Source organism: Balaenoptera acutorostrata, chromosome 20, assembly GCF_949987535.1.
Source record: "Balaenoptera acutorostrata chromosome 20, mBalAcu1.1, whole genome shotgun sequence".
Lineage (NCBI taxonomy): Eukaryota > Metazoa > Chordata > Mammalia > Artiodactyla > Balaenopteridae > Balaenoptera > Balaenoptera acutorostrata.
In genome coordinates this window covers 343106-459442 of record NC_080083.1, presented here as the reverse complement: position 1 = coordinate 459442, position 116337 = coordinate 343106, and the positions used below count along the sequence as shown (strand labels likewise).

The following is a 116337-nucleotide window of genomic DNA, read 5'->3' as shown; positions in this document are numbered from 1 at the left end:
CCACCTGTATGCCGCAACCAAGAGTTCACATGCGCAGCTAGGGAACCCGCCTGCTGCAACTAAGACCCGGCGCAACCAAATAAATAAATAAATATTAAAAAAAAAAAAAAAGAATGTGCCCTTAGAATTCAGGCCACTAATATCTATTGATCACATTTTTTATCAGTATGGTCATCCAACCTTGGGAGAATTTCTATGCTCTCTACTTGGATTATAAATAATGATTTGAAATGCCCTGTAATCAGCCTTATACATAAATAACATTAAAACACGATATATCCTTGAGAAGCAGTTCCGAGAAGAGCCATGGATGAAACTGTTTACCACTCCATTTTGTTTCTAATGGGAAAAAAGCTGAAAACACCCTAAATGACCATTAATAGGCAAATGATTGAGTAAACTATTAACTAGGCATTCTAGGGAATGCTATGCTGCTGTAAAAAGAATGACCTAGGTTTCTAAGTACTAATATGGAAAGTCTATAAGACATACATGAATAAAACAAGTTGCAGAAAAATACAGATAGTATGGTGACATTTACCGAAAAATAATACTGTATGTGAGTATCTCATTAAAGGGCTGGGAGAAACAAACAAACCCATCAAACATAGTTAATGTCTGGTGAGGGAGAACTTCATCTATGGCATTTGAATTATTTTATAATAAGAATTAATCATAGTATTTCATACTTAAAAAATCACTAAACCTTGAAATGACAAAATGTTCTAAGGCGGAGAATGGGGACTTGCTCAAGTTCCACAGCATCTAGAAAACAGTCAGGTCCAGAAGTTCCATTCATCCATCCACCCAGAAAACAAGTCAGACTCTTAACCTTGAGTTCTGGCTCCACCACTTTCTGCCCGTGTAACATGAGGCAGATTGCTTATCTGTTAAAATTGGGGTGACACCAACTCAGTGCTTACATTAAAGGGTTACAGCACAGAATAAATGGTAATCCATGCCAAGCTCTTAGTACGTGCCTGTTGTTTATTAAGGGCTCGAGAAACAGGGACTTCCCTGACAGTCCAGTGGTTAAGACTCCACACTTCCACTGCAGGGGACTTGGGTTTAATCCCTGGTTGGGGAACTAAGATCCCACATGCCGCAGAGCAGCGCAGCAAAAGAAAAAAAAAGAAACATTAGTAATTGATCTGGAGGTTGCTGGGCATTGAAATGATTGACAATATCCTACTTTAAGAATCCCACAGTATAGTGGGATAAATAGGAACACTAGCAGGCAATTGCAGTACAACCATTGCTCTGTATCCATAGGTACGACATCCAAGGATTCAAGCAACCTCGGATGGAAAATATTTGGTAAAAAATGCCAGAAATTTCCAAAAAGCAAACCGTGTGCTGGCCACAACTTACATAGCTTTTACATTGTACTTACAACTATTTACACAGCATTTACATTGTATCAGGTATTATAAGTAATCTAGAGATGATTTAAGGTATACAGGAGGATGTGGGTAGGTTATATATACCACTTTATATAAGGGACTTGAGTATCTGCACATTTGGGTATCTACAGAGTGTCCTGGAACCAGTCCCTTGAGGATACTGAGGGATGACTGAAGTATGAAATTGCAGAGATAGAGGAAAGTCCAGGTAACCTGAAAACACTCCATGACACCTCTCACCCTAACCCTGCCCAGGCGGTTGCAGTGGAGGGGATCCGGAAATGTTTCCTGTGCCTGACCTAAGAGTAGAAGGATGGGCAGAAGCTGGCCAGTTTAAAAATAAGTGATATGGTCAGGTATTTGCCTCAAAAGGCATTTCCCACTATGCATGGGACTAACATGGCCTAAAATGTTATTCTCTATTTCTGTTTTTTGTTTGTTCTGTTTAGTTTTCAATTTTTTTTAATGTAAACATCCATGGAATTATGCTTTCAACATGGTCAAGTATATCCTATAATCCTCTCTCAGATAACAACTATGAACTCTTTTTAAAATTTTTAATTATTTATTTATGGCTGTGTTGGGTCTTCGTTTCTGTGCGAGGGCTGTCTCTAGTTGTGGCAAGTGGGGGCCACTCTTCCTCGTGGTGCGTGGGCCTCTCACTATCGCGGCCTCTCTTGTTGTGGAGCACAGGCTCCAGACGCGCAGGTTCAGTAATTGTGGCTCACGGGTCCAGTTGCTCCACGGCATGTGGGATCTTCCCAGACCAGGGCTCGAACCCGTGTCCCCTGCATTGGCAGGCAGATTCTCAACCACTGCGCCACCTGGGAAGCCCACTATGAACTCTTGACAGAATGCAAATACAAATACCTGAAGGCATTGGAGAATGAGCCAAATTGTGAGGAAGCAGACACATGGAAGAAGGGACCTGCCCAGAGGAAGAGACCTGTTTTTGATGGCTTATAGACTGCGGACAGGCCACGCTAGCAGGAGCCCAGACAGGATGCTGAAGCTGTCTTTCTGGACTGAAGAATTCGAGAACAGAGCACAGAACAACTAAAGCCACTGAAAAGCGAGGACAGAGTCAGGGAAGGGGAGCCCCAGAGTCTGTGGATAAGCCACGTCCAAGCTGACCACCGAATCACTCGTGTGGGGGGCAAATTCCAGCAGCCCAACTGGAACGAAAAGAAATGAGTGGAGATTTAAGCTGCTGCCCAAGAAATGGTTAAATTGAAAAAAAAAAAGTTTCTGTTTTTTTAAATATAAGATTCAATAGTTTACCCACATTGCTTGACGTGGAAATGGTGCGGTTTAGCTGAAACATGATTTCAGCTCTTAAGTTCAAGTCTTTTTGTGTGTGACGTAAGAAAGTAGTCCAGCTTCATTCTTTTGCATGTAGCTGTCCAGTTTTCCCCACCCTGTTTGTTTTTTCTTTTTTTTTGGCCACACCATGTGGTATGTGAGATCTTAGTTCCCCGACCAGGGATTGAACCCACGCTTCTTGCAGTGGAAGCTCGGAGCCCTAACCACTGGACCGTCAGGGATTGCCCCCAACACCATTTTTGGAAGAGACCGTCGTTTCCCCATCGTATATTCTTGGCTCCTCTGTCGTAGGTTAATTGACCATGTCTGAGAGTGTTTACTTCTGGGCTCTTAATTCTGTCCCACTGATCTAGGTGTCTGTTTATATACCAGTACCACACTGTTAATCACCCCAGCTCTGGGTTACAGTTTGGAGTCAGGGTGTGCTGCCTCCAGTTTCCAGCTTTGTTCTTCTTTCTCAAGGTTTTTTTTTTTTGGCTATTCAGGATCTTTTGTAGTTCCATACAAATTTTAGAATTATTTGTTCTAGCCTATACATTTTTGTGAGGCTGTTTTCAGTTCTCTTGGGAATATACCTAGGGATGGAATTTTTGGGTCCATGGTAACTTTATGTTTAACCTTTTGAGGAACCTCCAGACTGTTTTCCACAGCAGCTGTACCATCTTACTTTCCCACCAGCAGTGTATGAGTGTTCCAATTTCTCCACATCCTCACCAGCATGTTATTTTCCTTATTATATTTTTTTAATATTTATTTATTTATTTGGCCATGCTGGGTCTTAGTTGTGGCACAGGGGATCTTTGTTGCAGCACGCGGCCTCTTAGCGGCGGCATGTGGGATCTAGTTCCCTGACCAGAGATCGAACCCAGGCCCCCTGCACTGGGAGCGCAGAGTCTTAACCGCTGGACCACCAGGGAAGTCCCTCCTTATTATTTTATTTTATTTTATTTATTTGTTTATTTGTTTATTTATTTATTTTGGCTGCGTTGGGTCTTTGTTGCTGCGCGCGGGCTTTCTCTAGTTGCGGCAAGCAGGGGCTGCTCTGCGTTGCGGTGCGCGGGCTTCTCACTGCGGTGGCTTCTCTTGTTGCGGAGCACGGGCTCTAGGCGCACGGGCTCAGTAATTGTGGCGCATTGGCTTAGTTGCTCCGTGGCATGTGGGATATTCCCGGACCAGGGATCAAACCCGTGTCCCCTGCAAGGGCAGGCGGCTTCGTAACTGCTGTGCCACCAGGGAGGTCCCTCCCCGGCTATTTTAGATAAGAAAAGTGTGGTGATTAATATCCTGAAATGTTAAAATGTCACCAAATCATGTTACAACTTTCCAACCAGAATTGTGTTAATAAAGTAATTCCAACAGTATTATTTGGTTTCAGTTTGAAATTAGTAATGCCCACTACATAAAACACTAAAACTGTTATGTCTTAGGGGAAAAGTTTTTCTAGATGCAACAAGTGTCAACTTCTGTCCTGAGAAGGTTGAATGATCACAATTTCTTAATCAGCAGAGTTCACACTCTTCATTTAAACAATCAAACTCATTGTTAAATAATGAACCCAGGAGAGTTGGACATTTTCCATCATGCCTTTGGAAAAAGAGAAAGAGGCCAGTGATCCTTGTGGCCAGATGTAACAGATATATCTTGGAAGTATCTATTAAGAATACAGAGACTCAGTTACAAGACTCCCTCCAGAGCAACAAACTATCAACTAAGATAACACTGTAGAAATAATGTCCTTCCTGTAGGTTGTTTTGTTTGTTTTTGCAGACTGTGGAAACAATTTCTAAAGCTTCTGTGTTTGAATAACACTTGCAAGAAATAATTTTAATCACAGACAGAAGTTGGAAACTGTTATATTCACACCAGTCCCAATTTTGCATCAGAAGATAGGATCTTGTGACCACTCTCAACTTACCATCCTATCAAATTGGATTGTTTTAAATTGTTTGTGATTATAACAGATTGTTTAAATAGTTTAGATTATTTAAGATAGGTTATTTTAAATATTTTATGATGCAGAACATTCTCTCTAACCCTTACATCTTCAATTCTTTCTGAAACTCCCTTTGTTAATTCTTTTTTTTAAAAATTTATTTATTTTTGTCTGTGTCGGGTCTTAGTTGGCGGTATGTGGGATCTTCGTTGAGGCATGCTGGGTCTTTCATTGCTGCGCGGGCTCTTCATTGCGGCACGTGGGCTTCTCTCTAGTTGTGGCGTGCAGGTTTTCTCTCTCTAGTTGTGGCATGCAGTCTCCAGGGCGCCCGAGCTCAGTAGTTGTGGCATGTGGGATCTTAGTTCCCTGACCAGGAATGGAACCCGCGTCCCCTGCATTGTAAGGTGGATTCTTTACCACTGGACCACCACGGAAGTCCCTGTTAGTTCTTAAGACTTGTAGTTTTTTTGGGCTTCCCTGGTGGCGCAGTGGTTGAGAGTCTGCCTGCTAATGCAGGGGACACGGGTTCGAGCCCTGGTCTGGGAGGATCCCACATGCCGCGGAGCAGCTGGGCCCGTGAGCCACAATTGCTGAGCCTGCGCGTCTGGAGCCTGTGCCCCGCGACGGGAGGGGCCGCGATAGAGAAAGGCCCGCGCACCGCGATGAAGAGCGGTCCCCGCACCGCGATGAAGAGTGGCCCCCGCTTGCCGCAACTGGAGAAAGCCCTCGCACGAACCGAAGACCCAACACAGCCAAAAATAAATAAATAAATAAAAAAAATCAAGTAAAAAAAAAAAAAAAAAAAAGACTTGTAGTTTTTAAGGCCTGGCTCTGAAATGGCCTCCCGTTCAGCATCTCGCGCAAAGAACATACCTGCAAAGTGCCTTTTTGCTGGCAGAAATGGAGCAAAGACTGAATATGGATCTCACTTAATAGTGAAAAGAACCTGCTATATATATAAAAAAAAATTAAATTAAAAAAAAGTATTACAGACGTGTGTCAGGCAGTTACAGATTTTGTGATGTTAGTCAGCTTTTAAAATTCGTAACTTGTGATTTCTTTCCTTGGTTGAAATAAATATAATTTTATACCTAAGAAAAAAATAGTGAAATGAAAGTGAAGAGTGTATAGAATTTTTCTTCTTTGAAACTAATTGGGCTTTCCTGTATTTAACTTTCTTTTGGAAAACACTCAAGATAGTAATAACCCCTCATGCTTCTTGACAACCACTTTCCCATCCACACCTTTGTGTAATTGTCACAGCAGCCCTGGGAAGCAGGCACTAACTTCCACATTGCCCGTGAGGGGCCTCAGTGACACTCAGGGCTTTCATGGCAGAACGAAGACTGGAAGCCTGGTTTTGTCAGGCTTTGAGGAGGGCAGTGATATGAATAGTAATGGCAACAACTAATATTTATTTAATACTTACTAAGTACCAAGCACTGTTCCGTGATATAAATGCCCTCCTAACAGTCCAGTGAAGTGGTTACCAAGACTAACTCTATCTCACACTGATGCACCAGCCTTTTTTTTTTTTTAAGTTTTTCCTCCCTGACATCTCCTTACTCTTGCTATTCTTTTTTTTAAACTTTAATTTTTAAATTAAATTTAATTTATTTTCATTTTTGGCTGCATTGGGTCTTCCTTGCTGCACGTGGGCTTTCTCTAGTTGCGGCGAGCAGGGGCTACTCTTCCTTGCGGTGCGCGGGCTTCTCATTGCGGTGGCTTCTCTTATTGCGGAGCACGGGTTTCAGTAGTTGTGGCACGCAGGCTCAGTAGTTGTGGCTCACGGGCTCTAGAGTGCAGGCTCAGTAGTTGTGGTGCGTGGGCTTAGTTGCTCTGCGGCATGTGGGATGTTCCCGGACCAGGGCTCAAACCCGTGTCCCCTGCATTGGCAAGCGGATTCTTAACCACTGTGCCACCAGGGAAGTCCCTCACTCTGGTTTGTTAACTTTATATGTAAGTCAGTAAGATATATTGTGACTTACCATTTTGTCCCTCTAAAGGACAGTGTTGGGGTGAGGGTTGCAGGGTATGTGATCAGCTTGTGGACATTTTTCTGTTTGGTTGGTGGTGAGGTGACAGGGTGATGTTTTGGAAATTAACATTATCAACCTTCTGGTTCCAACTATGCTGGGGTCTACATGCTGGTGGTCAGTATGCAATTAACTTCTTCCACCTGGTGGCGGTTTTAGTGCCTGCAAAACAGTTCAAGGTTATGGCTCAGGATCTTGTCTACAGCCCTTGAGGAGGAAGTAAATGTCCTTGACTTTGTTTTATGGCTAAACTATTATTATTTTGTCTTGCTTGATTGTTTTGTTTCTGTGTGTATATATATATATATGTATATGTGTATATATACATTTTTTCCCCCCTTTGGCCACACTGCGCAGCATACAGGTTCTTAGTTCCCCAACCAGGGATCGAACCCACGCCCCGTGCAGTGAAAGCACAGAGTCTTAACCGCTGGACCTCCAAGGAAGTCCCATTTTTTTTTTTTTAACTTCTCTGATTAAAATTTTCTTTTTGGGACTTGGGGAAGGCCTAGGAGGCTAAAGCTTTTCTACAAACAAGAAGCAGATGACATGGGGGACATGTCCCAAGGAAGTCCCCACAGGTCCTGCTCGGTTTCAGTGCTATAAACCCACTTGTGGCTTCCACTGCCAACTGAAAAGAGTCCAGTCCGACCCGATCTACTTCCCCACATCTCATGTCTCATCTTCACAGTAGCCCAATTAAAGAACTGACCATTCTGTCTGTTCCTCTGTGCCCTTGCTAATGTCCCAAGGGTGAAATGGACGTGTCCGAATTCTCCCATCCTTCCAAGTCCCACACGGATGTCTCCTCTTCCATGCAGCCTTCTTGGATGCGCTTCCTAGCTCCATCTCCTGGATTCCCACAGCAGTGTGACTGAAACTCCCCTACACTGCATACCATTTCCTCCTGCCCCAGCTACATGTGGACTGTATATTCTTCTCTCTCCCCAGGTCATGCGTGTCTTGTGGGCCAGAGCTGTGCCCGTATTTTCCTTGTGCTCCCACGGTACCCTGCACACAGTAAGTGCTGCATAAGCGTTGGTTGAATGAATACAAAGGAAATGGGAAGTGAGGAAATGCGGTGCGTTTCTCCACAGACAACGCCATCAGTACTCCTCTGAGCGCTCACGATGTCCTAAGGCCAGGCCTGGACTCCTGGGTTCCACAGAGCTGAGCCCCAGGCTCCTGGGCTCACACTGTGTGCTTTTCCAGCCCGCCCTCACCTCCCATTTTATCTCATGGATCAGATGGTTTAACTGACACAGGAATGTCATGGACCCTGCTGTGTCATGGCTGATGGGGCGTCTGTGGGCAGCAAGGGTACAAAATAGGTTTTTATAGATACTTAAACAATGTGTGAGAGTCATAAGTGTTTTCAAAAACCCAAAATACCTTCTCAGTGGCTGAAAGTCTCTAAGTTGCTAAATGGCAGAGGCTGCAGCTTTTTGAGCCCTGACAACTTACTGCCTTCCTGGGGGAAACCTTGAGATCAAAGCTTTTTTCATCTCAGAGACAGAATTTCCCTGCCTCACAGAGGGATGTGACCATCTCAGGAATATAGACATGCTTAGACGTATACAGTCTCTTTTTTGGATAAGTCTGTGCTAAAACAATAGAGAAATATTGAAGTGAGCAACTCTCTTTTTCTTTAGCCTCCTTAAATGTCCTCTATAAACAGCGAAGGGGAAATGGAGTTGCTTTAGGAAGGGGTTTCTTTAGAAGAATATAAAGAATGGAAAGAGTCTACTCTGCGTAGCCAGAATTACTTATGCACAACTCTAGTGAGAGGCACTTGGCAAGGGTAGCTGGTGAGACTGGAAGAAAGGGACAGACGGGCAACGTCCCCCGGGAGTGCCAGTACAGACGCCCCCTAGTGCCCGGTGGAAGAAGAATGGGCCCGCTCTGAGTGGCACCGACCGAAGGCACCATGCCCCACTTGACGCTGGAGCCCCAGGCAACTGGGCCAGGCCTTTGTCCTGGCTTCATAGTCAAAAGGTCCTCACGTTTTTTTGTTTGTTTTTTTCAAACTTTTTTTTTTTTTTAAACTTCGGCTTTTTTAATTAATTAATTAATTTATTTATGGCTGCATTGGGTCTTCGTTTCTGTGCGAGGGCTTTCTCCAGTTGCGGCAAGCAGGGGCCACTCTTCATCGCGGTGCGCGGGCCTCTCACTATCGCGGCCTCTCTTGTTGCGGAGCACAGGCTCCAGACGCGCAGGCTCAGTAGCTGTGGCTCACGGGTCTAGTTGCTCCGCAGCATGTGGGATCCTCCCGGACCAGGGCGCGAACCCGTGTCCGCTGCATTGGCAGGCAGACTCCCAACCACTGCGCCACCAGGGAAGCCCTGGCCCTCACGTTTTGACTGCAGAGTCACGGAGACACTGACGGGAGAGGGACAGGTGTGTCTCCGCATGGTACCTACACTCCTGTCCCAGCACAGCCTCTGGGGCAGCTGTCTGTGAGTAGATTTCCCGTGAATTCTGTAATTCTCCTGTAAACAACACAAGTACATCACACTGTATTTGCGTGTTAAATTGCGTGATTTCTTAAATGGAAGACTTACAAATGTTCCATAGGTACTGTAATCCCATTTGGGGATTTTTTTTCCATGTATTAAATACACCCAGAGGCTCAGAAAGTGGAAGTCCTGGGACTGAATATAGGAGAGAGGAGCAAGTCGGACCATGTCTCATGAAGCCAAGATTCAGATGCAGCAACCGTCAAATGGATTTATTCTGATGCAAACGAAACCCAAATTGTTCCTGGTGAACGTAAAATTGGATTGGCTTCTTAGGAGGCCTCCCCCACTTTTTGCACACACCTGAGGCGTGTGTGTGTGCGTGTCTGTGCGTGCGCGCGTGTGTTGGGGGGATGCTTCTGCGTCCACAGGACCGAGTCAGAGGGCTGACTCCCTGGGCTCGAAGTGGGGACAGCCCCGTCCTGGCGCCGCGGTCTCTTTCCGGAAGGGCCGGGTGGCATGGCTGTCTCCAGGGATGTGCTCTCGGCCAGACTCCCGGGTTCGATTCCCGGTGACCAATGTTTCGTTTTTTCCATTTGACAACAGCTCACTGTCTGCCACGCAGATGTCTTCTACAGGACTAGAGATACTTGGTGGAAATGCCAGAGGGCAGAAGGGCTGTTTGTCAAGGGTAACGTGCCCTCGCTGTGACTCATCTAGCACATTCTTCCAGAACCTTATGGGGTGGTAGAAATGTTCTGCATCTGGTGGGACTGAGGAACTGAATTTTTAAATTTTTTTGAATTAATTTACATTTAAAGAGTCATGGGTAGCTAGTGGCTACTGTCTTGGACAGCACCGTTCTAGCCCTAGATGCCATGAGCTTCCTGTGGAAAAGTTAGTCTTATTAAAATGTTCATCGCATCTGACACAGCCTTTATGGATATTCCTCTTGAATATTACATCTGATTGAGGATTTGAAGAAATACAGTGTAGGTATTATTTGTTAGAATAGGCAACAGGACACTACAGGACACTTTAAAAAGTCTTAAACCCTTCCTTCCAGGGAAGGAATATCACCTTTCTTATTTCTGGGAGTCACAGCACTTGCTTTTCTCTTAAGTTCAGTGAGGAGCAGTAAAACTCCCCTTCCTACCAAGAGGCTGAACATGTCCTAGGAGCCACAAGTAACAGAACGTGTGTCTCTGTCTCTGGCTGACGCAGCAACAGCTTTCTTCTGTTATCAGATCCCTGTTCTTCTGGCCATTTAGTAACCTCGGCAAAACATGGAGCTGGGCAGGAGGTTTCTGGGAGGAAGGGGTGGTCTGACATGTGCACACCACTGGGGAGGGGCTCAAGTCATCATCCCCCAGTTCCAAGCAGCAGCATACAAAGCACATCACTAAAGAGAAGTTCTTATAACTACAGGAAACCTCTGTAGTTATCGGGAAAACATGTTTTCTTTTCTGCCCTCATCAGAGGAAAGCACGCTTATGCAACTTCGTATTCTTGCAACAATCACCCCACCAACAGCAATCAAAGCAACAGCTACAGTTTACTGATCACAGCTTACGTGGTTCTTCACAACTGCCTTTGAGACAGGCAGGGACCTGGGACCCTTTGCTGCAGTGCTTGCACCTGGACACACCTGTCCTCCGGCAGCAAAATACAAGGAAACTATGTGGGACTAAACATAACTGAGTGCATGCACAGTTGGGGTAAATTCTGGACAAAAGATACAAAGAGACCAAAAAACCCAACCGCCACTTTTGAAGAGCCGGGAGCAAAAGCAGGGTACTGCACATGCCCCCTGCACTCAACACCACCTAAGGGGTGGGCAGACCACCTAAGCCAGCCCTCTGACCCGACCCCTGGACACACCCCTACCTTCACCCCATGTAAGGAACAAGCCCGCCCCCTCTCAGGGAGCTGGCAAACAAGGGAACCTGTTGTTTGTTCTCCCTCCCCCCTGCTGCATCAGCGGCCCCAATAAAGCCTTGCCTGAATTTCTAGTCTCCCCTCTGGTCAATTTCTACTGGTTAAGGAGGCCAAGAACTCTGGTGGGTAACACCTTTGGTCTCACACTTTATTATCTTCATTTTAGGTTGAGAAGCCTGAGGTTGGAAGTGGTAAGAAACTCAACATCTGTCATGTGGGGTTTTTTATTTTTAAATTTTAAACCTTATTTGGGATGAATAATTTTAATTTTAATTTTAAACCTTATTTGGACCACCAGGGAAGTCCCTCTTTGTCCGTGTTTAAATTGAATTGTCCATTTGTTTACTGTTGAGTTTTGAGAGTTCTTTGTGTAATCTAGATATGAATCCTTTTTCAGATATATGATTTTCAAATATTTTCTCCTAGTCCGTAATTAGTTTTTGCAGCCCATTAACAGGGTTTTTTGCAAAGCAAAAGATTTTAACATTAAGTCCACATTATCAATTTTTTCTTTTATGGAACATACTTTTAGTGTCATGTCTAAGAACTCGTCAACTCCTAGTTCGCCGAATTTTCTCCTATCTTCTAAAAGTCTTATAAATTTATATTTTAGGGACTTCCTGGCGGTCCAGTGGTTAAGACTCCGGGCTTCCACAGCAGGGCACACAGGTTCCATCCCTGTTTGGGGAACTAATATCCCACATGCTGCGCACTGTGGCCAAAAAGACCCCCAAACCCTATAATTTTATGTTTTACATTTAAATTTGGTTCATTTTGAATTAATTTTTACAGAAGATGTGAGGTTTCAATTGATGTTCTTGATTTTTTATTTATTATATGTTTTGCCTATAGATATCCAATTGCTCCAGCACCATTTGTTGAAAAAAACTATCCTTTCTGCACTGAATTGCTTTTTCAACTTTTTCAAAAATCAGACGGACATAATTGTGTGGAGCTACTTCTGGGTCCTCAATTCTGTCCCATTGATACATGTGTCCATCCCTCGACATCACAAAGTTTGAGCGATATAATAAGGTTTGTAATCAGGTAGAGTGATTCCTCCCACTTTATTATTCTTTTTCAAAATTGTTTTAGCTATTGTAGTTCCTTTGCCTTTCCACATACATTTTATTTATTATTATTTTTTAATTAATTTATTTAGTTTTGGCTGCATTGGGTCTTCGTTGCTGTGTGTGGGCTTCTCATAGTGGTGGCTTGTCTTGTTGCAGAGTGCGGGCTCTAGGCGCGCGGGCTTCAGTAGTTGTGGCTCATGGGCTCAGTAGTTGTGGCTCGTGGGCTCTGAGCACAGGCTCAGTAGTTGTGGTGCACAGGCTTAGTTGCTCTGCGGCATGTGGGATCTTCCCGGACCAGGGATCGAACCCATGTCCCCTGCATTGGCAGACGGATTCTTAACCACTGCACCACCAGGGAAGCCCCTATACATCTTTTATTTATACCTAAGTATTTCCATTTTTAAAAAATTAAAGTATAGTTGATTTACAATATTGTGTTAGTTTCAGGTGTATGGCAGAGTGATTCAGTTATATATTTTTTCAGATTATATTCCATTATAGGTTATTACAAGATATTGAATATAATTCCATTATACAGTATATCCTTGTTGCTTATCTATTTTATGTGTAGTAGTTTGTATTCTATTTTCATTTTCATTCAGTTCAATGTATTTTTATTTATTTTATTTAATTAATTTATTTTTTAAAGTTTTTTTTTTTGATGTGGACAATTTTTTTTTAAGTCTTTATTGAATTTGTTACAATATTGCTTCTGTTTTATGTCTTGGCCCTTTGGCTGCAAGACATGTGGGACCCTAGTTCCCCAACCAGGGGTCGAACCCTCACCCCCTGCATTGGAAGGCGAAGTCTCAACCACTGGACCACCAGGGAAGTCCCTCATTCAGTTCAATGTATTTTTAACCTGAGACTACCTTTTTGATCCATAGATTATTTAAAAGTGTGTTGTTCAGCTTCCAAGTTTTTGGATTTTCTTGTTATCATCCTCTTATTGATACCCAATTTTTTTTAAAGTTTTTTTTTTTTTTTGATGTGGACCATTTTTAAAGTCCTTATTGAACTTGTTACAATATTGCTTCTGTTTTATGTTTTGGTTTTTTGGCCACAGGGCATGTGGGATTTTAGCTTCCTGACCAGGGATTGAACCAGCACTCCCTGCAATGGAAGGCAAAGTCTTAACCACTGGACCGCCAGGGAAGTCCTGATACCCAGTTTGATGCCATTGTAGTTGGTACACACTCTATAAAATTTCAATTATTTTAAATATGTTGAGGTTAGTTTTTATGGCCAGGATATGGTCTATCTTGATTTATGTTCTGTGAGTGCTTAAAAAGAATGTGTTGTCTCTGGTGTTAGAGGGTGTTCTACAAATCTTGATTAGATCCTGTTGGTTAATGTTATCATTAAGCCTTTCCAAATCTTTGCTGACTTTTTATTTGTTGTATCAAGTACTGAGAGAGGTGTGTTGAAGTCTTCAACTGTAATTGTGGATTTGTCTATTTCTCCTTTTAGTTCTATCAGATTTTTCTTTGCATATTTTGCACCTCTGCTGTTTGGTGCATAAAGATTTAGGGTTGCTGTGTCTTCTTAGGGATTGACTCTTCTATATGTAAGGTACCTTTCCGTCCCGGGTAATTTTCTCTGCTCTTTTTTTTTTTAACATCTTTATTGGAGTGTAATTGCTCTACAATGGTGTGTTAGTTTCTGCTTTATAACAAAGTGAATCAGCTATACATGTACATATTTCTCTGCTCTTGTCAATTTTATCTGGTATTAATATAGCCACTCCTGCTTTCTTTTAATTAACTTTTGCACAGTTTATCTTTTTTCATCCCTGTACTTTCAACCTACCTATACAATTGAGTTTCTTGTAGCTAGCAGAGTTTGGTTATATTATTTTTATCCACTCTGCCAATCTCTTTTTTTGTATTTAGACCTCTTTCTTTTAATGCTGTAATTATTAATATGTTAAGGTTTAAGTGTATCATTTTATTCTTTGCTTTCCATTTTTGTTTGTTTGTTTGTTTTGTTTTGTTGGCTTTTTTTCTTCCTGTGGGTTAGTTGAACATTTTTGGATTCCATTTTGATTCATCTGTATTATTTTTTAGTATATCTCTTTGTATAACTTTTTAAGTGGTTGCCCTAGGGATTTCATTATATATACATAACTTATCACAGTCTACTGTTGTCTACATTTTATCAGTTCAAGTGAAGTGTAGAAAGCTCACCTCCTTTTATGTCTGTTTATCCCTTCGCATTTGTAATTGTTTTAAATATTTCCTTTGCATACATTGAGAACCATATTGGAAAGTGTTATAATTTTTCCTTCAACAATTCAACATAATTTAGAAAATTTAAGAGAAGTCTATTTTGTCTACCCATATTTTTACTCTTACAGTGTTCTTTCTTTCTATATCTTAGAACCTAACGTTCCAAGATTCCTTCTTTATCATTGCCTTTCTGTTTAGAGCACTTCCTTTAGTCATTTTTGTAGGGTAGGCCTGTTGGCGACAGATTCTCTTAGTTTTCCTTCATGTGATAATGTCTGTTTCCCTATCATTCCTGAAGGATATTTTTGCTGGATGTAGAGTTTTGAGTTGCACTTGAAAAATGTTGCGTCACTTTCTTCTGGCTTCTGGGTTTCTAATGCAAAATCTGCTGTCATTAAAATTTCGCTCTTGTTTTCAGATTTTGTGGATACTTGTGAGGACTTCCATGGTATGTTAATTGACTAAAGTGAATAAAAGCAGTGTGTAGAGTATTATGTTGTTTGTATAACAAGGGACGGTGGGGAGAATGCTGAATATATACATAATTGTTTGACCACACATAAGATGCCTCTGGAAAGGCAAGCACAGCTGGCACTGTCACCAAGGTGAAGGAGAAAGGGGTGCCTGAACAAAAGCAAGGGAGGTTTTTCAATTTATACACTTTTGCCATCTCTTGAATTTTGAACCATGAGAATTCCCCTCAGTTTCTCTCTCCACATCCTCTTTCCATGCTTCCTCTTTTACCACTTGACGTCTTTACAAAATTTATTTTCAAGAATTACTTATATATTCTAAATAAAAGTCATCTTCAGATATACGTATTGCAAATATCTTCTCCACTCTATTGCTTGTCTTTTGCTCTCTTGATGGTGTCTTTCCACGTCTTAAAGTTAACGATGACCAATTTATCAGCATTTCCCTTTAGGGTCGGTACTTTTTAATGTCCTGCTGAAAAGTATTTTCCTCTCCCACGGTCACGATATTCTGCTGTTTGGGACTTCCCTGGGGGTCCAGTGGTTAGGACTCCGCGCTTTCACTCCTCTGGCAGGGCTGGATCCCTGGTCCCGGAACTAAGATCCCAAAAACCGCGCGACGCAGCCAAGCAAAACAAAACTAAAAAACCCCGATATTCTGCCGTTGGCTGTTATTTTCCAGAGTCGTGTCTTTCACATTTAGGTCTACAACCTATCTTGGATTGATTTTTTTGCGTGAGGTAGGGGTTACGGTTCGTCCCCCAACCCCGCCAACGACATTCAATTGATCGAGCACTTTTCCTTCAAAATAACTCTTCTCTTTCATTACAGTGGCTCTTTTGTGGGGAGAAGACGTGTGACTACATACCCGTGGGTCTGTTTCTGGCTTCTCACTTCTTTTGCATTGATCTTTTTATTTATCCTTGGGCCAGTATCACACCGCTTTAATTACTAAGGCTTTATACTCCGTAGCACACGTTCTTCAACTTTGTGTCCCCTGCCCTCTTCCCCAAGAGAGCAGGCAACTCAAACCGTGACCTTCCGAATTTCCCTCTGGAAGATGGAGGGAGGGCACTTAGGCCCAAGGACGCAATTCAGACCTCCGCATCCAGCCCCTCCTACCTGCGCCTTGAGGCGCGCCCGCCCAGCGCGCATGCGCAGCCTCACGGCTGGGCGAGGGAAAAATACGTTACCGGAGAGGCGGGAGGATGGGGTTGATTCGCCATGGCCTCCGCAGCGAGCAGGTAGAGCTGTGGGCGGGGGAGCCTCGGTGGCGGGGGGCGCGAGGCCCCGCCCCGAGCTGAGGCGCGCGGCAGGTCCCGGCTCGAGCTCGTCTCGCCCGCTGAGGGGAGAGAAGTGGTGTGGAGGCCGAGCGGAGGCCGCAGACCCGGAGGGGCGCCCGCGCCGGAGCCCGGGCTCAGCGTTTTCTGGATGGGGAGCCGCGCCTTCGCTGAGCTTTGAGCCTCGGTTTGCGCGGCTGCAAGTGGGTGTAGGCAGGCGGCGGACCCGATTTCCCGATTCCGCGCCGTGCGCGGGCGAGACTGGCGGCACCTGGCCGGTGCAGAGTTAGCGCAGCAGGTACCTTTGTTCGGAGGCAGGGCGGGGTGCTGCCTGCTGCGTACCCGCGGGGTGGCCAGGGCATCTCTTGCTCCTCCTGCCCTTGCGCTGCCGTTCCCAAGCTGTGCGGCTTGGACCAGTGTCCTCAGCTGTAACTTTGGGAATAAAACGCCCCCACCCCCCCCGCCCAATGAGGTTGTCGAGAAGCGTGGTGAGATTGCGCATGGGTGGTACTGAGCTAGCGTTTGGCACAGAATAGGTTTTCAACAAATGGTACCCGTAGAACCCTCTTTTTAGTTTCCATTGCTATGGTGATTTGAGAATTGACGAGTTACTTTTGTTACGAAAGTTAACAAAATAATTTTTGATCTTCATATACATGTGTTTAGTGAACATAATACTTGCTTCTCTTAATGGAATTACCAGGAAGTGCTTTTCACGTCTTCCAACCTGTGTGTGGGGAAAACAGAGGAAGTCAGTTTCTAGAAAAGTGGCAGATAGAAAAAGGGATCCTCAACTTGGTGATACAGGGATAGAATTAGCAAAAGTGATCTAATTCTTAAGGATAGGCAGGGAACTAACTTTTTTGAGCACCCACCAAAATGACTGTTGTAGACATCTCTTATTCCTCAGCACGAGAGAGTATAGTGAGTGGTATCACCATATTCTCCAGCCCAGTTTTGGGTGGTGAGAGCACCCACAGCAAATAAGTGAGGGAAGCAGGCTTTTAAAACTAGGCTTCTGTATAAAACAAACTCATTCTAGTACAGGGGTTGCTTCTGAAGAGGTCCTTGCTCAAGAATTTATTTTTTTAAAATATTTTTAAAAAGTTTATTTATTTATTTTTGGCTGCGTTGGGTCTTCGTTGCTGTGCGTGGGCTTTCTCTAGTTGTGTCCAGAGGGGACTACTCTTCATTGTGCGCGGGCTTCTCATGGCGGTGGCTTCTCTTGTTGCGGAGCACGGACTGTAGGTGCGCGGGCTTCAGTAGTTGCAGTACGCAGGCTCAGTAGTTGTGGCTCACGGGCTCTAGAGCGCAGGCTCAGTAGTTGTGGCGCATGGGCTTAGTTGCTCCGCGGCATGTGGGATCTTCCCGGACCAGGGCTCGAACCCGTGTCCCCTGCGTTGGCAGGTGGATTCTCAACCACTGCGCCACCAGGGAAGTCCTGTCTTCATTTATAGTGGAAGAAATGGACTCAGAGATGGGAAGAAATTTAGCACTGAACTAGTAAGGGCAGAGCCAATTCCATGTCACTCCAAAAGCTAGTGCTTGTCTATGTATTTCATTCATTCCTTCACTTCAGAGATATTTATTGAACAGCTGGTCTGTACCAGCAGGTGCTAGGTGTTGGGGATACACTGATGGCCAAAGCAGACACAGCCCCTGTCTTCAGGTAGCAACTTGAGTTGAAGTAGCAACTCATAAGCAATGAGTCTAGCAAGGGAGACACACAGAAAATAGAAAATGACCAAGTAAATATTGGCTGTGGTCGTGGTACCCGCCATAGGAGACAATAGAGGGCGCTGTAAGAATATATAATGGGGTCAGTGGCAGCAGGCGGGGTGAGGAGGGACAGGTTCGCCTTTCCTGAGGCGATAGTATTGAGCTGAGACCTTAAGGACTGAGTTGGAGTTAAATTGGGCAAAGAGAAGAGTGAAGAGAAGGAGGGACGCACATGAGGCCTCGAGGGTCGGAGGGGCTGTGTCTGGTAGTTTCGGAGCGACCCACGTGGCCGGCAGTGGAGAGTGCTTCCAAGGCAGAAGCGGACACAGGTTGGATCCCATCCGAGCAGTGCTGCGCCCCAGGGTTTATTTGCTTCCCAGGACATATAATCAACTCCACAAACCGTGTCTGTGTTCCAACTCCTGGCCTCCTTCTTCAGACATGGTTAGGTCTCTGGTTGCCCTGGGTGGGGACGGATGTGCAAAGGGGCATAGACCTCAGTGTGACACTTGCTCAGTGTTGGTTACTTGCGTGGCAAAGCTGAATAGACAGGAGTGCCAGTATTGTATTTCACCCTATTTGTCTCTGCTTTGCAAAATTATTTAACAGTTTTTGCAATGGTCCAAGTCCTGTGTTAGCTACCTAGAATACAAACGTGTAAGGATAGTTATTAATTTAATTCATGTTTTATTTGCTTTCCATTTAAGATGCTACAGTTGTTTTACCAATATTATTCTTCAGGTGTGTTTGTTTACCATCTACTATGTGCTAGGCACTGTGCTAGGGACATAGCGTGAGCAAATAGACATGGTCTGTGTCCTCCTGGAGCTTAAGCTCCCAGTTGGGGCTGGAGGACGGAGAGCAAGGGGGAGCAAGTCAGGGAGATGGGGTTGGAGAGGTAGGCAGGGATCAGACTATGCAGACCTCACAGGTCATGCCAAGTATCTGGAGCTTCTCCTAAGGATGGTGGGAGGCCACTGAAGAGTCTCAGTCAGGGAGTAGAGCCAGCAGTGTGTGTTTATGAAAGATCACTCTGGCTTCTCCCTCGGCGGAGGCGGAAGTCGATGGGTGTGAGGGCTGTTTAAAAGGTAGGATCAGTGGGACTTGGTAATAGGTTCACTTTGGGGTAAGATGGAAGAGGGAGGTTCAGGGCTGATTCATTTTCTGGCCTGTGTATCTGAGATCGGAACTCAGAGGAAGGACATGAGTTCAGTTTTGAGTAAGACGTCTTTGAAATGATCCAGGTGGGGTGTCACAAGGGCAGGGATGTAGGAGGGTCTGGCACTCACGTGACCGGAATGGCTGAGTCTCTAAAGCTCTTGTCAGAGAAGAACACCTTTCCCATTTTTTTGGGGGGTGGGGGCTGTGCTGTGGGGCATGTAGGATTTTAGTTCCCTGACCAGGGATCGAACCCGTGAAGCGTGGAGTCTTAACCACTGGACCGCCAGGCAAGTCCCCACCTTTCCTTATTGAGGGAGCTGTCAAGGTGGGACCTGTGAGGTGGTCCAATGAGAGTAGAATTTCTCCACATTTATGTTGGGGAAAGGTAAAAATAAAATCTTCTGCCAACCTAGGAAATGCTCTCCACAAATGCGGAAAGAAAAGAATTCTGTTATTCAAGCATTAACCGAAAGTGGGATACAACACAGGTAATCTGCAAATGAGACTACAAAAACAGAAAAAAAAAAACCCCACCATTTACAGCCCATTACATACGTAATCTCAAGATTAACGGTAATTTGTCCTCTTGTAAAAAGACTAGACAACACCATTTGCTGTATGTGTTTTCATCCTAAATTTACCTGGTGATTGGGGTGGCCGTCTGTGCTAGTCAGTTGCCTTTCTCTGAAAGAAAAATAAAACATCCTTAATTTCTGTGAGCAGGTAGTCGAGGTGCCTAGGCTAAACTCCCATGATGTTACCTTAAGAGACATGGCTCCCAGGCCCTTCAGAAAAAAACTCTTGGGTTTTACTTGTGGCTGGAGCTAGCTTATTTAGCCTTTAAAAAGGTTTGCTTACATACCAAAGGGGCAGAGGAAGGATTTACAAACTCTAGGTTTTTCAAAGAAATGCTCTAAGAAAAAGGAGAGGAAAATCTCTTTCCCTTTTTGCAACAGGGAAAAGTCAGTTTAAAAAATTTACTTAAACAGTGCAGTAAAATGTTGGACTGGAGCTCTCTCAGTATGGGAATTGTTCTGGAGATGATCTTTAAGTGAGTTCCATGTAGTTGTGCATAGCTAGGATGCCTGCAGGTGGTCAAATCTAGCCCATCATTTCTTGTACATTGATTTAAAGAAAAATATAGATCCAGATCCTGCTGGTTTCCAGCCAGAACTCTTGTCTATGGTAGTTAACCCTTCCAGGACTTGTCCTCTTTAATGTCAGTAGTGTCATTTCTCACTCCTACCCATTGTTAAAAACATAAAATTCAACTGAGTAAATTTTTTTAAAATTAATTAATTAATATATATATATTTTTGGCTGTGTTGGGTCTTTGTTGCTGCGCGTGGGCTTTCTCTGGTTGCGACGAGCGGGGGCTACTCTTCGTTGTGGTGCACGGGCTTCTCATTGCGGTGGCTTCTCTTGTTGCAGAGCATGGGCTCTAGGGCATGCGGGCTTCAGTAGTTGTGGCACGCAGGCTCAGTAGTTGTGGCACACGGGCTTAGTTGCTCCGCAGCATGTGGGATTTTCCCGGACCAGAGCTTGAACCCGTGTCCCCTGCACTGGCAGGCAGAGTCTTAACCACTGCGCCACCAGGGAAGTCCCTAACTGAGTACGTTTTAAAGATCTTACTGGCTTTCTTTGAGTCATGAATCGGGCAGCCTCCCATCTAGCAGATAGAGAGGAGCTCCGAGGAGCTGTACAAAGTGAAAGACTTTTACAGGCAGACGGAGCGGGAACAGGAAGCTCTACCTGGGAAAAAGCGGGTTGGTTGTGGCGAGGTCACCCCCCTTTAAGGGATGCAGGGGTCCGCCAGGCATATGACCTCACTGTGCTGACCAGGCGATTCCTGATTCCCTGGTTTAAGATTCCATTTCTGGGAGAGGCTGAAACTAAATAAGTGAAGTTTGGTGATGTGGGGCTCAGCATCGGTGACTCCACTTTGAGCATATTTTCTTGTTTTTAACACCAGTTCTTCATATATGAGATATTTGGTAGATAAAGTTAGGATTTTAATGCAGAAATGAACTCTCCACTAATCTATTCTGGAAGGTCATAAATGTGGGGATGGAAATTGAGATTGAATGGCATGTAAATTTAGCTTGGAAGCTGCTTTCCACTCACCGAGGTAGGAAATTCAACAAACTCTCTTTTAGATTCTACCTGAGCTATCCCTTCCATCTTCTTAAGTTCACAGTAACCTGAGACTTGGCCACTAAACTGCTTACTGGAGGGAGAGACCGCTGATGGCAGCTGAAGTGATTGAACATTGCTTACCAGTAGTTTGAACTTGTTTGCTGTAATCAGCCTTTTTTCATCATTAGTGTACAGGAATGCAAGAGATTTCTGTGCATTAATTTTGTATCCTGCAACTTTACCAAATTCATTGATTAGCTCTAGTAGTTTTCTGGTGGCATCTTTAGGATTCTCTATGTATAGTATCATGTCATCTGCAAACAGTGACAGTTTTACTTCTTCTTTTCCAATTTGTATTCCTTTTATTTCTTTTTCTTCTCTGATTGCCGTGGCTAGGACTTCCAAAACTATGTTGAATAGTAGTGGTGAGAGTGGACATCCTTGTCTTGTTCCTGATCTTAGAGGAAATGCTTTCAGTTTTTCACCTAGTATATCTTCTTTGGAAAAGAAAGTTTAGAGAAGAAACAGCTCATTTTTTATCTGGGTTATCTTTTATTTTTGTGTTGCAAGAGTTCTTTTTATATTCTGGACACTTGACCCTTGTGAGATACATGATGTGCAAATATTTTCTCCCATTCTGTTGGTTGTCTTCACTTTTTTGATAGTTTTCTTTGAAGCACAGAAGTTTTAAATTTTGATGTTCAATTTATTTTTTTCTTTTGTTGCTTTTGCTGTAGTGTCATAGCTAAGAAATCATTGCTTAATTCAAGATCATGAAGATTTACACTTAAATATTCTTTAAAGTATTTTATAATTTTAGCTCTTACATTTAGGTCTTTGATCATTTTGAGTTAATTTTTATATATTGTGTTCTGTAAGGTTCCAACTTTATTCTTTAGTTTGTGGATATCCAGTTGTTTCAGCATCATTTATTGAAAAGACTGTTCTTTGCCCATTAATTTACCATAATGTAAAAATCAAAGCCATTCTTTAAAAACTCACTTGTTTGCTAAAAGATTTCTATTTCATTTATGGGAAATGGCTTATGAGCAGTCCTTTTTTAGGTAACTGCCTAATTCTCCTTGAGTGTTTTTTTTCCTTTTGTTTCAAAGAAAATAAAGTGAGCAAGTGGGATGTATTCCATGAATGCAAGGTTGGTTCAATATTGGGAAATTGATTAGTATCTTATACAGCATTATTAAGTATTAGGAACAATGATATGATTATTTCTCTAGATGCCGAAAAGCCTGTCAAAAAATTCAATACCCATTATAATAAAAGCACTTAGAAAATAGGAAAAAAAAAAGCCTTTATGCTGTTACATACCCTAGCAATAAACATGGTGAATGTACAAAATATGTTTTCGATTTAAGGTATTTTTCTTCTTTTAATATGGGCTCTGGAATTTGCCAAGTAATTTTTTTTCAATTCTGAAAAGGCTCTGAGAGAGAAGTAAGGAGGGGAATATGTATGGGGAAAAGTAAATCTGCCAACAGTGTTTGGTGAAATAAACAAATTGTTTGATGGCTTACTGTGGACATGTCCTGAGGCCCCGTGGCCGTGTCCTTAGGGAGCTATTTGGTGGGGTGCTGGGAAAAAGTGATAGGTCACCGGCTAGGCTATTTTTAAATGAAAGCTTAGAAGTTGGCTCTGGAAAACCCTCTCAGGTTATTATGCTTCCCTCCTCCTTTAGTCCTCCAGAATGTAAGATTCCTTTCCATGTGTTTTCTGGCATTAAAGTCAGGACACTCTCAGTTTTAAGTGGAAGCATTATTAAAAACTGCTTCAGAGTAAAGGGCATTTCCTAGTTAAATTTCACAATTATGTTTTCCAGTTCCAAAAATAACTTGGGGGACTTCCCTGGTGGTCCAGTGGCTAGGACTCCGCACTCCCAATGCAGGAGGCCTGGGTTCGATCCCTGGTCAGGAACTAGATCCCACATGCCACAACTAAGAGTTTGCATGTCGCCACTGAAGATCCCGAATGCTGTAACGAAGATCCCGAATGCTGAAACTAAGACCCGGCACAGCCAAATAAGTTAATAAGTAAATTAATAATAAAAAAAAAAGCCTTGGAACTCAGAGTGAACCATCATCCTAAATAAACTGTCTAAGAGAGAGAACAGTGGGCAGAGGCAAATAATTTATCCAAATTCATGAGGAAACTAATTTGTTAGAATTTTAAAATAATCTGATTTCAACCATGAGCCTACTTGAAGTTAGACAGCATTTAATGTTTAATGCTTTATGAATGACACACTTAAAAATTTTTTTATGGTAATAAAATATACATAATTTGAATTTACCATCTTAACCATTTTTAAGTGTATAGTTCAGAAGTGTTAAATACATTTATAATGTTATGCCACAATCACCACCATCTGTCTCCAGAATTCTTTTCATCTTGCAAAACTGAAATTCTGTACCCATTAAAAAATAACTCCCCATTTCCCTCCCTGCTCCCAGCCCCTGGCAACTCCCATTCTGCTTTCTGTCTCTAAGAATTTGACTACTCCAAGTATCTCATGTAAGTGGACTCATACAGTATTTGCTTTTGTGTCTGGCTTATTTCACTGAGCATAGTGTCCTCAAGGTTCATCCATATTGTAGCACGTGTCAGAGTTCCCTTCCTTTTTAAAGCTGAGTGATATCCCATTGTATGTACATATCACATTTTGCTTATCCATGCATTGGTTGGTGGACGCTTGGGTTGTTTCTGTGTTTTATCTATTGTGAATAGTGCTGCTCTGAACATGGTTGTACAGATATCTCTTCGAGACCCTGCATTCAATTCTTTTGAGTATATACCCAGCAGCGGGATTGCTGGATCATATGATAATTCTATTTTTAATTTTATTGAGGAACCTCCATACTTTTTTTTCAGTGGCCATACTGTTTTACATTCTCACCCGCAGTGCATAGGGTTCTAATTTCTCCATATCCTCCCACTTATCATTTTCTGGTTTTTGGATAGTAGTCATTCTAATGCGTGTGAGGTGGTATCTCATTATAGTTTTTATTTGCATTTCACTAATGACTAGTGATATTGAGCATCTTTTCATATACTTATTGGCTGTTTTTATGTCTTCTTTTGAGAAATGTCTGTTCAAGTCTGTTGCCTATTTTTTTTTTTTTAATTTATTGGGTCTTCGTTGCTGCATGCGGGCTTTCTCTAGTTGCGGCGAGTGGGGGCTACTCTTCGTTGTGGTGCGCGGGCTTCTCATTGTGGTGGCTTCTCTTGTTGTGGAGCACGGGCTCTAGGCGCGTGGGCTTCAGTAGTTGTAGCACATGGGCTCAGTAGTTGTGGCTCGCAGGCTCTAGAGTGCAGGCTCAGTAGTTGTGGCGCACGGGCTTAGCTGCTCCGTGGCATGTGGGATCTTCCTGGACCAGGGTTCGAACCCGTGTCCCCTGCATTGGCAGGCAGATTCTTTTTTTTTTTTTAATTAATTAATTAATTTATTTATTTATTTTATTTTTGGCTGTGTTGGGTCTTCGTTTCTGTGCGAGGGCTTTCTCCAGTTGCGGCAAGCGGGGGCCACTCTTCATCGTGGTGTGCGGGCCTCTCACTATCGCGGCCTCTCTTGTTGCGGAGCACAGGCTCCAGACACGCAGGCTCAGTAGTTGTGGCACACGGGCCTAGTTGCTCCGCGGCATGTGGGATCTTCCCAGACCAGGGATTGAACCTGTGTCCCCTGCATTAGCAGGCAGATTCTCAACCACTGTGCCACAAGGGAAGCCCCCAGCAGGCAGATTCTTAACCAATGTGCCAGCAGGGAAGCCCCATTTGCCCATTTTTGAATCAGGTTGTTTTTGTTTTGTTTTAAATTTTAGGAGTTCTCTGTTTTAGATATTGCTCCCTTATCAGGTATATGATTTGAAAATATTTTCTGCTACCCTGTGGGTTATCTTTTTACTCTGTGAATAGTGTCTTTTACTGCACAACATTTAAAATTTTTCATGAACCAATTTATCTAGTTTTTCTTTTGCTACCTGTGTGTTTATAGAGTCTTATCCAAGAAATCATCACCAAATCCAATGTCATGAAGCTTTTGCCTATGTTTTCTTGTAAGAAATATGTTTTAGGTCTTACATTTACATCCTTGATCCATTTTGAGTTAATTTTTGTATAAGGGTCCAATTTTGTTCTTTTGCAAGTGGATATCCAGGTTTTTTTTTTTTAATTTATTTATTTATTTTTGGCTGTGTTGGGTCTTCGTTTCTGTGTGAGGGCTTTCTCTAGTTGCGGCGAGCGGAGGCCATTCTTCATCGTGGTGCGCGGGCCTCTCACTATCGCTGCCTCTCTTGTTGCGGGGCACAGGCTCCAGACGCGCAGGCTCAGTAATTGTGGCTCACGGGCCCAGTTGCTCCGCGGCATGTGGGATCTTCCCAGACCAGGGCTCGAACCCGTGTCCCCTGCATTGGCAGGCAGATTCTCAACCACTGTGCCACCAGGGAAGCCCCTCCAGTTTTTTTTAAATTAAATTAAATTAAATTAAATTATTTATTTTTTGGCTGTGCCATGTGGAATATGGGATATTATTTCCCCAACCAGTGATCAAACCCATGCCTCATGCAGTGAAAGCACAGTCTTAACCACTGGACCTCCAGGTAAGTCACTGGATATCCAGTTTTCTTAGCATCATTTGTTTGAAAGACTCTCTTTTCCCCATTGAATGATTTTGACATTCCTGTCAAAAATTATTTGACCATATATGCAAAGATTTATTTCTGGGCTCTCTATTCCATTGGTCTATGTCTGTCTTTGTGCCAGCACCACACTGTTTTGATTACTCTAGCTTTATAGTAAGTTTTGGTATCAGGAAGTGGTTCTTCCAGCTTCTTTGTTCTTTTCCAAGATTCTTTTGACTATTCAGGGACCTTTGAGAGTCCATGTGAATTTTAGGATGAGTTTTTCTCTTTCTGCAAAAGGCATTGTTGGGATTTTGATAGGGATTGAATTGAATCTGCAGGTTGCTTTGATTGGTATTGACATTTTAATAGTAATAAGTGTTCCACTCCATGAACATGGGATGTATTTCCATTCATTTATGTCTTGTTTAATTTCTTTCAGCAGTATTTTGCAGTTTTCATTGTACAAGTCTTCACCTCCTTGGTTAAGTTAGTTCTTAAGTATTTAATTCTTTTAGTTGTTATTGTAAATGGAATTGCTTTTGCATGTATAGAGATACAACTGATTTTTTTGTGTTGACTTTGTGTCCTGTTACTTTGCTGAATAAATTTATTCTAACACATTTTAAACACATTTTTTGGAGTCCTTAGGGTTTCCTACATACAAGATCATATCACCTGCAAACAGATAATTTTACTTCTTCCTTTCCAATTTAGATGCCTATTATTTCTTTTTCTTTCCTGATTGCTCTGGCTAGAATTTTCAGTACTATGTTGAATAGAGGTGGTGAAAGTTGGCATCCTTGCTTTGTTCCTGATCTTGGAGGAAAAGCTTTCAGTCTTTTACCATTGAGTCTGATGTTTGATGTAGGTTTTTAATGTATGGCTCTTACTGTGTTGAGTAGTTTCCTTGTATTCCTATTTGTTGAGTGCTTTTATCATGAAAGGGTGTTAAATTTTATCAAATGCTTTTTCTGCGTCAATTGAGTTGATCGTGTGGTTTTTTCCTTCAGTTGACGTGGCATATTGTTGATCATCTTCATATGTTGTAGGATCCTTGCATTCCAGGAACAAATCCCACGTGGTCAGGATGTATAATCCTTTTACTATGCTGCTAAAATTCAGTTTGTTAGTTTTTTTTGTTGAGGAGTTTGGTGTCACTCTTCAAAAGGGATATTGTTCTGTAGTTTTCTTACAGTGTTTTTTCTTGGTATCAGGGTAATGCTGGTCTCATGGAATGGGTTAGAAAGTGTTCTCTCCTAAAACGGAGGAGTCACTAGCTGGGGCTGCCCTGGGCTGGTTGTGTGCCGTGTGGCCAGCACACCAGCTTGGGTGGTTTTGACTTTGAATCAAAGCTTCAGGTGAGGCTCGTCCTCTAGACAGGCCATCTTATCACAATTCCAGTCGTTTAATCTTTGTGTTTCTTTGTTTATCGCCACTCTGTCTGTCTAGGCGGTGAGCTTCGTGAGGTCAGAACCCACGTCTCCTTGGTCCATCGCCCTGCAACCCCGGCCCCGCCAGCACCCGGTGTGAGTGGCACCTCGTGTGCCTTAGGTGAACAGGTGAGCGAGAGCCGTCCTGGAGCTGAGAGGACGCTCGGCCCGTGAGGTGTGGATGTGAAGTAGGGAGCTTGGTCTTTTTACGCAGCGCCATTAAAGCTGCCTGTCTGGGGACTTACCTGGTGGTCCAGTGGTTAAGACTCCATGCTTCCAATGAAGGGGACGCAGGTTTGATCCCTGGTCAGGAAACGAAGATCCCACGTGCCGCATGGTGCAGCCAAAAAAACCCAGCTGCCTGCCTGGCTGCCTTTGCTCAGTTCCTGTCTGAAGTCCTCTCTGGAAATGCTTTATTGCTTCTTTTCAGTTAGCTTATGAGTCAGCAGGACCTTAGCATTTACAAAGTGCTTCCCATGTGGTTTCTCATTGGAATAATCACCCCCATTTTGAAGTTAGGACACTTAGTTGCAGAGAATAAATCTGCTTGCGTCACACAGCAGGGACATGACAGAGTGAACCTGAACCCTGCTCCCCAGTGCCAACTTGGTGCTTTTTCTGCTTTACACCCACAGTGAGCGCCTTGTGTGGTTTCTATCGAGGGGTCTGGGCCTCTTGTGTGCTCTGGGAAAGAGGGCAAGATCACTCAGGCATCTTCCAGTAACACTAAATTCATTTTATAAAGCACATTAGAAACCAAAATTGTGGGACTTGCCTGGTGGCACAGTGGTTGAGAGTCCACCTGGCAATGCAGGGGACACGGGTTCGAGCCCTGGTCTGGGAAGATCCCACATGCCACGGAGCAGCTAAGCCCCAGCACCACAACTACTGAGCCTGATCTCTAGAGCCCGCGAGCCACAACTACTGAGCCCGCGAGCCACAACTACTGAAGCCCGCGTGCCTAGAGCCCGTGTTCTGGAACAAGAGAAGCCACTGCAACGAGAAGCCCGTGCACCACAATGAAGAGTAGCCCCTGCTCGCCACAACTAGAGAAAGCCTGTGTGCAGCAACAAAGACCCAACACAGCCAATAATAAATAATAAACTAAAAAAAAAAAAAAAAAGAAAGAAACCAAAATTGTTTTTTGTGACAAGGTGTCTAGGTAGCTATCATAAGTGTTGTTTTTAAAAACTGAACAAAGACTTTGGCCCATAATAAACGGTTAGCCTCCAGCACCCTGTCCTCGTGTCAGGAGCCCGCGCTGCAGGGTCTGGAGCTGTGCTCAGCACCTCTCATCCCACCCTCCCAGGCTGGGCATGCTGTGCAGTGGGGGCCCAGCATCTTACTGGAGAGCAGTGCTCGCTTCTCCAGGACTGGATGCTCAGGACCTGGTCTGAAATACTCGCAGGCCTTCCTCTTGGTTCTGTCTTCACTAATGCCAGCCTGCACTCCTTTAAACTGGGGGCCCTAAGGCTGGCATCCCAAAGTACACCCCATAGGCCACTCGTTCATGGCTCGTTCCAGCATTCCAGGGAGGGCCTGCTGACCTGAAGGTATCCTCTGGCCTCTGGTCCAAGTTACTCTGCCCTGGGTTAAAAGACTAGAGTAGACATGGGTGCCGGGAACTGCCACTAGTGAAGTATCTGCTGTCTGAGGTAGGATGCTATCTTTTCTTTTCAGTCAGAGACGGCCTTAGCTGCTGCTTCTCATGCGCTTCAGACCAAGAAAGAGTGGCTTTACTCTGCTTTTACTTTCTGAAATTAGATACGTATTTTCAGATATGGGTTATAAGCATGACCTGTAGCTTACGTCACCTTTAATAGAACAGCTGGCTGTCAGCGCTAACACACAAGAGTGGATGTGGGCTGTGGGGACTGAGCCTGACTGCTTTTGCTGCCAAGCCCTTCCTTGCCCTGTGGCCTCGGTGTCCTGCCGTCCAGTTGGAACCCCTCTCTGCCCTTTAGCCTGATTTTCTTGTGCATAACATGGCAACTTATTTCATGACTAATCCTTCCAGACCTGAACTCATTATCATTTTAAAAAATTAATTAATTAATTAATTAATTTAATCTTTGGCTGCACTGGGTCTTCGTTGCTGTGCGTGGGCTTTCTCTAGTTGCGGCGAGCGGGGGCTACTCTTGGTTGCGGTGCGCGTGCTTCTCATTGCGGTGGCTTCTCTTGTTGTGGAGCACGGGCTCTAGGGGCGTGGGCTTCAGTAGTTGTGGCACACAGGCTCAGTAGTTGTGGCTCGTGGGCTCTAGAGCGCATGCTCAGTAGTTGTGGCGCACAGGCTTAGTTGCTCCGCGGCACGTGGCATCTTCCTGGACCAGGGATCGAACCCGTGTCCCCTGCATTGGCAGGCAGATTCTTAACCACTGCGCCACCAGGGAAGTCCCTCATTATCATTTTTCACTTTGGAGGGTTTTCAGATCCCCTCCTTTGGTTTTCAGATGTAGCTCTTAATGGTTTAATTTCTATGTGTGGTTTCTGAGTAGATTCTAACAACTTGTTTTTATTGACGGTTCAATTTATTTTATTTTTGTAACTGAGAGAAGAAAGGAATCTTAGGAACAGATTCCATCTGTGAAATGCAATGTAGGGTTTTGGCTAAAGGGTGGAGAATGGAACAGACGGCATAAGAGGTGACGTACCTGCTCCGAGTTGGTTTCTCGGTGACGGTCTTGTTTCTAGTTTGAGGTTCCGAAAGCCTCAGTAGAAAGTAGGAGAGCAGTGCAGACCCGCAAACTTTCCAGCCGCCTGGCCCAAGTAACAGGCACCTGTGAAGGGGCTTTTCCACCTTCACACTCTTTTGACCTAGGTCTGGAGCTCCGTTGTGTGTGCTGCGAGAAAACACAAGCAGACACCTGGGCTCGTGACTTCCTCTCTCTGGTCACTTTCTGTGTGGGGGTGAGTGGGCGTGGCTGGTGCGGGTGGGCGGAGCCTGCCTCCCCTCTCTCCACGTGCCGGTCCTGCTTCTGGCTCTGGCTCACAGCACTGCTGGGCTGACTGTCCCTCTGTGCTATAAGCTCATCTCCAAATGCTGGGAATCGTGAGCAAGATTTTTTTCCCACTCCCTTTTTTTACCACCAGTCTTGTCTTCCAGTTATATCTGAAACTAGCAGTTTTAAGAAGCATTTTGGTATAAAATGCAAAATTTATAAGCATGTTATATGCCATTTGCAAAAAAAACCAGGCCCCTTTTGACCTTGCTTTACATAGGAGATTTATTTCCTGATCTGGAAATGTGGCCAGCCAAGACTTAGTTCCTCTCTTCCACTTGGGAGCTGTCCCTTTTGCTCAGAGCAGGCCCCCAGACACCACAGCAAGTCAGTGGGTCTGAGTTACTTCTTTGTCTAGCTCTCTTGGCCGTCATAACTGCGGAGGGTGAGACAGGAAGGCGTTGGCACAGCTACCTCTGAGAGTCTGGGAGACCCAGGGCCCATCGGTGTGGCCGTATGTACTGCAGAACAGAATGACAGGTGGGAGATCTTTAAGAATTTGAAAAACTCCTGGAAAGAGTTGAAATCGTCTATATTAGCAGCTTCACCTGGTCAGGGGAGTTATGCTGAAGTTGAACCTGACTCTAAAATTAGTGGCTTGCTCTGGGGTGTCTTTTCCCACCATCATCCTGAGTTACTGGGCAAAGCTGCACTGGTTTCTAGTTTACGTTCTGATTCTGTGAGAATTTGCCAGACTGAATGCAGATGCACTCTCCTTACAGAAAGTGGGCTGAGGATGGACCCCCTTAACCTGGTGCCGTATTTGCCTCGGGCAGAGTGGTCCCTGGGGCCAGGAGACCAAGGCTGGCTTGCGATGTTGGGTCAGGTGCTCAAGGAATACCAGACATGTACAAGACGGTGTGTGGTTTCTCTCTTTTCTTCATGTCAAGAGTTGCCAGCTTGGGCTTTGAACAGGTGCATGGAGCTGTGATTGTCTCAGTGGGGCGCCTTGCTGGGTGGGTTTGTCTTCATCCTCTTCCTCCCCTGGGTATGAGAAAGGGGTGGACAGGACATTGTGGCCCTTGTCTGCTCTCTCTTTGCTGTGTTGGCCGCATTTTGTTTGTTTGTTTCTTTTTAATTTTTTTTAAGTTTATTGAATTGTAGTTGGTTTACAATGTTGTGTTAACTTGTGCTGTACAGCAAAGTGACTCAGTTATAGATACACGTATTGTTTTTCATATTCTTTTCCACTATGGTTTATCACAGGATATTGAATGTAGTTCCCTGTGCTGTACAGTAGGACCTTGTTATTTATCCATCCTATATATACTAGCTTGCATCTGCTAATCACAAACTCCCACTCCTTCCCTCCCCTCCCCTTCCTCCCTCTTGGCAACCACAAGTCTGTTCTCTATATCTGTGAGTGTGTTTCGTAGATATGTTCATTTGTGTCGTATTTTAGGTTCTACATATAAGTGATATCATAAGGGTATTTGTTTTTCTCTTTCTGACTTACTTCACTTAGTATGATAATCTCTAGGTCCGTCCATGTTGCTGCAGATGACATTATTTCATTCTTTTTTATGGCTGAGTAACATTCCACTGTTTGTTACACACACTGTGTGTAACAATGTTACACAATGTTACACACACTGTGTGTGTGTGTGTATATACCACATCTTCTTCATCCATTCATCCATCGATGGACATTTAGGTTGTTTCCACGTCCTGGCTATTGTAAATAGTGCTGCCATGAACATAGGAGTGCACGTATCTTTTCAAATTATAGTTTTGTCTGGGTATATGCCTGGGAGTGAGATTGCTGGATCGTATGGTAGCTCTATTTTTAGTTTTTTGAGAAACTCCCATACTGTTTTTCGTAGTGGCTGCCAATTTACATTCCCACCAACAGTGTAAGACGGTTCCCTTTCCTCCACACCCTCTCCAATATTTATTATTTGTATACTTTTTAATGATGGCCATCCTGACCAGAGTGAGCTGGTACCTCATTGTAGTTTTCATTTGCATTTCTCTAATAATTAGCAATGATGAGCATCTTTCCATGTGCCTGTTGGCCATCTATATGTCTTTGGAGAAATGGTCTATTTAGGTCTTCTGCCCATTTTTCGATTGGGTTGTTTGTTTTTTTGTTATTGAGTTGTATGAGCTGTTTGTATATTTTGGAAATTAAGCCCTTGTTGGTCACATCATTTGCAGATATTTTCTCCCAGTCTTTTCATTTTGTTTATGGTTTCCTTTGCTGTGCAAAAGCTTATAAGCTTGATTAGATCCCATTTGTTTATTTTTGCTTTTATTTCTATTGCTTTGGGATACTGACCTAAGAAAACGGTACAATTTATGTCAGAGAATGTTTTGCTTATGTTCCCTTCTAGGAGTTGTATGGTGTCATGTCTTATATTTACGTCTTTATAGCCATTTCGAGTTTATTTTTGTGTATGGTGTGAGGGTGTTCTAACTTCATTGATTTACATGAGGCTGTCCAACTTTTCCAACACCACTTGCTGAAGAGACTGTTTTTTTCCCTATTGTATGTTGTTACCTCCTTTGTCGAAGATTAATTGTCCATAGGTCTGTGGGTTTATTTCTAGGCTCTCTATTATGTTCCACTGATCCATATGTCTGTTTTTATGCCAATACCACACTGTTCTGATTACTGTAGCTTTGTAGTGTTGTCTGAAGTCTGGGAGGGTTATGCCTACTGCTTGGTTCTTTTTCTTCGGGGTTGCTTTGGCAATTCTGTGTCTTTTATGGGTCCATATAAGTTTTAGGATTATTTGTTTTAGTTCTGTGAAAAATGTCATGGGTAATTTGATAAGAAAAGCATTAAGTATGTATATTGCTTTGGGTAGTATGGCCATTTTAACAGTATTCATTCTTCCAGTCGAAGAGCATAGGATGTCTTTCCATTTCTTTGAATCATCTTCGGTTTCCTTTACTAATGTTTTGTAGTTCTCAGCATATAAGTCTTTCACCTCCTTGGTGAGGTTTATTCCTAAGTATTTTATTATTATTTTTGTTTTGATGGGATTTTAAAAGGGATTGTTTGTTTACATTCCCTTTCTGTTATCTCATTGATGGTGTAAAGCAATGCAACCAATTTCTGTATATTAATCTTGTATCCTGCTACCTTGCTGAATTTGTTTATCAGTTCTAGTATTTTTTGTGTGGAGTCTTTAGGGATTTCTATTGGGTTGGCCAAAAAGTTCGTAACATGAAAAAACCGAATGAACTTTTTGGCCAGCCCAATATGTATAGTATCATGTCATTTGCATATAATGACAATTTTACCTCTTCCCTACCAGTTTTTTTTAAAAAAAAAATTATTTATTTATTTGATTGCACCCGGTCTTAGTTGCAGCAGGCAGGCTTCTTAGTTGTGGCTTGCAGGCTCCTTAGTTGTGACATGCGAACTCTTAGTTGCAGCATAAGTGTGGGATCTAGTTCCCTGGCCAGGGATTGAACCCAGGCCCCCTGTGTTGGGAGCACAGAGTCTTATCCACTGTGCCACCAGGGAAGACCCTCTTCCCTACCAATTTGAATACCTTTTCTTTCTTTTTTTTTTTTTTTAAATGTATTTATTTATTTTGACTGCGCTGGGTCTTAGTTGTAGCATACAGGATCTTCGTTGCGGCATGTGGGATCTTTAGTTACGGCATGCAAACTCTTAGTTGTGGCATGCGGGATCTAGTTCCCTGACCAGGGATCGAACCCAGGCCCCCTGCATTGGGAGCATGGAGTTGTAGCCACTGGACCACCAGGGAAGTCCCTTTTATTTCTTTTTCTTGTCTGATTGCTGTGGCTAGGACTTCCAATAGTATGTTGAAGAGAAGTGGTGAGAGTGGGCATCCTTGTCTTGTTTCAGATTTTAGCGAGAAGGCTTTCAACTTTTCACCATTGAGTCTTATATTGGCTGTGAGTTTGTCATAAATAACTTTTATTATGTTGAGATATGTTCCCTCTATACCCACTTTGGTAAAAGAGTTTTTATCATGAATGGATTTGGAATTTTATCAAATGCTTTTTCTGCATCTGTTGAGATGATCATGTGGTTTTTGTCTTCTTTTGTTGTTATGTGGTGTATCACATTGATTGATTTGCATATGTTGAACCATCCTTGTGACCCTGGGATGAATCCACCTTGGTCCTGGTGTATGATCTTTTTTATGTGCTGTTGGATTCGGTTTGCTAATATCTTGTTGAGGATTTTTGCATCTATATTCATCAAAGATATTGGCCTATAATTTTCTTTTTTGATAGTATCTTTGTCTGGTTTTGGTATCAGGGTGCTTGTGGCTTTATAGAATGTCTTTGGGAGTGTTTCTTCCTCTTCAGTCTTTTGGAGGAGTTTGAGCAGGATCAGTATAAGTTCTTCCTTGTATGTTTGGTAGAATTTGCCTGTGAAGCCATCTGGCCCTGGACTTTGTTTGTAGGGAGTTTTGTTTGTTTGTTTGTTTTTACAGATTTTATTTCACTTCTAGTGATCGGTCTGTTCAAGTTATCTATTTCTTCTTGATTCACTTTTGGTGGGCTGTATGTTTCTAGAAAGTTGTCCATTTCTTCTAGGTTGTCAAATTTATTGGCATATAATTGTTCATAGTATTCTCTCATGGTTTTTTTGTATTTCTGTGATCAGTTGTGATTTCTCCTCTTTCATTTCGTATTTTGTTTATTTGGGTCTTCTCTCTTTCCTTCTTAGGGAGCCCAGACATTGGTGTGTTAATTTTTGTTTACCCTTTCAAAGAACCAGCTCTGGGTTTTATTGATTTTTTTTTTCTTTTTTTTTTTAATCTCTATTTTATTTATTTCTTCTCTGGTCTTTATTATCTCCTTCTTTCTGCTGACTTTAGGTTTTCTTTGGTCACATTTACTTTTCTTTCTTTCTTTTTCTTGGCCATGCCGTGCGGCTTGTGGGATTTTAGTTTCCCCACTAGGGATCGAACCTGGGCCCTTGGAACTGAGAGCACGGAGTCCTAACCACTGGACCATCAGGGAATTCCCATGTTTGGCCACATCTTCTGTTACAAAACTTGGGATATGGGATTCTGATTCCTGACAAAGCTGGGGTCTCTTTCTTCCTAGTTGTTCATTTAATTAAACCAGAGGGCTTATGAAGCCATAAAAATTAAATTATAGTGAACTGTATGTTTAATGAGTTTGCTTTACGTCATAAACCAGGGCCCCTTTCAGACAACCTTGGAAATCCGGTTGCTGGCTTTCAGTTAGTGATGGGTCGTGATGATGCTGATGCCAGCCGTGTTTACTGAGCTCTCGCCCTGAGCCAGGGACTGCACGCACACTTGCATGTGCTAATTCATCAGACCACAACAAACCGGTTTTTGTTTTTTTTTTTTTTAATTTATTTTTGATTGTGTTGGGTCTTCGTTGCTGTGAGCAGGCATTCTCTAGTTGCAGTGAGTGGGGGCTACTCTTCGTGGCAGTGCGCAGGCTTCTCATTGCAGTGGCTTCTCTTGTTGCGGAACACTGGCTCTAGGCACGCAGGCTTCAGTAGTTGTGGCTCGCGGGCTCAGTAGTTGTGGCTCGCGGGCTCTAGAGCGCAGGCTCAGTAGTTGTGGCACACGGGCTTAGTTGCTCTGCGGCATGTGGGATCTTCCCAGACCAGGGCTCAAATCCGTGTCCCCTGCGCTGGCAGGCAGATTCTTAACCACTGCGCCACCAGGGAAGTCCAGCGAACCTGTTTTACAGACAGAGGTGCCGAGGCCTCAGTGTTGCGGCCCTGACCCAGGCTGGTGAGTAGCTGAGCCAGGATGTGAACCCGGCCAGGAGGCGCGGGCTCATCTTTGCAACCCCTGTGCTGCCACTGCCATTAGTTGGTGTTTTCCAGGTGGTCTCTGAAACCTGAATTTTTAGAGGCAACAGGGCTGTGTATTGGGGCTTGACCCCTTGTAGCCTTCAGTGAAGTTCTGGCTCAGCCCCAGGTTATGGGTCTGAGAGAGGCTGGCTCCACAGGGCTGTGGTCTCCATGGGCCTGTGTCCACCCACAGACCCAGAGGCTGAGCCGGTTGTCCTTTCCTGAGCAGTGTCCCCACCTCCCTGGGCTTCCTGGGCATTGTCTGGGCCCCGGGTGATGTGAGCCAAGCAGGGTGGTCCACCTTGGGACCTACGTGGTATAAGGATCTGGGATTGCCCTGCGGATAAAGCTCTTCCCGCGCAGCTGTCCCACGGGGCTGAAATGGATCCCGCAGCCTGCCGTCTTCAGGGGCTGTGCCCTGTGAAGGCCCCTAGGCAGCACCCACAGACCCACGGAATGGCGGAGGTGCACCTGCCTGCTCTAAACCTCTCTGAGTACTACCAGGTGCTAAACACAGGATCTTTGTTTTTGTTTTTTAAATTAATTAATTAATTTGTCTGCGTCGGGTCTTAGATGCGGCATGCGGGATCTTCCTTGCGGCACGTGGGCTTCTCTCTAGTTGTAGTACACAGGCTTCATGGTGTGTGGGCTCAGTAGTTGTGGCACACGGGCTCTCTAGTTGTGGTGCACGGGCTCTAGAGCGCAGGCTTAGTTGCCCCACGGCATGTGGGATCTTAGTTCCATGACCAGGGATCGAACTCGCGTCCCCTGCTTTGGAAGGCAGACTCTTAACCACTGGACCACCAGGGGAGTCCCCAAACAAAAGATCTTTGGGTCCTCATCTCTCCCCTGGGACTCGGCCCTGCCTGAACGTCCAGTTGAGGGCAGGGGTTGGTGCCAGTAGTACCCGGGTAAAGAGCTCGGCACTTCAGAATCCACTTGGATTGCCAGGGCATCCACGTGTGGGTTTGGCACAGTGTAGGGTAAGAGGGAAATGTGTCCACTTAGCAGACAGTAGCCGGCGTCTTTCAGAAGTAGATTAAGTGGAGGTTGATAGGAAAGCGTCATTTTTGCAGATGTTCGTCCAAGGATGTTAATTTTTTATAGTGATCAAGAATTTGGGTGTATTTGGAAAGGGAGGTGAAAAATTAAGCTAAATACTGAACTAGCTTAGTTGATCAAACCGGAGCAGAACCTTTTAGCTTAGATCGGGACGGCCCCTCCCAAACCTGGACTTCAGAGTCAAAGCAGCTCAGGGCACAGGCGGATCCGTGCTGGGATCTGTGTGTTCTTGGCTTCATGGTATCCACAGAGTGGGTGCTGTCTTGGGAAGGGAGCAGAGATATGTTTTTAAATATGCGGAGTTGAGGACTTGGGAGGTGGGCGAGGGCTTTCGCAGTCACCGCAGTGTGATGAATGATTGAAGCCTGCAGGCTTGTTCGCGAGAGCTGTGCGCTTACTCCCAGCCCCTTCCTCCCCTGGAAGCTGACGTGCTTCTAACATCATAGTCCTGGAGGGCCGGGGGGGCATCTCAAGGCGGCATGCGTGGTGCTGCTCCCCCGTAGCTCCTCCTCAGCGTTCCTTTAACCCCGTGTCTCCCCTCTTGGCTGCTGCTCTGGGCCCGGGGCGTGGGGGGTGGGAATGAGGAAGGGAGGGGCAGCTGTAGAAGGAACGGGTGTTTCCTAAGCATGGACCCCGCGTGGGAGCGCTCACCACGCTCCCGTGGGCTCCTGATTGGTCAGGCTGACGCAGCTCGCCAGCGGGACTTGGTGGGCACCGGCCACAGTGCAGCAGGGCCTCCACTCCACGGCCTGAGTCTGCGCCCGCTTGGCAGAGGGCTGCTTGCCCTGCCATGAGTCCCCCAGGCATCCGGAGGCCTGTGGCCGTGGAGGAGACTGTCCAGGGAGGAGTGTAAGGATCGATGGGTATGGCTCCTTTTTCCTTTTAAAAAAAGTTTTTAGAAACACTTTTCCAGTTTCACAAATATCGGGAATTGAAAATGACACTGGGTGATATTAAGTTCCTCAAAACAGATTGCTGCAGGAGACTTGGGGCCTCCTTGACGCACTTCAGGAGCTGGTCCTCAGCTGCCTGGGCGACTTGCGTCTGTGCCCTGCCACCCGCTCGTATCCGTGCAGAGAGGAAACTGGTTCCACCACGCTGAACGGTCCACACGGGGCACAGGGTCTGGGGAGACACTGACGGGCTCAGAGCTGAGGTCCGCACGAGAGATCTGGGGTCTGTGTCAGACTTGGGGGAGGAAGGTTGGTGAGTCCCTGGCGTCCTCCCACCTTGTCACTAATTTATCTGGTTTGTCTTCCAGAAGGAGTCTGCTGAGGGCGAGGGTCATGGACTTCGTCACCTCCACGGCCATCCTGCCCCTGCTGCTGGGCTGCGTGGGCGTCTGCAGCCTCTTGAAGCTGCTGCAGTGGCTGCGCACGAGAGCCTGCGTCCGGAACGCCGTGGTGGTCGTCACCGGCGCCACGTCGGGCCTGGGCCGAGGTGGGTGGTGGGGCAGTGCGGGGGGGCGGGCAGCGGCATGGGTGCGGACGCGCGAGGCGGGCCGGCAGCTGGGCAGCAAGGGCGGCACGGCCCTTGGTCCAGATGGAGACGGAGAGCTTAAGCGCAGTGAGAGACGGACCTGACCTTCGGCACCAGGGCCGGAGGCGGAAGCCAGGGAGGAGGCCGCGCCGGTCGGTGTGGAAACAGGCATTTGTACGTGGAGGCTTTCAAAAATGGACACTGACTTAGGGCCAAACAAAACGTTCCTTTTCCTGGGTTAGCGAGCATCCCAGGTTTACGGCTTTGGTGTCACCTCCAACTTGCCGTCCCCTCACGGGGCCGTGCCTCCAGCCGTGCCCTGGCACCTTGTCAGGTGGGGACAGGATCGGTGAGGCCTCAGCTGTTCCTCAGCTGGGTTCTCCAGTTGAGCTCAGATCTAACCTAGTGGCCACGTGGAGCTTCTGGGTCCAGGCCCACCCTATGCGCCTGCGCTAACCGGGGCAGCGTACCAGGGCAGGTGCAGGTGTGTCGGCATCCGTGCATGCGCCACGCCACCCCTGCGCGCCCCCCATGCTCGCGCTCACTTCCATGGAACGAGGCCGAGAGGCGCCCTGAGTTGGGGTACACCCAGCGCCCCTGCGTCTCCTGGCCGGTGAGAGTACAGCCAGTGTGGCCCTGGGCCACGTGCTGGCCCCTAGGCCAGGTGCTGCAACAGACAGATGTGAGGCAGGGTCCCTCCCTCCGGGAGCCCGTGGTCTGTGCAGAGAGGAAGGACTTCTCTCCGTGTGCTGCCCTTTCAGGACGGGTGTTCCCAGCGGGCTGGCAGGGGAGGCACCTAGGTGCGTGCTGGCTTGGGCTCATCTCCCTGAGTCCTCACAGCTGACGCTCAGAGAAGGTGTGACTTGCCCTGGGACTTGTAGGCAGGAGCGCGAAGCCAGGACTCAAGCCCTCGTCTTGTCTCCCTGGGGGAGGGGGCAGGGTAGGCCGCGAGCAGTAGGGTCACGCAGGGGCTGCTGGCATTTGAGAGCTGCGGGAACACAGAGCAGCAGATGGGGAGTGGCGTGCAGGCGGCCAGGGGACCTGGGCAGACGGCAGGAAGCGGGGGTCCGTGCGTGCACCAGCATGGTGTTCAGGTGAGCTCTCGGGGGTGACCCAGGATCTGTCATCAGATCTCAGGCCCCGAGCCATAGCCAGGCCTCTGACCTTACTCAGCAGCTAAATATAGGGTGTCAGCAGCCGCTGCTCTACCACAGAGAGAAGCCTTTTTTTTAACGTCCTTGAAGCGTGCCTGGGGGTTGGCTGTGAGGGACAGGCACACTGCAGTGCCCATGTGCACACGCGTGACGGAGATGCTGTTCTCTCTTCATCCGCGCTTCCTCCTGTGACACCAGGGCCGGGAAGGGGATGGAGGACAGAGCCGCGTGTCTGTGTGCGTCTGTGCTCTTCCCTCCATCTCCTGGATTCCATCGGAGGGCCAGGAGGGCATGTATCCCTCCCCCTCTGGCTGTCTCGGTACAAACACCCCTCAGTGACTGCCCAGGAGGCGTGGGGAGGAGACCCCGGCCACCCTCATGGCTCTGCCCACCCTGTTGGCCGCCCTGGAGGCCTGGCTGACGTGCTGAGTGTTCGGACAGCTCTCGTGTTTCTCCTGCCTTGTCTCCTGGCTTGTCCTTGTGGCCTGGCAGGACACTGGGTGAAGGGACGCGTCTCGGCCCTGAGGCCACGAGCAGCTAGTGGACTTATAAGCCGGTAGTGCTGGTGGCCTGGGGACCGGCTGGCAGCCCAAGATAAATGTATTCCTTTTTCTCTCCACCCTCCCACCTCTTTGTATCAGCTTTTTCAAGAAATGAAAATGGAATTTTCTCAGCCTGTTGGCGTTTCTGTCATTCTCTACGCGAACTTTAATTTCCTCCCTTGGCTTTCCTTGGGAAGCAAAGCTTAAGCAGAACGCGGGTGACCAGTTTCCAGAGCTGTTCAGACACTTGCGTGTCCCCCACCTTGTATCTTGGTGGCATCTCACAGAATGTCCATCGTGGTGGCCAGGTCGGGACAAAATGGGGTTGAGGAAGCCAGCAGGGCTTCGGGAGTGATAGGAAGCGGACCTCAGGCGCGCCGGCCCCCAGCCCCACCCCCGAGGAGGCTCTGCAGGGCAGGTGGGATGGGGGCCGTGACCCAAGCAGACCCCGGGGCCAGAGCGGGGGCTGTGGCTCTGTCTGGGTTTGTGCCCTCGGTCTGGGTGAGCTTCAAAGAAGACAACACCGCACGCCTGGAAGTGCACCGGTTTAGTTGACTTGAACCTCCTTCCAGAAAGCTCCATCTGGGTCAGGCTGGGAGGCGCCGGCCCTGGGATAGCAAGTGAAGCTGCAGGAGGCGCCGCGTCTGGAAAGAAGGCTTTGCCGCCAGGGAGCCTCCTGCCTCCCTCCCTGAGGGACGCTGGCATTCTCCCCGCTTCGCTTTCAGTGCGCTGGTGGGGGAAGGACCCCGCCTGGACCCCGGAGCCTCCTCCCTTCCTGGATCCCTGACCCTCCGGTGCGCTCCTGGGGCCGGCCTTGCCCTCCTAGCAGCCCGCGGCACCAAGACTCCGCTTGACCACCTGGCCCCTGAGACTCAGTCTGGGACCCGGGGGTGGCCGCATGGTCAGCTGGGGCCACGGGGGCTGCACACACCTGCTCTTGGGCACCTGAGGGAGACTAGGCCTCTAGTGAGGACAGACTGTGCCCCTTTAAGCCGCACGTTTCCATCTTCACTAACAGCCAGTCTTTAGAACATTTTAAAAAGGCAGCTTAGAAACACAAACGCAGCACTTGTGTAGCGCCTTCTCTCTGCGCGGTGCTGACCGTGGCCGCTGTAACTCGCTCAGTGCTGGCGCTGCTGACCTGCATCTACAGAAGAGGAAAGTGGGGACAAAGAGGTCGAAACTGCCCGCAGCACAGGGCCAGTCAGGGTTGGGAGTCTGAGTCGGACACAGGAAGTCTCGCTCACGTCCGTCCTCTTGACCGCGGGGCTGTGCTGCTCTCCGTGGGCTGTGAACTTCGGGGCACTGAATGCTCGGCTGTGTTTGGGGGCAGGGCGAGAGGACCTCACCCCCTGCTTCCTCCCTCTCCCTGCCCCTCCCGTTGTGGCCTTGGGATTCACACATGGCCCTGGCTGGCCCAGTCCTAGAGATGCTGCCCCCACCAGGGCTGATCTGGTCCCTCCCAAGGATTCTGACACCAGAGCTTGGAGGGAACGGGCCAAGGGCACCCTTGTCTGGCCAGGGAGTGGTGTCCACGGGAACGCAGCGCTGTCTGCAGCCCCGCCCCCATCTGGTGGAGAGGCCAGGCTGGGAATGAAGTGGGGAAGGGACCTGCTAGCATTCAGAGAGCCTGGTTCCTGCTACCCAGGACCCTGGGCCACCACCACTCCTGTTCTTCCCATCTGAACCATTCAGCTCCTTCCCTTAATGCTTGAGCTACCCTGGAATCCTCCTGATAAATCCTCTTTTTGCTTTGCCCCGGGTGACTTGAGTCTCTTTTCTTGCCACCAAAGAATATTGACTAAGAGGTGCCCAGATAGTTCTGGACTCCCCTGCCATGGTCTTCGTCAGTTGTCACCTGGATGCTGTAGTGACTCAGAGGAACCCCCAGCAGGAGGGAACCTTTTAGAATGATGCCACCCTTGGACTTCCCTGGCGGCACAGTGGTTAAGAATCTTCCTGCTGATGCAGGGGACATGGGTTCAGGCCCTGGTCCGGGAAGATCCCACATGCCGCGGAGCAACTAAGCCCGCGAGCCACAACTACTGAGCCCACGTGCCACAACTACTGGAGCCCGTGCTCCATACCAAGAGAAGCCACCGCCATGAGAAGCCCATGCACCACAATGAAGAGTAGCCCCGCTCGCCGCAACTAGAGAAAGCCTGCGCGCAGCAACAAAGACCCAACGCAGCCAAAAAAAAAAAAAAAATGATGCCACCGTTAATGCCGCCCTGCTGCGTGGGCACTCGGCATACTTTAGCTCTTTAACCTCCTCGCAAGGCTGTCAGCCTCCCCACTTTCTGTCCCCGCTGCGTGTGTCCACGAGCCCTCGGGCCTGTGTACTCTCGGGAGGAACAGCCTGCAGGCTTCAGGCCTGGGGGGAGCCTTTCCACCCCTTCTCACCAGTCCTGTGGCCCCCGTGCGTCCGCAGAACCACAGAAGCGGCCCCGGCAGGTGTGCGCGTGCTGCGTTGGGGTGACGGCATCCCCGAGCTGGCGCTGCCTGACCGTCGGGCACATCCTGGCCTCACTGAGCTCCTCGCCATGCAAGTGGGGATACTGCTGTCAGGGTGGATCAGAACTGAAGGTTATGCTGGGAAGTTCTGAGCCTGGTACCTAACAGTCTGTCCCCCAGCTGCTGCCTTCCTCCTGCCCGTGGACGTCTGTCACAGCCCCGAACGTGGGCTCTGCAGTGGTGACAGCAGAGCTCCCTGTGCCGGGGCCCTAACCCTGCCCCACAGCCTTCCATGGCGGGCCGGTGCCGATGGCTGGGGAAGAAGTAGCCCTATGGTCTGGGGCTGGGGGGCTGGGGAGCTGGGAGCTGAGCTGACGGTGAAGGCCTGGGCCTCCCCAGCTGCCACGCTGCTTTCTTCTTCCTCTAGAATGTGCCAGAGTTTTCCACGCTGCGGGCGCTAAGCTGGTGCTCTGTGGCCGGAACGCCAAGGCCCTGGAGGAGCTCACCCGAGAACTTGCTGCTTCCCGGGCTACCAAGGTGAGCCCAGGCAGGGGTGTTTTTCGTGGGGAAGAGGTGCAGCCCCGGTCGGCCAGCTGGGCTCAAATCCACCACTTTTGCAGCGCCGTGAGGTTAGGGAGGCCCCTCTGTGAGTGCTTTCTTCCTCCCCCATGTCTCTGCTAATACCTGTGCACCTCTTGGCGGTGGGAGCCAGGAGGTTGGCGATGACTTTTAACATTTTAAGTTAAGATGACATTTAACATTTCCTTTCCAATTGAGGTGCCTTTTATCCTTTTTCTTGTCTAACGGCTCCGATTAGAACAAGCTATGCTGAATAGCTGCAGTGAAAGCAGACATCCTTGTCTTGTTCTGGAGCAGAGAGGAACACTTTCAGTCTTACACCAGTGGACATGATGTTAGTTGTAAGTTTTTCATAAATACCTTGGGGAATTTCCCCTCTATTCCTAGTTTTCTGAGAGTTTTTATCATGAAAGGGTGTTGGATTATGTCAGATCTCTTTTCTGCGTCACTTGCGATGGTTACGTGGTCCTTCCCCCTTCATTCTATTAATGTGGTAGGTCATACTGATTGATTTCCTTATGGTAAACTACCCTTGCATTGCTAGGATAAATTCAGTGTGTTCGTGATGAATAATCGTTTTAATATGCTGTTGAATTTGATTTGTTAGTGTTCTGTTGAGGATTTTAGCATCTATATTCATAAAGGATTTTGGTCTGTAATTTTCTTGTGTCTTTATCTGGCCTTGGTATCAGAGTAATGCTGGCCTCACAGAATGAATCAGTAAGTGTTTTCTCCTCTTCGGGTTTTTTTTTGTTTTTGTTTTTAATATTTATTTATTTGGCTGTGCCAGATCTTAGTCGTGTAATGCGGGATCTTTTGTTGCATTGCGTGGGCTCCAGAGCGTGCAGGCTTAGTTGCTCCGCGGCATGTGGGAACTTAGTTCCCTGACTAGGGATCAAACCCGCGTCCCCTGCATCGGAAGGCAGATTCTTAACCACTTCACCACCAGGGAAGTCCCTCCTCTTAAGTTTTTTGGAAGAGTATAAGTATTGGTGTTAATTCTTCTTTAAAATTTGATAAAATTCACCAGAGAATTTGGTTCAGGATATTTTTTGTTGAGAGGTTTTAGGTCACTGATTCAGTTTCTACCTGTCACATGTCTGCTGAGATTTTCTGTTTCTTCTTGAGTCAGTTTAGGTAATTTGTGTGTTTCCAGGAATTTGTCCATTTCTTCTAGGTTATCTAATTTGTTGGCATACAGTTGTTCATAGTATTCTTTTATAATCTTTTTTATCTATGTAAGGTCCCACTTTCAGTTCCAATTTTAGTTATTTGCATCTTTTCTTTTTTCTTTGGTCTAGCTAATGGTTTCTCAATTTTGTTGATCTTTTCAGAACACCAACTTGTGATTTCATTCATTTTCTTTGTTTTCTATTCTCTCTCTATATATTTTTGTTTTAAAATATTTTATTTATTTATCTATTTGGCTGCGCCGAGTCTTTAGTTGAGGCACTTGGGATCTTTATTGCCGTGTGTGGAATCTTTAGTTGCAGCATGTGGGATCTAGTTCCCTGACCAGGGATCAAACCTGGGCCCCCTGCATTGGGAGCATGGAGTCTTAACCACTGGACCACCAGGGAAGTCCCCTATATTTTATCTTCTTTCTAATCTGCTTTCCTTCCTCTGCTAGCTTTGAGTTTAGTTTGCTCTGTTTCCCTAAGATGCACAGATATGTTAAAGATATGTTATTGATTTGAGATCTTTTTTTTTTTTTTTTTCCCCAGCCATGCTGCACGGCATGTGGGATCGTAGCTCCCCAACTAGGGATCGAACCTGCACCCCCTGCACTGGAGGCGCAGTCTTAACCACTGGACTGCCAAGGAAATCCCCTTCTTTTTTAATATAGTCATTTATAGTTATGTTTCCCTCTTAGCACAGCCTTCACTGCATCCTGTAAGTTTTGGTATGTTATGTTTCCATTTTCATTTTCCTCTAAATATTCTCTAATGTCCCTTGTGATTTCTTTTTTGAGTCAGTGGTTGTTTAATGTCCCCTTGTTTCCAGTTTGCGTGGTGTTATTGGTTTCTAGTTTCATCACTCTGTGGTTGCAGAAGATAATTTTTATGATATTTATCTTTTAAAATCTGTTGAGACTTGTTTGCGACCTAACATGTGGTCTGTCCTGGAGAATGTTCCATGTGTGCTTGTGAAGAGTTATGTATTACACTGTTGCTCGGTGGAGTGTCCTAAATATGTCTGTTAGGTCCAATTTGTTTACAGTGTTGTTCAGGTCATCTATTTCCTAATTGATTTGTCTGGTTGTTCTATCCATTATTGAAAGTGGGGTATTGAAATATCAAAATGTTATTGTAGAACTGTCTATTTCTCCCTTCAATTCTGTTGATTTTTGCTTCCTATATTTTGAGGGTCTGTTATTAGGTACATAAGTGTTTATAACTGTTATACCTTCTTGTTGTAATGTACCTTTTAACATTATTATATAATGTCCTTCTTTGTCTCTTGTAACCTTTTTTTGATCTAAAGTATTTTTTTGTCTGATGTTAGTTTAGGCACCCTAGCTCTCTATTTGGTTACTATTTAAATAGAATATCTCTTTTCATCCTTTTCCTGTCAATGTGTCTTTGGATCTAAAGTTAGTCTCTTAAAGACAGCATATAGTTAGGTGTTTTTTTTTTTAATCCATTCTGCCAATCAGTCTTTTGATTAGAGGGTTTAAACTATTTACATTTAAAGTAATTACTATTTAGGAGGGACTTCTGCCGTTTCGCTATTTGTTTTCTATATGTCTTGTAGTTTTTTTGTCCCTCATTTCCTGCATTACTCTCTTGTGTTTAGTTGATTTTTTTGGAGTGAAATGCTTTGATTCCCTTCTCATTTCCTTACACGTATATTCTATAGCTATTTTCTATGTGATTATCATGGAGATTACATTGACTATCCTGAAGTTGTAACAATCTAATTGGAATTTATACCAACTTAATGTCAATAGCACACAAAAACTCCACTCTGTCCTCCCCCATTTCTGCTATTCATGTCATAGATTACATCTTTATACACTGTTTGCCCAGTAACATAGATTAATAATAGTTTTTAAATGCATTTGTCAAATTATGTAGAAAATAAAGAGTAGAGTTACAACCCAAAGTTACAATACGACTAGGTTTTATAATTCCCCATGTATTTATATTCCTGGAGATCTTTATTTCTTCAAATGGCTTTGAGTTACACTGTATAGCTTCCTTTCATTTCAAACCTGACAGACTTCATTTAGCACTTCTTGCAGGGCATGTCTAGTGGTAACAAACTCCCTCAGCTTTTATTTATATGGGAACTTTAATTTCTCCCTCATTTTTGACGTTATAGAACACAGATATAGAATTCTTGGTTGACATTTTTCTTCTTTCAGCACTTTGAATATATCAACCCACTGTCTTCAGGCCTCCAAGGTTTCTAATGAGAAATCAGCTGATAGTCTTAGTAAGGATTTCTTTTATGTGAGGAGTAGTTTCTCTCTTGCAGTTTTCAGATTCTCTGTCACTTGGCTGTGATTGTGATGTGTCGTAGTGCGGGTCTCTGAGTTTATCCTACTTGGTGTTGAATTTCTTGGATGTGTAGATTCATGTCCTTCATTAAATTTGGGACTTTTTCAGCAGCTATTTCTTCCAGTGTTTTCTCTGCCCCTTTCTCTCTCTCTCCTTCTTCTCAGATTCCCACTAGGAGTGTGTTGGTCCACTTGGTGGTGTCCCACAGATCCCTTAGGCTCTGCTCACTTTTCTTCATTTTTCTTGTTCTCAGATTTGAGAATTTTAGTTGTCCCCTCTTCAGGTTCATGGATTCTCTCTTCTACTTGCTCAGATCTGCCTTTGGACCCCTGTAGTGTATTTTTCATTTCAGTTATTGTATTTCTGAGCTCCAGAATTTTTTAATAATTTCTGTTTCTAGTGATACTCTCATTTTGTTATACATCAGTTTCCTGCCTTTGTCCACATCTTCCTTTAGCACTTTGAGCATCTTTAAGACAGTTGTTTTAGTCAGTCCATTGTCTGGGCTTCCTGAGGAATGTTTTTCTGCGGATTTATCTACATTTTTGAATACCAGAAGGCAAGTGCAACTCCATTAAACCTACTGGAAGCCACTTCAGCAGGTGGTGGTTAAAAGAGTGCAGCCTGCTTCCATTCTGCAGCTCGGCGATCAGAACAGCATCCACCATCAGAATGCAGTCCTGATATGTGGAAGACAAGGTCCTTATTGTCTACCTTGGCTCCTTCAAGCTGCAAGAGAAATGTGGGTTGCCTTTCCCACAGCTGCCCACCACAGGGGTGGGGCCACCATGGAGCTAATGGTTGAAATTGACCAAAATTGCCTATACTTTGCCAGCCGAGCACTCCCCTGGAAGCTGCAGGCATTCAAACAGACTCCAGAGTCATGACGTCATTTCACTCCAGAGAGTTGCTGCCAGTGCAGCTGTCCAGGCAGAGGCAGGACTCCAGGCACTTCCTTCTCGTGCTCCCTCTGACTCCACGTCCCCTCCCTCATCTTCTTAGGTTCTGCGACGGCCCCGAGTTAGACTGCTTGGCTCGTCATTCTCTTCAAGTACAGAATTTGTCTGTCTCCCCCACGAGACTGCATGCTTTAGGAGGACAGAAGCACGTCTATCTTGCTTTCGGCCATGTCCCCAGTGTTGAGCATATAGGGGCATATAAAAATGTTTTGTGCATGAGGAATGAAACTGATCTGGCCTGAGAAGGATCGCAGCTCTGTGACGCAGGACAGTGCAGCGCCAGGCTGGCACAGGGCGGCCAGGGGAGCCATGCTTCCATCATACGTGACCCCTGCCCCGTGGCAGTTACAGGCAGTTAAGGAGAAAGGCTGCCCAGGCCAGGTGTGACAGGGTTGGCAGGCTCCTCCAGGTCACATCCTTCAGAGGAGAAGTGTTGTGACCTGTCCCTTCACGGCCAGGCCCTCCCAGCGCTGAGAAGCAGGGCCTGTGGCTCCCACGCCCGTCACTCTGAAGCTGCGTTTGGCTTCTGTCCTCGCCCAGGTGCAGACTCACAAGCCTTACACGGTGACCTTTGACCTCACGGACCCTGGGGCCATAGTGGGGGCCGCTGCGGAGATCCTGCAGTGCTTTGGCTATGTGGACGTGCTCATCAACAACGCTGGGATCAGCTACCGCGGCACCATTGTGGACACCAGCCTGGACGTGGACAGGAGAGTCATGGAGACAAACTACTTTGGTCCAGTTGCTCTGACGAAAGGTAACCGTCTTGGGTGGAAAGGAAGACGAGCACAGGCACGTCTGCATTCTTTGTATTTCCCTTGGTTCCTTCTTCCTAGACCTGGCCTGTCCCATCCGTTTGACCCTGGAGTCAGTGCTGTCCTTACAGCTTGGGTGTTGGCTTTTCTGGGCTTTTATTTTCATTTTCGTCAACTGCTTTACAGTCTTACGTCGAGATGTTCTCCTCAGCAACAGCCTCATCTGCACAGTGTTGGCTCCATGTCTTTCCACTGTGTCTGGACACCTACAGAGTGGGGCCTTCTGACGTCCAGCCACGGTTCTCCAGGGAGAGGCCCTCCCTCCCCTCCTGGGCGCAGGGGGCTAAGAGTTCCAGCAGACAGTCCCCCCGCAGGCTCTCAGCATGAGCTGCAGTGACCTCTGCCCTCTCCCCACAGCGCTCCTGTCCTCTATGATCAGAAGGCGCCAGGGCCACGTTGTCGCCATCAGCAGTATCCAGGGCAAAATCAGCGTTCCTTTCCGATCCGCGTGTGAGTACTTCCTTCTTCCCACGTTTCCTTTAGTGTTTTCTCCCTATTATAAAAACAACACGTTTACTGTCCAGAATTCAGACGTTAGAGAAACACTCAGCACAGAACGTGCAGGGACAAAATCAGTGTGTGCTCCTGAGCAGAGGCCTGGGCTCAGCCCCAGCTCTGCTCCTCGTGCCACGTGTGACCTCGTGCCGTGGCCCCCGTGCTGTGCCCCCCGAGTGTTGGCCCCTCTCAGTGCCACCACCGTCGGCCCACAGGTGCTGCCTTGCCACCACTTTACCGCATGTGCCTCCAGAATTCTTCTACATGGGATCAAATGTGCAAAACTGGGGCACGTTGTACGTAGTTCTGTGGTTCGCTTATTCCATTTGACAGCGTATCTTTCTGCATCAGCACATATGGATTTACCTAGTTCCTTAAGTGGATATACAGTCATTGATCGAATGGATGTGGTGTAATTTCCTTAGTAGTTTTCGTGACACGTGAGGATTGGCGTCCCTTCAGTCGGTGACCAGTAGCAGTGATGTGCTGTGTACACCATCCTTCAGTATTTTTATCTCTGGGCGCTCATGGGAGGGTTTCAGTAAGATTAGTTCCAAAAAGTGGACATAGGACCAAAAAATTAACGCTGCCAGCTTGACTTCAGTTCCGACTCTCACCCCCCTGCATGAATGGCTAGGCCAGAATGTTGAGATTGCGCCATCACGAGCACCAGCAAGCAGAGTCTACTTTTGTTAAAAGATTTGAAAGGTGATTTCACAAACTGTCCTGGGAACTGCATTCTTTGCTTCACCGTCTGCAAGGAAACACTCAGCTGTAACAGTCTCCCCCTCTCCAGATGCTCAACGTAGCCACGGGAAGGGAGGGGAGGGGCGGAGCCGCCTCCGCACCGTGAAAGGACGGCCACGCACACCCAGCTGGACGACTGGGAACCACCTGTCGGCCCGAGCGCAGCGCAGCCACCCTCCTGGTGCCGGCCGTGTGTCTGGGTCAGCCGTGGGACTTGTCTGAGCCCGCACTGCCCCCTCACGTCATCAGTCTCCACGGCCGTGCTCAAGACAACGCGAGACACCCGCCGTATCCGTGCTTGTTTCTGGGGTGGTTATTTCCCTCTGCCAGTTTTCTGTTTCACTTCGCTGGCACAGGACAGCCGCCTGAGGAATAGATATGCAGGCATCACATGTGACAGAGCAGATGAGGCAATAACAGGGAGAAGGATATCCAGGGTCAAGGAGTTCTTTGTACTGAATTATTTCCAAACTTCACTTGGATTTGGTCCCACTGAGTTTTGTCCTCCTCTTGGCTGTGACTGCGTAGGTCACACTTGGTTGTTCTGGGTGCTTTATAACCACCAGGCCGGACAAGGCGGCGCCTCCTGGGCACGTCAGCCAGCCCAACGGGCAGCAGTCTCCCCACTCGTGAAGTGGGGGTGGCTTCGTGCACCTCTCGGGGCTGCTGTGAGGCCGAGTGGGAGGATCCAGGAGGTGTGTGGTGCCCGTGGAGCCCTGGGGACCACAGTCACGGCGTTTACGTTAGCACAGCCTGGCCGAGGACCTACATACGGCCCGAGAGCCGTGGAGACCGGGGGTCAGGGAGGCCCCCAGGTGGCTCAGTCCTCTCGGGCCTCGGCCTGGGCCGTGCCTCTGGAATCACGGCTGGTAGGAGCGTGTCTCGAGCCGCCCACCCGCAGAGCGTTCGTTCAGCCAGGCCGCTCCTCCAGAGGCTCTGCGGGGTCCGGCGCTGTTGGGCTGCTCACAGGACCTGCAGTTGTGTGGCTGATGGGTGCCCTTTCCTCAGGCTCGAACGTGTGGACTCCAAATCTGGAAACCGTCAGTGGAGATGCCGTTTCCCAGCAGTGCCATCGTAGGGTTCCTCTGTCCCCTCAGAGCACCTGACGCCGTGCAGTGAGGCCGTTGCTGGGGAGCGGAGGGGGCCCGGACAGCTCTTCCAGGTGAAAGGCCATCCTGTAGAAGCTGTCAGACAGAGACGTGAGGCGGCCAGAGGTGGTGTGTACACACGCTGCTGCACGCGCAGGGAGCCCCCCTGGACGCACCGTCGCCACGTGGCCTGTGACCACGAGGAGCATGGCCGCCGCCCCGTCCATCCCCCGCTGGAGAGGGCTACGTGCAGGAACGGCACGGAAGCAGGCACAGCGTGAGGCCACGTCCGCACACACGGGACTTGTGTGTCGCATCCCGTGTAGGTACCTGGTGATGTGAGAAATGCATGCCGGGAAACCGGCAGCCTGGCTCCCTCTGGGGAGCCGTAAGGAAGGCACAAGGAGGACCTTCGCTTGGTGACTCTGTCTCCTCCTGAACTATGTGAACGTTTTACCCAGTAGGCATTAAGTGTTTTTTTTAAAAACTTTTAATTTAGATGAATTTCACACTTAAACCTTGCAGGAACAGTACAAAGAACGCCCACGCACCCTTCCTGCACATTGCCGGTGGTTCACGTTTGACCACGTGCGCTGTGTCGTGTTGTGTGTGAGCGTACCTGTATGTGAGTGTATCATGTACAGTGTTTTCCCTGAACCACACGAGGGCAGGAGACCTGACACCCCCGCGCCTGTCCAGGGCCCAGACCGGGCGCCTCTGACTCAGGGAACGAATGCGTCCCGCCCCTCACTCACCTGCCCCTCTGGCCACCGACCTTTGCAGACGCGGCCTCCAAACACGCGACCCAGGCCTTCTTCGACTGCCTGCGGGCCGAGGTGGAGCAGCATGACATCGAGGTGACCGTCGTCAGCCCCGGGTACATCCAGACCAGCCTCTCCCTCAACGCCGTCACGGCCGACGGGTCCAAGTATGGAGGTTAGGCCCTGGTGTCGCTTTTTTTCTATGCAGAGCTACCTGATGATTCTGTGGTCGTTTTCATTTTCTTTCAGAAAATAAGTTTAAAACTAAACCACTTGACGTGTGGGTGTTGGTTGTATATACTGACGACTGACCTCACTCGGCATGAACCCAAGCTCGGTGAGTCTCTCGTTTCATTTCAGTGATGGACGAGACCACGGCCCAGGGCCGAAGCCCCTCGCAGGTGGCCCGAGACGTGCTGGCTGCCGTGGGGAAGAAAAAGAAGGATGTGGTCCTGGCCGATGTGGTGCCTTCCCTGGCTGTTTACCTGCGGACTCTGGCTCCCCGGCTCTTCTTCAGCCTCATGGCCTCCCGGGCCAGGAAGGAGCAGAAGCCCAAGCGTTGCTAGTGCCTGTGCGGCAGGCGGCGCGGCAGCACCGCTGCTGCACGGTGACAGGTGTGTCTGCGTGGACTGTACTGGATTCTTGCCTCACGGGGAGGGGAGGGAGGGAGTCACGCCTCTCCCGCAGACCCCCAGCCTGTCCTGCTGGAGGAGGACAGGCTTCCTCCGGGGGAGGGGTAAAATGCAGCTGGGTCTAAACTCTAGGACATGAAGGAGAGGGTTGAGCTGTGGAGCTGTGATCCCCGAGGGCAGGCAGAACCACGCCTCCTTTGAATTTGGGTCTTGAGATCAAAGACATCCTGTCATCTGAGCCAGTTCTCGTATTTGACTCACCTAGCGCTGGGGGCAGAGCCCATCCCTGGGGCTCGGGGAGGAGGCTGCTGCCGCCTTCACACGGTTCACAGGGTCCCCCAGCATCTTGTTCAGCGCGGCCAACAGTCAGCATGTGACTGGCTTCTCGACGTGTCCCGTCGTTCAGTGTGCTGGAGTCGCCCATCCGCACCTGGCTTGTTTCTGGTGACAGCTTCTGCTCAGCTGCCCCAAGGTGGCCACAGCTTGTCCGCCTCCAGCCGCCTCACCCATGAATCTGATCTGCAGGCAGATCACAGGCTCCCTTTCCAAATCTGGCCTGTTTATTACAGAAACACCTCCCAGTCCCGCCCAGCAGGCTCAGGAGGGTGGTGGGCACCGCACGGTCAAGACAGGTCTGTTTAGGATCACTGCCAGTTTACCCTTGTTCCAGACCATTTGCCACCCAGCACCCAACTGAGGGACCAAAGTTTCTCACTCTTCTAAAATTTCTGGCTCTCCCCCTATAAACAGATGGCCCCATCACCCCCATACACCCTTTTGACACCTTCCCTGCACCCCTTGTTACTCTCTGGTGTCTGATCTTCCTGAGGGATCCTTTAAAACTACGTGAACATCAGTCTGCTTGCCGCTTAGAAAGGTGCCCTTTAGGGATGACCGAGAGAGTCTCGGGCCGGCATGGCCTCCTTTTCTGTGGAACACGAGGGGGGCAGCAGGTTGAACTCAGGACACATCAGGACAGCTTCAGTGCTTTAAGAAAAATAGAGATGTTAGTTTGTGTTCTCCTAAATCAGAATCTGGACAAGAGGTCCCAGGCCCCAGCTCTCCAGGTGAACCCAGTGGAGACCCAGTGACCGCCAGGCCTCGCCACCTACCTGTCCTGCCACACCCCCGAGCGGCACTGAGCTGCGCTGCCTTGGGCCAAGGCCAAGGCGAGGCGTGAGGCTGCTCTGGGGGGGGCTGGCCCTGCCTGTCGAGAGGCCTGTTCGCGGACCGTCACGGAGAGAGCGGACACCTGGAGTTGAAATTCTCATAATTTTAATGGTCAATAGCTTCTGGTTGGCTCTGGATGGTACAGTTAAACAACATACTTAACAACCCCCCAAGCGTGTTCACATCCCCTCAGTAGCGTTGCTTCCATCACATCCAGCTGCCTGGTCGGTCTTCCACAGCCTCAGGCCCCCGTGGGTTACGGGAATCCACATCTTAGTGTGATGAGCTGAAAAAGCCCCTGGTACACTTGTGATGTGTTATTTCTTTAAAATAACAAACGTGCAGCCAGATGCCTTCCCGGGCTCCCTTCCGCCACCTCGCGGGCCGGCTGCCTGCTCGCCCTACTCTGCCCCGATCATACGGCGCAGAGCTCGTAAATCTTCTTTACACAGTACACCAGAGCCGCCAGTGCTATCGTGTTGTGCAGTCTCTTTCTGTGCAGGTCGTCCTTCCGGACCAGCACCACCGGGCTGGAGGAGGTGAGTGTGTGCAGGGGCAGCCGGGACAGTCTGTAGGCGTCGTACTCCACCTGGTACTTGCAGCAGGGGTCGAACTGCCAGGAGATGCCGTAGAGGGTGCAGCAGGCCAGGCTCAGCACGCCCGCGGGCAGGGAGATATAGTGGGAGTAATCCAGGGGCAGCGCCAGCGGGGTGAAGAGGCAGGCGGTGCCCGCCAGCACGGTGGTCTTGTGCAGGCAGTTGCCCACAGTGATCCAGCGGGCTGTCTCGTCACCGATGCGGGTGGGCTCGATCACGATGTACTTGTACTGGGCTTCCAGGGCCTGCTCCAGCTCGTACTCAAACTGGTCTTGGGCATTCTCCCCGTTGTAGATCTCATGCACAATGTAACAGTCTGTGGCCGACAGGCTCGCCCTTAGGAGGGAGGGGTGGGGAAAAAGAGCCGGTTAGAGGCTGCTGCTCTGCGGAGATGCCATCCCCCGCGGGGAGGCCCCTGCCCTGCGCACGCCAGGCGGCCGCTGGGAGCGGGGCTCGGAGCTGCCTGGTCAGCGGCCGCACAAGGGGCCGCGCGCGTAGGTACCAGGGAAGGCTTGTGAAGCGAGGTCACCCCAGAACCTCCAGGGTCAGCATTTCCTTCAAAGAGGAAAGCTGTTACGCGTTCAAAGCAGCGGAGACCGGACTATTGGGCAAACTCCTGGGAGGAAAGACAGGCGAGGGAGAGCCGGCCACTGGTGCCCGCCCTTTCGTGCTCCCAGGGGGATTTTTTCTGGGGGGCCGTGCTGCATGGCATGTGGGATCTTAGCTCCCCAACCAGGGATCGAACCCGTGCCCCCTGCATTGGAAGCATGGCGTCTTAGCCACTGGACTGCCAGGGAAGTCCCCCTCCCCATCTGGTTTTAACTCAGAAAGGAGACAGGCTCCCAGGTGGGATCCAGCACCTTACGAGGCACCTTAGCAGACAAGCAAACCTAGGAGGCAGGGGCCTCACTCCCGGCAGCAGCAGCCCTGGCGCAGAGATTTCCTTTGTGTTCTCAAGTTCATCAGCCAAGACAGGCACAGGGAGAGAAGCACGGGAAAAGGGAGGGTCTGTGCCGCCCCGCTGACCGTCAGAGTGAGGCCAGGGGACGATGCCTCCCTCTTGGCGTCCAAGGTGAGCTTTCGGGCCACAGAGTCCCTCTGGAACGCTCAGAGCAAGACGCGGGTGTCAAGGCTGGGATTAGAGAACATTCTTGCCCAAATCCTAACCTACCTGAGTGCAGTGACAAAACAGGCCCAACAAGAAAGCGCCAGTTGAAGCCCCAGTGTCCAAACAGACTGCTCCATCTCGGGGCCACGTCACGGGCAGACCCCACCCTCACCTGGTGCTCACCCAGGCCTTCCTGTCTGCCCCGCCCTCGCCTCTGCCGGCGCGCTGGCGCCCACCCCAGGGGCGGGCTCCCGGTTCCTCCCACAGCGTGCTGGGCGAGCCCATCTCCACAGGTTGGTGGCTGTGCCCACAAGTCCCCCCAGGCTGCTGGCTCAGCCCTGATGGCATGGGGGCAACTACCAGTGGACACGGGCAGTCGGGACAGCACAGCTGAGGGTGTGTGGATGGGGCGCTCACCCACCAAGGTCACCTGGAGCCCCAAGTCTTACGGTGGGCCGGTCACCCCACTCCTGTCCGTCACCGCCAACCAGTGAACAACCTTCCACAGCGTGGAGAACCCTCCCAGGCGCCTTCCAACACAGTAGGCTCAGGAGCCAGCCCAGCGGGCACACCACCCTGGGCTCACCACCAGTTCTGCTTTAGAGGCCAAACCTGCTTTACCTGCTCAGGAAAGGATGGACCGTGACACACACACAAACCGATTTCCAGGACTCCACACTGTGCGGGGAAGGGAAGCAGCACAAGGTCCAAGACAGACCCAGACCCACCAGCAGACGTCCCCTTTGTCAGAGGACCCACCCCGCGGTCAGCACCCACAGCCCCACCTGCTGGGGGGGCCGGGGCACCCTCTGCCCTGCAAACGTAGTTTCAAAGGCTGCCTGGACCACCAGATTCAGTCCTGCCGTTGACAGGGACTGTTGCTTCTCAAGCCAGGTGGCCGAGGACTCGAAAGTGAGCCATGGCCACCATTGCCCAGCTACCCCAGTGCCCACTGCATGTGGCCTGCTTTGTTTCTGGGTCAGAAGTAACCCAATTAAGGAAAGAACCCAGTCAGAAGGTTGCCTTGAACCATCTCAGAGCACCACCAGCCAACCCCCAACTTGACCCTGTACACAAAAGCAGATTAAAAAAACCCAACAACTAATAGCTAATTGGGATCCTTTGAGTCCTGGGCTTCCTAAGCGACTATATTTTTGCATTTTGTTGCAGGTGTGAAATGACCAGCAAGAGAGCACAGTAGAAAGGGTTCACGTTGAAAAATAAAACTGAGCGCGCCAATAATGGAAAGGTCTTTAAAGTGAAAAAGTCAAGTACAGAACAGTGTGTGTAGCCTGTGATTTCCAGTGCATTTCTGAGAAAGTGTACGTTTGCTTTTAGATGCACAGAACGTTTCTGGGAGGATATACAAAGACCCAAGAGTTACGACTGTCTCTGAGGAGGGGAATGGAGGGGCTCCAGAAAGAAAGGGGCCCCTTCTTACCAAATGACTTTAGAACCCTTTGAATTTGGCAGGTTCCATGGAGCTTACGGGACGGAACTGGCCTGCACAGGAGCACAGCCTGCCGGGCCACAGGGGCTGCTGCAGGCGCTGCCTCCGGTCAGGGTCACGGGCTCTCCCTGGGGGCTTGTGAACCTGCCTCCAGCTGGGGTCAGTCTCCTCTCCTCGTCCGAATCGGCTCCAGCAGCACCCAGGAAATAGTCCTCAAAGGAATCCTGGGGAACCTGGCAGCCAGCACGAAGAGCCCACAGAACAAACCTCATCTTGCCAGCACAGAAGCCGGCCCTGGGGATCCCACGCCATCTTGAAGCCTGTCTTGAACCTGGGATTACAGGAGCCTCAGACATGGGACCCCCAGAGTCTGGAGACAGCTCCAAAAGTCAGGGGTGCACAAGAATGTTCCAAGCAGCACTCTGGTGGGAGCAGAGAGAGAGGGACCGTGACTCGGCCACGGGAGGGAAAGCCGTGGAGGCAGAGTCACCCAGTGCCTCCCGACCCTGAAGGGGAAGCGGGCGCACAGCACCCGTGAACGCCTCACGCACGCACGCACGCACGGTTCAGAAGCGTGCAGAGCCAAGCACGTGCCGTCACGGAGACGGCGGAGGGTTCAGGAGTCAGGTGGCTGCGGCCTGCGCTCGGGGGGGGGGGGGGGGGGGGGGGAAGTGTGGGCCAGGGAGGCGCTAGCACTTGGTTCATTAAGTTTTTTCTAAATTACGGTAAAATACACATAACACAAAATTTACTATCTGTAAATTTTGTGTTATGTGTACAGTTCAGTAAGGTTAAGTACACTAAGACACTGTTGGGCAACCAATCTCCAGAACTTTTTTGTCTTACAAAACTAAAACTCTGTCCCCATTAAACCACAACTCCCACCCCACCCCACCCTTCTACTTTCTGTCTCTATGAATTTGGCTGCTCAGGGAGGGACCTCATGTAAGTGGAGTCACACAGTATCTTTTTTTGTGGCCGGCTTCTTTCACTTAGCATAATGTCCTCAAGGTTCATCCACGTTGTAGCAAGTGTCAGTTTCCTTCCTTTTTAATGCTGAGTAATATTCCCTGTGTGTACAGACCACGTTTCGTTATCCATCCATCCATCCATCGATAGGTTGCTTCCACCTTCTAGCTATTGTGAACGATGCTGCTGTGAACACGGGTGTAAAAGTATCTATTTTAGTCCCTGCTTTTAATTATTTTGGATATATACCTAGAAGTGGGACTGCTGGATCATGTGGTAGTTCTATTTTTAATTTTCTGAGGAACCTCCACACTTTCCCACAGTGGCTGTACTAATTTACATTCCCACCAACACTGCACAAGGGTTCCCTTTTCTCCGCATCCTTGCCAACACTTTTATTTTCTGTTTTTTCCATAGTAGCCATCCTAGTGGTATGAGGTGGCATCTCGTGGTGGTTTTGACTTGTGCTTCCTAAATGACAGCTTTATTGTGATAGATTCACCCACTTAAACTGCACAAGTCAGTGGCTCGACACTTTCACTGAGTTGTGCAACCAACACCACGATCAATTTTAGAACATCTTCCTCACCTCAAAAAGTAACCCCGTCACTCCCCATTCGCCCCTGACCCCCGTCCCTGGCAATCTCCAGCCTACTTTCTGACTGTGTATCTGCCTCTTCTGGGCGTTCTGCAGGAATGCATCACGTGGCACGTGGGCTTTGGGGCTGAGTCCTTCATTTAGCCTCGTGTTCCCAGGTTGTACATATGGTAGCAAGTGTATAACTTTTCATATGGTAGAGACATACTTTTGATGGATTTAACATATAATTTTTAAAATTCCAAGACAAAATACCCGGTGGGAAGCATCAAAGATGCTCTGCATAAAAAAAGGCCAATAATGGTTTTCTCTGGATGGTGGCCCAACAGGTAACTTTTAAATTTTAGTTTTCTGTATTTTTCAAAAACAAAAAATAAACGTGTTTCTTTTATAATGGGAAAATTAATTATAAATTTTTTCATAAAAAGAAAACTCCTGCCCAATAGCTCTGTATCCCTTGGGGTGGAAGAGACCAGACAGGGCCGGCCCTCCCAGCCGAGGAGAGGGCCCCCCCCCCCGCTCCAGTGGCTCCCCAGGCCGCAGAGGGGCCGAGGTGGTCTCACACTGCTGCAGGCCGTTTCCCTGTTCCACTCCAGCGGGCACTGGCCCTGCAACCCACCACCTTTTCTGGTCGTGCTGGAACCAGAAGAACCGACCCAAACACCTGCTTTAAGGCCCCTTCCTGGAGCGGCGCTGGGCTCACAGTCTCAGCTCAAACACAGGAGGAGGTGATGCCAAGCTCCTTGAAGGCAGTGGCTGTTTTCATCGCAGTCTGGTCCGCCCCGCCCCACCCTGGGCCTGAATGTGACAGGTTGCCAGCAGACTTAGAGGAAGGACGTTTGAAAGGACTGACGGATGAAAAACAATTAACAGTAATTAAGGGCACCTGTGGCTGAAAATTGAACTAGGTCCACGCATCAGGCTGCCTTCCACCCAATAAGCACAGGGTCACGTGACCGGCCGTGCCATGCCAGGTGGAGCCACCCCGCACCCCCGGTCTAGGGAAACCCACTTCTGGCAAACCCCAGATCACTGCCTTGGGAGCCAAGGAAAGCAGTAAACTCCTATGCTGTGGGTTCAAAGGCCAGTTAGGACTGAAAGGCACAGGCTCGTAGCTCCAAATACTGAGGACGTTTCCAAACTGGCACCTGACGTTCTCGTTGTTTCAGAGGAAGCCACGTGCCAGGACACAGGCTCCCCGTGGTGCTCCAGGGACCGGGCAGCTCTGCTTTGGGGACAAGACCACGGTGCACCAAGAGTGGGAGCCGAGAGGCCTGGATTCCGGTTCCTCTCAGTCACTCACTGGCCTTGTGTCCAAGGACAAAACCCCTTGCTGCTCTGAGCCAGCTTCCCTCATGTCAAATGGTGCAAAGGCCCCGGCTCACAGAGTGAAGATGGGGTGAGATGGGATGGGCCGGGCATGCAAACAAGGTGACAGCTGCAAAGCACCACCCAGTGTAAGGCCCAAGCACTGTTTAAACTTAAGTAAAATTGAGTGAAATTTAAAATTCCGTTCCTCAGACACACCAACCACATTTCCAATGCCTGACAGCCGCAAGTGGCCAACGGCTGCCCTAGTGGACAGCCCCGAGCGGAACTGCCGAGACTGCCCGGGCGCCGGTGCAGAGAGGCCCGGCTCAGGACACAAGACCACCCTCCCTCCTTCAGAAAGTCAGGCCTGAAGGACTGAACCATAGAGGCATGAGTTACCGCCGTTGGAACCCGGACGGCTTGAACGAATCAAGGAAAATGGAGATTCACCCCAGGGAACACCTCAGCAGACCCTAACCTACAACATCCAACTTCCAGGATCAGAACCTTCTGGCAGCCAGCTGAGAGGGACCCACACCCTCAGGCCTGCACACCCGTGGACCTGGGTGCAGATGCTCTACTGGCACGACTCATATAGACCAGGAGGAAAGAAACTCAGGAGAAAGAAAACATCCAAACCCCCTGGAGGTCCTCAGCTCTAAAGGAAATGACCAGGTCAGAATGAGGGGAATGTCACCCTGCGGATGTCAGCCACCTGCCCACGGGGCTCGTGGTCCACCTGTTCTGGGAACGAAACCCTCCAGCAGCCAGCCAGAACCACATCCATCCCGTTCAAAGATTACAGCAAAGCTGTCCAAGAGGAGGGCCCAGTCCCCGGGCATAAAGTGTAGCACAGAAGATGTGGAAGTAATCCCACAGAACTGGCTGCCTAGAAACGCTGGAGCAGACACCTGCACGAGCCGGGGAGGGGAAAGGCCACAAAAAGTGGTTTCACCCTAAAACCTGAGCATTCAGTGCCGCACGCCCGGCCCCCTGAACACTCCAGGCCTTTCAGCAGTGCTGCTGCCTCACATCGTGATCAGAATCAGATCCCGTGCACCCTCACGGGCTGCGCTCACGTTCAGCAGTCACAGAGAACTAGGGACACTCGGGGGCCCTCCGGGAGGAGGACAGGCAGCCCACATGGGACGGAGGGGGGACTCTGTGAGCTGGCCCAGGTTGGCACCCAAGCGGCAGAACACACAGATACCTGCACCACGCCTTCCCAGATGGGCAAGTTTGTCTCAAAGAGGCCGTCAGGACAAGCGGCCATCTGTTTGCTGTGCTTGCTGCCAGTGTGTGGAGTTTTGGACAAGAATTCAGGTTACAGCTCAGGGTCTGATGTCCTTCATTACAAACACTGTGGGTTCCCTAGATCTAATGGACTGAAGAGAAAAATCAACATGCAAGCAGCTCTCATTTTGCTATTTCCACCCCTCTCCTATTTTGGTCTAGACCAGCGCTGACCTTTCTGTTCTCTATCTGCGCTGTGCAATATATTAGCCACGAGCCATGCGTTGCTACCAAGCACTTGAAATGTGAATAGTGTGACTGAGGAGCTGAATTTTTCACTTTATTTAATTTTAATTAATTTAAATTTAATTGCTGCAAGTGACTAGTGGGCACCGAATTAACACAGCTCTAGACTCAAGAACCAGGTAAATCAAGAATTCACACACTGTGTATTCTAAACTGGACCATCATTAACACACAGCTGACAACAGTAACGCCTGAGGAAAGTCTGGCCCCAAGCAGGGCCTTCAAATACAATGCAGGCTTCAGAGTTTGCAGCCACAGGCAAATCTGGAAAGTCTGCCCAAAGCGCTGCTCTGTTCCAGCCAATGCCCCAAACTAGACGATGTTTCCTTGGGTGTCAGCATGAAGCAGATTCCAACCACGTGTGTGCAGCAACTCGGGAAAGTGGTCTTAGAGTGTGGAGCTGAAATCTGAGTCAGCACAAACGTGACATGGAACAAAGTCATTTAAGACCACCATAATCAGCCTACTTCGGTCACAGGGGCCACTAGGTATGCTTGGGCCTCAATCTATGGTGTGGGCAATCAATCCAGCCTGCCCACCCGAAAGTCTTCCCACCCACTGAGCAGGAATGGAGGTGTGCCCGGGCTATGTTTCCATCCCCTGCTCAGGATGGAGGATCTCAGGGAACAGCCCAGGCAAACACTCCTCCAAAAGAGCCCAGCTAGGGCCTCATGGCAGAGGCAGACAAAGGGGCACCCCCCCAGCCACTCCATGTTATCTGGAAGGATGACAGATGGTACCACCCAAACCACAAAAGCAGACGCCCCATCCCTGGCTGACACACGACACATGCATGTGCAAGCAGAGCCTGCCGTTCAGGCCAGAGGGTGCAACCTGAACACCTAAGGAGACCAGGCAGGTAACTGCAATGAGTCAAGCTGTCAGGTGAGGAATGACGAGCACCTGCCCTGACCAAAAAGAGCCACCACGCAGCTTTTCAAGGGGAGTTTTATGTGAAATCTTTCCATTTATAACCATTGGCAACTAACTTAAATTCTCTTAAAAACTGAGGATCACAGTCAAGGACTAGTTTCAGCCTTTGGGATCCTGGTTTGCAAACTCAGTTTCGAATTAACACTTGTTTTAAACCAAAGAGAAAAAAAAACAAACCAATATCCAATTTCTTAGATCAGTAAAAGCGTAACTTTTGCTGGCACGGCCCCTGTATGGTGTCTGGGGCGTCCTCATTTGGCCCTTTCTGTTGTTTTTATCCAGTAAGGAGGAATGCTTTTCTCTCTGCAACTGAGTCTTCTAAACCAGTTATTTCCTATTACTAAAGAATTAATGTTTGCATTAAAGATCTTGAAAATGTTTGCTAGTTTTTAAGGCCATCTGGAAACCATCGAGATCACTTCTTTAACTTTTTATGGTCCCATCTAAGAAATAACCAGGTGGGAGGTGGAAAAACAAAAATACTTGCTGGCCATTCACTGCTGCTTGTCCAAGAAGAGGAAGTGTAGCAGGGACAAGGCTGGATAACTCCGAGCTCGAGAATAAAATGCAACCTGGAGGGGTCTATCAGCACAGCTAACCAAACAGGAAGGCGACCACAATGAGTATGTGATGCAATCAAAGAAAGAGAATAACGCAGAATAGTCGAGAGAAAAAGAGAGCGGGGCGGGAGGCGAGGGGAGGAAGGGGGAAGAGGAAAGAAAGAGAACTTTTCTCTTCAACAATCCTCACCAAAAAAAAAAAAAAAAACCCAAACCCGGAGATCCTGCTGACCTATATCTACCGCACCAGCCCACTCGTAACAGAATGGTCAGGACAGTGCAAACCGGATGACTCCACGAATACACATCCTTTCCCAAACTTCTGGTGCCTGAACAGCTTCTAGTGGCTTCCACTAGCTGAAACTGTTTTCCAGAAGCAAAAACTGTAAACTCAACACGAAACACGAAAACGACTCCAATCTCATCTTCTAGAAATGAGTCCTTCAAATCGAAATCCACCTTGTTAGAAACAAGCTCCCGGCTCCCTACTCACGCACTGTTCGTTAGGAAAGGTCGCTGCAAAGGACTTGCACGGCAGGGGCGATCGCGGAGACGCCTCCAGAGTCCCAAGGATCACCCCCGGGGGAAGCGGCCGGCTCCCCGTCCGGAGTCACAGCGCGGAAGGCTGAGGCCCCTCGGTGGCCGTGCGAACCTCCCCGCCCGCCCCGCACCGGCCCGCGCTGGGAAGGCTTCGCCTTCCTCCTCCGTCCCAGGAGCCACTCCTCGCTACGGCTGAGAGGACCACGCGCGCGACCAGACGGCCGGGGGCTCCGGCGCCGCTCGGCCCGCGGCAGCCAGGTGGGTCCCGCAGCGGCCCGGCCGTGCCCAGCCCGCCATCGCCCCTTCCTGAGTCCTCCGCGGAGGCCGCGTCGGCCAGGACCGGGACCCCGCACGCCCGGCGGCTGACCGGGGCGAGCCGCGGGGCGGAGGCGGGGACGGCGCTGCAGCCTGAGGAGCCCCGCCGGCTCCCAGCCCCGACTCGCTCGCAGGGAGCAGCCCGCGCCTCACCTCTCTCGGGCGCCGCCGCCGCCGCCCGGGCCAAGACGCCTCCTTCCCCACGCGGCCATCTTGGAGACTCCCCGCTCGCGAACGCCTCACGCCGGGCGGCCTCGCGACACCGCGCGGGCGGAAGGGAGTTGTAGTCCGGCCGCCGCCCCGGACGGCGCGCCGGCTGGGGATCGGGCCACGTGGGACTATAAGGTCCACAATACACTGCGCGCCGGAAGCCCACCCCGAGGCCGCCTGGGAAACGCGGGCCCAGACAGGAGGAGCTGAGGGCCCACTTCCGGACTAGCCGCCGCTAGGCCTCCTACGCTTCGAGAGCTTCGACCGCCGAGGTCACCGAGGGGCCACTCTCGCTCATCCCCCAAATTCTCGGGAGGCGAGACGGACGCGGTTCCCGCCGCCAGGGGGTCCCTGCTGGCAGGCTGTTGGCAGAGAGTGTCTGGAAGCGGAGAAAGGGGAGAATTTAACGTGTGATGACTGCTGGGAGAGACAGGGCCCGGCGCACGTCGCACCCTCGTCCGGCCGTGGTGGCGAGGACACAGCCCCGCACTCGGGCGTCTTCGAAGGCGGGTGCTAGCCCCTCACCCTGCCGGCGGGAGCCCTGCCTGGACCCTGCCGAGTCGGGAGGGCGGACGGAGCCCAGTGACTCCTGCCCCCTGTCGCCTCCGAGCAGGGGCTGATCCGGGGGACCCTTCGCAGCTCTGAACTTGTAGTCCCTCCCCTGCTTCCGACCGACAGCGTTGCTAGACATATTAATTGGTCCCATAAGCATTTGAGCAACTCTCATGCCGAAATCAGCTCCGTGTTCAGAGAGGGGAGAAGCACGGTGCCTGCTCTCAGCCCCCGGGTCTGGCGTAGCCGGGCGAACCAGGGCCCGAGGGCTGTTGGGTGTAGATGCGGCTCCCATCGTTGAGGATTCCTCAGGATTTCCTTCCGGCTCACAGTCTACAATAGTCTTAATAGTCTGTCACGGGTCCTCAGTACCTACAAGATGCAACTCAAGCTCCTTAACGCAACCCAGAAGCACCTCCATAATGTGGAGGTTGCTCCCCTCTCCAGCTTCAACTGCCTCCCTTCCCTGCCCAGAGCCAGGTTAGCAGATTCGGAGGGTTCGGAGGTCCCCAGACGGTCCATGCTGTGCCTAAAATGCCTTTCTCTCCCTGCCAACCATCCTTCAGCAGTACCTGCTCTTCCTGTTGGGTCACGATCCCGCCTCCAGGTAACAGTGTGCGGCACTGCTAGAGACCTCCGAACAATGACCATCTCGCCTTGTGATTATCTGTTTTCTCTGGACCAGTTTGCTGATTCAGAGGGTTTCTAGGGATTCTACAACAGCTGGGTTTGAAGCATGGCTCTGGATCTGGGGCTGCTTGTATAACCTCTGTTTCTCAGCCTCCCAGTTTGTAACCTGGGCGTGATACTAGCACCTCTCCTCAGAGGACCAGTATGAGTATTACACAAGGTGACACCTGTAGGAACTCAGAACAGCACACAAGGTAACAATCAACTGACCTTTAAGTCAGGCCAAGCCCTGTTCTAATTATTTTAAGTGATTAACTCTTAAATCTTCACAACAGCCCTGTGAAAGTGATACTGTTTTTATCCACATTCTCATTTTGCAAATGAGGAGGACCTACCTGAGTGACTCGCTAAAGTCATGCGCCAGGATTTGAGCCCAAGCTGTCTGGTTGCCGAGATTTCGCTAGGCTATGGTGTCTCTCAGGAAGGGTCAGGCCAGGATCTAGTGCACAGAGGAAAGTGCTCAAGCAACTGTGGGCCTGGGACCATCTCCCCATCTCCCTGCTCTTGCACTTAACTTCTAACAGGCCATCTGCCACCCTAAAAGAGGTCTTTTTAGGGTGAAGTCTGCTGACTTGAGTGGAGACACCCAGAATGTCACCTGTTCATCACTGCTAGTGCACAGACACCTTCTGGAAGATTCATGGGCAGGTTGATTCCCTCAGCGTGTAGTAACTGAGCTCCCACTGAGGGCACAACCTGAATGGTGGGAGTTGAAATTCCTGTGGGCCCCGAGAGCCCTGATTGCTGGCAGAGAAGCAGCCAGCAGGAAAGGTGGGTCCTAGCTGGTGCTCGGAAATCTCTGCCACTTCCCTTACTACTCTTTTCATTCATTTTTATAGCAAATAATTGTGTGCACAGTCAGTACCAGGTACTCTCAGGCACCAGAGGCACAGCATTTAGTAAGACAAACACTTCCTGGTCTCATGGAGTTTCCAGTCCAGTGGAATAAACAACTAAGTAACTAAGTATTTTCAGTGAATGATAAATACTGACAAGAAACTAAGCAGGATGATGTAATAGATGACTCGGAGATGACACCTGGCTAGAGGTCTTTTCAAGAGGTGGCATCTGCATGGGGCCTGGATGAAGAGTGCAAGGAAGAGCTGGGGACAGCATTGTGACCCAGTAATGGGACCAGGGTGACAGAGGAGAGGTACTGGGTTTGCCTTTGGTTAGTCGTTTCCTCTCTTTGAATGTCACTTTTCTCAACTGTAAAATGGGGCTAGTTTTATCTATGTTAGTCAGTGTCTAATTAGGAAAAGAAATCCACCCGAGGTATTTCAAACAGAAGGGATTTAATACAGGGCATTGTTTGTGGAGGTGCTGGGCAGGCTGGCTGAATCACTATCTTGAACACCTGAAACTTATTTAATATTGTACATCAACTATACCTCAATTAAAGAAAAAAGAAACTGCTTTCTTTTACCCAAAGGCTGCATGCTGTGCCTGCAGCTCTGTCCTGCCATCTAACTCCAGGCTTTGAACCTCCCAGGACCACCTTGCAGCCAGGCTGCCTTGAGGGGACCCTGCCCCATGCTGTGAGCAAAGAGCCCTCCCCCAATCCAGATCCCAGTGGGGGTGCGTTTTCCTCTCTCCCCATCCAGGCCTCAGAACGCAGGCTCCTTGTTTGTATGGCTGGAACTCACCCCCAGCCTGCCCTGCAGCAGTGCTGGGGACATGAGGGGGCCCTGGGCCCCGTCCTGCCCGTTCCACAGCTGGATGTGGTCGGCTTTGGGGATGGGGACTCTGCAGGCTGGAGGGGACATGGGCCCCCGAGTTGTGCTCAGATGAAAGCCTACTCACACCCACGTGGTCAGGAAAGAGCCGCAGAAAGTGTGCGGACGACTCCTGAGAGGTGGCCACGGGGAAGCAGGATAAGGAGGGCTGGGTGGGCAGGGGTCACTCAGCACCCACGACTCCTGCCCCGGCTGCCGGCTCCTGCCCTCCCTCCTCCCGGTAGGACCTTTACTGGGCCTGTCCTGTCCCTGCCCCGCCGTTTCATTCTGGTTCAGGGTAGACGGTAACTTGGGTTTTACTTCTAGACCCCAGGCTGCTGCAGAGCAGTTGCTGGGGGTGTTCCCGGGAATTGCCCTGTGAAGTCTCCGCCACGGGATGTGGACGTGAAGGGGCAGGAACTGGGCGTGGGTCCTGGTCCCCTCGCCTTCCTGCAGCCTTGTGACCCCCCCTCCCCCGCCCCCAGCCTCTGGTTCCCAATACCTGGTGTCTCACGGAGCTGCTGTGGGAGCTGAGCTGGCCACGATGGAGGGCTGGCGACCTGGTGACCGCAGAGCCCCTTCCTCTCCGTCGGGGCAGAGATGTGACCCCCGCCCCACCCCCGCCAGGTGGACCTAGAGGAACACGCCCCATCCAGGAGTCCTCAGGCTCCGGACACCATGCCGGAGGCTCTCCATCGTCTGTGTTCTGAGTCACGCTTGCCCCTGGCCTGTGCCCCCTGGGCCAGGAGCTCCAAGGGAAGGCTTCCTGGGGAGAGAGGGACAGGGCTAAGAGCAGCAGCTGATGTGACCTGATGGCCTCTTCCTGGTCACCCCGTCCAGCTGCTCCCAGCGAGGGGAGCCACTGCCCAGGGCATGACTGTGGCCTCAGAGGGGCCCGTACCTGGGAGGAGGCACAGACCGGGCCGGCAAAGCCCCCAGATCCTGACGCCACCTGCGCCTCTCAGAGCCTTGCTTCCCCTGCCACCAGTTAGGATGCGGGAACGCAGAGCACCTGCCAGGTCTGCCCTCTTACTCCTCCCTCACACCTGAGGGCTCCCCCCAACACACACCTGGGTGGAGCCCGACTGTCATGGGGCTGGGGCAGAGGCAGAGGTGGGGGGTGGGGGAGTGCCCCTGCCCTTCCAGAAGCAGTCCTGGAGCTGCACTGGGTCACACCTTTTATTGAAATGTACGTCATGCAATCCGTCTGGAGACCAGCCCTGGCCCAGACGCCACCTGCAGCAGGTCCTGAGTGGGAAAGGCACGTGAGTGACCACCTGTCTCGACCGGGCGAGAAAGAGAGACCCACAAAGTCAGCTGTGGCAGGAGGGCACGGGGCCTCGGGGGCGATCTGCCTGGGGGGCCTGGGTGGGTCTCTGAGTGTCCCCCTGCCCTGCCAGTGGCACACAAACTGGCCCACGTGACCTGCCTCCTGAGCAAGAGTTCCCCAGGTGTCCCGGGATGGGTGGGGTTGGGGGCCGAGGCTGGGATGCCAGTCAGTCAGGGTAGCACCGGGGTGGGGGGGAGGCCAGCCACAGCGGGATGGGGTTGGGCATGCTGGCAGAGGGGGCTGGGGCTCCAGGGCAGGGGTCTGCAGCGGACCCGGCCCGACCTGGGAGAGTTGGCCGTTGCTGCCGCCGAGGGCTCTAGCGGGAGCAGCGGCACTTTAAGGCAGCCCGAGGCAAGGAGGCCCGGGTCGCACCTGCAGAAACTGGGGACAAGCTGTCCCTGGGTCCAGCGCTGCAGGGGCCCTGGAGACACCGCACATCCCCTGGTTCAAGTACTAAGTGTTTTGTCTGCGTGCCGGCTGGGCACCAGAGTCACCTGCTGTTAGAACACAGGTGCAGGCTGGGCCGGGGGTTGGCGGGCCCTGGTGCCACCCAGCCCTCCGCTCCTCCACAAGCTGCTTGCCCTGGGGTCCCCTGCGCCACCGCTGCGACACCCTCCCGTGGGCAGCGCCTCCTGGAACGGGGCCACCTTGCCCCAAAGGCTGCAGAGGGATCAGCACCAGCTCGCTGAGCTACTGGAGAGAAGTTCTCATGACGGAGGCTGTGCTTGAACTTGGGGAGGGATGTGTGGACGGGGAGGGGGTGGTGCTGGAGAGGGAAATGGCTTAGAGCCTGGGCTGCCCGTCAGTCCACTCTCAGGCCTACAGCCCACTCTTTCCTTATGCTGCACCGGGAAGGGGACACCCCCGGGCTCGGAGGGGACCCAGCAGCCAAGCCCACCTCCTGCCAGCACAGTAGAGGCTCAGGGGCCTCCCTGACTCACCCAAAAGCCCTTTGCAAACAGAGCTGGGAGTGCGGTGGGTGCCCTTGGCCCTCTCAGGAATTCCTGGGGGCCAGAGGGGGGCTGGGACCTGGGGGCTGGGACCTGGGAAGGGTGGGGGATGCTGAGGACGGCGACTCTGGGGCTGCCAGGCCTTCAGGCACGCAGACGGAGATGTTCCCGCCACCAGGTGAGAAGGCATTTGTGCACAGGTGTTTGGGGGCCCCAGGCCACTGCAGTGGAGGAGGGGGGCTTGGTGCAACACTGGAGCGGACGAGTGGAAAGAGGACACAGGCTAATGCCTGCCGAGGTCAGGCAAGGGAGGCGTCACGGGGGCAACCAGCCCACCCTAGCCAGAGGCCTGGAGGGGCCGCGTCACTCACGTCTCAGCCCCAGAGGGACCGGACTCCTGGGCTCCCCTCCAGCCCCACAGAAGAGCAGGCGTGGATTCAGCCCTTGTGGGGAGCACGGCAGAGGAGGCTGGTACACTGGGCCCTAACCAGCCCCCAAGAGGAAGCCCCCAGAAAGGCTGGCCGCACAGGACAAAGGGTGCTGGAGTGCTTGCTCCCCAGGCTGTTCCCAGGGAGGCCGGTCCGGGCGGGGCCCCAGGACTCCTGACGGGCCACGAGCTCGCAGGAAGGCAAAGACGCTCCGATGTCTGGCGGCTGCACAGGAAATGCCTCTGCAGAACTGCTTCTTCCTCTTGGGTGGTGCGGATGGTTCGTGGAGGACGGTTTTCTCCCTCCCACCCCAGCTCGAAGGGCCCTCTCTGAGAAAGCTCAGCCGCAGCGAGGGGTGGGGATCCCCAAGATACTCGGGCTGGAAGGGGGAGGGCAGCCACGGGGGGCCTGCCTCTTGGAGAGCTGTGGGGGCGTTGCAAGGAGTGAGGAGACGTGTGCGCGCGTGCGCGCTTGGCCCTACGCCCCCAGCAGTTGGCATACAAGGTTCCTCGTGGCTACTCATCTGCGCACAGTACCCGGCCTGGGCATGTTGGCAGGGCCCCAGATCAGCCCCCCTGCCCATCACGGAGCGGGGAGCAGCAGGTGGAACCCAGAAAGGCCAGAGGGACGCCCCTGTCCGCGTTCCAGTCCTGACTGCGGGCCCTCACGGTGTCTGCAGAGCAGGAACAGCCGGGCCCCGTTCCCCACGGCAGCTGGACCATGGCCACAGATGAGCGTCCTTACAAAAATAACTCTGAGTCTGTCCCCGTGGGGACCAGGGTTCCTGAGAGCACGCAGAGGCCGGGGCGAGGCCCGGAGGGAGGGTCCGGTGGGCGGGCTCGGGCCCCGCGGGGCCGGGGCTACGGCTGCAGGCGCTCCAGGTACTGCGGCAGGGGATTTTCCTTGACGAACTTCTGGATGTACCAGCACGTGACATGGGCCCTCAGGTCCTCCTCCACTACGAAGTCCAGAGCGGCCTGGCAGCCGGGCAGAGAGAAGCGCGGTCAGGGCCCCCAGCGGCACCTCGGCTCAGAGGCCCAGCCCCTCAGGCCCCGGGCTCTCCCTCGGGTCTGCGGTGGAGCCAAGGGTGCTGCCACCACCGCCGTTACAGTCGGGAAGCCGGGGCAGGAAGCTCTGGTGAATTGCCGGAGGAACAAGGCAGGGAAGAGAGGGGCCAGGATCGGATCCGCCCCGGGAGAAGCCCGCCCGCCCGTCTCCACAGCGAGCCGGGGTGCCCACCAAACTCCTCCGCTAATTCTTCACTGGATGCTCCTTCAGGAGCCTCCCCTATGGGCTGGGTCAGGGCGCCCGGGGCTCCCTCCGCCCCTGGCAGAGGTCACTCAGTTTTCACAGGGATCCCAAGAGCAGCAGCCGGGGGCGGGGGTGTCAGCGTGCAGTTGTCGTCCTGGTGGGTCTGGTGACCTCCCTGCCCCAGTGCCCTGCACACACTGGTGCACAATGAACGCTTGCTGAAACAGTACAGCACAGTCTGGGTGTAGCTGGAGGGTCTGATGACAAAGGCCGAGGGCCGACTAGGCGCCTGGGCTCCTGGTCGGCCGTCTGACCGTCCGACCCCCCCCCCCCCCCAGTGGCCCACACCTGACCCCGGGTTTCAACTCGAGAGCCTCTAGTGACAGGATTCCAGGCTCTTCTCCCATTTTGCAGATAAGCGCCCTCACCCCTGGCAGATTCCTTCTCCTGTTACCCAGGTAGCAACTCTGGGTTCCTCACTTGTAACGGGGTGCGCCCACAGACCAGCTCGAGCTGCTGCTGAAAGACACCTGTCCCCCGCCCGGGCCAGGGGGGAGGGGGCGGAGGGAGCAGCGGGGCAGCAGGGGGAGGGGCTGGGCCCCAGCAGCCGTCAGGGGAACGCAAGGCCGAGCTCTGCTCCAGGTCAAAGCCCCTTGTAGCCCAAGCTGCTCTCCTAGCGGCTGGGGATGCAGGGGCAAGAGCCAAGTCCCTCCAATGTCTATCTGTCCACCTGTTCAGCAAGGGTTCATGGAGCACCTACTACGCGCCAGACACGGGGTCCGGCAGTGAGCTCCCCGCACCAGGCAGGTGTGTGCGTGTGGTGGCGGGGGGGGGGGGGGGGGGGCCGAGGCCCGGCCCGAGAGGAGGGGAAGGGGGCGAGGCAGCGGCAGCCCCGGGAGGAGGCGGGGCCCGGCCCCGAGAGGAGGGGAAGGGGGCGAGGCAGCCGCAGCCCCGGGAGGGCGGGGCCCGGCCCCCGGGGCGTGGTCTCCTCTGAGTGGGGGGGCAGCCCCCACGCCCCTACCTTGGCCAGGTGCTTGGCGATGCCGCGCCCGCGGTAGGCGTCGGGGACCTCCGTGTGCTGCAGGTCCACAATCCGCTTGCCCACGTACTCGTAGAGCAGGACAGCCCGGTCGTGACACCCTGTGGGGAGGGTGGTGGGCGGGTGAGGCCCGAGCCGGCACGGAGGCCTGGGCCTTGGAGGCGCAGGCGTTTGGAGCCCGGCTGGGGAGCTGGGTCTGGAACAGCCTCTCTGCGCCTCAGTTCCACGTCCATAAAGTATGGATGTAACAGAACGTTCCTCATTAGAGTGTGTGGAGGGTTAAATGAGGCAATTTCCGTAAAATGCTTAGAACAGCGCCCGAACACACCGAGCCCCGCGTGGGCCTTTCCTGCTACCCTCCAGCCAGCATCCCAGGGCCCCCGGCGCCCCCCAAAGCCCAGCTCTCTGCATCCCCAGCGGAGCACCTGCCCGAGGGTCTGGGAGCCCCAGGCCCAGCGCTGGATGAAGAGCAGAGCTCAGCAAGGCGCCAACTAAACCAGAGCCAGAAGAGACAAGAGAGCAGGACCGCCCACCGGACCCTGGGGAAGGGCAGGAGGAGGGCACACAGGACAGCCACGCCAGGCACGGGAGGCAGAGCAAGCTGGCCTTCATGCCCTCTCAGGCCTGGAGCTCTGGTCCACCCTGGTTTCCTGCTGGAAAAACATTTAACTGGAGTTCCTCCAACCAAAGTCTTCAGTTCCTCATCCGCCTGTCTGTCCATCCAACCACACACCCATCCACCCATCTGGCCCCCATTTGCCCGCCCATCTACCTGCCCAGGCATCTCATCCACCCATCTGGCCACCTGTTCCCCTTGACAAAAGTTCACTGAGCCCCAGACACTGTTTCAGGAGCTGAGGACAACTCCATGGGTTACTATTTCAGGAAGTTTCAAGTGTATGAAGGAAAAAATAATCTGGGCCAGGGGAGACGGGCATTTAGCCAGGGTGGTCAGGGGAGACCTCCCAGGAGGAAACCTCTGAGCTGAGGGGTAACTGGGGAGCAGGAGACGTCTGAGGGAAGAGCAGGGGAGGGGTGGGCAGAGGGCACAGCCAACGCAAAGGCCCCGAGGCGAATGTTTACGCAGGGGAGCAGGCCACGTCGGGGGCTTCACAGGCACTGAGCAGACCTCCGCTTCTGCACTGTGGCCAGCCCTGCGGAGAGGGGGTGGGGGTCTGGAGCCCTTGTCGGCCTGCTCCCGGTCCCTGTTTACTCTCTCACCCATCGCCTCCGTCAGCATTCCTGTGTGACCACTGGGGCCACAGTTGGACCAGATCCCACGATGGCCTGGGGGGTTCTCTGCCCCTCCCACCCCGCCAGCTCCTGGTGGTCCCAGGGGCTCGGTCACCACCACATCCCCAGTACCCAGCCCGGGGCAGATGCCCAAGAAATACCTGCCCCACAAACTCCTGCTGTTCTCTGGGCCAGATGCACAGCAGGAGTTGGAGGCTGGCTCATGGCTCCTGCACGCCCGGTACCTCCCCAGAGCCCAACCCCACGCCCTTGGGGACACCAGGACAGGACAGCTGCAGCGCACACCGGTGGGGCGCACTCAGCCCCTGCGCACACCAATCCTCACGAGAACCTTACAAAATGGGCAGGGTTCTCACAGCCCCGTCGACAAACAGGGAGACCGAGGCTCTGAGAGGCTATCGCGCAGCGCGGCACGTGTGGAGCTGTCTGGGGACCCCGGGTCTCGCGGCCGAGAGGAGCAGAAGGGCATCGGGCCACGGGGCGGACGTGGGCTGCGTGTGAGGGAAAGGGCACGACGCTGACCCCTGTCCCCGCCCCACACCTCCCCGGGCTGCGGAGGAGCCGGACGCCAGCGGACAGCCCTGCAACACCTGGGCCTCAGGGCGACCGCAGAGGCCACCCAACCCCAACTGCCCCACGCTGCCTGGAGACGGCCACCCCCCGAGGCCCTTCTCATACGTCTCTCAGCCTCTGCTCTGACCTCCGGCAGGCCCGTGGGCACAGCTTTCAAAACATGCCCGGAATCTGGCCACTTCATACCTCCGCCGGCCCCTGCACCCCCCGTGGAAGCCGAGTCACATCCTGTCCATCCTCTGCTCAGGGACCCCCTCGTGGCCCCTCACGTCCACCCAGCCTCAGTCAGGTGCTCCCTCTGCCTGGCGCCTCCCGCCGGAGACCCCCCTGACCTGCTCCCCTGGGCACCACGGCCACCCCATCCCCGGCATCTGGGTCCGTGGATCCCACAGTCTCCGCTCGTGGCAGCCTGGCTGGACCCCAGGCCCTTCTCCGGGCTGGGCCAGTACTTGCCACCTGTGGGCCACGGAGCCAGCCAGGGCCCCGGCTTCCAGTCCCAGCTCTGCCAGGAGACCTCAGACCTCACCAGGTCTGGGACAACCGCTACTTCCCTCCTGGGCCTGAGAGCCGCGTCGAGATCATGGGCTGTGACTGGTTTTGAGAAAAGTTAAAGCAACTTGGCAAATGAGGAGCCCTTCCCTCGGTCTCCGCCCTGCCTGCACCAGTTCCAAGAGCAGGCCCAGCAGATCAAAACGCCTGTTATACAGACGATGAGGCTGAGGCAGAGGCAAAGCCAGAACCCAGGCCCTCTGCGCCCTCTGGGAGGTAGCTGGCCAAGGACAAGTGGGCGAGGGAGCCCAGGGCGGGCGGCGCCGCCTGGCTTCTCTGGGCATCTCCACCTGCAGAGCCTGGTGTGGGCAGGGGCCACGTGCTGGTGGCTCAGAGCTGGGAAGCGTGAGAGGGCAGACCCTGGGGGCCGCCCAGGAAGCCCACCCACAGGCCCAGCTGGTCCCATCCCCCCCCAGGCACCCTGCCCAGGGACCCGCTCTAGCATGCATCCCAGGACGTGAACGGCATGAGGGTGCCCTGGGGGCACAACGTGTCTCGTGCAGGGGCCTCCTGCCCGGGAACTGGGATCCGAATGTAGGAGGCCTCTGCTGCCCAGGGCCTCAGTCTTCCCATCTGCAAAGTGGGGGCTGGGGAGGATGTGGAAGGCGCTGGGTTCCAGGACCCCCAAATGACCCTTCTTGGAGCAAGTGGGACACTCGGCACTGGCTGAGAGGGGAAAGCAAAGGCCAAGGGTGGGGCCGCCCAGGGGTGGGAGCTCAGTTCTGGCTTTGCGCTTTCACCCCACTGGTGATACAAACTAGCTTTTCAGACCCTGGATCTGGGGACCAGACAAGCCTGGGCACCTGCGTTCTCTCACAGCCCACATCAGCAAGACCCAACCACGCTTCTTTCAACAACCATCCAGGAGCTGGGATTTCTCCCCTCCTCTCACACTGCCTGCTCCAGAGCAGTAGCCATCCTTGCTCCTGTCTTGCCCCAGAGCAGCCAGAGGGAGCCCAGGACATCCCACCCGCCCTCTGCTCAGGACCCTCCCAGGCACCCACCTCACCCGGAGTCAAGGCCAAGTCCTCACACTGCCTTCCACGGCCCCGCACCACCTGCCCCCAAGACCTGTTGACGTCCTCTGCTATGCAGCCTCTCCGTCCCCCATCCCTGCTGCTCCCAATACACACCAGGCATCCTAGGGCCTTTGCACTTGCCGCCCCTTCCACGTGGAGTGCCCTTCCCACCGTAGCTCCCTTCCTTGCCTCCTTCGCAGGGCGGCCCTCCCAGACACCTGACTCTAAACAACAGCCCTTGGGACTTCCCTGGTGGTCCAATGGTTAAGACTCTGCGCTTCCAATGCAGGGGCCACGGATTCGATCCCTGGTGGGGGAACTAAGATCCCACATGACGCTCAGCACAGCCGAAATAAACAAACAAAGAAGAGCCCTTTCCTGACACCCGACCTTATTTCTCACCAGTCTTGCTCTCTAGGACGCTCTACACTTTATCGTCCACTGACCCCCAGACGGTCGGTCCCAGGAGCCCCCAGCACCTACAACAACATTTCGCAACACACAGTAGGTGTTCAATAAGCACTTGTGGAATGAATCCTAGTTCTTCTACCTCCAAGGTGCGAGCCCCTGGGCACGTCAGTCACTTTCCCTGCCTCAGCTTCCTCCTCTGTAAAATGGGCAGAGCAGTTCGGACACCGCCGCCACCCCCCACCAACAAGGCTGAGGATAAAGCGACTCCGCATGCGTGGGGCCTCCTGAGGACTGAATGCACACAGCCGCTCAAACCTCTTCCCTCCCCAGACCTGGAGGAGGTGCATCAGCCCAGCTCTGCCAGGGGATGGCCGGTACACACCCGCACCTGGAGCCCCAGGGCCGCTCTGCCTCTCGGCCTCAGTGTCCACATCTCTCAGGGTCCGGGTGCAGTGAGCTGGCCTCCGGGGCCTGCCTGCAGGTCAGGAGACACCACGGCAGGCCGTTCCCCTCCCTAGCTGGGGCGGGGTGGGGGCTTGGGCACAGATGACTCCCCGCCCCCCATATACACCCAGACCAGGTCCGGCCCGGCCGCACAGCCCCCGCCTCGCGGGCGGGCGAGGAGCTACTCCCGGGCTTGGCTGGGGGCCCCGGTCCACTTTGCAGTTAGCCATCCGAGCAGCAGGCAACAGAGGGGCAAGTTTAGAAAGACGGCGGGTCACGTCCAGCTCTGACCACAGCCGAGTCTAGAGGGGTGTCCTTTGGCTGTACTCACTAGCAAAAGAAAGAAGGAAAACCCCAAACATTCTCTTTTTCTTCTTCCTCTGAGTGTCTAGGGTCTCCTGAGCCCCCCCAAGGGAATCTAAGTCCTCTCTGGAGCCTCAAAAAGAGGATTTGAAAAGCCATGGGGCCTCGTCCAACGAGAGCAGCGGGGCCCAGAGAGTCACGGCCGGCCAGCCAGCCGGGCCACTGCGGGCAGCATGGCGGCGGAAGGACATGCCTGCAGGTGGAAAGACACGTGTTTGAGTTCTGGCCTGCGCTCCTCCCCTGCACCGGCCTCGGCTTACTCCCCTGAGCTGCGGTGGTGATGCCCAGGTCACAAGAGTGTTGTGACAGCGATGTGCTGGGCCCAGCTCAATGCACAGCACAGCCCAAAGGGGGAGTCTGAGGACGGTCCGCGCTCCAGGCCCCAGCCCCTTCCGGGCGTCCAAGTGCAGGTGGGAGGAGTGGGCCCAGGTAGGACCCCATCTGGGCTCTGCACATCCCCCCCACCTCAGGAAGCCTTCCTCTTCCCTCCTCACAGATGGGCACAGTGGCCCATAAGGGCCCTTCCAGCTTGGACACTGCCACAGGGGGCCCAGCTGGGAGGGAAGAAAAAGTTATTAAGGCAGAAGGGGTGGGACACAGGGATGAAAGTTCACTCCTCCATTTCATAATTCCACTTTCCATCCCCAGACCTCTTAGGCGGAGGGAGTGTGGGCTAGTAAGTGGTGGAACCTTTCTTTACAGGAAATGAGGACTTCACTTTGCTTCTCGTTTAAAAAGTAATGCCCAGGGACTTTCCTGGCGGTCCAGTGGTTAAGACTCCGCACTTCCAGTGCCTCCACTTCAGGGGGCACGCGTTCAATCCCTGGTGGGGGAACTAAGATCCCGCATGCTGCGCCTCTTGGCCAAAATAATAATAATTAACAATAATAATAATAATGCCCAGTCAATGCTCACCAACATTTACTACCTGCCGCAGGCGCTGTTCTGAACCTTACTCTTACTGGGGCATCTGGTCCTTACCACCAGCCAGGAGTTATGCGCTGGTGTTAACCCCATTGCAGAGACGGAGAAACTGGCGCGCACAGAGATGAGGCAACTTAGCCAAAGTCCCAGAGCCTCTGGGGTCTGATGGCGACACCATCCCTCTACACCCCCCGCCCCTCCCAGGCAGAAGCCCCTCTGTCTGTCAGCCCCGGGTCGGCCCAGAGGATTCTTCCAATCCCCTTGGTGCAGAAAAGCTAAGGTTCCCAGGGTCAGTCAGAAGCCATTGAACACCGGAGAAAGGGGAGGTGGTGGCTCACCAGGCTCCCCAGGACCTCGGCAGCAGCCCGGAAAACAGCCAGGCCGAGCAGGTGCGGGTTCCCCGGGGCCGAGGCGGGATCGCAGCTGCCCGGCGCCTGCCTCCGCCTCCCCGGGGCCCTCTCCACCCCGGGCGCCCGGCGCGGGCTCGACTCTCCCGGCAGCCAGCCTCCACCCGGCCCGCGAGTGCGCCCCCAGCCCCGCGGCGCGCAGACAAAAGGCGGGGGCGGGCCGGGCCCCGCGTTACCGTTAAGCCGGACAGTGAACTGGCGGCGCCTACGGTCGTGCTCCACGCGGATGGGGCAGCCCTGCTCCGGCGCGCCCGGCGGCACGGCGGCCGGCGAGTGCGCCATGGGCGCTGGGACCTGGGCTGCGGGCGCGCGGCGGGCTCCGCGAGAGGCGCGCGGACCCGCACCGTGGGCCGACCGCAGGCGGCGGCGCAGAAACTGACACTCGGCGGCGGCAGCAACAAAAAGGGGGGGCAGGAAATCAGCTGTGCGGTCACGTGCAGCGCGCGGCCAGTGAGCGCGCGGCCGCTCTGTTTTGGTGCATTCCTTTTGGCTCTTAAAGGCGCCGCGCCGCTCACAGCTTCGCGCCAGGGCCCTTGGGCCTCTGGCCTCAGCCGGCAGGAGACTCTGGGGCCCCCACAGACCCCTTCTCAAAGACACGTGACGACCTGTAGGGCAATTCTCACCGTCCCCTCGCAGCCACCACTTGTTTTTTTCTAAATTTATTTAGTTTTCGCTGCGCTGGGTCTTCGTTGCTGCCCGCGGGCTTTCTCTAGTTGTGGCGAGCGGGGGCTACTTTTGGGGTGCGCGGGTTTCTCATTGCGGTGGCTTCTCTTGCTGCGGAGCATGGGCTCTAGGCACGCGGGCTTCAGTAGTTGTGGCTTACAGGCTCAGTAGTTGTGGCTCACGGGCTCTAGAGCACAGGCTCAGTAGTTGTAGTGCACGGGCTCAGTTGCTCCACGGCATGTGGGATCTTCCCGGACCAGGGCTTGAACCCGTGTCCCCTGCATTGGCAGGCAGATTCTTAACCACTGCGCCAGCAGGGAAGTTCCTCGCAGCCACCACTTATTAAGCGCTTGCTGTGTGCCTGCGCTCAGCAAAGCCCCAGCGAATCCTGGGAAGTAGGTGCGCTTAACCCCTTGTCACCGGGAGGACAGGGGCCTGGGGAGACCTGCGAGGTCACCTTGCTTGCTTTGGATCCGGTGAAATGCCCCCTCTACCCCAGAGGCAGCAGCGTGGGAAGTGCCTTAGAGATCCCTGGAGCCACTCGAGGGGGGGCGGGTGGGGGGACTGAGTCCCAAGAGGGCCAGGGACTTGCTTGAGGACACACAGGACTGGGGGTGTGAGGACCAGACTACTTTTTTGAAAGGGGACTGGACAACCCCTCCCCCCCCAGCTTTGCTCAGATCAGAAGCAGCCCACCGAGTCAGGTGACTGCAAGTTCTACTAGTTCGTTAACGAAGGTGTAAGCATGACGTCACTCCCACGTGACGACTGCCCAATACCAGATACCCGACCCTTGTGTTTCCCCCTTCCAGCCAGTGCCCCAACCCTTGACTAATTTGCTTTTCCTAGAACTTCATGTAAACAGCATCATATAGTATGCGCTTTCAGGGTCCAGTTTCTTTTTTTCAACATTTTATGTGTGAGGTTAATCCTTGTGGTTGTATCTTTTTCATCACTGAATAGTATTCCATTGTATACATATTCCACAATTTATCCGCCTGCTGTTGATGGGCATTTGGGTTGTTTTTGGATTTTGACTGTTATGAATAAACGTACTGTGGACATTCTTGAACATGGTGTTCCTCGCAGGTGGCTGCGTCTTATAGTCAGTGTACCTTGAGTTTTATGAGGACTTGCCAGGACTTTTTCCCAAGTGGTTGTACCATTTTTACACTCCTGCCAACAATTTTGAGAGTTATGTTTGGTGCTGTCAGTCCCTTTAGTTCTAGCCATCTGATGAGTGTGAAGTCGTCGCTCACTGGCTTAAGTTTGCTTTCACCTGATGACCCATGACGTTGAACCTTTTTCATCCACTCCTTGACCGTTTGGATATCTACTTTTGTGAAGTGCCTGTTTAAGTTTTTTTTTTTTTTTTGGAGTTCTTTTTATTGTCTGGTTATTAGTCCTTTGTCAGATACATTTATTGAGAATATCCTATCCTAGCAGATTAAAAAAAAAATAAGTGTGTATTGTGTCACAGAGTTTGGAAATGAAACAAGGCTAAGGAGTGAGTCATCACGTACAAGGAGATAAAAAAGGATCCTGGGGTCAGAGGGGGTCTTGACTTGAGCTGAGTCAGGGCTGGCTGCAATCCTGAGCAAGACATAACCCTGTGTGTGTCTCAGGTGATTTCTTTGTCTCCAAAGAACTTGAGCGGTGTGGGGAAGCCAGAACAAGTTTCTGGAAATTCCATCAACTGGCTCTGCTGTTTCCCATGCTGGGCCTTGGCATGCGCTGCTGTGCAAGCATCACCTCCCTTGGAAGGCCCTCATCGAAGCTCCTCAGCCCTCCTGGGCCCAGGGGAGATTCCTGGCAGGGCCGAGGGCACACCAGGTCCACCATAAGCGCCCAGGATCCTCCCTGTTTTTGATTCCCTTCTTTCTGTCCTAGTTTTAAATGTCTATTATCTTGTTGGGGTCTTTAAACCTTGCGGAAATCCTTTGTGGAACAGGCAGTGGATCAATCAAAGAATAAAGCAAGTAATCAGTCTTTACAGAGTTGAAAGGACTTGCCTCTATCTTTCAACCCCAAAGCATGCTGGTCACGGAGGAGCCTTGGGGAGGGTCTCCTGAATGAACCTGTGACCACCGCCCCCCCAAAGTTAGAAAGCAAAGCTGGGTCCCAGCAGTCCTGGGGAGATGGGCCCTGGGTCATGAAAGCCCCAATGGCCAAGCCTTGGTGGGGCCACACAGAGACCGGGTCCCATGCATTGTGTATAGGGTATCATTTATTCAGTCAGCCATTAATTCATTTAGCAAATATTTATTGAGCACCTACTATGTGCCAGTCACTATTGTAGGGGCACCCAGTGAACAAACAGACCAAACTCCTTGCCCTTCAGGAGCTGACATTCTAGGGGAGGGAGAGGCACCAAGAAGGAAATAAATCCGTGGTCCGTCTCACTGAGACAAGAGCCCAGGGAGACTCAGTGGGGGAGAGGGGAGGAGGTGCCTTTGGAGAGGTTTCAGAGGGAGTATCGAGGACAGACCTCTACAGACCGGGCTTTTTTAATGAAAGTCTTGAAGGAGGTGAGGGAGCCTGGTCCAGGCAGAGGGAACAGCCAGTGCAAAGACCCTGGGGTGGATTTAAAGAACTGAGGCCATGTGGCGTCTTCAGCTTTTATTCTGAGCCAGGAGGGGCCGTGAGAGGGTTCTGAGCAGACCAGGGATCTTAGGTTTTTTGTTTGTTTGTTTGTTTGTTTGTTTTGCAAGTGTCTGAGCCGAGTCCCGGGTGCACGTCCCACAGCTCAGGGAAGCGCACCGCGCGCGGGGACCGGCTCCTGTTTGTTTGTTTTTTAATATTGGAAAATTTCAAACACATATGTTAAGTAGAGAGAATTATAAAATGAAGCCCAGCGTACCCATCGTGGCTGTGGTGTTTGTTTCTGTGTTTTTTTCTTTTATCAAAAAACATTTTAGGTAGTGTTTACATATAGCAAAAATTACCCCTTTTTATAGTTTTGACAAATGTGTACCCCGTGCAGCTGCCATCACAACCCAGTTGTAAAGCACTTTTATGACCCCCGACCCCGTGCTGCTCACCAGCCCCACATCCTCCCCGGGGAGCTCACCGTCCGGCCCTGCGCCCCCCTCCCCGCCTCCACCCTGGGACAGAGCCTCTCCTGTCCTTCCTGCCTGAGTGGATGCACGAGGGACCTGACTTACAATCTTCCGAATAATCAGGAAAATATCCAGGAGACCGAGCCCCTCCGAGGTCCACGGCCGGCGTGGCGTGTCCTCCTGGGTGGCTTCTCCTCCTGTGACGTCATTCCTTCCTTCCTTGTGTGGAGCAAGTGCCCCGGTTCTAGAGTCTGGGAAATCGGCAAATAAGGCACCAGAACTGTTCATGTGAGCTCTTTACACACAGGTAGAGTGTTTCCTCCAGCACAAGTGGACTCATAGTCACTGTTTTGTAGTCTTTTTTCCCATTTAACAGTATACTGTGAGCAAGTTCCTTTGTTAATATATAGGAAACCACAGAATCATTCTTTAAGAATATTCTTATATTTAATTTTTGATTATGCAATATATTCACACGTTTCCAAAACTAAAACAAAATGTACACAAGCCCCAGGGGACACTCAACCTCCCTCTCCCACCTTCCCCATCCTCCCCCGCCTCACAGAGGGAAGCGTTCTCACTTGTTATGAATTTTTCCAGTTTTCCACACATAAACCCAGGTAAATACAAATGTATATTCTTTCTTCCCATTTGAACCCCAAAGTTAGCATATAAACCCACAGCGAAGCCTGTCACTGAACCATAGGCCCTGCAGCCCGGTCGGCACCAGCACGTGTCAAGGACCCGCCCTCCGCCCAGTGTGTGGTCATCCTCTGAGTGGACACCATGACGTCAGTAGCAGATGACAAGGCCCTGGCAGCCCCCCCCCGCCCCACGGCCCTTTATTGTCGGGCACTTGAGTCATTTCTAAATACAGCTTCTGTCGCAACTGCGGCTCTTCCATCTTAAGGAGACAATGATCCTCTGAGCGGGCCCCCTGTCACTGGGCCGTTGGGTCAGGCGCCAAGCTGTCACTGCACTGAGTGTGCGCTGGGTGCTTCCCGGGCAAGGCCTCATTTTCTCTCTCCCCCCCCCCGTGTGGAGCCAGGATCCATCGAGCGAGAGCAGTGTGCTGCTGAAGCTCTCTGGGGGGAGGCGGTGGAGCCAGGGCTCAAACCCGGGGAGGCTGAGTCCAGGGCTGACATTCCAGGCGGAGGACGGGACGGGCCGCCGGGCAGGCCTGACCAAGGAGCCTCCCGAGACAGCCCGAGGTCCTGAGGCCCTTGGGGTAGATCGGGGTCGACAGTGCAATGGGGGCGGGCCCAGGCCTGCTATGGTGCAGGGACTGGGAAGGCAGGCGGATGCTAGGCAAAAGGGGGCAGTGCGGAGTGTGGCAAAGTGGGGCTTCCTGCCCTGCCTCCCCGACTGGGGCTGACAGCTCACGTGGGAAACCTGGCCGGGTCTTCTGATGTTTCAGTAGGAGCTGGAAAGAAAAAAATGAAGTGAGGCCTCCTAATGCTTAAATGATGGCAACTGATTAACTGCACAATTACACGCGGCTGCTGCTTACTCTTAAATGGTTAGCGGCGAGAGACAGAGGATCTGGCAAATAAAGTCCGTCTGCATGCTCATTGCAGGATTCAGGCCATTTTTCTGGAGATGTAAATTTTTTTAAATTAAAAATGTGGGGACTTCCTTGGCGGTCCAGTGGTTAGGACTCCATGCTTCCACTGCAGTGGAAGCACGGGTTCGATCCCTGGTCGGGGAACTAAGATCCCACATGCCACTCAGCGCGGCCAAAAAAAAAAAAAATTGTGGGAAAAAAGAGATAAAACCAAGTAGAATATGTGAATCTTGTCAGATCCTGGTTTGAAAAAATAATCAGCCATAAAAAACATGCGGGGTTAATGGGGTACTTGGATGTGGGCTGTATGTTAGGTGTCTGTGGCATGATGGCTTTTTTCTTAGGTGGGGTAATCGTGTTGTGGTTATGAGGAGAATGTATTTGTCCTCCAGGGACACACGCTGAAGGGCTCAGAGAAAGGTTATGCCAGCGAGAGAGCCCAGCGGCTCCGCGGGAACATGGCTGGCCCAGGCTGTTACTTCCTGTGTGCTTTAAACTTTGCATAATACAAATTGGAGGGGAAAGGGGGGAAAAGGCAGGCATGGACGTAAAGCAGAATGTGTGCAGGTGCTAACTGCGGCCCCCAGTTTTCCACCTGTCATTTAGCCAGTTTGCTCCCACGAGCCGGGGAAACTGAGGCCCAGGGAGGAGGGAGTGTCCCCTCTGGCCGCTGACCTACCTTCCTGATTGGTTTCCCCACCCAGCGTGAGAGCAGGTGTCGGCCACGTGGGGACGGGGCCCAGGCAGCGCTTTCCAGGCCTTCGTCTCTCTCCCCCCACTTCATGGAGGTGGGAGCTGAGGCCCAGAGAGAAGTGAACGGACTGGGCTGTTCATCAAAGGCCTCAGGCCTCCCGGTTTCCCTCTGTCCCCAGAGCAAGGACACTAGCTTTGGAGTTGGCAGGTCCGGCTCTGTCACCGGCTTTGCTGTGTGACCTGGGGGACTCACCTGACCTCTCTGAGCCACAGCTTCGGGTGAGAAGGCTCCTGCCCACTGCCCTGTGCACACTGGTGCTGTCACATGTCCCTCTGCCCTGCGTCCTTGAAATCTCAGCATCTCCAGCAGCCTTCCCGCAGGCTGCGCTGGGCCTGAGCCCTTCCCTCCACAGCCTTGGCTCCCGCAGCCCTGGCTCCACCTGAGGCTTTCCCAGCGGCCTCTCTGCCAGCCTATCCACACCCCCTCAGGTCAGCGTTCGCCACAAGCCTCGGAGCCATCCCGGCACCTTCTGAGCCCCGGTTTCCTCATCTGTAACAGAGCAGGGACGGCCCAACAGGAAGGGAAGACAGGCTTCCCTCCACCCCCCTCCAGCTTTAATAAGATATAATTTGCATACAACAAAATTCACCATTTAAGTGTGTTTGACAGTTTTTGGCAAATGTATACAGTTATGCAACGACCACCACAAGCATCATTTCCTTTATCACAAGTTCCCTTGAGCTCCTTTGCGGTTAACCCACCGCCCCCGCCCTGGCAGCCAAGGCTCTGTCTTGTGTCTAGTTTTGCCTTTTCCACAATGGCATTCAAAGGGAATCCTGCCAAGTGTCACCTTTTAGGTCTGGCGTCTCGGACTCAACGCCCTTGGGACGCACCGTGTTGTTCCCATATCTGGAGTTCGTTTCTTTGTTTCTGAGGAGTCGCCCATTGACGGATTGACCACATTCGTCTGTCCATTCGCAAGTTCTATGGGCATTTGGGGTCTTTCCAGGATTTAGTTATAATGAATAAAGCTGCTATTAATACTTACATACAAGTTTTTTGTGTGTGTCTGTGTAGGTTTTCATTTCTCTTAGGAGTAGAACGGCTGGGTCGTAGGTAGGTATAGATTTGATTTTATAGGAGATTGCCAACATGTTTGTAGCAGATGTAAGCTTTTATATATAGGATGGATAAACAACAAGGTCCTACTGTAGAGCACAGAGAACTATATTCAATATCCTATGAAAAACCATAATGGCAAAGAGTATGAAAAAATATATATAAATGTGTAAGTGTATCGTTTTGCTGTACAGCAGTAATTAACACAACATTGTAAATCAACTAGACTTCAATTTTTAAACATCTTTGTATAAAACAAAATCTTAGCCGTCCTAACAGGGGTGCAATGGACTCTTTCCGTGGTCTCAGTTTGCATCCCTGGTGACTGGTGGTGAAAGCATCTTTTCATCATCTTGTTTGCTGTCTGGATAGCTTCCTTGGTCAGGCGTCTGTTCAGGCCTTTTGCACATTTTTTATTGGGTTGTTTGTTTTCTTATGATTGACTTGTAAGAATTCTTTGTATATTCTGGCTACAAGCCCTTTATCAGAGATGTGTTTTGCAAATATTTTCTCTCAGGGTTGTTTTGAGGATTAAATAACACCATAAACACTAAGTAAGTGGGTACTCTTATCATTATTATTCTTTTTACTACTGTTATTTATCACTCTATTTTGTCCCGTGGATGGAATAAGACCTCACACCTCTCTGCCCAAACTCCTCGTGGCACCTGCAACAAGGTTGCCCGAACCCCATGCCCCCAGGTCCCCTTTGCTGGAACTCCCTGAGGGGGCCCAGCCTCCGCTGGAGCCCAGGACGTCTGTGTTGTTTGTTGTTTACGTGTTCACTTATCAAAACCATCCAGCTGGCCCTGGCCGCTTGGCTGGGCCCAGAGGAGGCTGCAGAGATGGCCTCGCCCCACCTGCCCCACTCTGCCCGCAGGACAGAGCCACATCCCTCCCATCTCCAGCCCACACTCCTCGTGCCGGCATGCACAGACACGCCCCTCATTCGAGCCTCCTCACAGCACCCAGGGCCCAAGTCCCATGTGCCAGACGAGACAGGGGAGGCTCGAGGAGCCAGTGTGGCTGCCCAGAGCCCACAGCCCAGAAGGGGTGCTGCGGAGACCCTGGCTCTCGTGCCCTGGGCGTGTCATCGGCAGCCCTGTCACTTGGCAGACGTCCCCCCAGGCTGAGCGGAGGGCCAGCGGAAGCAGACAGGGACTACTGAGCACCTGTCTCTGCGTGAGTGATCTCCCTCCAGGGAGTAGCTGTTATGGTCCCATTTTACAGATGAGGAAACTGAGGCTGAGAGAGACCAAGTGACTCAATAAATCAGTGGCAGAGTAGGATTTGAGCCCAGGTACCCTGTCCCCTCAGCCTGAGTGCTTGACTGCTGGGCCAGGCTGAACCCATGGCTTCTTGTCCCTTCTGTGGGGCCTGCCCCAACTGGGTGAGGGTGGCGTGCACCTCACTGACCGTCACGGTACCCGTGGGAAGTCAGTCACGCCACCCCCACTTCACCCATGACTCCCCACTTCCCTTCTCCCTTCAAGCTCATTGTGACCCCCCTCCCCGTCTCTGTACCCTTGTCTGTGCCGGGCTGCTTCCCGGCTGCCCTCCCGACCCGAGCACCCCCTATTCAGTAGACCCTTCCCCGTGGACATGGCTGGCTCAGAGCCTCTGCTGGCCCCAGAGTGCGGAGGGCAAGGTCGCCACGTCTGGCTACATGAGGAGCGTGTGCCCTTTCCAGCCGCCCCCTCGGGACTGTCTTCCTCGGATACGCTCATGCGGGTGGGAAATGGTGTTTGCACGAAGACATTCATTGTCAGCGCAGAAGACCAGACGGCACCCGAATGCCTGTCAGCAGGGGACTACTGAGTGCCTTGCGGGGAGAGTCACCCTGTGGACGCTCTGTCGGCCGGCCGCTGCGACGAGGACAGGTGCTCTCCCCACGCTGAGCTGAAAGGACACTCGGGGCCTTGGGACGTTGCGTCACAAAGGGACAGTGTGTGGAGAACAGAGGCTGCCTTGCCCCGCAAAGATGCACACGGGCTACATCCCCGGGGGGCACCCGGGCGTCGGGGGACAGAGCCGGGGACACTTTTCACTCTATGTCTTATCACTGCTTGAATTTCGAACTGAAATTTCTCCCTCCTCGGGAGGCCACCTCTGATTCCACCCCCTGAAGTGTCCCCACCTCAGTGCTGTTTTGAGTAACTTGGGGGTCAGGTGACAAACCCCCCTTTTCTAAATCTGCTGCCCGCCCACGAGTTCTTGGGGGAGCGCCTCCCACCAGCCCTTCCCTTGTGGCCTTTGGGTTACACCGGGCACCCCTGAGGGAGGGGCCTGGCATCCAGCTCAAGACCCTAGGTGGCCACTGAGTTGGCCCAGATCCTAGGCCTGTTCCTGACTGACCTCAGGAGGGGGCTGGTTTCTGAGCCCAGCCTCACTGAAGCGCTGATTGTGGGCTGGGCACATTCTAATCCTCACCCTGACTCTTAAGAGTGAAGACCATTAATATACCCACTTTACAGAGGAGGAAACTGAGGCTCAGAGCAGTTCAGAGATCCCTTCACTCGCCTGGGGTCACACACTAGTGAGGGAAGAGCTGGAATTCCACCCTAGCGAGGCTTCTGGCAGCCCTTTGAGGGATATTCTTCTTCCTGGTGCTGCGAGGTCCCTCAGCCTGTAGGTGCCTTTCTCCTGCCCTGGATGCGGCTGGGGCCCCAAAGATGCACCGTCCTGGGACTGAGGACTCCGAGCCGGTGTGATGAGGGCAGAACAGGGCTTTCGGGAGCCCAGAGGAGGGAGCAGTAATTCCACCTGGAGCAGTGGGGAGGGCTTCCTGGGGAAGGTGGTGCTGGCGCTCAGCCTGCAAAGATGAGGTGGCCGTCAAATCTTCAGTCCAACGTGTTCCCACCAAACTCACTATCTTCTCTTCCCACACCTACTGCCCCACCCCATTTTATTTGATGACTGACACCCTCCTCCAGGCCCTGGAGGAGGCTTCGAGCCTCCCCGTAACCCTGGCCTCCACCCTCTTCCTACCAGCCACTAAGGCTTCCGGGTCTTTCTCAGATCCCGTCCGCACCTTCCAGCCCCACTCCTGTCCCACATGGACTTGCTCCAGCCTCCTCACTGGAGGAGGAAGTCCCCCTGGCGCCCTGCCCTATGAGTCACGCTGTCACGCTGGGAAGTGCGGTAGGTAGCTCTGTGAATGGTCACTGCCCATGACGAACTGCAGAAGGAGTGTGGAGGTTTTGAAAAATGGCTGCAAGTTCTCTGTCATTCCACTCATGGTGGGGCAGGGTCGATGTCTCCGCCCCTTAAAACTGGGCGGGTTGCTTTGGCCCATAGAGTCAGGCAGCAGCAACACTAGCAGAAAGGATTATGCAGCTTCCACCCTCCATCCACCCCGTGTGAGGAAGCCCTGGCCAGAGACGGAGGCTGCGTGGAGGGGCTCCAGCCCTGGAGTCCTCCCAGCCCAAGTGCCAGACTTGGAAATGAATGGAAATGAAGGGCCTCCGGATGAATCCAGCGGAGGCCCCAGACATCGTGGGACAGAGACAGCATCGTAAAATAGTTGTTTAACACCAGTGAGTTTAGGGAGGTTGGAATGCAGCAGGAGATAAGCAGGAGGGGATTTTGTGACTTTCCCCATCTCTGATGTTATTCCTTTCTCAACACATTTCTGCTGGGACCTCTGAGGGGCTGGGGGCTGCGGAGGTGGTGCTGTCTTGGAACTCGGCCCAGGGTCAAACCCTAGAGCCACTGTTTACCCCTTCCCTGTGAAACTACGGGGCTGGATTAGAATCAGGGGACATTGGCCATGACCATCTGCTTCCCCCAAACCACTACATACACCCAGTCCCTGACAGCACTGGAGTAGAGTCTTGGGTCATTAGGTGGTGTCAAGTCTCATGAGGATCAATTTGGGTAATCCAGGAAGGCTGCATGTAAGAGGCAGGATTTAGTTGTAAAGAACAGAGTCAAAAATAATGATGCTATTTTGCTTGTTTACATTAAAATATCAAAATAATATAATTACATTAACTGACTTTTTAAACATATTCAAATACTATATATTTAATTTATATTAAAAATAACAAATAATTCTTGGGACTTCCCTGCTGGCGCAGTGGTTAAGAATCCGCCTGCCAGTGCAGGAGACACGGGTTCGAGCCCTGGTCCGGGAAGATCCCACATGCCACGGAGCAACTAAGCCCATGCGCCACAACTACTGAGCCTGTGCTGTAGAGCCCACAAGCCACAACTACTGAGCCCGTGAGCCACAACTACTGAAGCCCGCGTGCTACAACTACTGAAGCCCGTGCACTTAGAGCCCGTGCTCCGCACCAAGAGAAGCCACCGCAATGAGAAGCCCGTGCACCGCAACGAAGAGTAGCCCCCGCTCGCCGCAGCTAGAGAAAGCCCATGCGCAGCAACAAAGACCCAACACACCCAAAATTAAAAATAAATAAATAAATAAATTTATTAAAAAAAACAACAAATAATTCTTGCAGAAATGTTTGACAAGAAAAGCATCATGAAGATAAACACATTCCTTGTGAACTTAGGCCCAGATATCATTATGGCTGGCCTGGTGGAGTATTTCCTACCTTCCCCCCTTGCAACTGGGACCAGGCTGCAACTTTGGGCAAACTTCCCCGGTGGTTCAAACAAGGCACAAACCAGCTGGCAGAAGCGGGTGTTCCCACCAGTAGCAGAGGAAGCCAGGCTTGGGGCATGTGGTCCCGGCCGGCGTGGGGCACTCCTCCCCTGCCCCTGCCCGGCCACCAACAAAAAGGTCATCATGCAGCTGGTGCCCTGGTCATTCACAGAACAGCCCTGTGGAGGGACACCTCCGACTGTGCCAGACCCGGCATCCTTCCTGCCACCTCTGGGCTCTCTAAGCCCCAAGCACAGTAACCCCCAGACCCAGGGCAGTGGAAGCCACTTGTCCGAGGAGCTGGGGCATCCTGGGGGCCGCCCAGCAGGTGTCAGAATCAGTCTGAGTCCTGGGCCTGGGGAGGAAATGAATTCCTTCCTCTGGGCATCAAGGCACCCCGCCCCCAGCAGCCCGAGGGGGGAGGGGGGGAAATTCTTCTTTCTACCCGAGAGTGTTTGTGACCCTCCAAGGTCAAGCACTTGAACTTGTACTGTCTCCGCTGGCTTTTCAGAGGACGACGTGTCGGCTGCTGGAGAGGGTCTGGGAGCAGGACGTTCCTCGCGGTGGGGCTCCGCGGTCTCAGGGCGCCAGGCCGCACCCTCGCCCTAGGCCTGGGCAGCCGGAGGGAGACACTGGTGGAAAAAAGTCGACATTTATAGCATTTTCTGCTGCAAAGCGCTGGTCACAGTGCCCCGTGGGGTACTATGCAGGATGGATCTGGGGCTCGACTCGGGGTCCGATGGCCGGTCGGCCCGGATTCCTCTCTGGCGGGCCCCTCGTGGGCCCCGTGCCCACGCGACTGGCTCCGCACTCGGGCTCCGCTGGAAACCAGGCTGAGGGCAGAAGGGCGGCGCTGGGCGGGGTCGCAGGGCCACCACGGCCGAGGCTGTGGGAGGGCGTCTGGCCCGCAGGGCTCTGGGGAGACTTGCGTCTTTGTTCTTGAGCGGGTGGCTGGCAGGCCGGACAGCCCAGATCTTCTAAAAATATTCCATTTTTGGCTTTCCACGCCCGGGGCCTGCTGACCTCGTAGCCTCAAGCCCTCACTCTGCGGTCCTCCCCTCCTGCCTGGGCTGTACTCTAGACACGCTGGCCTTTAAGTGTTCCTTCAAGTGACTTCTAATTCTTATTAGATCGATGCAGGCACATAGTGTTAGAAGTCAGACAGCACTGCAAGGCCTATGAGAACAGGAACAGAAAACCAGCAGCCACCTACTTGCACCCATTGACAAACAGGAACTGAGCACCTACTGTGTACTGGGCTTTAGGCACTGGGGACGCAGCAGAGACCCAAACGGACCCTCCCTCAGCTGACATTCTGGTGCGACTGCTTCCAACCCTTGTAGTTCCCCCTTACTTCTCAATCACATGCTTGCATTGCTATTTCTTTTCTCTCTTTTCAGTGTTAGACAGTATCGGATGCTTCCTACTGCAGACAAGGACTTAGTCCCTTACACACGGATCCCTGCACTTCCCCTGCCCCAGCGCTCACTCTCTTTTCGTCACAATTTTTGAATATATCAGCATTTGATGTTTTGGTTTACATATTATGATTATGTAAATATTGTTCCCAGCTGAGCTGTGCAGTACTTTATGACTACATTTTCTTTTCTTTCTTTTTTTTAAAATAATTAATTAATTAATTAATTTTTGCTGTGTTGGGTCTTCGTTGCTGTGCTCAGGCTTTCTCTAGTTGTGTCAAGCGGAGGCTACTCTTCGTTGCGGTGCGTGGGCTTCTCATTGCGGTGGCTTCTGTTCTTGCAGAGCATGGGCTCTAGGCACGCGGGCTTCATTAGTTGTGGCACGGGGGCTCAGTAGTTGTGGCTGGCAGGCTCTAGAACGCAGGCTCAGTAGTTGTGGCGCACGGGCTTAGTTGCTCCGCGCCATGTGGGATCTTCCCGGACCAGGGCTCAAACCCGTGTCCCCTGCATTGGCAGGCAGATTCTTAACCACTGCGCCACCAAGGAAGTCCCAATGACTACATTTTCTATTTTGTGTTATTTGTTTTTCCAGGAGTTGATAATTGCCTTGTTTTCTTCTTACATCCAGCTGGGCATTGAGGGGGGTCCTTTCAATCTGGGAACTCATGACCTTCGTTCTGGGAAGTTGGAAGGCATAACTCCTCCTTTCACAAACTCTTAGCTTATTTTCTTTTCATCCCTGCCTGCCCTTCTACCTCCAGAGGCACCTGGTGTCTCCCAGGCTGCTGTTTCTAGGGGCTGTCTGTAGGTGGTCTGGCCACCGATTGGCTTCCTCCCCTGTAGACTTTCATTTCACTTTCCTCTACTCTGCTAAGTTGGTTACCATTTTTCTATTCATTTAACAGCTTCAAAAGTTTTATAGATTCTGTCCCTGTCATTGACTTTCCTGTTCTCTTTGTCCTTGTGAGTTTGTGCCTTAAAGTTTTCTTATTTTACTTTTATTTTAGTGGAGTTTTGGGAGGGAAGGGAGAAAAATATCCCTGTTCAGTTCATGGTTAATTAGGAGTCCCCCTCACCTTCTCTCTGAGCACCTGCTGTGTGCCGTGGACTATTTAAAGTCGGCTCCTACACCCAGTTTCACATAGCTCTTTTTCTGTCACCCAAGTTTGAGCTCAGAAGAAACCTCCTCCAGGTAGGCCTCCTTGGCCACCCATCTAATGGAGCCAGCCCAGTGCCTCTCTATCATGTTGCCCTGCTTTACTTGTTTTTAGCCCTTATCACTATTTGAAATTAATTTATAGATTTACTTTCATTGATATATTTGCCTTCTTTTTCAACCTCCCTCAGAAGGCTTGCTCCATAAAGGCAGGGACCCTGTCTGTTTTGTTCTTCACTGCCCCCTCAGCATGTAGCACGGTGTCAGGCAAAAACAGATGTTCAGGAAAAATGCGTTGAATGGATGGATGGATTTGAGCCTGGGATCTTCAAGAGGCAACTTCAGCATAACTTAAGGAAGAAGCTGGTAATGGGCAGAGTTTCCTGGGAATGGAAGATACTGCCAGTGAGAGGGTGAACCCCTCATCAGGGAAGGGATGTAAGCCCAGGCTTGGGGATGGCTGAAAGGGGACACAAACTCTAGTGAGAATGGATGTGATCACCTCCAAGACCTGGCTGAGACAGGTGATTGGCTTCAGGTCACTCATCTCCATCCTGGTGGAGCCAGGACTCCCCTCAGATTGGAAAACAGCCCTTTGCAGGCAGATATTGGGATGTGTCTGGGTCGTGGAGTCAGCCCGGTCTGGACACAGTTCTTTCTCTCTTCTCCCTGGTCCTGTGGTCTTGGGAACGTGGCCTGTCTCTGTGTTTGCAGTACTTCTCCCCCAGTCCACAGTGACGAGGACAATTCTCACGTCCTGGATCCTGGGTGACAGGCTTGAGCCTCTGCTAGTGAAGTGCCTGATACATAGCAGGCTGTTCCTGATCAGGGCTAAGAGCCTGGCTTTGTTCTACCTGGCAGCGGGACCTGGGCCAGCTGCTTGAAGACTTGGGCCTCAGTTTCCTCGTCTGTGAGATGAAGGTCTAACCACACTGGCTTTGCCGGGTCACGTCAAGTCTTGGGCTTGGAGTGTAACGCGTGTCAGTGAACCCCTGGCCCTGCCTCCCGGGCATGAAGTGCTATGTGTGAGGGCCTGGGGACAGACAGGCTCCGGGCCAGGGCTCCTGGGATGCCCTGAGCCCCTGGCTGCCTGGAAGATGTCCTGGGGGAAGCCTCAGGGTTTCTGTGCAGCCGTGAAGCTCCTGGGCAGGACAGACCCGAGGGCTCAGTCAGAAGCGAAGCGCTTGGCATCTTCCCAGAAAGCGGTGGAGGGAGTTCAAGGGCGATGTGATTTGCCCAGAAGGAGGCTGTCGCAAACTACTTTAATTAATGGAAGCTTGCGCCGGGAAAACTCTGTCTCCATCTGACCGTTCCAGCAACAGCTCTGCCATTGCCAGCAGCCTTCAGCCCCTCTCTGAGCCTCCGCTTCTCAGCTATTCCACTGGGATGACGATAACAGCTGCCCCTTGCTGCAGTACTGTGAGCCTTCCTCCTTTCCACAGCGGTTCACTGCACACCTGCAGTGTGTGGGGACACTGCGGTGACCGGAGCAAAGTCACGGCCCCCATGCAGCTTGATTATAGTGAGTCCACAGAACCATGAGCTTCACGGGACTAGCGCATAGTAGGTGCTCTAACAATGGCACTTGCTGTTTTGCTCCTGGAGCCACCTAACTGGTGTGAATTCACCCTTTGATAGTCAAGACTGATGGTGGCTTAGATAGAGCAGGTGAGCTCCCGCCCTCCCTCGAGGTTTCCTTCTTTGTAAACTGCAATGTCAGGGCCTGACCCTGAGGGAGGCTCCCACCTCCCTCCAAGCTCAAGGGCAATTACTTACTGCCCTAAAGCACCACCTCCAGCCGGCCTGATGCTGGGCCAGAAAGAACTCAGCCCCTGCCTCAGAGCAGCTTGATTCTGCAGGAGACGCAGGTGGGGTTTCCGCCGCTGGCAGAGATGGGGTCCCTGGGGGCAGTGTCAGGGAGAGCCTCCCCTCCATGTTTCAGAAGTGGGCCTTGAGGGGTAGGAATGAGTCAGGTGGAGAAGGCAGGGAAGGGCATTCCAAGCTGAGGGAACAGCCTTTGCAAAGAAAGGTTCAGGGAGGAGAGCTGGGGTTGGGAGTCGCTGGACTGGGGAGAGCCTGGGGAGGTTCTCCGCTGAGTGACCTCAGCAGGGTTTGAGCTTGGCCGGCCGTGTTCTGGAAGGCCCTCTGGCTGCTGTGGAGGAACTGGGGGCAGGAAGCACGGGGAGGGGGAGGGGGAGCAGACGAGGTCCCGGAAGTGCCCAGGGCTCCGTAGTGACCAGCTCACGTCCAGCCGCCATGCCAGGGCTGGCCACCAGAGGGCACTGTGGGCGCAAGCTGAGGGGGCCCTTGTGGAGTCAGGGCCGTGTGTGTGTGTGTGTGTGTGTGTGTGTGTGTGTGGTATCTGTGCACGTGCCTGAGCCTGCGTGGCCGCTCCGCGGGCAGGTCCATGCTTGTGCACCCCGCCGTGCTCACGAGCGTGTGCATGTGCATCTGGGGTGTGTGAACTTGGGTGTGAGCTGGGGGGTGGGGGCGAGGGCGTGAGTGAGCACGGGCAGGGGTGCACATAGGTGAGAGCAGGGCCCTCATCCCCCGCTGCTCCCGCCTGTTCCTCCCCCACCAGCCGCCCACCTCAAGGCCTTTGCACACGCTGTTTCCTCCCCCTGGAGTGCTCTTCCCCCCACCCTCATGACACCTCCCTCACCTGCTCAGGTCTTTGCTTGCATGTCACCTGCTGGTGAGGCTTGTCCTCCCTCTTTAAAATTACAGCCCCACCCTCAGACGCACGCCAGTCCCCTTTCCTCCTTTCCCGGTAGCAGATCCTCCGGCGACTATAATTTAATCCGGGCATTTCGCTTGTGCGTTTCGTCCACCAGTCACCTCCCCGAGGGCAGGGCCTTGTGTCTGTCTCTTCAACGTCGTGCCCTCAGCGCCAGGCACACGGTCAGTGCTCACTACGGAGCCGCCGAGTGAATGAAGGGATGAGCTCCCGCCATCCCGGGCGCCGACATCCTCTCTCCAGCCCTCCGTAACCCCAGGCCCCGCCCACCTCAGCTCACACCCAGATCCTGATCTGACCACACCCCTTTCCCTGAGTCCACGAAGGGTGTTGGGGACTTATCTTCTAGGAGTCAGGGCAAGAAGCAGCTTGTTACAGGGACCCTGTCCAATGTCCCTTCTGGTTTCTGAGTGGTCATGGAGCTGCAACCAGCGAGGAAGGGCCGACGGAGCCCTGCCTCCCCGCCGGGCCCTCACACGGGGCCCCTTGCACAACACCAACCCTCTACAGGGAGACTGTTTCTCGCTTCTCTGCCTGACGAGCTCACGAGCTCCTACTGGTCCTTAAAGGTCCAGTCTCAAAGTCACCTCCTCTGAGGAGCCTTCCCGACCTCACCCAGGTGGAGCCTGGCACCGTCCTGGGACTCTTGCTCATGCATCTATTTATAGCAGCCCACATGGAGTTCTGTGATTCTTGGGCTGTCTGTCAGGCTCCCTGACTAACCGTCACCTCCTCCAACGGCAGGGCCTCGTCTGAGTCATAGGAGCAGGCCAGCATGGGACTAGAGTTGCTTCCAATGTCTGTGGCATGCTTTCTGTCTGTCCTTTGCTCATTCCTCAAGCATTTTTCCTGGCCTACTATGTGCCAGGCCCTGGGCTGTGCATCAGGAATGCCCCGCAGGGAGTGAGTTGGCCAGATTCCTGCCCAGGAGGCACTGACGGTCCAGATTAAGAGTCAGATTAAAAGCAGAGGAAATAGGAAAGGCATTGGTGGCATGAATGCTGTGCAGAGAATTACAACTGATTTGGGGGTATGGCCGGAAAGCCTCTTAGGGGAGTTCATTTAAGAGGAGGCCTGCAGGATGAAAGGGACCAGCCCCAGCAGCCACGGTGGGAGGGTGGGGGAGAAAGATGTTTCAGGCAGAGGGAACAGCAGAGGCACAGGCCGTGAGGCAGGACCGGTATTGGCGTGTACAAGGGGCAGCACTGAGAACCCTTGCATATGGCATGGAGCAGAGGGGGCGACGGGGAGCACGGGAGGAGCAGGAGTCCGAGTGGTTGGCAGGGGCCTGAACCCAGAAAACCCACCAGACCAGGCCTGCAGTCCCACTAGGGAGGTATCTGCTGCTGGTGCCCATTTTGCAGATAGATAAGCAGCAGGACCCATTTTGGACCGAGCGCCCTGGGCCACTCCAGACACCCAGGTGTGGTGAGGCCGGGTCAGCTTCCTGTAGGAATTTTAGAAACATTTGCCGGGCACCTAGTGAGTGCCAGGACCTAAGCCAGGCACTTCCAAGCTTGCACTTGTGAACCGATTTCGGAGAGGGCGCCCTGTCCCCGTGGCACAGGTACGTCAACAGGCACGGAGCGGCTCAGGACGTCTCTGAGTGGCAGGGTTGGCATTTGAACCTGTAACCTGCTGAGTCCATAGCTCATGCCTTTCCTCCCACTGCCTGGGGACGCAGGAGGAAATAATGACAATTAGCAGGCCTCCCCTTATCTCATCTGGCCCCCCCCATCACGATGTGGATAGGCCCGGCTGTCACCCCATCTTACAAGCGGGAGGGCTCCAAGCCTTTCCAGCAGGTGGTGGAACCTGCTTCCCTCATGTGAGGCTCCTGGCAGGTCACACACTCACGCCCGCGTGAAGCGAGGGACTGACCCCGTGACCTTTGCCAGGCTGTCCATCCTAGTGACCTGGTCCCACTGCCAGATTGGTCAGTGGCTCCTGAAATCCTCCAAGGCTCCACGTGGGAGCAGAAGGGAGGGCTGGCCCGTCCGGACTGAATAGTCAACAAACACCTCCTGAGTGTCCGCGGTAGCCCAGGTCCCTTTCCACCAGCTGCGACCGGAGGCGCGGACGCGAAAACAAGCTCCGGGGTGACCTGAGTTGCCCACGTCAGCCCCGCTAGGAAGTAGTCGAAGCGGGATCTGACGCTGGCCCCAACCGGGGGGCGCACTTTGGCTCCCGCAGCACTCGCCTTCCCGCTCCCCGTGGCCGCAGCTGGGCGGGCCAGGGGTACCCGCGGTTTCTGCGCACAGGAGCCAGCGCGCGCGAGGCGGGGCCCGGGGGTGGGCGGGGCTTGCGTCCGGACAGGCAGCTGGAGGGACCCGCCGAGGCCTGGGGGGCGGGGCCTGACTGGTTTCCCGGTGGTGGGCGGGCTTGACAGGCGGTGGGAGGAGCCGTACCCCGGGCCAATGGAGGGCGAGGCTTGAGCTTGACGGGCAGGCCCCGGCCGGCGGTTGATAGGCAGGGGCCGGGCCCGGAGACCCGCGGGCCAATGGGTGCGCGGGGCGGGGCCTGCGTCGGCGCCGTCCGGCCGCGGCCCCAGTCTCACTGCCCAGTCTGGCCCCGCCGCCGCCCGCCGCGGACGCGTACCAGCCGACGCCCTGCTAGCCGCCCGGGCCGCCCGCCCGCAGCCATGAGCGTGCTCCGCCCGGGCCGAGCTCGCCGCCCCCTGGACTAGTCCCGCCGCCGCCCCGACCCGCCTGCACCATGGAATCTCCTGCCGCGAGCCAGCCCGCCGGGGTGCCCGCGTCCAAAGGTAGGAACGCCCGGGCTGCGGACCCGACCTCTGCGCGGTCCCCCGGCCCCGACCTCTGCGCGGTCCCCCGGCCCGGCCCGCACCCGGGCAGCTCCCCTGCCCGGAACGCCTCCCTTAGGTCCCGGGCCCAGCCGGACCCCAGTTTAGGCCTTGGGGCTGCACCCAGGCCCGAAGTCGGGAGAGGGTCTCGTTCTGATCACCCTGCTCCAGGTCAGGAACCTTGCTTGGACCTCCCCCTTTGGGCCTTAACTGCACCTTGGACAGGAACTCTCCCAGTCTCGGTCTCTCAGCTGGACCCAGGCGGGATTCACTCTGATCTTGCACCCAGCCCCCTTCCACTCCCGGGTCTCAGGGCTGCATCCAGTCTGGGCCCCCAGTGGTGCTCCCCTGCTGCGGATCTCTCTGTAAACGCCCCCTCCCGTGTGGCTGCCCTGGCTACGGTCCAGCTCAGAACTCCCCGTCCTCTCCCCCAAGGCTCTCCACCCTCCTAGGTCCCACATTGCCCCATCCCTGGCGGCTGCACCCCGTCCTGCAGCTCTGTCTGCAGCCCTGTCTTCCGGAGAACCTCTCTTGGCCTCCCACCCCACCCTACTGCACGGCCTCTCCATCGGCTCCCTCATCTGGACTTGCAAGCTTCTCTGTGCACGGGGGCGGGCGGGGGGGGGCGGTGCTCACCTCTGACGCTGCCTGTGGGTCCTGGGCTGGCTGCCCGGTGGGTGCTGGCCGTGCGATGGGCTCGCTCTTGTTTTCTCCAGGCAGCCAGCCTTCCTGGAAATGTTTGTGAGGTGGCGGCTGCGGCAGCAGGGTTTGTCATGCAGAGGGGGAGGATGAGACTTGGAGGGCGAAAGGGGGATTTTTTTGGCAGGAAGAGGAAAGGGTGTTTTTGGCATGTTGGAGTCTCAGCGGGCTGGGCTGTGTGAGAGAGTTCCAAACCGGACACAGCCGTAGTGAATGGACTGCCCGCGGCTCCCTAACTTGCTGTCTCTGGGCCTCGGTTTCCCTTATCACACCTACCTTCCGTGGACTCCTGGCGTAGGATGTGAGATAGTGAGTACTAAAGAGCTCTAGGCAAGTGCGGGTGATGAGATGAAGAGCTCAGAGGTGCTGGGGAAGGGGCACTTGCTGCGTTTTATTACTGTTACCATTCTTGCTGGAAAGGCCTCAGCCATGTGGGATCCAGGCCTTGCCTCTGTTGGGCTGTAGCTGCAGAGTGAGGGGGAGAAAGGTAGCAGCTGGCACTTAGGGGGCCCCTAATCAGGGGTTGCCTCTGCCTCTTTTTCTCTGCGGTGGGGGGAGCCCAGGCAGCTGGAGGGCTTGTGGGGTCCCGGGGAGGGTGTGGGTGCTTCGCTGCCCCTGCTCCTGGCGGCTGCTGTGGCTGGGGCCAGAGCCCAGCCGGCCGGGTGGGCAGGGTAATTATGTCTTACATAAGTGGGAGGCCGGATCCCTGACCGTTGCCCAACCACTGTGAGTAACCCAGGAGGCACTCGAGGGGGAAGACGGCTGGGGAGGGACTTGCATTGCGCAGACCTCGTGGAGCTTGGGAACCGGGAAATCAGAGACTTCTTTTCCCCAGCTCCAGGTGTAGGCCTGGCCTGGCCAGTGCTGTGAGACCTCGGGCAGGTCCATCAACCTCTCTGGGCCACAGTGTTTTCATGGGTGGAAAAAAGAGGTTGGAAGCAGTGTTTGTTTTTGAAGGCCCTTGAGCTCTTCCAGGCAGGGAATGCCTCATCAAAGTAAAAATTACAGTTGCAGGGTTGGGAAGGGAGAAGGGTCATGGGTGTGAAGGAGTAAAGCACTTTGGGGAAACACTCATATGCTGTGTGACCTGAGTCCTGGCATTGCCTTCTCTGAGCCTCTCTGCAGAGAGAGGGCCAGGATGCATTTCCAGTCTGTGGGTCCAGGTAACAGATGATGTTGGGTGGGGACGCTGTCAGCCTCTTTGGGGTCTGTGGCAGCATGTGGTGGGGAAGCCACAATGACGTCTTGCCAGAAATCCCAAGAGCTCCCACTTACCAAGGTTTTTCCATGTGCTATGCGCTAGCCCATTTATTGCTCACAGCCCCATTCACAGACGAGGAAGCTGAGGCTCAGAGGCGCTCATTGCCTTGCTTGAGGTCACACGGCTGTGACAGATGCAGCTGCTGTTCTAGTGCTCAGTGCTCCTCTGTGTCCCATTTCTGTGATGGGTGCTTGGGCTGAGCTGGTGGGATACTCCCTCCTCCCGCATCACACCTCTGTTCTGAGGCATCTCCTCTAGCCCTTTACAGCCTGACCTGGAGGACGGACTGAGCAGAGATGATGTCTCCTGTGTGCAGAGCCCTTTACAGCTGGCACATTTCATACTCACTGCGGTCCGGCCCATTTGTCAGGTGACAAAACTGAGGTCAGATGGGAGGAGTGGCTTGACCCAGCCCTCCGTGTCCTGGGCACAGGCCACAGTGTTGTCCTTCTCGCCACCTTCTCGAGGAATTTGGACCAAGCAGGATGTGGTTGGCACTTGACCTTAGGGAGCTTTACCTCTAAGCTTCCTGCCCTGCAGGGGTGCCCTGCCCCGTCCTCCATGCCACAGCCCTTGGGAGTTTTCCGGGAGTGCGCGAGGCTCCGGGCCCTACAGCCCTGCTGTTTTCCCCGCTTCCTCGCCCACATGCCATCTCTGCCTGGGATCAGAGGCCGAGGGCAGCTGCGGCCAGAGGGCAGGGGCGCGTTTGGTCGGCACAGTCTGGGTCTGCTGCCTCCGGCCACGTTTGTCCTTGGGGTGCCCCCACTGCCCCGTGAGTGCTGCCCCCGTGGGCGCTTCCTGGTTGATCCTCAAGTGGCTCCTGGATGCCTGACGGGGACACTGAGGCTGCAGGAGCCCCGTGTCCCGGCCCTTCCTGCTGTGCAGCTGCCCTCCCCTGACCTGTCCCGTCCTGTCCCGGCTCTCGGAAAGATTGGAAGGTGGCACTTGGGGACTTCCCCACCCCTGGCGTGACGCACAGGAAACTATCCGCCAACCTGTGGCTCAGGGCCTGAAGGGAGCAAAGTTCTCAGTCGCTTGTGTGTGGGGAGAGGGCCGGGGCAGCGGAAGGCTTCCGGCGTGAGTCAGCGGGCACTGGGCGCTGACTCACCCGTGGGGCACGCCAGCCGGCTGGCTGCAGCTTAAAGGGCCAGTGCCTGGGCGCTGGTGGGCGGGAGGGGGCTGGGAGTCCCCACCTCTCGGGCGGCCTGTGGCCCGGAGCTGGGCACGGAGGTGGCCCCCCTCCTGGACCTGGGATGGAGCCTGGAGCCCCCTCCTGGCCCTGCGCCCATCCCCGCAGGAACTTCCTCTGTTAGGCAAGGGCCCTGCTTCCTCTGTTCAGGGAGCAGGAGCGGGAGCAGGTGACGGCGGCTGTTTACTGCCCTTGGCCCAGGGCCTTCTCCAGCTCCGATGTGCTCCCGGGGGCCGCGGGAGGCCGAGGAGCAGAGGTGGGGCGGGGTCCCCTGGGCTCCCAGGAGACAGGGCTGTGCAGAGGTGAAGACTCTGCTGTCAGATCCCAGCTCAGCCCCTTCGCTGTGACATTGGACGTCCGCTGCCTGCTGTAAATGCTTTCAGTCCCCTGGCGCTGCCCGGCTCTTGGATGTGAGGCCTCGGTTTCTTCACCTGCAAAGTGGGAGTGGGAACCCTGCGTGCCGTCTTGCCGGCAGCCACGAGGACAGGTGTAGACAGCCTCATTCCACTCTTGCTAAGTGTCAGGTCCTGGGAACAGCGAGACTGCCCTCTGCCCACAAAGAACCTCAGCGAGACAGGAAGTGGGGCAGAGCCTGGGCTCGGGGGGTGGATGGACCTGTGTTCGAATTCTGACTCGCTCCAATGCTTCCCAACTTCCTCACGTGCCCTCTCTGACCCTCAGTCTCCTCTTCTGTAAAGTGGGAGAAAACAGCCCCCCACAGGGTGGTGGTAAAGGTGGGAGAAGGTGTCTGTCAAACAAATGTCATCTGTTATTATTTTCTCATCGTTTTGGTGGTGGCAGTTGTTCGTTGGTGGATGAATAACCAGGATGGGGACCTCTGGTGATGGACTTTAAGCTCTGTGACACGACTCTGGCTGCAGGGTCCTGTAATGGCAGCTAGGATATACCAGGCTCTTTCCCCACTGGTCCCCAAGCTGGAGCTGGGAGCTTCATTGCCTCTTGGGCCTTCCTGGGGAGGGCTTGCGGGGAACGGAGAGGACGGCGTGCCTGCCTTGGCCTGCACATCCGCGTCCCCTGCAGCATGGGGGCATGTGGGACCGGGAGTTGGGAGGGTGGGAGCCTCCTAGGCCTGCCCCTCAGTGGGTGGAGCTCCGTCAGGGCCAGGCAGGGCACCTGCTGTAGGAGCGCAGGGCTGGGCGGAGAGCGCCCCAACCGTGGAGCGGAAGGAGGCCGTGGGGGAGGTGGTTCTGAGGGTCCAGCTCCGAGGCCTCCGGGTCGGTGGGCGGGCAGCAGGGCTGAGCTGAGTGGGAGCAGCTGGGCGGGGCCTAGGCCGCTGTGGGGAGCATCGTCCGCGTCCTGGGAGGGGTCACTGTTGGGTCCCAGAAGAAGAACGCCCCGCAGGGCCCCGTCCCAGCCGGGTGCGGCGACGGGGCGGGCCTCCCTGAGCTCAGCTCCGCACGCTGGGGCTCATCGCCCTCCCGGGACTGGCCGGGCCTCTCGGTGTGGCCCCTGTGGTCAGGCCTGCTTCCCCAGCAGTGGCCGTGGGAAGCCCCCCGAAGCCTCGTATAAAGGGCGTGAAGAGCAGGCAGGGCTGGGAGGCAGCCCCTCTGCAGCTCAGACACAACGCTTGGGCCCACGTCCCACCCCAGAGGGGGTCACCAGGCTCACCCTGACAGGGCTTCCCCCTGCCCCATCCCCCCAGTCCTGGGCACAGGTCCCTGTCACCCTCCCCCTGTCCTGAGGTCCTCTCTGGGTGTCCTTGCAGGTTGAGCTGGCATCCAGGGGCTGCCCTGGCTTCTCTGGGAGGCCGTGTCCAGTCGCCCCTCTCCCCCGGTGCTCGCCCTGGCCGCTCTGCCCTGGCCCTTCTGCCCTGTCCGGGCAGACAGCGGAAGGATATATAGAACGCACCTCTACGTTTTAAAGAATAAAGAAAAGTGAATTCTGTACACCCGATACCCAGCTGAAGAAAACTCACCTTGCTGTGCCCCTGCAGCCCTGCAGCGCTGCCTCTCCCTGACAACCGTCCTGACGCGTGTGCACATCATTTCTGTATTATTGTTTTCAATCGGGCCCTAACGTACGTGTGGTGTAGTTAAGCTCCCTGGCCTGCAGGAGCCCCGGGCCAGTGTCCACACCGTGGTCCGTGGCACCAGCACCGGTGTGTAGCGCTGTTGGGGCAAAGGCTAGAGCTGGCTGGCGATCAGGAGCTGCACTGCGGGGGTGATACCGGGACCTACGTGGAGGAGTCAGCGTGTTAGCACGTGGCAGCACCAAGCACGGGGCCTCAGGGTTAGCGTGTCTGAGTGTCTGCAGCTGTTATTACTGTTGCTTCAAGTGAACGTTAAGCCCAAGTGGTGCAGTGCTCGGACCGCGCAGCTGTACCACAGCCCTGAGTTTCCTTGTCTGCGTCACTGGGCAGCTTCGAGGGTTCGTCTTAAGGTTTGCACGAGCCAGTGGGCACGAAGGGACAGGTGAAGGGCCTCGGATGTCAGCGGAGGTGTTTGGGTACCACCAGGGAGTAAAAAGGGGGCCAAGGGGCATTGCTCTGCCTCCCGTTAAGTCGGTGCTTCCTCGGTGTTGGCGCTCAGCGGCTGCTGAGGCCTGGGTGGGAGGCCTGCGCGAGACCGCTCTGGACGCGGGGGCTGGAGCATGTTTCCTGCCCTCTTTGTTCTTCTGTGCACCTGGGTCTGGGCCTCTGGCCCACCCCATCCCCTCTGACTCCCGCCCAGCTCGTCCCGTCCTGTCCCGTCCTGTCCCGTCGAGTTGCCCTGCGCAGACCCGGATAGTGTGGTGGGACCCTTGCTGGGTGGACCCGTGGGCACTTCCAGCCCGAGCCCCCTGCCTGGATTCCCCTGCTGCAGAGCTTTCCAGGTTGCCTCCTCTTCCCCGTCCGCCTCAGCTCGGATCTCCCCTCCGCAGGGTCCCCTGCTTCCTTTTTCTTCAGAGCACTTAGCGCTGTGGAAATCTACGTAAACGGAGTGTACCCGGGCTTTGTCTGCTAGTTGGCTTTGTCTGTGGCCCTGTCTCCCCCCGGCCCCGGGCGTCTAGGGCCGGATCGTTCTGGCTTGTGGGGCAGCGCCTCTGGCCTCTACCCACCAGGTACCAGTAGCACCCCAAGCTGTGACAAGCAGAGTGTCTTCAGGCTTTGCCACGCGGCTGCGGTTAGAGGGTGGTCCTGGGAGGGCAGGGCCCTGTCTGCTCACTGCTGAAGGGACGGGTGCTGCGAGCTGGGTGGGCTCGGGACCCTCCCCACGGGCTCTGCAGATGAGAAGGGCCCTGGAGGTGGGGGGGACGAGGGATGCCGAAGGCCTCTGAGGCCAGGGCCTGGCCCGGGGGCCACCGTGCCGCTGGGGGGGCACAGGGCAGGGCTGCTGGGTTGAGCAGCCCCCCGCCCCGCCTGTCACTCCCCTGTGGGCTCGGTGCTAAGGGCACCGTGGCGGGTGCGGGCCCGGCCCGTGGAGGCTCCCGGGAAACGGAGCGCCCTCCCCTCTGCGGGACCCTGGGGAGAGGCCAGTGCAGAGCTGGGGAGCCGGTGTGAACGTGAGGGGGCGTCCCTGCTCTGCCTGCCTCTCTGTGTCCTCGCCTGGACACGCCCGCAGAGCGGTAACGGGGGGTCATGATATCGGGGGGGGTGGGCCTTGGCTTGGCTTGGCGATAGACATTGACTGTGCAGGTGAATCTGCTGCCCCCCCGAAAGCCTCCCCTTCTCGGGGCCTCAGTTTGCCCGCCTGAGCAGTGGGAGTGGGTTGGCCTAGTTGATCTCTGTCTGTGGGACGCCCACAGGATAGAGGTGGCCAGCTGGGGGCAGGGCCAGGCGGGGGCGGGGGCGTCCTCGGACATCTGGCCTCCGACACCTCCGTGGTGGCATGCGCTTCCTTACCTGATGGGCACGGACCCGGGGGACCCAGGACATTTCCGGCAGGATTGGAAAGCACGAGAAGCACCCCAAATATCCAAAAGTAGGAGGCGGGAATAACAAAGTGGGAGCCGGTGTTGCTTTTGTCGGGGAGGCTGCGGATGAGACAGAACGTGGCGGGGTGTGCGGCTCCCGTGTGAGCGAGGCCCGGCGGGGTCCGTGGTGCGGGGTTGTCGGCCCTGCGCACCTCCCCCCACCCCGGACGGAGCCTGAGAGCCGGGCACAGCCGGTTTGTTGGAATCTCCCCAGGCCCCGCTCAGGGTCTGCTCCCCACCAGACGCTCACTGTGACCTTGCCTGCCGCCTCCTCTCCGACCCTCTTGGTGCAGCAGACCCGTGAAGACACTTCCGGGGCTGCTGAGGGTGTTGACAGAGTGGCCGTCTGGGCTGCGGGCCCGGTGTTAGCTTGGGTCCCACGCGTTTCCAGATGGCTCAGTCTAATCTTCCTCGCGCCAGGACCACTAAGGCAGGGCACTGGCCCGCGCTGGATGCGCTGATACCCATGCGAGGTCAGTCCGTTGTCCCCACGTCACAGTTGAGGCCGTGATGACCAGAGAGGTGAAGTCGTTTGCCTGAGGGCACCCGGCTAGGAAGCGGCAGCTTTGCGGTTCGAGCCCGGGCTGCCTGAGTCAGTGCTGCCTCTGAGATGTAACTACAGGGCCGTGACTCGTGAGGGGCCGGCTGGACACGGGAGAGCCAGTTTACAAGGGCGCTGAGCTGCACGGCTGGGAGGGCCTCTCTGAACAGGCAGGAGCTGAGGCTCACGCATCAGCTGGGACAGAGTTGCAGGGAAGAGCGTTCTAGGCAGAGGGAACAGACCCGGCAAAGGCCCTGAGCTGGGAACAACGGTGGCTCATTCAGGTCACGGCTGGAGTCCTCGTTGCCTCCTGTGGCTTCCCTGGAAGGCCGGAGCCGACGAGGACACAGACACCCGGTACTGTGCCCTCCTGCACCGGGAGCCCCGCAAGCCGAGGCTGGCGGGCTCGTCGTGCTTTGCCGGGGGCAGCCCACAAAGTCTGTTTGTCGTGGTGACAGTCGCCACAGTGGCCTGCACCTGGGCAGCCCCGGCCCGGCGCTGACGGCTCCGGCAGACGGTGGGAGGGGCCGGCAGCCTGTTTCTGGCTGCCCCGCAGACCCAGTTGTGTCACCCTAGACGTAGGCCTGGGGACCCTGACAGGCAGGGGGTCCTCGCCCTCTTCCCCTCCCCCCCGCCACCACCACTGCAGCCACAGGCAGGGAGACTGAGGCTTGTCAGGGGGACGTTCCCAAAGCCCAGGGCGGGCCGTGGGTGTGCAGGCTGAGCCCAAGAAAGGTGGAAAGGGGGCTGAGAGCAGAGAAGGCGCAGGAGGGCCTGCGGCTGTGAGCCCCGGAGACCGCCACGTGGATTGTTACCTTTTCATCTTTTTTTTTTTTTAATTTTAGCAATTTCATGTATCTTTATTTATTTATTTATTTATGGCTGTGTTGCGTCTTGGTTTCTATGCGAGGGCTTTCTCTAGTTGCGGCACTCTTCATCACGGTGCGCGGGCCTCTCACTATCGCGGCCTCTCTTGTTGCGGAGCACAGGCTCCAGACGCGCAGGCTCAGTAATTGTGGCTCACGGGCCCATTTGCTCCGCGGCATGTGGAATCTTCCCAGACCAGGGCTCGAACCTGTGTCCCCTGCATTGGCAGGCAGATTCTCAACCACTGCGCCACCAGGGAAGCCCCGGATTGTTACCTTTTAACTTAAAATGTTTTATTTTCTGGTTACAAAATAGCATCAAGTCAAGAATAAAAGCCACCCACATTTCTCATTACTGAGGACGGATTTTTTCACCTGTGCAGAGGCGCTGATGGTCACTGTGGTGTCCGCTTGGGGGCCGTTAGAGGGCCACCTGCTGTGTGCCAGACCCTCGGCCTTGCCTTTTAGGGCGGCAGGTGCACCTCCGAGCGGGAGAGAAGTAGAGGCGCGGGCAGGAGGGCGCTGTGCTGGGCTCCAGCCAGGCTGCAGAGCTGGGCTTCCTTTGGCCTGGCCTGTGGCCTCCACACGCCGTGGACCCCTGCGCCACCTTGGGGCCTGGTGGTGACTTAGTCTGATCTGGGGGCAGCACAGAAGTGGCCTCAGGAACTGAAGGCCCGGCTTTTCTGTTTTCCTCTTGGCGTGTGGAATGTGCTGGCTTCCCTTGGGGGGGCGCGGCAGGCCTGTCCCCTCCTCCCTGCAGGAGGGGTGCTGTGAGCCGCTGGCCTGGCCTGTTGGGGTCTCCAGGTGTGACTCCTGGCCAGACCCTTGACTAACGTGCAGTGACTCCACCTCCGAGCCTCGGTTTCCCCAAGTAAAATGAGCCTAAGAGCTCCTCCTCCAGGGTCGTCGGGGCGTCTGGAGGAGATGGGAAGGGCCGGTGTGTGAGTGGCAGGTTGCCTCTCTCATGGGCGAAAGGACTTTGGAGGGAGACCCCCCACCCTGGCCTCTGACAACCAGCCACCTTGCCTCGTCTGTAAAACGGGATGAAATCTCTCCACACACGAGGGCATGACTGGGCAGCTGACACACCCCCGTGCTGGGGCAGGCGGTGGTGCCGGTCAGGTCCTGGACAGGCCCCTGGGGGTTCAGAGGTGGTGAAGTAGCTCGATGCAGGCTGAGCGCTGTTCTAAGTGCTTTATCTGATAACTCTACAGGGAGGTGCTGTTTTTTGTTTTTTGTTTTTTAAATTTGGTTGTGCTGGGTCTTAGTTGCGGCACGCAGGCTCCTTAGTTGTGGCATGCGAACTCTTAGTTGTGGCATGAATGTGGGATTTAGTTCCCGGACCAGGAATTGAACCCGGGCCCCCTGCATTGGGAACGTGGAGTCTTAAGCACTGTGCCAGCAGGGAATTCACAGGAGGTGCTGTTTTTGTCCCCATTGTATGGACGAGAATGCTGAGGCTCAGAGAGGTGTGGGCACTTGCCCAAGATCACCCAGCGTGTAAGGGGCAAAGGGGATTTGACCTTGTGGCAGAGAGAGCCCATGCTTTTTTTTTTTTTTTTTTTTTTTTTAATTTTTATTTATTTATTTATTTATTTATTTATTTATGGCTTTTTTTTTTGGGTCTTCGTTTCTGTGCGAGGGCTTTTCTCTAGTTGTGGCAAGTGGGGGCCACTCTTCATCGCGCTGCGCGGGCCTCTCACTATCGCGGCCTCTCTTGTTGTGGAGCACAGGCTCCAGACGTGCAGGCTCAGTAATTGTGGCTCACGGGCCTAGTTGCTCCGCGGCATGTGGGATCCTCCCAGACCAGGGCTCGAACCCGTGTCCCCTGCATTAGCAGGCAGATTCTCAACCACTGCGCCACCAGGGAAGCCCAGAGCCCATGCTTTTGGCGACAGGGTTGCACGAGAGCCGAGCCTGGTGTGGACTGAGCGGGGGCCCCGGCTCTGGGGCTGTGGACTGTGCCTTCGGAGCGCTGACTCAGCTGCAGGCCCAGGGCCGCCTGGGTCAGGGCCTTTGGCCAGAACTGAGACTCTCCTGCTGGCCGCCAGGGCACAGACGGATGCACCTCAAGCCTGGCATCTGGGGGCCCCTGGGGGTGCTTCTATGGAGAGGCTGCAAGTGTCTGCCCACGTCACCCACCCTGGGGTAGATGCTGAGACCCCACCCCCACCGGACTTTTCCTGGTGGTTCACCCAGCCCTCAGGACGGCTGGGCCCGGGCCTCGTCTTCCCAGGGGCGCTGAGAACCCCTCCTATCATGGACAGTGGTGCCGGGGCCCCGCCACCCCCGCTGCTGGGCCCGAGCGCTCGGGCCTGTCTGGGTTCACAGACGACGTGCTGAGTCTGCATAGCAAGGGTGTGCTGGAGGCTTGATCCGAACCCGGTGCAGAGGTGACTTCAGGAGGGTGTGCACAGGGTCTCCTGGTGCCCTGCGCACCCCTGCGACACGAGGCACGGGGCCTTGGGCGGGAGGCGGGAGGACATGCCCGCAGGAGAGGCACACGGGCACCGTTTCTGCTCTGGGTGGTTTCGGGAAGTCCTGGTCGAGTCCCAGGTCCGCCCAGCGCTCTCGATGCCGATTCTTCTTTAGCACCAACCGTGTGCCGGGCACCGGGTCGCGCTCTTAGCTGGCCAGAGAGGCTTGGAGAGGAGACACTTCTTGTCAGTCCCTGGGGGTGAGGGGTGAGGGAGGCGTTGCCTCGGGACTCAGGCCCACCCAGCACCCTGTGGGGTGGGAGTGGGCTTCCTGGGGCTGTGTGGTGAGAATGTGCACAGGCTCCGGCCTCCAGGATGAGTGGGCCCAGCCAGAGCTGGCCCTGCCCGCGCCTCGGGCGGTCCTCCTCCCCTGGGACGTGGACCCTGCCGGGCCCCTCTCACCTCCCACCCTGTTGGCTAGAGCTGGGGGTGGGGCTCCTCACAGATGGGGATACTGAGGCCCAGGGACACTGCAGTGTGCCCGGGGCAGTGGGCAGGGGTGAGATGAGGCCATGGGTCCGTCCTCCAGGCCTGGATCTGCCCTGCTTTGGCCCCTGCAGGCCTGCTGGGCTTACTTCCCGCTTCCCCAGGAAGGTGGGCCCCCAGGAACCTCCCCCGCTCCCAGCCTGGCGTGAGCCTGGGCGGGGAAGCCGACAGCATCAGGTTGTAGCTGTGGGTACAGGCACCCCTGTCTCGCCGCCTGTCCGCGGGGAGGGCTGTGTGGAGGGCTGGGGAGCCGGCCCCGGGCACAGGCAGGCTTGGCGGCGGTGGGAGCCCAGCCGGTCCAGCGCCCTCACTCCACAGGGGACGTCCTGCCCTGCCCTGCACACCCCCGGCTGTGGAAGCAGCAGACCTGGGTGCACATGCGGTCCTTTCCCGACTCACCTTCCTGCCCTTGGCCCTGGCCCCGTTTTCCAACCTGAGCCGGGGGCCGATGCCCTGGCAGGTGGTCCTTGTCCTCGTACTTTGTCCACCCGGGGCCCCTTCTGGGGAAGCTGAGGCTGAGAGAGGCGGGGTGCCTGCACACAGGGTCCCGGCCCATGGGCCTGGCTGTGGACACCCCTGGCCGGCTTGCATGTGATGCCTGCCGGCAGGGCCCTCAGCCTATGTCTGCGTTCCAGCATGACGGGTGGGGACGTCGAGGCTCAGAGGCGGGTGCCCCCCCACCGAGGTTAGCACTGCATGGGGGTGGGGTGGGTAGAGGCCCTGCTGCCTTCCCAGGCTGCGGGACAGAGCCCCACACGCTGCGCGGCTTCAACACCGGAACCTCCTGTCCCCCGTCTGGAGGCCGGAGCCCATCCAGGTGTCGCAGGGCTGGTCCTGCTGTGGCCATGATGGGAGGAGCCGCCCCGGCCTCGTCCCCGGGACTGCAGACGGCCTTCTTCCCTTGATGCGTGTCTGTCTCTGTGTCCAAATTTCCCCTTTTTTAAGGACACTTGTTGTGTTGGATTAGGGCCTCACCTTAATGGCCTCATTTTAACCTGATCATCTCTGTAAATCTCCAACTAGGGTCATGCTCGGAGGTACTCGGGGTTAGGACTTCAGCTTTCAGGGGTTAGGACACAATTCAGGCCTTCAGGGAAACTTGGGACATAGGACTCTGCGTGGGTGGGAGCGCGGGGGCCTGATGGGGGCCGTGGGGGCCGGTCTGTGACGGTGCGTCCTCCTCGGAGGCACCGACTTTTCTCAGGTGGCTGTGGGGCGACTGTTGCAGGAGGACCGGTGGGGCTCAGGCCCTCCAGCCCAGGCTGGGCACGTCCTCTGGGCTCCCGGAGGCCCCGGGGCCCCGTCACGGCGCCGACCACGCTGACCCTCGACGTCTGTGTCTGTGCCGGGCCCCTGGGGGTCCTGCCTGTCCCGGGAGACGCTGACTGAGCAGTGGCTGAGCGGACGCTCCCTTCTCTCCGTCCCATTTAGGAAAGTCCAGGAGGAAGAAGGATTTACGAATCTCCTGCGTGTCCAAGCCGCCGGCGCCCAGCCCCACGTGAGTTGGCCTCAGGTTTCCCCCGGCGCCGCCCAGACGGCCTCCCGAAGGGGCCGCCGTTGAGAGCCAGGCCCCTGCCTGGGCAGCACCTCCTCTGGGCAGCTGCGGGGGCCATGGGCCTCGCACATCCGCTCAGGGCCCTGCTCTCCCGTCGAGGACGGAAGGCGAGGCCCCGGCCGCGTCCGCGTGCTGTATCGTGTGCTGCCCCGCAGACGCTCGGTGGCTGGGGGGTGGGGGCTCCCGGGCAGGATGTGCGCCAGGCTGGGCTGCCCGCTCAGGAGGGCGTGCCCCCCGGGCTCACGGCCCCGCTCCTCCCTGCAGGCCCCCCCGGAACCTGGACTCCCGGGCCTTCATCACCATCGGGGACAGGGTAGGTGTCGTCGGGCCCTGGGAGGTGGCTGTGGGTGGTGGACGGAGCTGGGCTGGGGCGGAGCGCTGGCTCCGTGCTGCTGACCAGTGGCCCGTCTGGGGCAGAGGTGGTGGTTGCCTCCTGGGGCCCTGGTGAGCCGGAGCCGGCGTGCAGCTCCCCGACCTCAGAGGAGTGGTGCTGAGCGCGCGGATCCCTGGCCCTGCCCTCAGGGCCAGTGCCCGGGGGCCTGCATTTCACTCGCACTTCCTGATGGCTTGGGAAGCCTGGCTCGGGGACCGTGTGTCGACCACAGGACACGCCGAGGGTGTCCTGTTCGTCCCCCTGCGCGCTTCCTTTTTTGGCCGCTCCCTGTGAGGCGAGGCCTTTCCGTTGTCCTCTCTGTGTCCCCAGTGCCTGAAACAGGGACTTGTGCGCAGCAGGTGCCGAGTGAGTGATTCAGTCTGGCCACCTGAGTGGGGCGGGGCGGGAGGGAAGGAGCATCTCTCAAGGGCCCCACGCCGCTGGGAGCACTTCCCAGACCGGCCTGCTGACACCTTGCAGCAGCCCTTGGAAGTAGGTGCTGTGCCTGCTCTATAGAAGGTGAGGGGAGGCTCAGAGAGGTTAAGTGAGTTGCCCCAGGGCACACAGCGGAAGTGGTGGGGGCAAGATTTGAGCACAGGTCTGACCGGCTGGCGGTCCTCTCTTCCTGCTGCCCCAGCGTCCCCACTGGCGCCTGACTTGGCCCCCATGAACCCTCTCTCTTTTGTGTCCCCCGAGAACTTTGAGGTGGAGGCGGATGACCTGGTCGCCATCTCGGAGCTGGGCCGGGGCGCCTACGGGGTAGTGGAGAAGGTGCGGCACGCCCAGAGTGGTACCATCATGGCCGTGAAGGTGAGCGGGGCCCCCAGCCCAGGGCTGTCGGGGCCGGGGGCGCCGGGGCCGCGGCCCTGCCTCCCAGCCCCTGACCGCAGCCCTCGCCCCGCAGCGCATCCGGGCCACCGTGAACTCGCAGGAGCAGAAGCGCCTGCTCATGGACTTGGACGTGAACATGCGCACGGTCGACTGCTTCTACACCGTCACCTTCTACGGGGCCCTCTTCAGAGAGGTGGGCCCTCGGGGGGTGGGCCCGGGGCTGGGGGGGGGTACCCCAGGGGGTGCTGCACCTGGCCTTCTCGGAAGGCTGTCTTGGGTAGGGGCGGGCAGTGGGGGGCTGGTGGAGGAAGGACCCGTCTGCCAGGTTCAGAGCTGGGACGAGCCATGGGGTGGCGGTGGCAGGGGGGGTGTGGGGCTGAGGCAGGAGGGGTCTGCAGGGCTGGGGCATGGAGCTGAGCTGGCACAGGCGAGTCCCAGAAGCCCCCACTGGAGGGACACGGTCACTTCTCTCTGCAACCTGCCGTGGAATTAGGGGTCAGATAGGGGAGAGCAGAGGTGACAGCGAGTGGAGGCTGCCATGTGGGCCCAGCAGAGTGGGCACGCCTCGGGGGAAGGGGGAGGAGCTGGGAGGTCGGGGCATCCGCAAAGGCTGAGGGGTGGAGGTGTGTCGGGGGCGCCGGCCGGCTCCGGGGAGGTGGGCACGGGAGGACGCCGGGCCGGGCAGTCCTGGGCGGGCATGGCTGAGTTCCGGATGCCCACGTGCAGGGAGACGTGTGGATCTGCATGGAGCTCATGGACACATCCCTGGACAAGTTCTACCGGAAGGTGCTGGACAAGGACATGACGATCCCGGAGGACATTCTCGGGGAAATCGCTGTATCTGTAAGTGGCTCAGGCCCTGCTGGGGTGGGGGTCCCGATGGTGTTGTCTTGGGCAGAGTCGGGCCCCCAGTGTGGCCCCCAGCTGCGGCCCTGAACCTGGGCGGCTGCCCCTGGACCAGAGCCTCCCTGCTGAGGACACCGGGGCTCCTGGAGCCGCGCAACTTCGGCAGAGCCAGGCCCTCTGGGCCTTTCTGTGCAGCTCCTGAGCTTCTAGGCCACGAAAGAGGACTTAGTGTTTACAGCTCCCGCATGCCGAGGGCGCTCTGGGGCAGCTCACGGAGGCTCCGTGCTCGCCTCCTGAGCTTGCATGTGTCTAGGGCAGGGCGGCAGCCCTGGGCTTGAGCACCCCAGCAGCCAAAGCAGAAAGGGAAATGGAGTCAGCGAACCAGCGGTCCTTCCTCCTGACCGCACCTGCGGACGTGTGAACATCCCCCCTGGCGTTGAATCAGGATCTTTGGGGTCATTCCTGTGGGGAATGGCTCCGAGCATGTAGCCCACTGACTGCTGAGGGAGGGAGAGGAAGCAGGGAGGCTGCAGAGGGCTGGGTTCTACCAGGAGCCTGGCAGGGGGAAGGGACAGCACCCTGGGGGCTCATAAGTCTGGGACTCTGCAGGGTCCTGGGCATATCACCTGAGACCCTTGCCCACTCAGAGCAATGCAGGAACCGAGTGCGTCTGCACCAAGGTTGCTGGGACCCCACAGCAAAGGCTGGGATGTGGGCAGGAGCCTAGGGTAGTGAAGGGTTGGGTGTGTACCTGGGAGAGGGCGACGGATGGCCCTGGGTGGGGTGTCTTGCAGCTCTGTCATTGTTGATGCAACCGGGAATCACAGCCATCCGGTCTCTTCCCCCTCTTCCTGTTCCAAATGCCAGATTGTGAGGGCCCTGGAGCACCTGCACAGCAAGCTGTCCGTGATCCACAGAGGTCAGTGCCCAGGCCGGCCGGCGGGAAGGGGCCTGGCTGTCCGCACACGCGCTCTTGCCCAGGCTTGCTGGGCCCACACCACCGGGGCTCAGAGGCGGCCGGCTCTGACGTGCCTGTTGGGTCAGGAGCTGAGCCTGTTGGCCGGTCCGGCCCACGGTCCACTCCTCCCAGCCATGCTCCTCAGCCCCCAGACCCAGTCCCAGTTCCGTTCGCTGGTGCTGAGAGCACGGATGGGGTGGACCGTTGTCCTGGGGAGGCTGAGCCATCTTGTTCTGATGTGTCGTTTATGTGTTGCAAGACACGCAGGGGGGGTGTGTACCACTGCGTGGATGTGATCGTTGTGTACGCTGTGTAAGCCCCGCCCGTCGAGGTGAAGGTGTTTCCAGCCTCCCGCTCCCTCCCAGCACGTTCTTGTCCTGCTCAGTCCCGCCCCCGCCCCCCACACCCTGGAGCCGCACTCCTCTGATTTTCCCGCAGTGGGTGGTTTTGCGTGGTCTCAGCCTCCCGCTTGGCCCGATGATTCTGAGACTCACCCAGCCAGTGTACGTCCTGCCTCTTCGTCTGTGTTCTGGGTGCTCTGCTTTTCCAGACCAAGTTCATTAGGCTAAGCCCCCTTGGCCACTCAGGGGCAGGTTGTCACGGAACCTTCGGTCCTTCTTCTGTGCATCTGTATCCACACAGAAGTCCCCATAGAAGGCGGGAGAGATGCGTGTGTGTCCTGTGTGTGTGCTCGCTGGACAGTCCCTGCTGTGCCCTCCAGCCCACTCCACGTCCACCTCGAGTCCTGGGGCTCTGGGTTCTCCCGCAGACCCATCTCCTGTGTTTTAGCTGCTGCCCTGCGCTTCCTGGGCAAATCTGCCGACCCCTCTGGGTGGACACGGGGTGGTTTCCAGTGCCCACACTGTCAGTGATGGGTCCCCCTGGAGCCTGGGTGGGCCGCAGAGCTAGAGGTTGTGCTGGGAAGTGGCGGCCCAGTCCCGGCTGGTTGGCTGCAAGGACGTGGTCCCGGGCGAAGCCCCAGAGCCCTGACTTCCTCCCCTACCTGTGGCTGGAGCCCGGAGCTCCTGGCTGTGTGGCCACCAGCTCTGACCTGGGCAGTGGGGGCCCCACAACCAGGAGCTGACAGGCGCGTCCTGCCCCTGGCAGACGTGAAGCCGTCCAACGTCCTCATCAACAAGGAGGGCCACGTGAAGATGTGCGACTTTGGGATCAGTGGCTACCTGGTGGATTCCGTGGCCAAGACGATGGATGCCGGCTGCAAGCCCTACATGGCCGTGAGTGGCTCCTGGGCCACCCCAGGAGAAAACAGCCGGGCTTGGCCACCCCGGCCGTGTCCTGTGTCCATCAGGGATGAGGCCTCCCCAGACCCCGAATTTCCTGCCGTTGCGGGCAGAGGGCTCTGCTGCCCGGCCCTCTCCACCCCTTTCTGACTGGCCCCGTGGTGCCCATTTGGGTAATAAGTCTCACCTCAGGGTGGTGGCTGGTGGGGCCTGCGGGGTCCCACCCCTCCCCCAGTGTCCCGAAGGTGGGACCCCCAGGCAGGGCAGCTGCGTGGCAAGACTCGGGCCTCCACCTTGAGACCCTGGCCCTCGCTGGCCTCAGCTTCCTCATTTGCCCCGGGGGAGGTGGGATGGGTGAGCCCTGGCCCCTCGGTTTGGGGTTGGGGAGGCCAGACCCAGCTGAGGATGCCTGGGCGACCCTGCTCTGGTCCGTCTTGCAGCCTGAGAGGATCAACCCGGAGCTGAACCAGAAAGGCTACAATGTCAAGTCCGACGTCTGGAGCCTCGGCATCACCATGGTACTGCCTGGGGCTCCCTTGCTATTTGGGAGGGGCCGTACCAGGTCCTCGAGCGTCCGGGGCCTGTGAAATAGTTTACCCTGGGACAGAAATGTTGGTTGGCTTCACAAACTGAGGAGAGACTGTATCATCAAAAATTACGGTGTCTTAAGGGGAGCATCTGCAGGTGCCTTATGCCCGCCGTGGGGTGAGGGGCAGCTTTACATAGTTCTCGACGTCTCTGATGACTCGTCCATTGGACTTTACCCAGCGCTCATGGTGCTTGTCGAGAAATCACAGTCAACCCCAAATTAGGTGAGTTCCTTGTACACGTGGCCCTCACGATCACAGTGAGACTCAGCCCTGGCGCTGGACGGTCGACGTTTACTATCACAGATGACATCGTACTGTGCATCTCTGTGCCCAGAGGCTGTTTGTATTTTTCTTTTTTTGAGCTCTTTAGAAAAAATTACCAGGAAAGGAATTACGAGGTCCAGGGTTTGGACACGTCTCTGTTTTCCTGCTTGTAAACTCTGGTGGTCCTTCTCTGCAGCCCAGGCAGGGTCCTCACTTCTGTGTGTCGGAATCATTGGAAACTCTAGGAAAAAAAGCAGGCTGACTTTGTCCTGTGAAAATCCAGGGTCACACCCACACCCACCGCACTGTGCCACCTCCACCTGTGGCCTGGAGTCTTGCATTTGTGTCTGTGATGCATTTGTGTCTTGGCTGGAAAGGGGCCTTTAGCCTAACGGGAAGGTGCTTTCTTAGCACAATGACTAGCGATCTGTTTGGGTGCCAGTCACCACCAACAAGAAGCGTTTGCTTGAGCTGAGGTCTCTTCTGTTCATTACAGTGATCACTTGTCAGGGAAAGGGGCCTGGGTGGACCTGATTTGTGTTTTCATCTCAGCAGTCAAAATCGGAACCCAGAGTTTGCTGTGAGCTGCCAGTCTTTTTTTTTAAATTAATTAATTAATTAATTAATTAATTAACGGCTGCATTGGGTCTTCGTTGCTCTGTGTGGGCTTTCTCTAGTTGCGGCGAGCGGGGGCTGTTTTTGTTCTGGTGTGCGGGCTTCTCATTGTGGTGGCTTCTCTTGTTGTAGAGCATGGGCTCTAGGTGCGAGGGCTTCAGTAGTTGTGGCTTACAGGCTCAGTAGTTGTGGCTCGCGGGCTCTACTTTTCGTTTCAGTGTGCGGGCTTCTCATTGTGGCGGCTTCTCTCGTTGCAGAGCACGGGCTCTAGGTGTGCGGGTTTCAGTAGTTGTGGCGCATGGGCTCAGTAGTTGTGGCTCGCGGGCTCTAGAGTGCCGGCTCAGTAGTTGTGGC

The 116337-nt window shown here is 53.6% G+C and overlaps 4 protein-coding genes across 16 annotated transcripts in view; 2 read left to right on the top strand and 2 right to left on the bottom strand.

Moving 5' to 3' along the window:
• The first annotated feature begins 16006 nt into the window (after positions 1-16006).
• DHRS7B (dehydrogenase/reductase 7B) lies at positions 16007-56746 on the top strand. 12 transcript variants are annotated; one of them, XM_057535625.1, is made up of 8 exons: positions 16007-16107; positions 27240-27349; positions 38316-38491; positions 43108-43217; positions 48262-48478; positions 48894-48986; positions 51650-51802; positions 51988-52316. In XM_057535625.1, exons 3-8 carry the CDS (start codon positions 38338-38340, stop codon positions 52191-52193), a joined length of 933 nt encoding a protein of 310 aa, XP_057391608.1. In that variant the 5' UTR covers positions 16007-16107; positions 27240-27349; positions 38316-38337; the 3' UTR covers positions 52194-52316. The 12 variants fall into 12 exon arrangements, with proteins under 12 accessions (XP_057391608.1, XP_057391606.1, XP_007174256.2 ...); XM_057535623.1 differs by having other exon boundaries at positions 38313-38491; XM_007174194.3 differs by lacking the exon at positions 16007-16107 and adding an exon at positions 16139-16441.
• TMEM11 (transmembrane protein 11) lies at positions 53518-63635 on the bottom strand. The gene is made up of 2 exons (XM_007174184.2): positions 63502-63635; positions 53518-54361 (listed from the first exon to the last, which is right to left on the bottom strand). The coding sequence occupies exons 1-2, from the start codon at positions 63558-63560 to the stop codon at positions 53845-53847; spliced, it is 576 nt and encodes a 191-aa protein (XP_007174246.1). The 5' UTR covers positions 63561-63635; the 3' UTR covers positions 53518-53844.
• Positions 63636-67680: 4045 nt separating this feature from the next.
• Positions 67681-77866, bottom strand: NATD1 (N-acetyltransferase domain containing 1). The gene is made up of 3 exons (XM_057536586.1): positions 77634-77866; positions 71496-71614; positions 67681-70200 (listed from the first exon to the last, which is right to left on the bottom strand). The coding sequence occupies exons 1-3, from the start codon at positions 77737-77739 to the stop codon at positions 70084-70086; spliced, it is 342 nt and encodes a 113-aa protein (XP_057392569.1). The 5' UTR covers positions 77740-77866; the 3' UTR covers positions 67681-70083.
• Positions 77867-97044: 19178 nt separating this feature from the next.
• Positions 97045-116337, top strand: part of MAP2K3 (mitogen-activated protein kinase kinase 3) — a 23011-nt gene continuing 3718 nt past the window's right edge. For both annotated transcript variants that reach the window (XM_057536445.1, XM_057536446.1), the window contains exons 1-9: positions 97045-97240; positions 110142-110208; positions 110530-110578; positions 111335-111448; positions 111543-111662; positions 112196-112312; positions 113183-113234; positions 114381-114508; positions 114955-115032. In XM_057536445.1, coding sequence (XP_057392428.1) covers positions 97192-97240; positions 110142-110208; positions 110530-110578; positions 111335-111448; positions 111543-111662; positions 112196-112312; positions 113183-113234; positions 114381-114508; positions 114955-115032 — 774 coding nt within the window. In that variant the 5' untranslated portion in view covers positions 97045-97191. The remainder of the gene's footprint in view (positions 97241-110141; positions 110209-110529; positions 110579-111334; positions 111449-111542; positions 111663-112195; positions 112313-113182; positions 113235-114380; positions 114509-114954; positions 115033-116337) is intronic.

Coding starts and splice junctions, on each gene's coding strand:
- DHRS7B (XM_057535621.1), top strand. CDS start 30,956: ATGGACCCCCTTAACCTGGTGCCGTATTTGCCTCGGGCAGAGTGGTCC. Junction 48,987..51,649: donor CGTTCCTTTCCGATCCGCGT/GTGAGTACTTCC, acceptor CGACCTTTGCAG/ACGCGGCCTCCAAACACGCG. Junction 51,803..51,987: donor CGACGGGTCCAAGTATGGAG/GTTAGGCCCTGG, acceptor GTTTCATTTCAG/TGATGGACGAGACCACGGCC.
- TMEM11 (XM_007174184.2), bottom strand. CDS start 63,560: ATGGCCGCGTGGGGAAGGAGGCGTCTTGGCCCGGGCGGCGGCGGCGGC. Junction 54,362..63,501: donor GGCGGCGGCGCCCGAGAGAG/GTGAGGCGCGGG, acceptor CTCCCTCCTAAG/GGCGAGCCTGTCGGCCACAG.
- NATD1 (XM_057536586.1), bottom strand. CDS start 77,739: ATGGCGCACTCGCCGGCCGCCGTGCCGCCGGGCGCGCCGGAGCAGGGC. Junction 71,615..77,633: donor GTTCACTGTCCGGCTTAACG/GTAACGCGGGGC, acceptor CCCTCCCCACAG/GGTGTCACGACCGGGCTGTC. Junction 70,201..71,495: donor TCGCCAAGCACCTGGCCAAG/GTAGGGGCGTGG, acceptor CCCGGCTGCCAG/GCCGCTCTGGACTTCGTAGT.